Source organism: Panicum virgatum, chromosome 6N (assembly GCF_016808335.1).
Source record: "Panicum virgatum strain AP13 chromosome 6N, P.virgatum_v5, whole genome shotgun sequence".
Lineage (NCBI taxonomy): Eukaryota > Viridiplantae > Streptophyta > Magnoliopsida > Poales > Poaceae > Panicum > Panicum virgatum.
In genome coordinates this window covers 52,889,285-53,018,468 of record NC_053150.1, presented here as the reverse complement: position 1 = coordinate 53,018,468, position 129,184 = coordinate 52,889,285, and the positions used below count along the sequence as shown (strand labels likewise).

Genomic DNA, 129,184 nt, shown 5'->3' with positions numbered 1-129,184 from the left:
AACAAGCCGAGCCTTGTTACGAACAACCAACCAATCCTCACCCTACTTGTTTTTGAAAACCCACTTTGTTCCGATGGGATTACAAGCAGGTGGAGGCTCGACTAAAACCCAAACTTGGTTTCTTTCAAAATTTTCAAGTTCCTCATGCATGGCATTGACCCAATTAGAATCAGAAAGAGCGTATCCAATATCTTTGGGCTCAAAAGAGGCAACAAACGCTGAATGAGCAAAGCCAGCGATACTTGTTACCTTGGACCTGGTGACTCGCTCGTTGAGATCACCTAGCATTTGTTGAGGTGGATGACGACGCTGAATGTGTCGAGGTGCTTCCCGCATCGAAGTCGCCTCCTCCTCAACCAAGTCTGGTGTCTCCTCAGGTGCAGCTGGTGAAGCCTGAGTCACCTCCTCGATCGGCCCCCGGGAAGTAGACGTAGTCGGATCGGGGCCGTCATCATCGTCCGAGCTCGTGGCGGAGGCAACTGGGTCCACAGCACGCGTGGTAGCCTCAGCCTCACCCTCCGCAGCTTCTTCCTCCTCATCTTCAAAGATGGAGGTGCCGAGCTCATCATCTCCTGCAACTTCAAAGACAGAAGAATTGCACGGTGCAGTCTCGTCGAAAGTGACTTCACAAGTCTCTCTGACAATGTTAGTATCAATAATCAGCACACGGTACGCTATAGAGTGAGAAGCATAATCGAGAAAAATGCCGTCAGACGAGCGAGACTCAAACTTATCAAGATTTCCATCTTTCAGCACAAAGCACCGGCAACCGAAAACTCTGAGATGGTCAACACGCGGTTGGCGTCCAAACTGCAACTCATAAGAAGTCCTGTGCATGAAAGCACATAAGAAAATACGGTTGGACGCGTAACAAGTGGTGTTAACCGCCTCAGCCCAGTATTTGCGAGGAGTTCTATGCTCATCAAGCATCGTCCTCGCCATCTCAACTAGCGTCCTATTCTTCCTTTCTACAACTCCATTCTGCTGTGGAGTGTAGGGAGAAGAATACTGGTGTTCAAGCCCTTGATCACTGCAAAAGACGTCAAAATGAGCATTTTTGAATTTTGTGCCATTATCACTGCGAATCGCTCGCATGGCCTGGGGTAGCTCGTTTTTTAACCTCAAGATCAAGTCTCAAACAAACTCGAAAGCCTCATCCTTGGTTCTCATAAAAAAGACCCAAGAATAGCGAGAAAAGTCGTCCACGATCACAAGAACGTACCACTTCCCACCAACAGACATCACCCTAGAAGGACCAACTGTGTCCATGTGTAGCAACTCTACAGGGTGAGCGGTCATCACCTGATTAATAGGTGGATATGAAGTAGCAATCATCTTCCCGTGGCGACACGGATGGCAAACAAGGTCCTTTTCAAACTTCAATTTGGGCAATCCTCGGATCAGGCCAAGTGAGCTAAGTCTCGACAACAAATCGAAGCTCAAATGTCCAAGTCTCCTATGCCACTTCCACAAATCAGAAGAAGGACCAGCCATCAAGCAACGAGAAGGGCCAAGAGGAGTTCTAGAGAAGTCAACCAAGAAAACCCGATCGCGAGGTGTAATACGGCAAACCAAATCTCCTCTGGAATCGAGAACACGCGAACAGCCCTCCTTGAAGCGAACCTCAAACCCCTCATCAAGAAGTTGCGAAACAGAAAGCAAATTGAACCCAAGGTTCGAAACCAAAGCAACATCTCTCAGGGTAAAGCGATCAGAAACTCGAACAGCGCCAAGTCCACGTACCTTTCCTCTTCCATTATCCCCGAACACAATGTACTCCTTTGAGCGCATCGGGGTGAGGCTGGAGAACCATTTGTCATTTCCGGTCATGTGGCGCGAACAACCGGAGTCCATGATCCACCTGTTTTCTAAGCCTCCAACCTGTACATCAGTAGCGAGACAAAGGGTGAGCAAATATCTAAACACTGGGGTTAGCAAAGTGAGAAGCAAACCAGTGTCGAGTCATTTGCTCTACAGAGGGGTTAGCAAAACCAGACAAAGCGTATCCCCCGTCCCGTCTACCGCGTGACTGACGAACACCACCGCGAGGAAAGCGTGGTGTCTCGAAACCTCCTCCAAAGCCTCGGTCCCGTGGTCCATAGCCATACTGAAAACGACCAGGAGCACGACCGGCAAAGCGACCACCCGCTGGAGCACGGTAATCACCACTGTCTCCCTGACCTCCACCTACACGGTGCGCCCTAGCATCTTGCCTACCACCACGCTGAGAAGGACCATGCACCCGAGCAGAGTACATGTCCGTGTTCTGTCTCTCCTGCTCTCGCCTCACAGCCCGCTTCCTCCTGAAGCAAAACTCCTCCAGGTGACCTTCCCTGTCACAGAACTCGCAGTGGTACCTCACCTCACGCTTGGGAGGTGGAGGCCTAGCCTGCGGACGGGGAGGAGCAGCCCCCTTCTTCTGGGCAACTTGGGCTGCGGCAGCAGGGAGCGTGTCGAGGGGATTCCTCAGCTCATTGGGCTTTGGAACCCAAACCTGCTTCTGCGGAGGTGATTTCGGTGGTTCTTTAAGCACACCATCCGTGGGGTCAACAAGCGAAGGTTGTGTGCTCGTGCTAGCAGTGTTTCCAGCAGCCTTGCCAATCTTACCATACAACCTGTCAAAGTCTGACTTCGTGTATGTGTAACCAACCCCAAACCCATCACCATGCTTGAACTGCTTAATCATCATGCCCAACTGCGGCTCACTGCTAGAAACCCAACTTAGAATCGCCCTAAGATAGGTATTCTCATTCTCCAAGTTGGCTTTCTCAACCGCAAGACTATCCAGATCAGCAATCAAACCAGGGCAAACAGAGCAGTCAATAGGTGGGCTAGACTCTATGACCTTAGTCTTCCCAAAAGACTTGATCAAAGCGTTATTCTCATCTAGCTCCGACCTAAGCGTGGGACAAAGCTTACAAGCACCAAGTAAAACTGGCCTAGACTTCATCTCCTCTAGCTCGCACATAATAGTAGCAAACTTGGACGGCAACGAAGCTAGATCGGACTTAAAGATAGGACACTCATCGCATTCAAGCACATCGCTAACAATTGGAGCGTCCTTAACCAGTTCTAGTTCATGCTTGGCCTTAGCGAGCTCATGAGACACGTCAGCAAGCGAAGTCTTAGCAACATCTAAGTTCGCAACGTTCTCATCATGCTTGGCACAGAGAGCAACAAGATCATTCATGTGAGATATGCAGCCAGCGCACTCATCCTCACTAGATTTCTCCCTAGCACAAGCCAGCTCAGCCCTAAGCTTTCTACGCTCTCTAGCTGCTTCCTTAAGCAGCCTTTTCTGGTTGTCGAGAGCGGCGTACAACTCCCTAACCTCTGTATCTAGCAGGTCGATCGTGGAGTTTACCTCTGAATCACTCTCGGATCCAGGAGAAGAGTCGGCGTGCGTCGGTGTAGCATGTCCACCTGAAGACGCACGAGCACCATCGGCTTCACCCGCCATGGTGCAGAAGCCCTTGCGCCGACCAGCCGCCAAGCAAAGGCCGATGAAGCCGGTGGCTTTCTTGTCCCGCTTCTTCTTCTTCTTGTCGTCGTCGTCGGAGGTCGGTGAAGAAGAGCGGTCGGTGTCGGAGCTCTTGTCGAGGTCGCTGAGCTGTGCCAGAAAGGCCTTCTCCCGCTTCTTGGCCTTGTACTGGAAGCGCTTCTTGAGCGACTCCTTGTCGAAGCGTCCTCCCCGGTCACGACTGCGGTGCTTGTGGTGCCGACGCTCCTTGTTGGAGCCTCCCTCGTCGCGGTCGCGGTGGCGGTAGTAGTCGAAGTGGTTGTTCGGGCCACCGCCGGACTTCTTGGGGCAATCGGCGATGAAGTGGTTCAAATCGCCGCAGTTGTAGCACCCGGGGTTCTTCTCGTGCTCTGTGTACTTAAGGACATCAGCAGATCTATCCGCATTGACTTTGTTCACAATCGACTGAAAACGACTGAACATCAAGTCAATGCTCTCACCCGGCTACTGTGTGAAGTTCTCGTATTCACACCGGTGAGTCTCGAACAGTCTGGCCTTCACCTGAGGTGTGCCCTCGTGGTAGTTCTCAAAGCACGTCTAAATCTTGTGGGCTTTCTGAAAACCCTGGACGCGTGAGAACTCCACACGAGAAACGCCAGCGGACAAGGCATTGACAGCCTTGGCGTTAGCCTCGTGCTCAGTCACTTGAAGAGGAGTGACCCGAGCGGCAAGCACCACGTAAGCCTGGTTCTTGGTAATATCACAGACCTCGGCTCCCATGCTCTGCAAGAAGGCTCTCATGCGAACCTTCCAGTAGGCATAGTCCTCGCCGGAAAACAGCGGGATCTTCCCAAGACTCGCCATGGTCGCCAAGTGGTTTTCGAACCGGTTAAGGTACTGAAAACCTCAACCAAGCTCTGATACCAATTGAGGGACCGAAACTGGCGACCAGAGGGGGGTGAATGGGAGCCGATCAAAATTTCTCTCGAAATCGATCCGTCGGCCTATATCCCGAAAATCACCACAAACCCTCGAACCCAGGGTTTTTTTTTTCCAACCGGAGACCCCAAACCAGAGCACTCCGGTTCCGGTTTACTGGACCGGTTTGACCGGTTACCGGTAGAAACCGATCAAATTCAAATTTGAATTCAAAAAACTCAGTTCAACCGGTTCGTACCGGTATACCGACCGGTTTATCGGTTGGTTTGACCAGTTTACCAGCCGGTTTGACCGGTTTGAATTCAAATACAAATTTAAAATCGCATGTGTAACCGGTTTGGACCGGTATACCGGCCGGTTTGACCGGTTTATCGGCCGGTTTGATCGGTTTACCAAGTGGGCCTTAATGGGCCGTCTCATTTTTTCCTTTTCATTTTTGTTTTAACTTTAAATGCCCTAAAAGTATGTTAAATGAACAAATTTTTGAGAAAAATTGACACCATTAGATTCGTCGCACCTTGAAGTATTTTTAGGAATTTTTTGTGAATTTTTCATTTTTTCGAATTCAAATTTGAATTTTGAATTTGGGCCGGTTTGGTACCGGCCCAAACCGGAACCGGACCGGTTCCCACCGGTTAGGTGAACCCTGTTCGAACCTATGGTGAGAGAGTAGCTATGGACGAGCTATCTCTAAGCAGAAACCCCTAGGAAGAGAAAAAGAAGCAAAGCGGAAAATCTTCCCAAACAGCAGCTCTGCTGAGTCAGACCGGTCTGACCGCTAGCATAGACCGGTCAGACCAGTCGGGCTGGAATTTTGAATTTCCAGATCGGTCAGACCGGTTTCAGAGACCGGTCAGACCGGTCCCTTCCAGACAGCCCGCAACTAAAGCTCCAAATGGCAAATCTCGAGCAAACGAAGTCCAAATCCAGTGAAACTTGGAGGATACCTCCGCAACTAACCTGCGAACATATCCCTAAGAGATCTTTCCCAAAAGATCAAAGAATCTTGAGAATTTAAGGGAAGATCAAGAAGGATTGTGGTTTTCTCAAGAACTCAAAAACTTCAATTCGTGAGAACTCGTGATTCCAGTAGGTTTGGCACTAGGCTAGATAGACTAGAATCGTCACGACGAGTCCATCAAACCACGTTTCGAAGAACTTGACTCCTCCAAACATGAAACACAACAAAAGAGGAGAAATCAAGTCCAAAACGCAAAGGGAAGGGGAGGACGAAAATCTCAGCACACACAGGTGAATCTAAAAACAATTTCATTCATAAATCACGGAGGAATTCACCTATACAAAGGCTAGAGCTGACCACACCATCATCCACCCTCTAGATTGAAGGGATTAGCTATAATCTAACCCTCTTTTGCGTTGGAGTCCTTGGCCCTAACCTGGAGCAGGGGCAGGGAAAAGGAAAAACGAAGAAAATACTAAAAGACTCAAGAGACTCAACCAGCCACGGGCTGGTGGGGGTATTTATACCCAGTTGCTGCGGCCAGACCGGTCGGGTCTGCAGCAGCCCGCTGTACAACCTCGATCGACGGCGGAGTTTCTTTCTTCGACTTGAAGTCTTTGCTGCGATGCCGCCATGTCGACGAAGTTCCGGTCCGCGGTTTTGGAGGGTCCGCGAAACCCGGGTAGGTGGCCGGTTTTGAGAAAACTGTCAAAACTTCACGCACGGGAAGATTCCCGCCTCCACGTCGTGGCCCTAGACGCCGTACCCGCCTCGGCCTTCTAACGGCCCTAGACGCCACGCAACGCCCGTCACCTCCTCGCCCGCAGCGAGGCCCTAGACGCCGTCGACACCCATCGCCTCCGTCAGTCCCGAGACCGACGCCCGTGCCTCCACGACTTGACGTATTCAACCGCCGTCCGCCTACTTGGTTTTGTAGCGTAAACCAAGAAACACGCCTTCCCTCGCCGCTTGCGTCCTCGACTCAGGAGTGGACGCCACAGCTGCCGCCCGGCCCGAGCTCCTCCACGGCAACTCACCGTCGACACTCGACGCTCGTGTACCTGCAATCCAAAGACCAAGCGCACGATCACACCGCACAGTTGACAATTCACTCATCACAGACAGGATAGAGAACTCTCGTTCCTCACTATGTCTATTTCTCTCGGCCCCTATGTTGCTTGAGGAGGGTGGCGGCTCCACCTGCCCGGCACCCCTAGCCTCAACTACCTCTCTCCTACCTTGGCCACCGTCGGAGATGCCCATTGGAAGCCTGGCAAGCAGCGACGAGGGTGGCGGCGAGGCCAACCCAGCCGTCCCTTCTCGATTTTCCTCCCTCTCCACTCTTCTTGCTCTGTCGTGCGGTCATGGCCGATGGCCGGATCAGCGTAGACGACGACTGGATCTATGGTTTGCTGCCGGTCCTTGTGGTGTGCGGCGGCTGTGGCGTGGCGGCGGCGGCGGCAGCGGCAACAGCTTGTGCGGGTGTCTTCCCTGGCTGCCACCTTGGCTAGTCCCTTGTGTAGTTCATGGCTGCTTGGCGAGGGCTCCTGCGGGCCTTCTCTACCAGTGCGCGGATCCCTGAGGTGCTTTGGCGACTTCATGGTGGCATGGCCGGCGGTGGCTTGCTCTGTTGTATGCCAGAGGCGTGGTGGCGGTGTGACTGGTGCCGTGGTTGGCAGCACCAGCCGTCACTTGCATCTCAGTTCTGCTCCAGGTGAGATCAAGGCGAAAAGCCTGGACGACAACGTTTGCGGACACAGCTCCCTCCTTGGAGGCGTCCTGCCTCGGTACCTCACCATCCAATCATGCAGTGGATGCGGGTGAAAACTCGTTCCTCCTTAGGCGGCGCTAGTCATTGTTCTTGAGTGTGGTGCTTGTCACATGACAGCAGCACTAACTGAAACTGCTTTATTGTTAGTTAACAACTAATCAACCTGTCGATCTCTGATGACTGATGAGGTCGGAGTACAAATAAAATAAAATAAAATAGCTAGGGAAGGCCTGCCTGATTGATGATCAAGACGATGGGCACTCACTTTTGCATGCATGCATTTGGTTGGCCTGCCTCTGCAGCATGTGAGCCTCACTCCGATCCCTTGCTTTATTTATTTGTTGCCCATGCATTTTTCAGTTGTTAATACTTTATTATTTGTCTTTCTCGTGCGTCCATCCTTGGATTATATATTATATATATATAGGCTCATAGATTAAAGATAAAAGTACAACTACTGCATGCATGCACTTTTCGATCATGTACTGCACGCTTGTTAATTGCTCGCTCGTTGGCTGCTTTTATTATTATTATTATTATTATTATTATTATTATTATTTTCACTAATTCATACCTTTCTGCTTGTAACTCCAGTTATATTCAGACTTACACCTACGTACCTACCTTTCTTCACGCCAAAGCGAAAGCTGATCACGTACTTTAGCTTGGTGCAAAACTTTTACATTAATTGGCCTTTTGCCAGTACCATAGTATGTACACCAACGTGCATCCTGCACATATTGAAGCAGTGGCGGAGGACGAAAAAAGATTAAGGTATGGCGAAGTCGAATCGTTGAAAAGTGAAGATTTCTAATTAAAAGTAGTACTACGGAGTATAAAGCAACGTCATCTTTCATCAATTCAACAAAGCAAATAAGAAAATAAACGAAAAGTAATTAATCGAATTGCAATGGTGCGAAATTAATTATGTACCTCTAATCTTATCCCCTTAGCCTAACACCTGCCCCATCCGATGAGTGCCAGTTTTGCTGCCACAATCGCTGGTCGTCCATGCACCGGCGTCCAACCCCCTGCCGTGCTGCTGCCTGCGTCTGTTCGGCACGGCAAACCGTCTCCAGAAGCCCGGACGCTGATACGCTGGTGACTGTCTCATCGAACACCAAGCGCAGTTGTGGTATGGTTCGTCCTTTCCTTTCGTCTCCGTCTCTCCAAATGATGGATGGATGGATCCTGTGCGTGCGTATTGGTCACGGAGAGAGGGACAGACTACAGATGCAAACAAGGCAGAGTTGGCCCGTTAAACAACAACAAAGGAGCTAGGCCCACAAGTTGGCCCAATTCGGAAAAAAACGTTCAACCTCAGTAATCTAGCCCGATGTGGCTTCTTCTTCCTCCGTGCGTTTATTTTCCTGGAGCTCAGGTCAGGATCGGATCTCTAATGGCGGCTGACAGAAAGTACAGTTCAAGATATAGGGTTCTCGCAGAAAAATCAAGGTATGGCGACCGCCATATCTCGCCATACCGGGTCCTCCGCCCCTGTATTGAAGGGTTTGTCATGCCATAAAAAGGTACTTGGACGAAAATATTGAAATGTCATATTTTTATGGAAAAAAACATTGGTCCAAGTTTCACCAAGCAGATTGCATTTTTTTTGAGATAGTAGCAGATTGCATAAATAAATTACATAAATTGGCAACGAAAGGCCGGCCCATTTGATTTGCTGCTTAGGCCCCCAGCTAGCTTAGCTAGTAAAATAAGTAGGGAGAAGAGAAGCTGGGGGCCTGCTGTGCTTATATTTTGCTATTTTGTTTCCAACAAGCCTGTTTGGTTTGGAGGGAAAAAGATTTCCAGAAAAAGTTCCCCATATGTGGCCATGTTTGGATGATTCCACGAAAATTTTTGCACAAAAAGACGAATGCATGCATGAAGTACTAAACGAAGTTTATTTGCAAAACCTTTTTAGAAATGGGTGTAACTTTTCGAGACGAATCTAATGAGCCAAGTTTCATCATGATTGGCTACCGTGACGCTACAGTAACCGCGCTCAATCATCCTCCAATCATGCGGTCAAAGACCTCATTAGGTAGAGCAACTGCTACAGTACCACAGTTGTGGAGGTAATTTTGTAATTAGACTTTATTTAATACCCCTAATTAGTAGTTAAAGCATCGTTTCTCTCTCATCAAAACTTTTCTACCCTCCAACCAAACATGGCCTGTTTAGCAAAGTCAAACATATGTTTGGCAAAACTTAACATAACCAAACATATGATTTTGTTCGTGGGTCCGGCCTATGGCCCCATCTGTTGGGCCCAATTTCTCCCATATAGCAACCAAACATATGGTTTTGTTCAGCAGAAATTCCCACCCCCCCCCCCCCCCCCCACCCCCCACCCAACCAAACAAGCCCCTCCACCTCCCCCGACCGAACCCCAACTCAAGGAGGGCAAGGGTCATCATGGTCTCCGACGCCAGCAAGAAGAAGGCCGCCGCCGCAGCCAAAAGGGGAGCCAAGGCACCCGTCGCCCCTTCCTCTTCCTCCTCCAAGGGAGCAGCAGCAGCTGCTGCTGCAGCGCCGCCCAAGTCCATCGATGCCGTCGCCGCGCTCAACCTCTCCGATCGCACCTGCACCGGCGTCCTCGCCTCCCACCCGCTCTCCAGAGACATCCATGTGAGCGTGCATCTCCATCGATCCCCTCCCAACTTCCTCGTTTGCTGCCCTGCCGCCTCAAATTCTGAATGACTTCAACCCCTCCCTATAAGGCCTATATCCATACATGTTATTCCTGTCTGCATCGTTACAGTTCCATTTTGAATTAGATCCGATATGCTCAATCAACGATATATATCTCTTTGGTTAGAGTAAAACGGGGCATACCACACAAGCTGTTCATTTTTGTATTCCTTTTTCTTTAGAGTTTTATTTAGGAACCGAGCTCCCCTCCTTATCGTAGAAAAGACGATGTAAAAACGTTTTACAGCACCAGTATCAGACCTGCCACCCGGCTAGGCACACAGTTTGAAACCCAACAAACCAAAGAACCAAAATGTTCACAGAGCAAACTGAAGGACACAACCGAGAGATTCTTCAGGTCAGCAGGCTTGTGCTTCGGCTCCTCCCAGCTGTAGTCAGTCAACCTCCAGGAAACCAGAGATTCCAAAGAAAGACCATTCCACAACCGAGAGCAATAAGCCTCCCAGGCCTGAATGCGATCTTCTTTAGATTGTCCACCAGGGGAGAACACATGTTTTCAGATGGCTCGGACACAGAATTATCCAATTCTGCGTTGTCCCTGCAATCTTCAAATGGAGCACTTCCATACTTCTCCACCTTGCATTCTGAAAATGCATATCATTTCTAAGCTTCCAAAGGAACCATATAGCAGCAGAAGTAAACATATTTTTGTATTCTTCTCTCTTCCCTTTCAAATAAATATTGAGGATATAGGAGTTCATTCACATCAGCGCATAAATAAAGGCATACAAATTCAACTTCATTTAGGTCAATAGGTAATTCAAGTTCATGGCTGTGCCCATGTTTTTTTGGGTACAACCTACATGCCACCACTTTGGAGGCACAAGGGGGCGCCAGCTCATTTATTAAGTGAAACACTCATGCTGCCTTCCATTCTGGTCGTTTCATTTAACGCTTCAATAACCGATGATCGCCTAGTGAAACCTAATACAATCGTGTGAATGTTGCAGATAGAGTCTCTTTCGTTAACGTTTCATGGCCATGACCTTATTGTGGATTCTGAGCTAGAGCTCAACAATGGGAGGTACAAATATAATGCCATCACTTGTACCTATTCAGTCATGACCAAGTGTGCAGCTCGAGCACACCATTGACGCTTTTAATTGGCCTCAGGCGTTATGGTTTACTTGGACTAAATGGATGTGGAAAATCTACTCTTCTCACAGCAATAGGTTGCAGGGAACTCCCTATCCCTGACCACATGGACATATACCATCTCACCCGTGAGATTGAGGCTTCAGACATGTCCGCACTGCAAGCTGTTGTTAGTTGCAATGAAGAAAGAGTGAAGTTGGAGAAGGAAGCTGAAATTTTGGCTGCACAGGTCAGCTCTCAAACTCTCTCACAATAGTTATCTTCTCTCACCCTTTTCTTCTCTATATCCTGCCTTGCTGCTGTTGCAAATTCTTGCTTGACGCTGGAGAACGCCCTTACATAGTAACAAGTTTTTTTTTAAATCTTTGGTTACATTTTTAGGATGACGATGGTGGTGATGCGTTGGATCGTGTGTATGAGCGTCTAGAAGCGATTGATGCATCTACTGCTGAAAAGCGTGCTGCTGAGATATTATTTGGTTTAGGTTTTAACAAGCAAATGCAGGCAAAGAAAACTCGCGATTTTTCTGGAGGTTGGCGTACGAGGATTGCATTGGCTAGAGCACTATTCATGAATCCAACAATCCTTTTGCTTGATGAGCCCACAAACCATCTTGGTAAGATTCTTTAATTTTTAAATGAATGGAGAAACTATGTTTTTATGTGGATATAAATGCAGTCCTTACCTTGTAACTGTTGTGAACTAGAAACCTACTTATGCAGTCCAAATCTCCTTTACACAATGACTTGCAGCTTCCGTGTGCATCATAGTCATTAGCCTCATTGGCACATATGGATGGCACATGGATGCCATATAATGATACAACTTGGTTTGTAATATTAGTTGCTGATTTCTTCCAAAGCTAAGACATCATGTCGATTAACGTGCCTGTGTTTTCTGATGTACACCCAACTTGATACCACTGCTACACATCCTGTTGAGCTTAAATGAATTTTAACAATTTGATTATGCTTCCTCATGGCATGTATACTATACCTGTAGAGTCATTAAACAAGCTATTGAAATCCCAAAGACATGCAGAAAGGTCTTTCAAGACATCTCTTTTGATGAACTCGTTGCTTGTTTGAACTAATTCGTTACGCTTACTTGCAGATCTTGAGGCATGTGTCTGGCTGGAAGAGACGCTAAAGAAATTTGATCGCATACTTGTGGTCATATCTCACTCCCAGGACTTTCTAAATGGAGTGTGCACAAACATCATCCATATGCAGAACAAGAAGCTCAAGTTAAATGAAATGGGCACATTCTCGTGCCGTTCGTTCAAAAAAAAGAAGCTCAAGTTATACACTGGGAATTATGACCAGTACGTTCAGACCCGGTGCGAGCTTGAAGAGAATCAGATGAAGCAGTACAGATGGGAGCAGGAGCAGATTGCTTCAATGAAGGAGTACATTGCACGGTTCGGCCATGGGTCTGCAAAGCTTGCACATCAGGCTCAGAGCAAGGAGAAGACTCTAGCAAAGATGGAGCGTGGTGGGCTCACGGAGAAGGTTGTTAGGGACAAGATACTGGTTTTCCGCTTCACAAATGTTGGCAAGCTTCCACCGCCGGTGCTGCAGTTTGTCGAGGTCACATTTGGGTACACACCGGATAATCTTCTATACAAGAAGCTTGACTTTGGTGTTGATCTGGACTCTAGAATCGCACTGGTTGGTCCCAATGGAGCAGGGAAGAGCACCCTTTTGAAGCTGATGACAGGTGAGCTGGCTCCATTGGATGGTATGGTGAGGCGGCACAATCACCTGCGTATTGCGCAGTTCCATCAGCATCTGGCGGAGAAGCTGGACCTGGACATGTCGTCCCGGCAGTACATGATGAAGGAATACCCTGGGAACGAAGAAGAGAGGATGAGAGCCGCAGTTGGCAAGTTCGGGTTGTCCGGGAAGGCTCAGGTGATGCCGATGAGGAATCTATCAGACGGGCAGAGGAGCCGTGTCATCTTTGCGTGGCTGGCATACAGGCAGCCACAACTGCTGCTGCTGGACGAGCCGACGAACCATCTTGATATCGAGACCATCGACTCCCTAGCAGAGGCGCTGAACGAGTGGGACGGCGGTCTGGTCCTGGTGAGCCATGACTTCAGGCTGATAAACCAGGTTGCTCATGAGATCTGGGTGTGTGAGAACCAGGCGGTGACAAGGTGGGAAGGCGATATCATGGATTTCAAGGAACACTTGAGGACCAAGGCTGGTCTATCTGCCTGATTAATTATTATTGCAAGGAGAGGCCTAGCTTGGTTTCTTCTTTATCGATCTCTTGTGTACCACGGACGGCAGAGACCACCCAGTGCAGTTATGATGGAGTACGTATCTATCAGTGTGTAACAGAAACAGATGATGCAGTTACGATATGTATACTCATATGTGCAGTGGTTTATTCTACACCAATAACTAGATTGAACTGAATTACTATACAAATTTTTAGCAGTTTAGTAACCAGCCCGGCGAGCTATTAATGAACATTGTTCACTAATAATTTATTAAATTCAGTATAGCATTTTGTTGATTATTTTTGCTAGTAATAAAAAGTGGGTGTAGAATAGTGTTGCATACGGTAATTCTATTCTACACTTTAGATGTAGCGTTTATTCTACACCCAGCAGACAAATTACTGATTAGAAACTACTGAATTGAGTTACTAAATTACTGAATTATTTTTAGTAAAATGATGTTAAATAATCGCACGCAACAGTTATTATTGAAAATTTGACATGCTCTAATAGGATGGAATGGACGGAAGGAGAAAAGCAATTAAGCAAAGGGATCGAGATAGGTAGCTAGCTTTACGCACGCGCGGCACCCTGACCTACCTTCATCATGCATATCACCCACCAACCATAGATAGATTGACAGACACAATGCAGTTCTGAGTTTGATTAGGAGGGATGATCCTGTCCTTAGCTTGTTTTTCCAAATAGATGAAATATCCATATGAAATGTGATTCTCTTCAAAACATCCAAAAAATGTGATGGGTCTGCTTTGCCCCGCAATCAAACACATTATACATACAAATAAATAGCACTATACTGCAACTTGTACTCGCTCGAAGGGTTGAGGCATCAAAAAAAAAAGAAAAGAAAATAGTACTAGGTAGATAGTACAGAGCACGCACGCACGCGCACCAGGCCTGCACGCGCTCCCTACGCGTATGCGCCACTAGCTACCCATCCATTCTCGATCAGATCACTCTCGTCTCGTTGCATTCATCCTTTCTTTATGTTGCTTTAATTTGGCCGTCAGTGCGGCTGTCATCGTGTCGACCCTCTATTGTCCATCACCAAACTAAATCCATGTTTAGAAAACGGCCGGATTGGATGGGATATTTGCTATGTTTTCAAAGAAATGAACTGAAGGTGGATTGGAAACATTTAGTGAAAGAGCTGAACAAACTCTCCGTTTTAATATCCAATGCCGGCCTAGAGAAAGAATTGTGACCTCGCATACGAGCACTCATGCTGATTCAGATTTATTTATATCTGGGGTAACAAAGTAGAACTAGTTGAACTATGAACTAGAGCATACTAACAAAGTAATTCTAGGTGGAAAAACTAACATGCTCATTTTCCTAGTTGAGATCACACTAACAAGTATTGCCTAGTCAAAAGGGCACACTAGCAAATTCAAATCCTAGTTCAACAAACAAGTAAAGAGTAACAAAGAGAGCAAACTGAAATAAATGCTTGAAAGAAAGAGTAAGGACACGAGACAACCGAATTTTTTTCTGTGATATCGAGGAGTTGACGCTCCCCTTAGTCCACGTTGGAGCACCCACAAAGGGTTGAGCTCCCGTGCATCACGAAGAGCAAGCATCCACTAAGAATACTCCTTCTCCATCTCCAGAACGGCGAGCTTCACACCATATACAAGATCTTCTTAGAGCTCCCACAAACTCCAAGACCTCACCAATGAAAGCATCTTGGCCCCAATTTAGAGTTTTGGTAATTAATGACAACGGTTTGTGGATTAACGATTTCATTTGAGACAATGAGTATAGGTTGATCCACGGATGAAAGGGATTTGGTTGTGAACGTGTGGAGTTTTGGAGATGATGTGCAAATCTCGGACTCAAGGCAAAGGTATCAAAGCATATTTTTTTAAATTTGAAAGATAAATTAAAATCTTCGAAAATTGTGATTTGAATGACTCGTCATTTCATGTGCAAAATTTTATTTTCTCCCTTTGACTTCAACTACACTTTGGTTTGTCATGACGTTAGTGAGATACCTATTCAATTTCATATGCAAACTAGCATCCGTTTAAAAGTTATTTAAAGTTTTCAACCTATGCACATATACACATAGACACACAGACATTCAGGCATTTGTTTCAAAGTTTACTAGTTAATGACGTATGATTTGGTGCTAACAACCCTAGATTAGCTAATTAAATATCTGGGCTGTCACAATTCTCAACCAAGTACACTCCGGAACAAAATGGTCTTGTTGAGAGGAAAAATAGAACTTTGATTGACATGGCAAGATCAATGCTCTCCGAATACAATGTTTCGGATAGTTTTTGGGCCGAAGCAATCAACACGGCTTGTCATGCTTCAAATAGATTATATTGCCATAGATTTCATAACAAGACCCCATATGAATTACTTATTGGAAGGAAACCAAATATCTCATATTTTAGAGTGTTTGGTTGCAAGTGCTATAGTCTCAAGAAGGGAACTCGGTTATCTAAGTTCCAAAGTAAATGTGATGAAGGTTTTTTTCTTGGGTATTCATCTTGTAGCAAGGCTTATCGGGTTTACAACAAAACTCATGGCATTGTTGAAGAAGCCTATGATGTGGAGTTTGATGAAACAAATGGGTCTCAAAATGAACAAGAAAATCTTGATGATGTAAGAAGTGATGGTTTGAGAAATGCTATAAAAAACATGTCAATTGGTGATGTTAGACCAAGAGAAGAGGATGAAGATGGTCCTTCTATCTCTGTTAGAGTAAATCCTTCAACTTCTATCTCAAATAATCAAGCACAACCAATTGTACAAAATTCAAGTAATGATGATTCTCAAGTACAAGATCAAGTGGGTTCATCTAGTTCACCCTCTCCATCAACTCAAGAGCCCATTGCTCCTCAAAGAATTCATCATATTCTTGCAAAAGATCACCCGGTGGATCAAATCATGGGTGATATTAGTAAGGGTCTCCAAACTCGATCTCGCATTGCTTCATTTTGTAAACATTATTCTTTTGTATCTTTTCTTGAACCTAACCGTGTAGATGAAGCATTGAGAGATCCGGATTGGGTGAATTCTATGCATGAAGAATTGAATAATTTCACCCGGAATCAAGTTTAGGATTTAGTGGAGAGGCCCAAGAATTACAATATTATTGGTACTAAATGGGTCTTTAGAAACAAGCAAAATGAAGATGAAATGGTTGTGAGAAACAAGGCAAAATTGGTGGCTCAAGGCTTCACTCAAGTTGAAGGTTTGGATTTCGGTGAAACTTTTGCTCCCGTTGCTAGATTAGAAACTATTAGAATTTTATTAGCTTATGCTTGCTCTCACAACATAAAATTTTTTCAAATGGATGTGAAAAGTGCTTTTTTGAATGGCAAGATTAGTGAACTTGTTTTTGTTGAGCAACCTCCTGGTTTTGAAGATCCCAAGAAACCAAATCATGTATACAAGCTCTCTAAAAGCTCTCTATGGTCTTAAGCATGCTCCACGAGCTTGGTATGAAAGGTTGAGGGACTTTTTTTTTATTTCTAAGGGCTTCAAAATTAGTAAGGTTGATACTACTTTGTTCACTAAAGCAATTGGTAAGAATTTATTTGTTTGTCAAATTTATGTTGTTGATATTATCTTTGGTTCAACTAACCTAAGTTTTTGTGAAGAATTTGGTGAAATGATATCTAGGGAGTTTGAGATTTCCATGATTGGTGAATTGAGTTTCTTTCTTGGACTTCAAATCAAGCAACTCAAGAAAGACATCTTTGTGTGTCAATCAAAATATGTGAAGGATATCTTGAAGAAATTTGGTATGGAAGATGTAAAACCAATCAAAACTCCTATGGCCACCAATGGGCATCTCGACCTAGATGAGGGAGGTAACCCGGTTGACCAAAAGCTTTACCGTTCTATGATTGGTAGTTTGCTTTATTTGACCGCATCTAGGCCCGACATCATGTTTAGTGTTTGCATGTGTGCACGATTTCAAGCCGCACCTAGAGAATGTCATTTGACCGCCGTCAAAAGAATCTTAAGATACTTAAAATATACTCCTAATATTGGCTTATGGTATCCCAAGGGTGCTAATTTTGACTTGGTTGGATTCTCAGATTGGAATTATGCGGGGTGCAAGGTTGATAGGAAGAGCACTTCCGGTGGTTGTCAATTTCTTGGAATGTCTCTTGTTTCTTGGTCTTCAAAGAAATAAAATTTTGTGGCTCTTTCAACCGCCGAAGCGGAATATATTTCGGCCGGAAGTTGTTGTGCACAACTATTATGGATGAAGCAAACTCTTCTTGATTTTGGTGTGAAGTTTGATGAGATTCTATTATTGTGTGATAATGAAAGTGCCGTGAAAATTGCAACTGATCTGGTGCAACATTCAAGAACCAAGCATATTGATATCCGTCATCATTTTCTTAGAGATCATGTGAACAAGGGTGATACCAAGATTGATGGTATTGGCACGGATGATCAATTAGCCGATATATTTACCAAGCCATTGGATGAATCTCGGTTTTGCAAGTTGAGAAATGAGCTAAATATCATTGACTTCTCAAATGTGTCTTGAAACCTAGTACATATGGCATGTGATTCTTCTATGCATATTTGGTCTTAATTTTCTGAATTTTTGAGGCATTTTTGAGCCATTTATGAGTTTTCATGATTTTACTCGATTTATTTTTGAATTCTCATTGTAACTTGCTCATATGAGTCCTTGGAAGGTTTTCATGAAAGATTTGAGATTTTTAGATTTTTATATGAGCAATGATCCCAATATGAAGTTGAAATGGTGGAAATTGGCAAAATTCAGTTCTGTCAGAATTTTGGTTACGCGGACGGTCTGCGGGTAAGAGGCGGACGGTCTGCAGGTAAGAGGCGAACGGTCCTCCGTTCAGTGGACTTGTCAACAGAGGCTCTGCAGAGAAGGTGCCAGCCGAAAATTATAGTGGCGGACGGTCCGCCAATGGACCGCGGACGGTCCGCGGGTCACCGGTGCATCCGGTCAGCTTCATATTCACCGATGGTATGTCCTCTGAGCAAGTCGCGGACGGTCCGCCCAAGGTCCGCGGATGGTCCGCCATTGTTGATTTAGTTTGAACAGAGGCAGTTTCAGTGGCAGTTCAGTTAGAAATTTTCAGAGGCGGACGATTTGCCCTGGTATCGCGGACAGTCCGCAAATGCAGAGAAAGGTGGGATCGGCCAGACTTGTCATATATATGGATGTCGCTTTCCCTTTCCCCACCAACCCAACTCAAACCAACCAAAAGCTCTCTCCCTTTCTCTCTCAAGCACGTGGGGGAGACGACAAGGTCAAGACTTTTTGGCGTGGTTCTCGGACAGTCCGAGTGCATCCCCGGACTCTTCTTGCAACCCTTCATCATGTCCTCTCGGTATTCTATTGATTTCTCTTCACATGTTCTTGGATTTCATCATGAAAGAGGCTAGGGTTAGGGTGCTCTAATCTGATTTTGGACCATGGATTTATGAAATCAATTGGGGGATTTTGTTGCTAGTGTTGAGGAGTTATAGTGGTTAAATTTTGGATGGTCAACTTGCTCTATAACTCAAATTATGGTTGAATTAAGTTTTGAGGCGATTTTGGGGTCTCTGCGCATGAACAGATCCATCGCGGACAGTCTGCGCTAGGCCGGCGGACGGTCTGCGGTTATGCAGATTCAGCACAAAGGACGCAGACAATCTGCGGTATTCTTGCGGATGGTCCGCCAGTACATAGAATTGCTGAATATTGTTATCTTGTGATGATTTGTTATGCCACTTCTTCTATACTTGAATATATGAATCTTATGGTTAATTCTTGATCTCAGGCCACCCCGGAAGGTTCTCAAAGCAACCACATCTAAAATCAAGAAAGCTGGGGCATCAAAAAGGTATAGGGACAGTGATGACTCAGATGATGCGGACTACGCTCCAAATTCCATTGACCTAGCAGATGCATCTTCAGTGGGTGATATTGGTGATGAATCTTCAGAGGAAGATGCTGAGGGAGTTGAGGATGATGTCACTGATCTGATGGGGCTTGATCTTGAGAGCAGGCAGTGGACTGCTGAGAGCTATGCAAATGCAAGATTAATAAATCAGCTTAACCTGCCTCGGGACATCAACATTCTCTACTTCAAAACTGAGGTAAAAAAAGATGTTTACTTTGGTCATCTAGTTAAAAAAAATATATTCAAACATTAGACCATAGACCTAGCATATATGAGATCACAACCAGTCATGTCTGATCTAATGGATAGATTTGAGCAAATGGGACTAGCTAATTTTCTTCAACATAGATGTGATTGGAATGAGACTGTCATTCGTCAGTTCTATGCCACCCTAGAGATCAACATGGTAGAAGAAACTTTTTGGTGGACAACTGGGAAGAGAACTTATTTTGCTATATTTGCTCAGTTTGCTGTAGCTAATTAGTTGGACTATGATCTTATGACAAATGATCAAAGTGTGAATATTGTTTTGGAAAACCCACTAGATGAGAATGATTATCCTCTTTACTATGAACCTGCCAATGTTGGTATTCCTAGAACATTTGGGGGCATTCAGGGTCTCAGGCACCATCCTGCTGTCATAAACAAGATTGCTAGAGTCACTTTCATGCCAAAGAGTGGCAACAAGGACAAGATTAGAGGGCTCTATTGGAATGTGATTTCTCATGTGATGAATGACAACAGGATAAATGTCATTGCTCTTATTATGGATCAGCTGGCAGATCTGAGGCTCAACCTTGAGATGAACTTGTACTTTGCACCTTATATTATGTCTGTCATCAAGGCCAAGACTAGCTTCAGAGGGCTATGTGAGTGCAAGCACTCTCCTTTAAGGCCGTTCAAGAATGACACCGTTTTTCTCTTAAGGGCCTTGACTCCTTTCCCTAGAGATGACATGGATGAGGCAGCACAAGGGCATGATGATGATGGTGCTGATAGTGATGATGATATACACATGGGAGGACCTGCAACACAGCATGCCATGCCACCTCCACAACCTACAGTGCAGCAACAGTTGGCTGCTCCAGCTGGCTACTTTGACACTTATTTTGCATCCATGCAGCAGAGCATGTCCTCTCAGATTGTGGGGTTGGCTAGTCAGATGCAGAGTCAGATGAATCTCAACTTCCAGAACATGCAGCAGCAGATGTTCCAGCCCATGATGGCTCAGATGCAAGGGGGTCCAGGAGAGCTTACACTCAGATATAGCAGCTTTGGACTCACGTTTTGAGGATATGCCGTCATCCGAGTAGTTTGAGCAGCTTGAGCAGAGGCAGCAGCAGCTTGAGCAGCGGTTTGACACTTTCAACACAGCCTTCACCGGATTTTCTGACCACTTCTACTTGGTATTCCCGGCTCCAGTGCCGCCTTCGGAGTTCTACCCGCACCAGCCATTCTACCCACCGCCACCTCCTCCACCGCCGATGGAATGACCTTGTTGGCAATTGATGCCAAAGGGGGAGATGGAGCTTTGGAGTGATGCTTGGATCTAGGGGGAGCTCATGGACTTCGCATGGAAACTCTATTTGATTCGCTTTCGCTTGCCACTCATGTTTTATTTGTGTTGAACTCTATTGCATTACATGTTTATGCTTTATGTCTTGCATGGACTCAGCTTGTGATTTGTGGTTGGATTTGAACATTTGGCTTGTAATGTATGATGAACTATGTTGGCTTGTGATACTCTTATCTATTTATGTTTATCTTGTGGCTTGTTGAGGTTGTGCTAATCTTGCAAAGTTCATATCATATATATCTTGTGTATTGTACGCTTCGATTTCCACTTGTAGGGGAAACTCGGTCGAAATTTTCAAAATTCATATATATGTGCTCTTGGTATTCATTCAAATTTATAAACACATATCAAGGGGGAAGTTCTCTCTACTCATCGAACTTAGGTAAATTTATTCATATCATATTCTGAAATTTTCAAGAAAAATGAGTAAGTTCTTCCAAAGTTCAATTCCAAGTCCACCTTATGCCTTGTGTATAAAGTTGACTTGAACACTTTTATCACTCCAAAATTTAGTGTTGTCATCAATTACCAAAAAGGGGGAGATTGAAAGCATCTAGACCCCTATTTCGAGTTTTGGTAATTAATGATAACAGTTTGTGGATTAACGATTTCATTTGAGATAATGAGTATAGGTTGATCCACGGATGAAAGGGATTTGGTTGTGAACGTGTGGAGTTTTGGAGATGATGTGCAAAGCTTGGACTCAAGGCAAAGGTATCAAATAGGGCTTTTGCAATTTTATCGGTCACAAGATGTTTAGTGGATGAAAAGTGACCGGATTTGTTGGATAGATAGCCGTACCATCAAGAGGGGTCGTGTACTCGTGCTTGACGGGTCTTTAGCGCCATTTTGCTCAAAATGTCTAGATGTATACATGAGGGCTAACGTCGTTTTGAAAAGATTTGAAAAAGATCAAGGTTGAGAGTTGACTGCACAAGTGCGGACAGTCCACCCCTGTGGCGCGGACGGTCCGCACCTGCACCAGAGAGCATGTTTGGCTCTGGTGGGAGTTCGAATTGGCTGGCGGACAGTCCGGCCCAGGGGGCGGACGGTCCGCCACACTAATCAAATTTGTACCAGAGACTTGTGGCGTCTCTGGTGGAAAAGCAAGTTGAAAGGCGGACGGTCCGTCCCTTGGGCGCGGACAGTCCGCCGCTCATTTGAAGTTTTGTACTAGAGATGTTTTCTCTGGTTTGGGCTTAATGGTTGAACGGCGAACGGTCCGCCCCTGGGGTGCGGACGGTCCACCGGCTAATTTCAAAATTTTACCAGAGACGATGTTCGTCTCTGGTGGTGTGGAACACATAACTGCGGACGGTCCGCCCCTGGGGCGCGGACGGGCCGCCAGGGCTCCAATGGCTAGTTCTGACGCACAATCATTGCACTCTGACTCACTGGTTTATAATGGCGGACGATCCGGTTTTTGAACCGCGGACGGTCTGCGACTTCGCAGAAAAGAGAGTAACAGCTAATTTTTGAGGGGATGTCTATATATACCCAATGCCCGGCCATTGGGAGGCTCTATTGGCCATTTGGACTGCATACTTGACACTATAGAGCTAAGGCATCCCTCTCTCATACACACTTGCTTAGAGATTGCATCCTTGAGAGTGTGAGAGCATCCTAGTGCATTGCTTCAAGATTTTGAGCTTTGTGGCACTAGGGAAACTTCAAGCAGGCATCATCGACTTGTTACTCTTGGGAGTTGCCGGTCCCTAGATGCCTTGGAGAAGAGGATTTCGTGGAGCTCCTCCAAGGAGATTATTGAGGAGCCCCGATTTCGGTTGTGAGAGGTCTTGTGCTCACCTCACCGGAGTGGTGAAGAGCAACTCTAGTGGAATCGAGGTGTGGAGCGGTTCCTTGTTTCAAGCCGGCTCAAGATCAAGAGGTTCTTGATAGAGGAGCGGTTGATTCTTGGAATCCACCTCAACGTGGATTAGGGGTGACCGGCAAGTCATCGACACCACTGGATAAAATCTTGTGTCAAGCTCAGTTATTCCTTTGCTCATTCATTTTTTGTATTTACATTTGAGCATATAGAACTTGAATTGTATCTTGTCACTCTAGGTTGCAAACCCAACTAGAGTTAGTAGTAGCATGACATAGAGCTTTCTTTTGTTACTAATTAAATTTCTCTAGTGTTGTTGGTTTTAGATTTTAAACCGCCTATTCACCCCCCTCTAGTCGGTGTTCTTGATCCTACAACCAAGAGCCTCCGATCACCAAGACCGTCTAGGTGCCGTCAAACACCAAGAGTAACAAGCTCCTAAGTTTTCATTTGACCCTCACTAAGCTGGCCCTAAGCTCAAGCACACTTGCTACTCTCCATTTGGTTGAATTCTTCTGGATTTGATTGAATTTTAAGCTCAAAGTCTCTCTTCGTAGCACAAGGGTGGCCTCAGGTGTTCAATGTTGCAAAGGCATATCAAATGACCTGGGGGTCACCTTATATATGGTAGAGAGGCTCCCTTAGCTGTTACCAACTCACTGCAAAAAGTCAGTAGGCATCAGAACTTCCGATGAAGGGCATAGGAACTTCCAATCATTGTATGTAAATAGTAATCATTGCAGGTCTGACAAAGTAACGGGCTTACATCATTGCTCTGATACATTACTCCGATGGGGCGTCGGAACTTCCGGTGCTGAAGAGTTTTTGAAATCCCAAAAACATGCTCTCTGAGTGATGCTCTAGTGCTTAGTCTGATGGGCATCGGAGCTTCCGGTGCTGAAGGAAGTTTGGAACACTGAAAAACATGCTCTCTATGAGACACTATGGTGCTTAGTCCGATGCTTGATGTATAAGCCATCGGAACTTCCCGTGGTACTGAGTTTTTTCCATTGAGTCAACAGTGCATTGAAAATAGCACCGTACTAGTGTGTCAGAACTTCTGGTGAGGGGTCATTGGAACTTTCGATGGCGAGTGGAACTTCCTGTGCTACTGATTTTTCTAAGTTCAGCCCCAAATGACTTGGAGTTGATTTCTTCTTCGAGTTTTTCTTCTTCTAAGTGTTGTTTTGGCTTCTTTGAGCTGTCTTGAGCTGAGATTGAGCAAGTGTGCAAGATTTCTTAGGCCAACTCAATTTGGATCAAGCTACTAACTCATAAAACCCTCTTAATACTACGGTCACGAACTAAAAACTAGAAAAACCTGAACTAAATCAAGCGTCCTTCATCTCGTTGTGATACTCGATACTAGAAAGGTCCTTAATCTTCAAAATTAAGTATGTGGCACGTCGGTTCATGGAAAATTGAGGGGTCTCCTTTCACATTTCATATGTGACTTTAACGGTAATGAACAATCTTACTATTACTAATTGGATGCTCCTTTGAAGTCTCCATATGAAGCAACCTAGGATCAAAGGTGGACACTTTTAAAAAATAAAGAAATTTTATAAATTCTCACAAAAATCAGAAACATCTAGTCATCAATCTAACAACTCTAATTATAATAGCCATCAGATATGTTATCTTTTCTTATAAATTACCCACATCTGCCATTATGAAAATAGACTAAAGTAACCCCCTAAACATGTGTCTAAATTACCCACCTATGCCATTAGAAAAAAAATCTAAAGTAAGCCCCTAATCTTCGTGTAAATTACCCACCTATGCCATTATAATACAAATAGCCCGCTAAATTTGCATATAAATTACCCAATTATATCATTATTAGAAGTTAAATTACTCTAAATCAAAATTTAAATTATATAATTATAAATAAAATATTAAAGTATGAATATAAAAATCTAAATTACAATTTCTATCATTACTAATATTATTGATTGTATAAAAATACTATCCACGATGTATCACATGTATTTGTGTATGATGGAAGAGATAAGACTACCAATTCACAAACAAATAGTTCAACTAAATATATATATCGAATACATGTAGAGGTGGGATGCAAAATGAAATCTATTGTAACTAATAATGATAAATATATATTTTAGAGTATGTGTTAGAATATTTAATTGATGAAAAAGAGCGTGAGATACATAATTATTGACCTCATTTTTATATTAAGTTTAATTAGCCCGTGCGGCAGCACGGGTTGATAGGCTAGTTCCTTCAAAACACACGTTAGTCACATATGATTGTCATTAATCACCGAAACTTACCGTATGCATCTATCAGCCTAGATGCTTTCACTTCGGTCATATGTCAAAGTTAGGTCTGATCAATCGCCAAGTCCCTTTCCTCTTCCTGCCTTTTTAACCAGATAATATAACCGCGTGTGTAGATTTGATAGCTAGCCGTTAAATAATAATCCTAAAAGAAACCGAAACCGTGTGCTACTGGCGAAAGCTTCTATACATACACTGTATATATATGTTGTCATCCCCAGCTAAGAAACAGGGTGTTGTCGTACGAAGAAGGAACGAACATGCATGAAAGTGATGCTCCTCTCTCTTTCCCGATCCACAGTGACTTGTCTGGTGGTCGCTAAATCACGCACAAGGAGATATATAGATGGACACGAGTCCACCGCCGGTTGGCCTTCCATGCCTATAAATCAGCAACCATGACATAGGGCTTTCTTTTGTTACTAATTAAAGTGAAAGTGATGCTCCATAAGCTGCAACTGTGGCTAGTGCCTTGGCAAAATCACGCACAAGGAGATATATAGATGGACACGCGTCCACCGCCGGTTGGCCTTCCATGCCTATAAACATGCATGAAAGTGATGCTCCATAAGCTGCAACTGTGGCTAGTGCCTTGGCAAAATCACGCACAAGGAGATATATAGATGGACACGCGTCCACCGCCGGTTGGCCTTCCATGCCTATAAATCAGCAACCATGCCTGCTTCGTTCTCCCTACCATCCATCCATCCATCTGTGCACAAGTAACCAACCACACACAGCTTGTAGTTTGTGGCAACGAGGAGCGAGATGAGGTCTGCTCTCCTCTCACTATGTTTTCACTTGGCCCTTGCACTCACACTGGCTGCAACTGTTCCTGGCCTTGCTTGTGCTAGGGTGATCGACCGAAAACCACGCCCCCAGCCAACTCCACAGCCCAAACCAAAACCTGATCCCAAGCCAGAACCCAGACCAACACCGCAGCCTGATCCAAAACCGGAACCGCAGCCTGAACCAAAGCCGGAACCACAACCAGATCCAAAGCCTGAACCCAAACCAGCACCACAGCCTGGCCCAAAGCCGGAACCGCAACCTGATGATCCAAACCCCGCACCACAACCTGACCCAAAGCCTGAACCCAACCCGAAACCCGAGCCGCAGCCTGATCCAAATAACCCCACTACACAGCCTGGCTTAAAACCGGAACCCCAACCAGCAGAGCCAGAGCCTAAACCCGAACCTGATGAACCATCCAAACAAGAGCCAGAGCCCCAGCCAAGCCACAAACAAACACCTGATGAGCCAGAACCATCAAAGCAGGAGCCAACACCACGCGTTGGCACGGGCACCATGGAAGGGAACAACTGAGAGGACAATGCCCCTGTGACCAATGTGCATGTCCAACCTATCTACCTAGCTCTTGGCTATGACCAAGCAATGGAATAGTGTTTGTGTAAAACTCAGCTATTTACATGTGTGTAGCATTACTGTATGCTGTTTGCATTGGCATATATATGCATGCTATGCTAAGTTTGTGTACCATCAATAAATAGAAGAAACAAGTATTATATATATGTGTTGTTGCCACATTTATTCTCGATCTTTTCTTCTGTTAAAACTGAACAAATACAAGATTGTATATACTTCATTGATAGAGCACGCAGGGAGTTTACAGAATCTACAGTTTTTCGCTTTCGAGATCATGGTATACATTCTGCCATAGACGAGACTGATATTTTTAGATCAACGGGCCAGGCGTCTGATCCAACAGATCTATGTTCTGTTACTACCGTTACCTTATATTATGATAAAGTTTATAGAAAATGCTCAGTTATCTATAACATCAAATTGCACAGAGATTAGAAAATGCACATGAGCGCTGTAACACAAGCTTTCTGAAAAAAAATACATCGAAATTTGAAAATGCTATGACTCCTGCAATAAATCTAGAGCGAATAGGAAGACCAAAATACATGAGCAATAAAGCTTACATTGGGCTAAAAACACCGGCACACAAAAATTCACACACGTGATTGTGAAGCCAGCCCAGAAAATGACTTAGGGTGGAGTTCTACGATAAAAATTTTGCACGGGCAGAGCAAGGCGCCGAGGCTTGCTACACGGCTGCAGGCCCCCACGGCAGCAACACACGGGATCCGATGGAGCGGTCGGCGGGTGCTGAGACGGGGCTGCAGCACGGACTAGGGAGCTAGGCTGAACCGCTTAAGAGGCCACAACCCATTCGACCGGACGGCCCACGAGGCCACGAAGTCCTCTCGCCTAATGCCCCAATAGCCCAATCTGAGTCTCGCGACTCTCGGCGGTAAGGGACCGTCGTCCTCGTGTTCGGGGGGCACCGCCGCACCGTCACGAGCCCCTACCGGAGTTGAGAACAGATGATATTGTCAGCACTCACGAACCGAAGAAAGCATCTACTACTATGGGCCGCCATACCAGAAAGCCTAGTGTTCGTTTTGGTGGCAGCGAATGGGTCCGCTAGATGTGCCTACGCGCATTATCAGACCCAGTCCATATAAACGCAAGAGAGTCACTGGTTAAATACTGAGTGTGTGCAAGGAGGAAGGGTATCAAACAATTTGTATGAACTCTTACTTCTTTCTCAAATAATATGTCCTCCGGAAGTCAATTATCCGTTCTCCTCTGTTCTTTTTATGTTCCTCAAATTTATCCTTCTTCTTCCTCCCTACTACCTCTGTTAATATATGCTTTGAAACTCACCTATAAGAACCTATGGTGGTCACCTTAGATCGCCCTAATGTGGCTCCGCCTAGGACATGTCAATCAACTGAAGCTAATTGGCCCATCGTCACAAAGGCATAGGTGTGCCATTCATAATGGGAATATGGCCGGCCCACTTGACTGGAAAATGGAACAAAGCCAGACGACATACTCTCAACTATCCTGCCAAACAACAGAAATAACAAATTATATATAATACTATGTTCATATACAGTAGGAGTGTATAGTTTGTTAGCAGTTCTACAGAGGAATAATTAGAGTACACCCCAAAATTAAAGAAATATTGTACTAGCTTCTTCATACATACTGTGTATATATATTTTTTCGCGACCGTACCTAAGCACGTTTTTCATTAAGAGAAGTTATTGTATATATATAATACGCACGTCTATGCAGTACAGTACCAATGATTCTTTAAATTATCGTGGCAACACAAGTGTGAATGGACGTGCAGGCCAGTTAACCTAGAGATGGAATTGTTGTACAGTGGGCTTGTGTCTCTTTTGGTTCTAATTCAGGTCTTCTTTAGTTGCAAAATTCAAAATTCCAAAACTATCACATCAAAAGAAAATCTTACATGCATGGAGTGTTAAATCTAGACGAAATAAAAAATGAATTACATAGTTCGTTTGTAAATTGCGAGACGAATCTAATAAGCTTAATTAGGCTATGATTAGACACTAAACTGCTACAGTAAACATGTGCTAATGATGGATTAATTAGTCTTAATAAATTCATTTTGTAGTTTACAGACGAGTTCTGTAATTAGATTTGTGATTAGTCTATATTTAATACTTCTAATGTGCAAAGATTTCATTTCAAAAACTTTACGGAGACAACTAAACAAGCCTCAGAGGACGAGAGCACCATTCTTCTTTTGTGTCAGATTGATGCTCTACAATCAGAGAGAGAGAGAGAGAGAAAGAATACTATGCACTGTTGACTAGTTTCAACTTGCATTGTTGCCCTGGTCGAGAGCATCAAATTCTCTCCAAGTATATATAATCGCGTAAAAAACCCCATACCTCCCACATGCGCATGCTCCTGCTACTTAATTAGTATGTATACGTTTGTTTGTTTGTTTGTTTGTTTTCAAATAACTTGATTGACTTTTAATTCTGCCGGCACCTGCACTGACGGTCTTCTTTTTGTGCTTATGTGTCGTAAAAAAAATGATGACAGGACAGGATCTATCGATCTCCCGGCAGCTCATTCTATTCCTTTGCTTCTAGAAGCAGGCATAGCAGCATGCTCACTCTCAGTCTCACCTCCCAGCATATTAGAAAAAAAGATTGATCCGCAGATCTAACAAAGGCACAAAAAGTTTACCTTTACTCAGAACAAATAAAGGACCAGCTAGCGCTGAAAATGCATCTGATTCTAGAGTACTGGTTACTCATTATATATGTAGTTTTGTATCTATGCCTGCCACCCAACACAAATCAATCGGAAACCATGCCTATTGCTGCTGACCTGTTCAGAGCAAGAAAAGTCTCTGCTAGCTATATATGATTAAGGCTTAGTTTGTTCCTCTTGGTAGGTCATGTATATAGCCATTATATTGTTTCCTAGCTATACTTAATTATCTCTGAATCAAGCCTTTAAACACATACGCATCATCTTATGTAATTTCGATTACGTATGCATATCACTCCTTTACAGCATCAGCATCCAACTACAAATAAATAAGCAGCATGATTTCAACCTCTGCAGATGCACCACTTGCTCATTACCTATTATTATATCTTGAGGAACCGTTTAACTTAATTGGCCATATATACTAGCAATAAGCAGCAAGCTAGAACCAAGTACTGCATGCATGCATCCATTGAACTCAAACAACCTTAACATTATATTATTTGGGAATAATGAGGACCAATCATGTGAAAGGTCAGTCTTATTAGCTTCTTCCAGGTTTAAATTAGAGGTGATCGAGCAGCGTGCTAATTATTTGTTGAGTAATAGTGTTAATGTAATACTTAAGCACGTGATGATAAATTATGCATGCATGTGATGGATGTGTCATTGCCTCATTGTAATAAAGGATACACTAGTGCTCGATTTCCAAATTAATTAATTAATAAATAAATAAAACGATGGAAAATACAACTAAGCCGCTATCCAAATGATTAACAAATTAATGAAGCATTTGCATGCTTGGCCTGATAGACGGAAAATATAATAATCATCTGGTGGACCTGATTGGTTCGTCTAAAAATCAAGGTGTGTGTTTACATAAATACACATGGTGTGAAAATAATATGAAGGAACAAACGCCAATAATACATTAATTATGTCGGGTTTTATTAATTAGCTCCATCTCCATGGGCACTTGTGACAGTGAAGCAGCAGCAGGTTTCTCCAACAGTGCCTCCGTCCTCTCTTTTATAACCTGGTTTGTCTGCACAAGCCGAAGCTGGCGCAGAGGGTACGTATGTGTCAGGCACTAGCTAGCTCCCAATCATAAGGTTGTGAATGGGAGAAGAGAACAGATAAACCGAGGGAACCCAACATACAGTGCCGGGCTAAAGAAATAGTGTATATATGTATATGTGAAAATGCACTAGAAGGTTTGCGAGCAACATCGTTAATATTACTTGACAGAAGTGATACATGTTTCCCTAGCTAATAATGAAGGAACTTACCATGTTCATAACCCCATTGTGTTGACTGATGCAGCTCCAGGCTTAGCTGTGTATATTCAATATTTATCTTATTTGTTCTTACTCATCGTGTCACCCATTTCAAAACAACGGTACAACCCTTCTAAACTAAACACACTACTACAAAAACTGATTAACAACGATCTTTTTTTAGGAGGTCTGAGGCGGGCACAAAAAACAACCGCCTCTATTAATGCCTAGCATTAATAGAGGTGGTCATCTCATATTAACCGAGGCGGTTAAAGAAACCGCCTCGCAAAATGAATTAACAGAGGCGGTCACGTTAAAGGCGACCGCCTCTGTTAATACCCCTATTTTTAGAGGCGGATAAGTTATAAATGTCTGCTTCAGTTAATGGACTAAGCCTACTTAAAGCCCATGAGCCCGGTTGCCCATAAAAGTATAAAACCCTAACCCCCTCTCTCTCCCTCCCTCCTCTGGATCTTGACAGTCCCTCCCTCCCTCCCTCCTCCCCCACCGGTGGCGGCGCGGCCTCGAGTACGCGGCGGTCCCGAGCGGCCTTGGCGGCGTGGCGGCCTCGGCCTCTCCCGCGGGCGAGGCGGTGCTGCGGCCTTGGCCTCTCCCGCACCGAGGCGGCGCGGCCCGATTGGTGGCCATGGGGCTCACTGATCCGGCCACGGCGCTCGCGGATCCGACGAGCTCGGCGGCGGCTGTGGCGGGTGGCAAAGGCGGCCCAGATGCTCTCGGCGGCCGCAGCGGAGGTAGGCGGCCACGAGGGCCGGGTGCGGTGCAGACGGCGGCTGCCACCGCAGCGGGCACCGATGGTGAGCGGCGGCGCAGATGGGCTCGGTCGTTCCCGTGATGGGCTCGGCGGGCCCGTCCCTTTTTTATTTTTTGAGTTCGATTTTCAGAGGCGGGGCGCAACCGCCTCTAAAAATGCCTCATTTTTAGAGATGATTGCTCAGAGGCGGTTGCCTCCGCCCTCCTCTGAAAATGGTTTTCAACCGCCTCTGTAATGAATAATGGAGTAGTGACACACACACAACACAACCGCCTCTGTAAAAAATAATGGTGTGCGTGTGCGCGCTAATGTTTAGGTTCAACAAGTTTATAGAACATGGTCATAGAGCTGGCCAATCAAATGATAAGTAGATATCAAATGTTAAGTAGATGTTACTTTTCTGGTTCCAATGCATTTGCATTTTTTGAGAATCTAGGAAACCAAATAAATAGCGCGGTCTTCAATCACAGTTGGTATAGTTAATTAGGGGTAACATGGTCATTTTTCAGTACCAATAATATGTCTGGAATTTTCTAAACGAACAATCTTTGTGGGATGGAAGGATAAATCATTAAAGAAAGAAAAGTCGTCACGTGCCCCTCAAAATATATATAGGCCGTTTACTCCGCCAAACTGCTTTCAGTTGCTTATTGAGATACTCCCTCCATTTCAAATTTTAAGTCACTTTAATTTTCTTTGAGAGTCAAACTATATATTTTTATGTTTTACCAAAATTATAGAAAAGATTACCAAAATTTATAGCACCGATTAGATATACTACAAAAGTATATCTTTAATGAAGATACTACAAAAGTATATCTTTAATGAAGACTCTAATAATACTTATTTGGTTCATACTACAAAAGTATATCTTTAATGAAGACTCTAAAAATACTTATTTGGTATCATGAACGTTAGTACTTTATTGTATAAATTTTGTAAAATTTGAAATGTTTTGACTCTTCAAGAAAATTGGAATGACTACAATTTGGAATGGAAGCACTATACCACAGCCCCACAATGCCATCAGACATCAGTTGTTAAAAGTACTAGATTCCCGTCAAACTGTTAGTCGGTATAAGTGTGCGTCAGACCGTCTGTCGGTATTACGCGATGTACCGACTGCATATCTGTTGGTATAGAAATTTAGATATTCCATTGAACTGTTAGTGGGGATATTCTAACAATTGCATCCAACCATCCATCGGCACATGTGAACTGGGCCTCCTACGCTCACCCACCCCAGTATCGCGGGCAAATTTTGGCCTGAGCCCCACCAGTCAGCAAATATTGAGCTCCCTCTCTCGAGAAAACCTAGCCGCCACTCCCTCTCCCTCTCGTTCTCCTCAATTCTCGCCGCCGTGCGAAAACCTAGCCGCCACTCCCTCTCCACCTCGTTCTCCTCAATTCTCGCCGCCGCGCGCCATGGATTTCCCTCCGCATACATGCTGAGCTCTCCAAAAATTGGCAGCGCGCGCTCTGGAGCCCTCCAAATCATCAGCGCAAGACCCTTCTATTTGCCTCAACCACTTCAAATCGGCCTGCAACCCCCAGCCCCCTGGCGCCCGCAGCCCCGCACCCGGCTCCCTACGCTGCGCCGCCGCCGCCGCGAGTCCCCCACCCCCACCCAACGCTGACCGCGAGCCCCCCACCTCCACCCGACGCCAGTGCCATGCCCCACCCAGACTCCCGGCGACCGCACCGCGGGTAGGACCCCCAAACGCGGGAGCCCCCACCAGACGCCGACGCCGCCACCCCTCACCCACACCGGACGCCAGCGCCGCAGGCCCCCACCCAGTGCCGCGGGAGCCCCCACCCGACGCTAGTGCCGCGCCCCACCCAGACTCCCGGCGACCGCACCACGGGTAGGACCCCAGACGCGGGAGCCCCCACCAGACGCCGACGCCGCCGCCCCTCACCCATACCGGACGCCAGCGCCGCAGGCCCCCACCCCGGCGCCCGCACCCACCCACCTCGATCTGCTGCGCAGCAGAGGCAACCACCACTACCGCTGCCTTCTATTTTGTTCAGGTGAGGTCCGTAAACAATGGAGTGGCATGGATCCAACTGACCCAACAAAATTAGCAGGCTGAGGTCAAGATCTATTTGGTAATCACAGCAAGCACTGGTTTCTATTTCGATCTTGCAATCATGATTCTGGTAATTTTGTTCAGTCCTTGTACAGAGCTTACTAGTACCCTCTACATATGGTCAGTTGCTAGCAATCTTGTTTAGTATTTCTATCCAAGATTTGGAAAGCACTAAGCTCTGTTAGTAGTAGTCTGTAAAGCTAGCAGTATGATATGGATGAATATTAACTAAAATCTAGTGGGCAGTTAATTATTTCTTATTTGACTTGCTGCAATTAATTTCAAAAGTTTTCTGGTTAAACTCGGTTGCATGTGCTCTAATTTTACATATTCTTTGTTGAAAAGCTCAGCAGCAACTTGCATGCTTAATTTGAGTTGACTATCTGACTTTGTATCTCCGCACAGCCACCTCCTTGGAGCTTCCTTCACTGATTTGGTTACAGAGACACTGCTGGCTCACCGCAGGTTCATATTGCAGGACAAGGTAAAGAAAATTTCAGATATGAAGCAAAAAAATTTTACAATAGTAAAATATAATTAATTGATGAATAATCTCATAGACATGTAAGCTCATATCAGTAGCGAACAATAATTTTTACAAGCTCATAGCTCCTATTTGCTCTACCACTTATTTATCTCATTTTTATAGAGCCCAAGGTCTGAAGAACATGTTGATGAGGCACGTCATAATGCTCAAAATCAAGAAGATGGAGCTTCTGATCACTCTGGTGAGGATGATTACTTGATTGTGAGAAGGCGTGTTGTAGCCCCAGCAACAGCCCATCATGATCAAATGAGCCCTGGAGGTGCAGCCCCAACAGTGCAGCCGCGTCGGCGCATCGCTGTAGCCCCATCTTTACATGATGAACTTGTAATCTTCTCATCCATGCTATAATTTTTTTTACATTGATTTATTTGTGGCTCTATCTCATAAATGCATCATTTTCTTTAGGTTGGAAAGGATGTGATATTATATGCCTTGCTGCGATCTGATGTAACAGTGGCTAAGGGAACAATTATTTCAACTGATCCAAAGAGCACGCTAGGAGATGTGGCTCTTGGAAATCAGTATTGTGAAGTGGTTGTGAATGTTGTGCTGAAAAGGGATACAGTTCTGCCTCGTCTTTATGGTTATGTGGAGACTATGGCTGATGCACATAAGATGTCAATTGCATGGCCATACAAAAGAGTACTATACTTATCTTTGCTATATTTTTTTATGTGTCATGAGAGTGACAGCAGCCACTAATTAATTATTTATATTTCTGCCAGTTGAAGGTTACCAAAGGATCACAATCTACCCAAGGTAAAACGGGTATTTTCTGAATTTTTGCTTTCAGCAAACAGCCCACACTTCTACTATTACTATTTGATCTCATTTTAGTTCCAGCTTTGGGCGTGTTAGAATTTGTGGTATTCCATTAAGAAAGTACACTTAGTTGTATGAATTGCACACTAATTAGCCAATTTTCCTAGGAGTAGGCAAGTCAGCTAGCTGTAGCAACATACAACAGTTTGTAGATTAATTTTCACTCTTCCTTTTGTTCCTGAATTTAATTTTCAGCATACTTTTAACTTGTTCAGGTGGGAGGTCTTAGAGGTGGCATGATGGTTGATCATGTAAGCAATAAGGGGATCAGCGCTCATGGACACTTATTTTGGGCAGTGCTTATGGGCATTTTTATTTTGGGTAGTGCTCATTTGGAATATCTAGGCTGGCTTCTATTATTTTGTAAATGTGGGCATGTGGCTGCTGCTTGTAATGTGGTCTGTGACAAACCCAACAGACTATCTAGCTAGCTTGACTTGAGCACTATGACATCACAAATGATGTCTATGATGAAGCTTTGCCAACCAATTATGTATTGTTGAATATATGTAGGATTCATATGAAAACTATGAGCTCTATTTTAGTCAATACTATGTTTGATATCTGTTGGATTCAAATGAAAAACATGATCTATATATCTTTAGCCAAGTATGCTTGATATGTACTGTTTCAAAAGATTATTGGTGCTGTATGGTCAATGAGGGATTAATTATATTATTTTTTTGTGGATGCATAGCGTTGGATTGTTGGTTGCTAAAGAAATTTAGCTACTCACTGTCAGTCGGCATAAACTTTGTAACGGATCATCTGTTGGGAATATATGTCAGTTGGTATATCTTTGTATGGCAACAGACTATCTGTCGGTATATGTATGTCAGTCGGTATAAGTTATACCGACGCCACTTACAACGACAAATATGTGGTGTCGGTATACGTCTATACCAACTGATAGTCCGTCGGTATAACGGCTTTTACCGACAGTTCATCAGTTGGTGTATCGGGGCTATGGTATAGTGGAGTATTTGTTTTTTTTTCAGGGTTTTAATTTCTTCTTTTGGCCACATCTCCCTGTACCATTATAATTGCACTAATTAATAATCGACCTAAATAAGGTACGTACCCCCTCTCCCACAAATTGTTATAAATTATTCAGGCTACCAATTGAAGCACGAGATTTAACATAGGCACATGAATTCAATATTATCAACTTAACTAATGACGACAAGGTATGCACCATTATCCTCTCCATCACCATCAACAACTATATATATGGTGAATTTATTTATTAGTTTAATTCCACTGGCGCATCATCCATCACAAGTGATTCTCTTATCTTGCTTTGTGATATATAACTATAAGAGCATCTCCAGCAGTTTTTTAATAACTTTTCCCCAATAGCTGGTATTGGGAGATGTCCCAATAGTAGTTTTAGGATTACTGGGAGAGTCTTTTGTATTCTCCCAATAACCTTCTCTCAATCCAACTATCTTATTAGAAGAGTCACAACTTCCCCCTTTATTTAGGGAGAGGTGAGGTAAATTATTGGGATGTCTCAATAATTATTGGGAAAAGAGAAAGATTTTGGGAGACCGGTGAAGCACTAATTTCTTATCTACTCTTCTAATATGGTAGTTGGATTAGGGATTGGGGGACTACTGGATATACTCTAAGTGAAGAGAGAAATCTTTTAACCTACATTTATATTGCAGTAGTATCTCTGAAGAAAGCATGCATAATTGATATCGAAAGCATATTCAGAAATTAAATAAATACCATACCACGATGACCGTCCACGTACAACGCATTCAACAGCAGCTAGCATATAAGACCACAATTACAGATTTACTAATAAATAAATAAATACTATTGTACATCCAAGTAAACATTCTCTATTAGCTAGTTTCATGTTCTTAATATATATATATATATATGTTGAGAGAGAGAGAGAGAGAGTCGGGTGAGGGCCCCGTCTTCCACAAATGAATGTCTCTTCTCCATCACGTCGAGAATCCGCATCTTCTTCCTTTATTTGTCATCACGAGTCAGGACCTCCCATTAGCTACCTAGCTAGGGCTTCTCACCAGCAAGCCATTGCTGCTGCTGCTGGTCACCTTAAATACGGCGCCACCATCGCCATCACATCACCAACACAATTAAGCAAGCAAGCAAGCAGCAGCAGCCACACAAACTAATCTCAGTCTCACAAGTGTACGTGCTATAGTAGCTGCTAGCTAGCTATATGTACCTTGTTATATATCCTTATTATTAGCTTGCTTCATCGATCAATCAATTGTGTATTACTGTGATTGCAGCAGCAGTTAGGGTTAACAGATCGAGATCAAGGCATCAAGCTTGCGAGCTGGTCGATCGAGATTAATTTGCATCGACGATCACTCATCGATCTGATGGAGGGCGGCGGTGGATGGGATGATTATCAAGGGAAGGACGGCGGCGAGCCCACCAAGTACCGCGGCGTGCGGCGGCGCCCGTCGGGCAAGTTCGCCGCCGAGATCCGCGACTCCAGCCGGCAGAGCGTGCGCGTCTGGCTCGGCACCTTCGACACGGCCGAGGAGGCCGCCAGGGCGTACGACCGCAAGGCGTACGCCATGCGCGGCCACCTCGCCGTGCTCAACTTCCCCGCCGAGGCGCGCAACTACGCGCGCGGCGGGTCGTCGTCGTCTTCCCGCCAGCAGCAGCAGCAGGGGGAGGGAGGAACAGGCGGCGGGCGGCAGGTGATCGAGCTGGAGTACCTGGACGACCAGGTGCTGCAGGAGATGCTCAAGGGCAGTGACGGAAAAAAACAATAATTGACAACTCTGCAGGTGCATCAACCATGAAGCCCTGCATGCCCGGCCAGCATCACCTGCTAGCAGGTCCTTCATCTGATCGTCCTATATATATAAATATAAATATACAGCATGCTTCTCGATCCATGCATGCATACCAAGATTACTTGGATCTGGTGCATCGATCTGTTGTACGTACCAAGCTTGGATTGGAATGATATTCTTAGTGTTGTGGTGCTCAACTAATAATAAAGCTATACATGCATCATCTGTTAATTTGCTCAATAAAAAACAGTGATCTGATGACCGGCCTGATGCATGCATGGTCCAATATAATTAATATTCAGTGACCCATGTTATGTATCGACCTTAATTAACTGCATGCGTGATAGTAGCACGTGCTTGCTTTGCTTAAATAACCCACATATAGCTACATACCCCACATATATATAGCTACTATATATCTACATATAGCTACTATATCACCACTACTACATATCGTACTATGCACTATCTATATATGTAGATATATATAGTAGTAGTGCATGCATCATCATCAGGATATCTTGCTATATTCAGAGGGATCTACATATCGGAGGTGCTGATTTTCTCCACTTAATCTCGACATCGTTAATTTTTCAGTAGTAATTAATAATAAACCTCTGGTGAATTGAAGACAAATTAACCTTTTATGCACACGGCCAATTATATATATTCACAAGATGCACGCATGATTTATTGGTTCCACACAAATCTAGAGTGCGCATGCAATTAATGGTTAATGATGTATGAAGGACTGGCATAGATAGAGAATTCCTAGCTTTAATTGTTTCTTGCCTTTTGCATTATTTGAGTTCATTGTTCTTGGATTGCATGTTCTGGTGCCATGCATGGTGGTGCAAAATTTTGCACTTTGTTTCAAGTTGCAACATTGGTTATTAATTACAATCTTTTCCAACAATAATTAAGTCGCTAAACTGCATGGAGTCATATATATGGTTTTAGCTTTGACCATCCATCCTTATATATAGGAAACAATATATGCCGCAAACTGCTATATTCAATTTGCTTGTTATTCAATATGCCTAGTGCTAGTATGTATTTTGGAGATCAGGTGGTGATTTCGTTCTATTGCTACAATCATCCACATATACTAGCATTTTTCTTCTTCTTCCTTATTCACTAATTAAAATACATGGAGTACTCTTATTCATTCCACCGGCCGGCTTTCTTTTTCTTTCCTTCTTGTTTCACGTGTACCTACTGGATAGTATATACTAGTAGCTAGTATACTATACATAGTATATGGGGTCCTATACACACATACATGCTGGTTAAAAACCATTTCAAATTTTCCCCTGTTGATGGATTGGTCAAATGAAAGTTGGACTGATGAACAGAACAGGAGTGAATGATATATATCATGTCGTCGAGCAACTTGGATTCCTAGTATTGTGTGTGCACCGTTGGGTGGGTCTGCTTCAAGTTTTACCAATTAAATATGTGAGAGGCTAGGTAGCTACAGCTGCCAAACTTACAAATTAAAGATCACCTTTGGTTTGGTCTTGTAGGTCGATCTTGTGAAAGAGAAAGAAGCGTCCGTCCATGGTATTTATTTATTTAACACAAAAGCCACAAACAATTAATTCATAAATAATACAATATAAGGTCCTGTTTAGTTTTCAAAAAATTTCCTACATTACTCATCACATCGAATCTTCGGACACGTCCATGGAGCATTAAATGTAGTTGAAAAAATAGCTAATTACATAGTTTAATTGTAAATGGTAAGACGAATTTTTTAAGCCTAATTAGTCAATAATTGAACATTAATTTTTTTGAAGGAATTATGCATTCCATTAAACTAGAGACGCAGTGATATCACTGGTCACAAGGTCCTCGATGCCAATCGGCACACCGTCCCAAGATAAGCTTGTATCTTGAGAGCAATTACATCCAAGCGCCGCCACAGCGTGCACAACTCTATTACATTCTCTAGGTGAAAAAGACACTACTACTATAGTAAAGAGAAAGTTCATCAGGGTTTTTATTTCATAGACAATTCCCCCTGCCGGCGCTAGCGCAAACGAGTTCGACTCCAGAGCCAAACGAGCCAAACCTTGCTTATTCCCAGTTCACCAGCCGCTCGGACCCCAGCCGAGCAAGCTAACAGTTCAGCATGTAAAGCGTCTAGCTGATGTGAGCACTTGCCGGCTCCAGCCTTGATTACTTGCCCATCACAATCTCGAATCACAAACCCCCAGCCACCAGTCGAGGTCACACTCCTGTAAGCCCCATCACAATTTATTTTTAACACATCTTCAGGTGGCCTTGTCCATCTTTTCATTCTATTTGCAGCTGAGACAGGGCGCTGGCTTCCCATTGCCAGAAATTCGTCAGAGGTTTTCCTGACAATGTAAGCCAAGTGATCCGGCTCCATTCTCCTTTCTCCTTCTCTCACATGATTCCTCTCAAGCCACCAATTCCAGAGCAAAGTAACCACTTGCACACTAATCTTTTCGCCCAACTCCAGGATCTTTCTTACTGCCTAAGCAGCACGGATACGGATACGCGTATCGGTATCGGAAGGATACGGATACGTGGATACGGCAATTTCTCAAACAACCCGATACGCGGATACGTTTTTAACTATTTTATTAATAAATAGATAACAATGCATATTAAATTGCAAAATAGATGTTCAAGTTCAACATAGAAACATTTAAGGTCTATTACACTCAGAATAACATGATACCAACAATACTGCCAATTCTTAGCATGGCAGACCAACTTTCATATATACATATGTATATTTGTGAGGAAATAGAAGTTCTAGGGACTAGAATGTGAGGACATTGGGACTAGAATATAAGGAAATAGAAGTTGCAGGAACTATAATATGAGAAAATAGATGTTTCAGGGACTAAAATGCATCACAAATTCATATATTAATATATTCTATAATTATTAGAAAATGAGAGGGGCAAAATGAAAAAGAACCAAACATTATCCTTTCCACCGTTCGTCTCCTTCCAGACTTCCACGACCTTCCCATCTCTCTCTCTCTCTCTCTCTCTCTCTCGGCAAATCCCGGCAGCCGCAGCTCAGCTCCCCCCTCTCTCTCTCGGCAGATCCCGGCAGCCGCAGCTCATCCTCCCCATCTCTGGCGGCCGCGGCGGCCCGGCCGGAGGCCGCGACTTCCCCTCCAGCGGCGCGCTCCGGCGGCACTGGCCCATGCCTCTCTCTCGCTCCCCCCTCCCCGGCGGCAAATCTCGGCGGCCGCAGCTCATTCTCCCCATCTCTGGCGGCCGCGGCTCGTCCTCCCCATCTCCAGGCGCAGCTCTTCGTCGCCGTCGTGGGACGCGGGGGCTCGTTGCCGGAGGCTGGGTGCAGCTCTTCGTCGCCGTCGCGGGGGCTCCTCGTCGCCAGCGAGGGCGGAGGCTGGTCGCCGGCGGGCGGCCGATCTAGACGCCGCATGGGGGAGTCAGCCAGTTGGGCTGGGCCGTATCGAGTCGACTGGGCCGAAACGTTTCCGTTCGTGAGTTTCCAGCCCAAATAAGAAGGGATACACAGACATGCCGTGGGTTCGTTTCCCGGCCGTATCCCAGGCGTATCCGTATCGGATATATATCCGACACGGGATACGCACGTTCCCTGCCGTATCCGTGTCGTATAAGTATCCGATACGGATACGCCTGGGATACGGCCGGGGATCACTGGAAACGTGCACTGGTAACCCAAAGTACCTCTCATTCATTGATTGCTGATTTTTCCTTATTAATCATTTGGCCTGAGCAAAGCTCGTAGATGTGTAAAATGTTCTGCACTTCTTCTGCATTACCCCTGTCTGCCCGGAACAACAGCAGTGAGTCATCCGCAATTAGAAGGTGTGACACGCATGGGGCCCGACTACAAACCTTGACACCTTTAATTCGGCCATCTTCTTCAGCCTTCCGCAGCAATGCCGAGAAACCCTCCACACATAGGAGAAAACAAATATGGTGACAGTGGATCACCTTGACGTAGTCCCCTTTTCGGTGCAAAAGGATCAGTTAGTACTCCATTCGCTTTAATCCTGTATGTCACTGAACTGACACAAGTCATCACTCTATCTATCCATCCTTCATGGAAGCCCATCTTCTCCATCATCTGAGCTAAGAAAAAACATTCAACTCTGTCATAAGCTTTACTCATGTCTAGTTTCACCGCTGCAAATTCCTCCTGGCCTCTTCTCTTATTCATCATGTAATGTGTCAGTACCGAATCCAACAATTAATTTTTAAATAACAATGAAAGTGCAGTACCAAATCCAACAATTTTCGTAAACTACACAAGGCCTAAATGATATGATAGCGGAAAAGCCATTGCATGCTGTGGGCTGATTCTCCAGTTACATTAGTAGGGCCCAGGTCCAAACAGAGAATGATTGCAGCCATTGCATACTGGAAGAGATGGGCCCGCCAAACGTATTGAGCCCATGATTTGATTGGCCGGACAACAGTGCATTATTCACGCAGACCAAGGCCCAGCACTGCAGCAATCCAGTAGTGCAGTGTTATTGAGTCAACGATGCAGCAGTATTTGCACCACCGACCACCGGCACCGCCTCCGATGCTCCGACTGACCGTCCTCAAGCAACGGCGACCTGACGGGACACACCGCCGGCCTATACGCAACGCAACGGAACGGAGCTCCCAGTCAGGTCAGACCATCCATTGTGCCCATACAGTACAGTACAGTGCAGTGCACCCAAGCAATAAGACAGACTTTTTTTTTTATGCAAACATACCTGTATTCATGTTAAGGAAACCGTATACAGACCCAAATAAATACAGGTACATTCGAGAAGGATACATACCACAAGTAATTTACAGATAGGCCCCTCACAAACAACAAAAATACAAAAAAGACCCTAGGACCTTCTGCAATCCTCCAGACCACGAATCCCACGGCTGCCACTGGAAGCCATCGAAGGAGTTCGTCGCCGTCTCGCCATCTTCCACGGATCAAGAGGAGCCCAATCGCCACATGGCTTTGAAAGTCGCAGTAGACACTCACCCGCACGGATGAGATGAAGGCGTCGCCGATAGTCCGTCGACCGGGGCCACACGCCGAGCTCCACTGATCCAGGACCAAAGCTCGCCGTCGACAGCCGACACCGCCGAGGGAAACTCGAGCTTGGACCAGCCTCCCATCATCCGCATATCCCCCAACCTGCAGTGCATCCTTGAAGCAGAAGCCCTGTACCTCCATCACGCGCCGGAGACAGAGAAGAACCGGGGCTGACCTCTGTACAGAGGCTCCACAATGGGAGCCCCTCCTCCGCGGGCTCGCCAGAAACACCGGAGAGGAGCGCCACCAGGACGAGGAAGAGCCTGAGAGGACTTATTCCCTCTCAGCGCCGCCGCCGCCGTCTCGCCGCCGACGCCGCGAAACCAAACCCTAGATTTACTAGGACCTATCCTACAACCCCCGCCAACCGGCGCGAGCACAGCGGTCTCCCCCACCTCCCGACGGCTCTGGAGCCATCGGAGGCGGAAGGGACCGCCAGCTCCGCCAGCGGCGACTCCGCCTGCCCTATTCGCCCCTCCCAACTGTAGCTAGGCAAGATGTTTCGAGAGAGGACCAGGGGACACGGGCCAGTAGCTGGTAGCAATAAGACAGACTTGCTAACCAAAACCAAAGTACCAACACATGCAGCCAGTCAAAGATAAGCCACCTGCTGCTCTTCCGGCACGCCACCGCCAACCCGCTTTCCTTCCAGCCCTGCATGCATGCTCCGATCCATCACCTTCATCAACATGGATTTCATACATGCAAATGGCTGGCAAGAATGCAAGAGTTAGCAGCAACTCACCGTCACCGGCCGGCAATGCCACTGCTGGGGGGCCTCACCATGTCCCCAAGGGGAAGGGGAGTACATAAACAGATAGCTGGACAACTGCTTCCTGGATTTCAGTCGGAAGAGCGGGGCACCTGTTTTCTGCAAGACCAACACGGTGCTGGAGTGCTCTCATATTCTCCTGCATGCATACAGTACAAGACAAGCAAACGACATGATCACAATATAAATATATTAAGCTTGTCTGCCAATGAAGCTTATTAATTAATTTGCATAGATTACTACTAACTACTCGAGTCTACTCATATATATTAAGCAAGCAAGCAAGCAATATTAAGCAGTAACTGTTGGTGTATATGTGAGCCCATGTATAGAGACTCATCTAGTGGCCCATGTATAGCTACTATATTACCCACTCTTTTAGGGTTTGGAGGAATACAGACAATTATTCTCTCCTACATGGTATCAGCTAGCCTTCTCTCTCTCCCTCTCTTCCTCTAGCTGCCGCCGCCGCCGCCACCGCAGGAGGCGGCGGCGCCCCTCCTCCCTCCCCTCTCTTCCTTTCCCGGCGGCAGCTCCTTTGCTCCGTGGATCCTGGGCGTCGCCACCTCCTTTGTTCTGGACGCCGCCACCTCCTCTGCAAGGGGCGCCACCACCTCCTCTGCTCGGCCTACGCCGCCGCGGGCGCCCTACGCCGCCGTTGCGCTGGCCGACGCCGCGGACGGACCCCCTCCCGGCGCACCTCCTCCTCCGCGCCCCGCCCCCGCCCAGCCGCCGCCACTGCTGCGGGCCTCGTGGGCCGCGCGCGCGGACGCCGCGGGCACCGCCGCGTGGGCCGCATGGGCTGCGACCCCACCGGCAGGCGCGCCGCCTGGTCAGGCCGCTGGCGATGCGCGCGCCGCGCGCGTCGAGGCGACGCGCGCGCCGTGGGCAACGCCGCCGAAGCCCTGGCCGTCCTTGAGCCCACTTCGGCCGGGGGCGCCGCCGCCGCTGCTCCTCCTCCTCCATGGCCTGCCCTCGGCATGCCCCCCCGCGGATGCGCCGTTCGCCGCCGCTGCCTTCCGCGGGCTGCCGATCGTCGCCCGAGCTGCTCCGGCAGAAGCTGCACTCGCTGCGGCCCTCCTCGTCGCCAAGTCCGAGGCTGCGGAGTCCCAGGAGCGGATTCGCGCGGCTGCCCTCACTTGGGAGCGCGAGCGCTCCACCGCCGACGCTCTCACTCGTCGGGTCGCCGATGCGAAGCACTACTTCCTTGTCTCCTCCGGCAAACAGCCCGTCGTCGTTCCCTTCACCGCGCACGGCGCTTCGTCATCGTCCACCTTCACCGCGCTCGTGGCTGCTTCACCGGCTCTCTCTGCCTCGCCTGCTACCTCCCTCCTTGGTGCTTGTCCTGCCGGTCAGCACGGCAGTGGAGGGAGGGGGGCGTAGCGGTCATGGTGGTGGGGGTGCTGCTGGCACTGCTCCGGGTGGTGCTGGTGGGGGTCGTCGGGGCCCCTGGTCAGGGCCCTGGCCATCCTTCAACAACCCATGGTCAGGGCGCAACTCGATGTGACCATTTCAGGGTCAAGGGGGGGCTCGCCCTCAGCTCCAGCCAGCGGCCATGTTCACCGGTGCTGCTCCGCTATTCGCGTCGTCCTGGACTCCACCCGCCCAGCCTAGCCAGCCTCCAACCTAGCCTGGGGGGGTGCGACTAGGCCGCGTTGGCGCAGTCCTTCAGCACCATGGGGCTGACACTGCCGGTCAGCACAGAGTGGATCGCTGACTCGGGTGCCTCCTTCCACACTACCCCTGATGCCAGCATCCTCTCTTCTGTCCAGCCCCCACACCCTTCTTGTCCTTCTTCCATCATAGTTGGTGATGGGTCTTGCCTTCCTGTCACCGCCGTGGGTTCTGCTTCTGGTTCTTTTCGTCTTCCCAATGTCCTTGTTGCTCCTCAGATGGTTCATAACCTTCTTTCCATTCGCCAGTTTACAGCTGACAATTCTTGTTCCATCGAATTTGACTCTTCTGGCCTTACTGTAAAGGATTCGGCCTCTCGGCGTCCGCTCCTCCAGTGTGACAGCACGGGGCCCTTTTACACCTTTCGCCTTCCGTCTTCTGATGCACCACATTCACCTTCTTCTTCGTCTGCCACTTTTGCCGCGACGCCGTCTTCCACCACCTGGCACCGCCGTCTTGGTTACCCTGGCCACGACGTTCTGGCTCAGCTCCGTCGTAGTATGGATGTTCCATGTACTAGGGCTCCTGCTGAGCATCTCTGCCATGCGTGCCAGTTTGGTCGTCATGTTCGACTTCCTTTTTCTTCTTCTTCGCATGCGACGCATGTTTTTGATGTAGTTCAGTGCGACCTGTGGACCCCTCCTGTTCTCAGCATTTCTGGCTATAAATACTATCTGGTTGTAACATCCCAAAATTACCAAATCAAATCGTTCGCTAAAAACCGCCTTTTTAATCATTGAGCTCGGAGTTTTTTCGCCCGATCTCCCGATCCCTGTTGGACCCAACCCCGACAGCCAAATCCACCACCCTGTTTCTCCCTCGACCTGCGCGTCGCGCTCACGCGCGCCCAAGCACCGCGCGTGGCCGACCGGGCACCGGTTCCGGCGCGAATCCCTCTCCCTCTCTCTTCTTTCCCTCTCTCTCCCCTCCTTTTCTTTTTCCTTCTCCCATTTTTTTCCTTTTTCCTTTTCTTCTTTTCTTTTCTTTTCCTCTCTCCTTCCCCGCGTGCTCAGCACTCCATTCCCTCCTCCTCTGCCGCGCGGCCCGACCGCGCTACCCTCCCCGCTCGGCCCGCTCTGCTATAGTTGACCTGGCCCCCCTTCCTCTCTCTCTCTCTCTCTTCTCTCTCTCTCTCTCGCTCCCTCTCGGCCACTCCAACACCGCCCCTCTCTCCTCCCCGCGCGCGCTTCTGCTGGGCAGCCTGCCGCCGCACGCGCATGCCATGCCCCGGCGCCCCCGAGCCGTGCGCCCGCACACGGCCACCTGCCCCGCACCACGCCGTGGCCATCGGCCCGCGCACGCCGCAATGCGCGCGCACCCGTACCGCCTGGCCACGCCCGCGCGCGCAGCGCCACACTGCAGCCCCGCTCGCCATTGCCGCCGTTGACGCCGCACAGCGACGCCTGCCGAGGCGTCGCGTCGCCCGCCTCGCCACAGCTCGTCGTTGACGCCCGCACAGCACCGCCTACGACCTGCCCGACGCGTCCCGTCATCACTATGCCGCCTCGCCACCAGCGCCGCCGCGTCACGACGCCCTTAACTACGCCGCACCGCTCGCCGGCCTCCGCCCGCGCCCCACCAAACCCTCACCGCCTTCCCGCCGCTATAAATAGACCCCAGTCCCGCCTTCCAGCTCCGCAACCGCCACGAGCCGCGCCTCCTCCCAAGCTCCAGCGCCGCCGCCGCAGCCCCTCCGCCCGCCACCACCGCTCTCGACGACCCGCCCCCGCGCGCCGCCTCGGCTCGAGGTAAGGCCGGGGATCGGACCCCGCACCTCCCCACTCCGTTTCCCCCCTCCCTCTATCCGCTATCATAGCCCAGGGCCACCGGCCAAGCACCACCGCCTCCCGTTGCCGCCGGCCACCGTGGCTAGGCCACCTCGGGCCGCCTCGGGTTGAACCGCAACAAGGGACCGGGTCCTCCCGCCTCACTCCTCCTTTTCCCCTCACCCCGAGGCCATACCCGCGCCCAGAGCGGCCGAATCGGCCGCCGCCGCCGAGCCCTCCCCACTCCCCTGTTCCCCAGCGCGGGGGGTGGAGGAGGAGGACAGGGCATTTAGCCCAAAGGCCCCTCCCTTTCCCTTGATTCAGTAAAGAAACCCCCCACTCTTTACTATTTTGCAAAAGAAACCCTGCCCTTTACCTTTTTCAAAATAAGACCCCCACCTTATGAAAACATTTATAAATAAGCCCCTGACCCTTTTAGAATGATCCGAGAAGTTTCTAAAACACAAACCAAGCCCCTGCTTTCTCAAATATAATTACAAACAGGTCCCTGGACCATTATTCAACCCCTAAACCTTTGATTAACCTATCATTTCATGCACCAAACGAACTCTGATCAACCCAAAACTCTACCACGCCTTTCTTAACCTAGTTTCGGCCATGCCATTAAGAATCCACCCAAAAATGTTACTCCGTACTCCATATCTTATGTGTTCCCGATTCGAGCTCAACGATAGATCTCTATTTTCTGAATATTGATTGTGTGCTTGTTTGTGTGCGCTGTAGACCACGGAGTGAACGAAGGAGAGCCCGTCAACGAGCAGTGCTGTGAGCAAGTGAACGAGGACCCGTTCCGCGACCCCGAGCCCGAAGGACAAGACATCCCAGAAGGCTTTGAAGACGGCAAGTTCAATCCCATCCTTTGATGCATGTTTCTGTCCTAGTTTTTATAAACACGACCCAATGGCCTATTTTATAAAATTACATAAGTTTTGCTTGCATGAAAACATGGTTGGATAGCCACCCCTTGATTTGTGATGACCGTTCCTTGACCACCTAGATTAATGTCTGATTTTGCTTGGATGTTAATCGATATTAGAATGCTTAGGACTTTACTCATAATACGATTTATTCTACAAAGAAAATGTGTGCGTGTGGGATGGGATAAATGTGGTGTTTTTGTAAAGAAAGTTTAGACATGATGGATGGCATTTCTACGGATTTGCCATTTGGTGTGCTCGTGCCAATGTGGCATGGCAAAGAAGGGAGATATCCATCTTGTCGTGTCTAAGGACCGAGTTGGTGTGTCATCTCACCTAGCTCCACTATCGTGCAGATCACTCGACCGTTGAATGGGCAACGACTTAGCATAAATCCCACTAGTTAATTTGATAGCCATCAAGAGAGCTGAGAGCAACGGGTGACTAAGGAGAAGGGATAAGCCCCGAGTGACTTATGCCCGGTTATACCTAAGTGAACGGTCGATGACCCCTTGGTGCATCCCGTGATGGCTAGTCAGGTTTAGCTAAGGTGGGTAATGGCTATGTCGGGATCTACACCGACACTTCGGTGCTCGTGTTGTGGTACCCGCTTGTGGGTAAAGTTGCGCACCTCTGCAGAGTTAAAAGCTATTCGAATAGCCGTGCCCACGGTACTGGGCGAGTTACGGTGTGGTCACATAACTAGTGTTTTATTGGGATGGGCTGGTGTGAGTTGTTTTGGAATTGTGTCCGGCAGTGTGTCGTGTGCTACGACGGACGGGGAGTCCGGTAGCAGTTTAAAACTTGAACTCCGTGTTACTCAATACAAAAACTGGTTTCTGAAATGTTTTCTGCTAAATAAACCCCTGCATAAAATTTGGCTTTCTGCAAACTAAACCATAACCTTATCCTTGTTTTACCCGTGCATGTTATTCTAATATAACCCCCTCGGTGGGTGTGGTTGGACTTGCTGAGTACGTTTGTACTCACCCCATTCTTACTTTTTACAGAGGAAGACCCAGACTTCGTACCCGACGACGCCGAGTAGGGTTATCGTTCAACACCCAACCTTGCCTGTGGAACCGGCCCTGTTCGGGATGTTTTCGCTGACGCAGAACTCTGAACCCGAGCTAGACCCCATGTGGGTTGCGGTCTGGTGTTATGTCGTAGCTTGGTTACTTTTTATTATCATCTGTATCGAGTGTCCTCCTCGGAGGTTTGTATGGTAATGAACAATCTGATGTAATAAATATGGCATCAGCCTCCTGGGACTGATGTTTGTATCACATTTAAGTCTTCTCTTATGAGGGGACGCTTCAGGTGGTATCAGAGCCGTAGGTTGGCTGTAGGACGTAACCCTAGGATCGAAACCTCGTTTTAAGCCCTTTCGCACTAGGATTATTCCTTCCTTAACCCTTTCTTCACACAAACACTCACCACTGGTTCTTGCCCTATTCCATATGGCTGACAATGGATGGATCGGCAGAATCTGTCACGCAGAGCCCAGCCTTCCTAAGTTGTTGATACTCAGCCTGGAATGCATCGGAGTTGTGGATCCACCAGAGTTTCTCTACTGGGAGTATGACTCCAAGGGCACTCTTCGGTGCGACCTAATGATCTTCGTGGCAAGAAGCACCCGCCACACAGATGTGGATCCCTGGTTCATCTCCACCACTGGTTTTCGCTTCCCGGACACCTATCGAAAAGCCGCCCGCAAAGCCCTGCGACCTCTACGCGTGATCTACAGGCATCACCTTCGGCGGACTCCTATGGGATTTTTCCCGCCGACTGAAGGAAGAGGACGCACATGGATTGCCCGGATGAGAGGACTTGGAAGAGAAGAAGAAGACCTAGAAGACACGGTCTCTCACCTGTCCATCTACCTCACAGGCCTGGATGAACTCTACCGCGAACAAGCGGCGCAACGGAAGCAACAAGTCCACAGAGCAGAAAAGGCAACCCGAGAGCTGGACGAACAACGGACCAGAACTGTACACGCCGAGTATTCCCTAGCCGCTCTCCAAGTCTAGATGCAAGAAAAAGAGGTGGAACTGGAAGAACAACAGGCAAGAGTCACACGCGCCGAGAATTCCCTAGCCGCTCTCCAAGCCCGAATGCGAGAGTACGAGGCCCGCAGAGGAATAGGTGGATGGATAGAGGAAGAAGAAGAGGAAGAACCCATGGAAACCCATTGGGATGTAGGTACTCAGATAGAAGAAGAACCCGAAGAAACCCACTGGGATAGAGGTACTCAGACCGAAGATGACGCGATGGATCGGTACCTCCCACTGAAGAAGCGCTCCCTTATGATCGAGGAAGAATCCCCATGATAGGAATAGCCCTAAGCTAGAACCTCTGCTCTAATAATCGTGTAACCATGAAGTTGTACCCCACCATGTTGCAATAATAAATATCATCTACTCCCTTTGTGTACCTCAAATATTTGTGCAAGTTTTCACCCTATCTTTGTTTTCAGATGGCTGAGGAAGGATGGACCCAGGGCAACTGTCAAACTACACATGGTTTCCCCAGCCTCTTGATCAACGCTCTAGAAAGCCTTGGCGTCACGGAACGTCCAAGGTACTACAGCAGAGAGTACGAACATCATGACACTCTCCGCTGCAGGGTGATCCTAGTCATCGCCAGAAGTGACCGCTACCCCGACATCCAGTCATGGCGAGTGATCGCTACAGGGTTTAGGCACCAGGACACCTATCCCTTAGCCGTCAGGAAAGCACTCTGTTACCTGTGCAGGATTTTCGAAAGACACCTCGCCCCTACACCAATGAGATTCTTTCCGCCGGCCATCAGAACCCCAGTTTGGGAAGCTAGAATGAGAAGCCTGGAACGGCGCCGCCATGAAGAAGGCCTCCTGTACCAAGTGGCTACCTACCTAGCCTCCTTGGATCAGCTCTTTGACGAGCAAGCCAACTTGCTGAGGGAACAGACCCATCGAGCCGAGCAAGCAGAACTTGCGGTAAGACTGCAACAGATCTGAGCAGTCCAAGCTGAGGCAAGAGCCGCAGCCGCGGTCAGCAGTGAAGCTGTTGCTCAGGAGAGCCTCAGGCAAGCCCGGGACCGGCGTATGCAGGAATGGGCTAGAAGTGGAACCCCAGTCCCGGCAATAGGAGAAGACCATTGTCTGCTCGGAACGCCCATCATAGGTTGGGGACCACTCGTTGGAAACCCACAAGCATCACCCGAGAACCCTGGAAGGTTTACGGCCGCCGCCGCAAGAGAAGCCACTACGCAACCCCGGGAAAACGGAGATCTAGAGGACGGCGAGCATGGACCACTCATTCCCTTGGAGGACGTGAGTTCCCTTCCAAGGGAAGAACCCACTCAAGCCGATGAATTTGCCTAAAGTGCTAGCGACTGTCGGGGGATGAAGCCGTGTGGTCCGAAGAGGATTTGTGCCCCCTTTCTTTTGATGTTATGTACCTGGACGTGTAGTACGCGTTTGGCCTTGCCCGTGTTGTACCCTCCCTTGCAGTAATAAAGTTGTTTGTGCTTGTTGTTTGCTATGTGTGTGTGCTTGTTGTTTGTGTGCTTATCGGCAGTAGGTAGATACTGCCTTTTCAAAATACGTATTAAAACAACTTAAACATCACCTAATCTTAGTCCCAATCCACTCGATTTGCATATGGTTTCCCAGAGCGTCACAAGGGCCTCCCGCAACCGGATCCCTCCAGTCGCTGATGTGGGAGTGCAGCCGAATGGACAGAGCCTTCCTCAGGATGAACAAGAAGTGAGCCAGAACGGAGGAGAAAACCAAGAAATGCCGCTGCCACCACCACCACCCCTCGGGGACCTGGCACAAATAATCCACAATCAGACCCTCATCCTTGAAACACTGGCCAATGCTCTTGTCAATAGGCAGCCACGAGGACAAACCATGAATGACAAACTGACAGCTTTTCTGAGGACCAAGCCACCAACCTATGCTGGATCCAGCAACCCTTTGGATGCAAATGATTGGCTGCGTGTGATCCAGAGGAAACTTGAGCCGTTCGAGTGCTAGGATCGAGATAAAGTTCTGCTGGCAGCACATCAACTCACCGGGTCTGCCTTAGCCTGGTGGGAGAATTATTGCGCTGCTGCCAGAGATGCCTCCACCATCACCTGGAATGAATTCGTGAGGGAGTTCCGCCGTTATCACATCCCCTCGGCGACCATGAAGCGCAAGGCAGATGAATTTCGCGCACTTCAGCAGGGGAGTATGTCGGTGGAAGAGTATACCCACCAGTTTATGGAGCTGGCCCGCTATGCACTAGAAGAGGTGAACGATGACGAGAAGAAGCAAGATATGTCCAAGAAGGGACTAAATCCAGAACTCAGAACCCTACTCACCCCTCAGATCTATCCTGATTTCAACACCTTGATGAACAAGGCAATCCTCACAGAGAAGGCCAAGATTGATGAAAGAACGGATAACAAGCGCAAGTTCTTGGAGAGCAAGTCACGCCAGCAGGATCGTTTCCAGAAGCCCAGAAGCTTCAGCTACAACGCACCAAGGTCCCAAGCTCCAATACAGTACAGAACTCAGTCTCAAGTGATAGGACATCGGGCCCCTAACACCCAGCTCAGAAGCCAGAACACCATGAGGGCCCCGCAAAGTAATGCAAGCCAGGTCACCACCAACAACAACAATGTGAGGGCCTGCTTCATCTGCCGAGAGACGGGACACTTCATCGCTGACTGCCCCTATGCCAAGAACAAGCCAGCTACGTCGGCCTTTTCCAACACGGTGAACGGACCGAAGCCAGTTCTGACGGGTGCCAACCGAGTACCCATCCGCGGCAACAACAACACCAACAACAATAGCCAGCAGATGAGGCAGCCTCAGCAGTCGTATGGACGAGCCCGCGTCAACCACATCGACGCACAGGAAGCTCAAGGAGCTCAAGGCGTAGTACTCGGTGAGTACCTAGTCAGCTCAACCCTCGCAACAGTACTGTTTGATTCTGGAGCATCACACTCATTCATATCCTCCAGTTTTGTGGAGAAACATAAAATACCTACAGTACTACTAAAAACACCCATATTAACCCGAACACCCGGAGGAGACATCAGGTGTCAACTGGGTTGTCTACGGGTAAGGATCAATTTAAGTGGGGTAGAATTTCTAGCGGACCTAGTAGTACTTAAGTCAGAAGGGATAGACGTGATCCTTGGAATGGATTGGTTAAGCCGACATAATGGTCTCATAGGCTGTACTGACAAAGTGGTACACCTAACAAACCCAGAAGGAGTACGAGTGACCTGCCATACCCGGGGAAGTGGATCAAACCCAATGGTATTTAGCATGGAAGCCAAGTCCCTGGAAGAAGTCCCAGTAGTGAATGAGTACCCAGATGTCTTCCCTGAGGAACTTCCTGGTATGCCACCGGATAGGGATGTAGAGTTTGTTATTGACCTTGTCCCTGGAACTGCCCCTATAGCTAAGAGACCCTATAGAATGGCAGCCTCTGAATTGGCAGAACTGAAGAAACAACTAGAAGAACTACAACGAATCGGCTTTATCAGGCCAAGTTCGTCGCCTTGGGGAGCCCCGGTTCTATTTTTCAAGAAGAATGATGGAAGTATGAGGTTGTGTGTAGATTACCGGGCACTAAACGAGGTCACTATCAAGAACAAGTACCCCCTTCCCAGGATCGACGACCTTTTTGATCAGTTAAAAGGAGCTAAGTACTTCTCCAAGATTGATCTCAGGTCAGGATATTTTCAGCTCAAGATTAGGGAAATCGACATCCCGAAGACAGCCTTTGTCACCCGATATGGGCAGTTTGAGTTCACGGTGATGTCTTTTGGGCTGACAAATGCACCTGCCTATTTCATGAACCTCATGAACAAAGTATTTATGGACGAGTTAGATAAGTTTGTCGTAGTCTTCATTGACGACATACTTATTTACTCGAAGAGTATTCAGGAGCACGAGCAGCACCTGAGAGTTGTCTTGGAAAAGCTGAGAATGCATAGGCTATACGCCAAATTCAATAAGTGTGAGTTTTGGCTGGAGAAAGTAGCCTTCCTGGGTCATATTCTGACCGCGAAAGGAGTAGCGGTGGATCCCGAGAAGGTCGAAGCAGTCTCCAACTGGCAACCACCGACCAACGTCAGTGAGATCAGAAGTTTCCTTGGGTTAGCTGGGTATTATCGGAGATTCATTGAAGGATTTTCTAAGATAGCCCGACCCATGATAGAGCTGCTCAAGAAGGAGAAGAAATTCACCTGGACAGAATCATGTGAAAGGAGTTTCCAGGAACTGAAGCGAAGATTGACTACCGCTCCAGTACTGACCTTACCAGATATTCAGCGGGATTTTGTCATCTATTGTGATGCATCCCGACAAGGATTGGGTTGTGTGCTGATGCAAGACAGGAAGGTCGTTGCATATGCTTCCCGCCAACTCAGGTCTCATGAGCAGAACTACCCGATCCACGATTTGGAACTTGCAGCCGTAGTACATGCTCTTAAAATTTGGAGGCATTATTTGATTGGAAATAAGTGCGAAATCTATACCGACCATAAAAGCCTGAAGTATATCTTCACTCAACCAGACTTGAACTTGAGACAGAGAAGATGGCTGGAATTAGTCAAAGACTATAATATGGAAATCCATTACCACCCGGGAAAAGCAAACGTAGTAGCCGATGCCCTAAGCCGGAAATCCTATGGACCCAAGGATGACCATCTGCGCGAGGAGATGGCACGATTAAATGTGCACATTGTCCCTCGTGGTTCCAGCCAAGTGCTGAACGTTCAATCCACGCTAGAAGACAGAATCCGAAAGGCACAAAGTTCGGATAAAGGGCTAATGGAAATCCGGGGACAGACTGGAGAAAATAAGGCACCAGATTTTAGAGTGGATAATAAAGGAACCCTATGGTATAAAGATAGAATTTGTGTACCCCGGAAAGGAGACTTCAGACAAATGATCATGGATGAAGCTCACAACTCGGCATATTCCATTCACCCAGGATCCACCAAAATGTATATGGACTTAAAACAAAAATATTGGTGGAATGGGATGAAGGCAGATATTGCACGATTTGTCGCCCGGTGCGATACTTGTCAAAGGATCAAAGCTGAACACCAAAAGCCAGCAGGATTGCTGCAACCCCTACCCATCCCGGTATGGAAATTGGATGAAATAGGAATGGACTTTGTGGTGGGCTTGCCCAGAACCCAGAAAGGACACGACTCCATATGGGTAATAGTGGATTGACTTACTAAATCAGCTCATTTCATACCCGTACGAACCAATTACGGCGGAGAGAAGCTGGCCAAGCTCTATGTGGTAAACATAGTGAAATTGCATGGTGTGCCCAGCCGAATTGTTTCAGATAGAGGGACCCAGTTCACCTCTAGATTTTGGAAAAGTTTACATAAAGCTATGGGCACCAAGTTAGATTTTAGCTCCGCTTATCACCCGCAGACAGATGGCCAGACAGAAAGGGTAAACCAGATTATGGAAGATATGCTACGAGCGTGTGTCCTCACCTATGGCAAAGATTGGGAGCAGAGTCTACCCTACGCCGAGTTCTCATACAACAACGGGTACCAAGCAAGCTTGGGCACGTCACCGTTTGAAGCTCTCTACGGAAGGAAGTGCAGAACACCGCTGATATGGTCAGAAGTTGGAGAATGTGCCCTAGTCGGCCCCACACTCATAAAGGAAGCAGAAGAAAGAGTTGCCGAGATTAGAGAGAAACTAAAGGCAGCCCAGTCCCGACAGAAGAGTTACGCCGACAAGAAAAGGCGGGAAATAAGTTTCAACCCAGGAGATTTCGTGTATCTCAAGGTGTCACCCATTCGAGGAACCCGAAGATTTCAGGTACAAGGAAAGTTGGCCCCCCGATACATTGGGCCATACCATGTTCTGAAGAAAGTTGGAGCAGTAGCATACCGCCTAGAGCTACCAGAAGAGATGTCAGATATACACCCGGTGTTCCACGTCTCGCAATTAAGAAGGTGTTTGAGGGAACCCGAAGCGGAACATGTGCCAGTAGAAATGATAGATTTGCAGCCAGATCTGCGGTACCAGGAAATACCGGTCAAGATTCTAGACACTGTCACTAGGAGGACCAGAAACACCGAAGTACGGATATGCAGAGTCCAGTGGAGCAGACACGGAGTGGAAGAAGCTACGTGGGAACGCGAAGACGCTCTGAAGAAAGAATTCCCCCACCTTTTTAGAAACCAGCCGAATCTCGAGGACGAGATTCATTTTAAGTGGGGTAGGTTTGTAACATCCCGAAATTACCAAATCAAATCGCTCGCTAAAAACCGCCTTTTTAATCGTTGAGCTCGGAGTTTTTCCGCCCGATCTCCCGATCCCTGTTGGACCCAACCCCGACAGCCAAATCCACCGCCCTGTTTCTCCCTCGACCCTCGCGTCGCGCTCACGCGCGCCCAAGCACCGTGCGTGGCCGACCGGGCGCCGGTTCCGGCACGAATCCCTCTCCCTCTCTCTTCTTTCCCTCTCTCTCCCCTCCTTTTCTTTTTCCTTCTCCCATTTTTTTCCCTTTTCCCTTTTCCCTTTTCTTCTTTTCTTTTCTTTTCCTCTCTCCTCCCTCTCCTCTCTCCTTCCCTGCGCGCTCGGCACTCCCTTCCCTCCTCCTCAGCCGCGCGGCCCGACCGCGCTACCCTCCCCGCTCGGCCCGCTCTGCTCCGGTTGACCTGGCCCCCCTTCCTCTCTCTCTCTCTCTCTCTCTCTCTCTCTCTCTCTCTCTCTCTCTCGCTCCCCGCTCGGCCACTCCAGCACCGCCCCTCTCTCCTCCCCGCGCGCGCTGCTGCTGGGCAGCCCGCCGCCGCACGCGCACGCCACGCCGCGGCGCCCCTGAGCTGTGCGCCCGCACACGACCACCTGCCCCGCGCCACGCCGTGGCCATCGGCCCGCGCACGCCGCGATGCACGCGCACCCGTACCGCCTGGCCGCGCCCGCGCGCGCAGCGCCACACCGCGGCCCCGCTCGCCACTGTCGCCGTTGACGCCGCACAGCGACGCCTGCCGAGGCGTCGCATCGCCCGCCTCGCCACAGCTCGTCGTTGACGCCCGCACAGCACCGCCTACGACCTGCCCGACGCGTCCCGTCATCGCTGTGCCGCCTCGCCACCAGCGCCGCCGCGTCGCGACGCCCTTAACTTCGCCACACCGCTCGCCGGCCTCCGCCCGCGCCCCGCCAAACCCTTACCGCCTTCCCGCCGCTATAAATAGACCCCAGTCCCGCCTTCGAGCTCCGCAACCGCCACGAGCCGCGCCTCCTCCCAAGCTCCAGCGCCGCCGCCACAGCCCCTCCGCCCGCCACCGCCGCTCTCGACGACCCGCCCCCGCGCGCCGCCTCGGCTCGAGGTAAGGCCGGGGATCGGACCCCGCACCTCCCCACTCCGTTTCCCCCTCCCTCCATCCGCTATCATAGCCCAGGGCCACCGGCCAAGCACCAACGCCACCCGTTGCCGCCGGCCACCGTGGCTAGGCCACCTCAGGCCGCCTCGGGTCGAACCGCAACAAGGGACCGGGTCCTCCCGCCTCACTCCTCCTTTTCCCCTCACCCCGAGGCCATACCCGCGCCCAGAGCGGCCGAATCGGCCGCCGCCGCCGAGCCCTCCCCACTCCCCTGTTCCCCAGCGCGGGGGGTGGAGGAGGAGGATAGGGCATTTAGCCCAAAGGCCCCTCCCTTTCCCTTGATTCAGTAAAGAAACCCCCCACTCTTTACTATTTTGCAAAAGAAACCCTGCCCTTTACCTTATTTCAAAATAAGACCCCCACCTTATGAAAACATTTATAAATAAGCCCCTGACCCTTTTAGAATGATCCGAGAAGTTTCTAAAACACAAACCAAGCCCCTGCTTTCTCAAATATAATTACAAACAGGTCCCTGGACCATTATTCAACCCCTAAACCTTTGATTAACCTATCATTTCATGCACCAAACGAACTCTGATCAACCCAAAACTCTACCACGCCTTTCTTAACCTAGTTTCGGCCATGCCATTAAGAATCCACCCAAAAATGTTACTCCGTACTCCATATCTTATGTGTTCCCGATTCGAGCTCAACGATAGATCTCTATTTTCTGAATATTGATTGTGTGCTTGTTTGTGTGCGTTGTAGACCACGGAGTGAACGAAGGAGAGCCCGTCAACGAGCAGTGCTGTGAGCAGGTGAACGAGGACCCGTTCCGCGACCCCGAGCCCGAAGGACAAGACATCCCAGAAGGCTTTGAAGATGGCAAGTTCAATCCCATCCTTTGATGCATGTTTCTGTCCTAGTTTTTATAAACACGACCCAATGACCTATTTTATAAAATTGCATAAGTTTTGCTTGCATGAAAACACGGTTGGATAGCCACCCCTTGATTTGTGATGACCGTTCCTTGACCACCTAGATTAATGTCTGATTTTGCTTGGACGTTAATCGATATTAGAATGCTTAGGACTTTACTCATAATATGATTTATTCTATAAAGAAAATGTGTGCGTGTGGGATGGGATAAATGTGGTGTTTTTGTAAAGAAAGTTTAGACGGGATGGATGGCATTTCTACGGATTTGCCATTTGGTGTGCTCGTGCCAATGTGGCAGGGCAAAGAAGGGAGATATCCATCTTGTCGTGTCTAAGGACCGAGTTGGTGTGTCATCTCACCTAACTCCACTATCGTGCAAACCACTCGACCGTTGAATGGGCAACAGCTTAGCATAAATCCCACTAGTTAATTTGATAGCCATCAAGAGAGCTGAGAGCAACGGGTGACTAAGGAGAAGGGATAAGCCCCGAGTGACTTATGCCCGGTTATACCTAAGTGAACGGTCGATGACCCCTTGGTGCATCCCGTGATGGCTAGTCAGGTTTAGCTAAGGTGGGTAATGGCTACGTCGGGATCTACACCGACACTTCGGTGCTCGTGTTGTGGTACCCGCTTGTGGGTAAAGTTACACACCTCTGCAGAGTTAAAAGCTATTCGAATAGCCGTGCCCACGGTACTAGGCGAGTTACGGTGTGGTCACATAACTAGTGTTTTATTGGGATGGGCTGGTGTGAGTTGTTTTGGAATTGTGTCCGGCAGTGTGTCGTGTGCTACGACGGACGGGGAATCCGGTAGCAGTTTAAAACTTGAACTCCGTGTTACTCAATACAAAAACTGGTTTCTGAAATCTTTTCTGCTAAATAAACCCCTGCATAAAATTTGGCTTTCTGCAAACTAAACCATAACCTTATCCTTGTTTTACCCATGCATGTTATTCTGATATAACCCCTCCGTGGGTGTGGTTGGACTTGCTGAGTACGTTTGTACTCACCCCATTCTTACTTTTTATAGAGGAAGACCCAGACTTCGTACCCGACGACGCCGAGTAGGGTTATCGTTCTACACCCAACCTTGCCTGTGGAACCGGCCCTGTTCGGGATGTTTTCGCTGACGCAGTACTCTGAACCCAAGCTAGACCCCATGTGGGTTGCGGTCTGGTGTTATGTCGTAGCTTGGTTACTTTTTATTATCATCTGTATCGAGTGTCCTCCTCGGAGGTTTGTATGGTAATGAACCATCTGATGTAATAAATGTGGCACAGCCTCCTGGGACTGATGTTTGTATCACATTTAAGTCTTCTCTTATGAGGGGACGCTTCACTGGTGGTGGTCGATGATTTCTCACACTACACTTGGACTTTTTCTTTGCGCGCCAAGTCTGAGACCTTCCCCACCCTCCTCCACTTCTTTGCCTGGGTGTCCACTCAGTTCGGCCTCACCATTAAGGCCGTCTAGTGTGACAACGGGCGTGAGTTCGACAACTCCACCTCCCCGTTCTTTCTTCCTCTCTCGGGGTGTTCAGCTGCGTATGTCTTGTCCGTATACCTCTCCACAGAACGGCAAGGCTGAGCGGATGATTCGCACGACGAACGACGTCATGCGCACCCTTCTGATCCAGGCATCTCTGTCTCCCTGATTCTGGGCTGAGAGTCTCCACACCACCACCTACTTGCTCAATCGCCTTCCGTCCACTGCTTCTCCTGCTCCCACTCCACACCACGCTCTTTTCGGTACCCCTTCTCGCTACGACCACCTTCGTGCCTTCGGGTGTGCATGTTATCCTAACATCTCCGCCACTGCTCCTCACAAGCTGGCGCCCCGCTCGACTCGTTGTGTATTTTTTGGTTACTCCCCTGACTATAAGGGGTACCGATGCTTTTACCTCACCTCTCGCCGAGTCCTCATCTCCCGACACGTTGTGTTTGATGAGTTGGATTTTCCCTACTCCATCTCCTCTACACCTTCCCCTGACCCCGAGTTGGAGTCTCTGTTTTCGCCTGACCCGGTGGTTCAACCACTTTTATATGTCTGTTCTTTCCCTGCAGGCTTTTCTGGTACACCGGCACCGCTATCGATGATCCCTGCCACACCTCGCGCGGCCCCCATGCCTGCTATCGCGCCACACGCGGCCCCGGTGCCTGCTGTCGCGCCACGCGTGGCCCCGGGACCTCCTGTCGGGCCACGCGCGGCCCCGGTGTCTCCTGCTGTGCCACGCGTGGCCCCGGTGCTTCCCCCTGCACCTGCGCGGTACGCTCAGCCGATGCAGGTGTACCGGCGTCGTTCGGCGCCGGCACCGCCGCCGCCTCCGACTCCAGAGGCTCCTGCGGCGCCTACACCGGAGCCGTCGCCGTCGCCGCCGCCGCCCCCGCCGACTCGCTCTCGAGTCGAGTCGGCAGTGTACCACCCGCCAGTCATCCATCGGGATCCTCGGCATATCCATCCCATGGTGACTCGGCGGATGACGTCTCAGGCCGCGACTCTTTCCGCCACCGAGGGAGAGACGCGGGTCTCTCCGGTACCCTCCTCTGTCCGCAATGCCTTGGCGGATCCTCACTGGCGTCGCGCGATGGAAGAGGAGTACGCAGCTCTTCTTGCCAACCAGACGTGGGACCTCGTGCCGCGTCCATCTGGTTGCAATGTGGTCACTGGCAAGTGGATCTGGACGCATAAGCGTCGGGCTGATGGCACATTGGAGCGCTACAAGGCTTATTGGGTTCTCCGGGGTTTCACCTAGCGGTCTGGTGTGGACTATGATGAGACCTTCAGTCCAGTGGTGAAGCCTGCTACTGTGCGCACGGTCCTCTCGCTTGCGCTCTCTCGCTCTTGGCCTGTGCACCAGCTGGATGTGAAGAATGCGTTTCTTCATGGCACTCTGTCAGAGACAGTCTAATGCTCTCAGCCAACGGGATTTATGGACTCCAGTCGTTCGGACATGGTCTGCCAGCTCAACAAGTCTCTCTATGGTCTGAAGCAGACTCCTCGGGCTTGGTATTCTCTGTTCGCCACGTTCTTGCTGACATTGAGGTTCACCGAGGCCAAGTCTGACACTTCTCTCTTCATCTACCGCCGTGGGGATGAGACTGCCTACCTGCTGCTCTATGTTGATGACATCGTACTCACAGCCTCTAGTCAGCAGTTGTTTCAGTGCGTCATCTCCTCCCTGCAGTAGGAGTTTGCTATGAAGGATCTTGGTCAGCTCCACCATTTCTTGGGTGTTACTATTGAGCCTCGTCCTTCTGGCCTTCTCCTTCACCAGCGGTAGTATGCACTCGATATCCTGGAGCGGGCTGGGATGACTGATTGCAAGTCCTACTCCACTCCTGTCGACACTCAGGCGAAGCTGTCTGCTGATCTGGGTGACCCCGTGGCTGATCCTACTGCCTACCGGAGCCTTGCCGGTGCCTTGCAGTACCTCATCTTCACCAGACCGGATCTCACCTACGCTGTTCAGCAGGTCTGTCTTCACATGCATGATCCCCGGGAGTCACACCTTGCTGCGCTGAAACGTCTCCTCCGCTACGTCCGTGGCACTGTAGACTTCGGCTTGGTTCTTCACCGCTCTCCCACAGCTGAGCTGGTGGTCTACACCGACGCTGACTGGGCTGGTTGTCCGGACACTCGTCGCTCCACTTCCGGCTACGCCGTCTTCCTGGGCGGCAACCTTGTCTCCTGGTCATCCAAGCGGCAGCCGGTTGTCTCCCGCTATAGCACTGAAGCGGAGTACCTGACTGTCGCTAACGGCGTGGCGGAGGCGTTCTGGCTCCGACACCTCTTGGCGGAGCTCTACAGCCCGCTCGCCAAGAGCACGCTCGTCTACTGTGACAACGTCAGCGCCGTGTATCTCTCCACCAACCCCGTCCAGTATCAGCGGACGAAACATGTGGAGATCGACTTGCACTTCGTGCGCGACAGAGTCGCTATCGGCGATGTTCAGATTCTCCATGTCCCGACCACCTCCCAGTTTGCCGACATCTTCACCAAGAGTCTTCCCTCCTCGATTTTCATGGAGTTTCGCTCCAGCCTCAACGTAGCCGGTGGCTAGTTATGGCTGGGGGGGTATTTGCCCTACATGTACTTTCTCGTTGTCCAGTCTTGAACACCGCTGCGCCGGTTGTTCAGACTGCGGGGGGAGTGTTGGTGTATATGTGAGCCCATGTATAGAGGCCCATCTAGTGGCCCATGTATAGCTACTATATTACCCACCCTTCTAGTGTTTGGAGGAATACAGACAATTATTCTCTTCCACGGTAACTAACCAGATAGATGCTCATGTATGATCTAGCCTCCACTCACTCGAGTGGACAATAAATAGTGATGATCGATCAAGACGAAGAGAAGGCCCTCCCCTGCCCCTGAGATACTAGGTACTAGCTATCAGATGTCTACCTGCCAATCGTGCACACACGTGCAAAACCATTGTTGGAACTCTAATCTAATTACTGTCCACCATCTTGACTCTTGACTGGATATATATGCTAGTGAGTTTGGTGTATATGCTTGCAGCTAACTCTAGCTTAGATATGAAATCTTTATATCCCTAGTGATACTGATAGAGCATCCTAGCTAATACTGACAATTTTGACCGCCGAGTCAAAAGCCCCTTGTATGCAATCAGCTGCATCTGATTGTGATGTTCTCATTTCAACACTTTAACCTGCCGCTAGCATACACAAGCTACCCGATCAGCCTGATTGCCACCAACCTAGGTGCGTACCAAACAGCTCATCTCAGACTAAATGCATCATATCAGCCTAATCGCCTCCACTGCAGCAGCAAATGAACAGTCCATCGAAGTTGTAATCCATTCACAGTCTGAGGAAAATAAATGCATATATATGATGGTACTAAAGTATTCGAAAATGGTACTAATGGAAGGCAGTCATAAAGCCACTTCTTTGGATGGTTTCCAACCTTTAATCCCCCAAACTCACCAACCACTTCAACTGGTTCCATTACAGGGTGGCCCTTCTCTAGACTCCAAAGATTAGATAATAATTCTTGCATTACTAATTTACAATTGCGTGTGGGTCTGATAATATGTTACCATACACACTGTAGCTTGCTACGACAATCTATTGGAGCAACAAACTACTGTTTTCAATGATACGTTGTAATTGTTTATTTGGTTGCATGTTGTCCTTAATTTTTTGATCTTGCAGGTCTGGCACATACTGACGTACAGGACAATGAGTTCAAAACTATAAATAAATAGGAAGCAGGAAGGTGTACTTTAATCAAACCAACCCAAAAGAAAGTTATGCTTATGGAGCCTGCAGGCCAATCCACAAACAAGTAGGTGTCAGATCAACCATCAACAGAAGATACTGGTTTATGAGCTGTACATTGAGCTTTCAAAGTATGCAGAAAAGAGTAAAATAGTAAAGTCCTTATCGTGATTACAGATCCAAAAATTCCAATAATAAACTGAGAATATTTATTATATGCTTCCTTATAGGAGAACAAAAGAAAGTTTTGTTTATAAATGATTACTAACCTAGTCAATGTAAGCGAAAATACATTGGCAACTACAATAACCAGTAAAGTAACATGATAATAGGAACCAGCTTTATCTCATCAAAATTAAATTAATATGAACCAGCTAAGGAAGAGACAAGTATTAGGGGAAAAGCATCATGAATTATGTTTTGTTGGGTCTACAGTACAATTTAGTTGGGACGATGAGAATGATAGTAAACGCTAAATACATGCCACTGTTGTGGCAGGTGTGACCACTGATCATTTCATTCCCTTTACATACTTTCATTAGTCTGGAAAGTGGCAAACTTGGTGTGGGCAAGCTTATAGTTATTTCTCTACATTTGCCGATATTAAAGTACTACAAGTTTAGATGGAAGAACTGCACCAATGTTAAACATCCAGAATTACAGAAGCGCCTCAATTTACATAATCAGCAGTATAGCCTCCACGAGAAGAACATTAAATAAAGTAACTACTTTAGTACTACGAAATTTCCAAAAACAATAACAGTGACAAGGTCTTAAACCTAGCATGTGTTTAGTCACATAGGAGGTAACGGTGGTTATGGTAGGGTTTAAGAAGTAGGCAGCCAAGTAGAGTAGAATGAATATCAGTGCAGACATCCACCTGTTTAGTCACATAGGTGGCACGGAAAGTTGATGGAAAGTGATTATCTAATCTAATAATGTGTTACATCCCAGAAGCAAAATGCAATGCTTCTAAACATCAACAGTAAAATTATAAGTATTTTGGTTCACTGTTACGTCGTTTGTCATTTAACTACTTTGGAAGGAATCTTAAGGAGCATATAGAGTTGGAAATGGACATGAAGGCAGTGGAACTACCATGGTTAAAATAATGAAACCTGTAGTCCAATATGGAGGCCAAGATGAATTAATTATTCAACATACACAGCATTCACTAGTCTCTATAAATAGCAGAGAATGATGGCTCCATGGCTCATAGCATACACATCAAGTAGTAAGAATAATAAGAGCATCTACAAGAAGACCCAATGGACAGGCCTTGGCTCACCATGTGGTGCGTGCAAGTTCCTGCGCAGGAAGTGTGTGAAGGGGTGTGTCTTCGCCCCATACTTCTGTCATCAGCAAGGAGCTGCGCACTTTGCCGCAATCCATAAGGTCTTTGGGGCTAGCAATGCTTCAAAGCTCCTAATGCATCTCCCAATAAGCGACCGCTGCGAGTCTGCAGTTACTATGTCATATGAGGCGCAGGCCAGGCTTCAAGATCCAATATATGGCTGTGTTGCTCATATCTTTTCTCTGCAACAACAGGTAAGCAGATTCTACATGAGCCCTCATTTCACAAGAAAAAAAAACGTAAATGAGGTGCACAGTTCCCATTCACTGCAGAAAGTGGAAATGGCACTCTAGCTGCAGGCCTGCAGCCAATAAAAATGTGATAATTATATAAACGCAGCTAACCATTAATTGTGATACTATGATAGACCTATCTTGCTATCATATGCAATTTTTTCATTAGGTCTTTGGTTTGTTAGCAGCTCAATTTTCACTCTCATTGAGCTGAGAGGATGACACTCAAGTTGGGGAAGTTTTCTGGGTTTTCTTCATTCACACTCACAATGCCATGCCATCCAACGGGAGGGGAGGCAACACATTTATACTCAGCTGCAGGGCAGCCAACACTGAGGCATATTCTACTCCTAGTCTAAGATGCCAAATGAAAGGACTACTCCTAGTCTAAGATGCCAAATGAAAGGACTAACTGCTGTCCTATCTAGATGCTAAAGCAGTCCAAGATGCTGTCCTCTAGGGCAGCAATGGTGCTAGTGCATGCTGCAGAAAAATGAGATGCTGCAGCCCCACATGCTGCAGCCCCACACAGCCCCACAAAGACCACAAGTACAGAGACTTATTCCCTTCATTCTCCCCCTAAGTCTTGTGCATCGTCTTGTGGGAAGATTGGACCATCCCGGTCTTGGAGCAGAGCTCAAGGAACTTGATCCTCCCAAGGGGCTTGGTGAGCAGATCCGCAAGCTGATCCTTGATGTTGATGTAGCTCGTCTTGATGGTTCCTTCCTCCAAGCAGCCTCGGATGAAGTGATACCTGACCCGGATGTGCTTGCTCCGTTCGTGGAAAACGGGGTTCTTCGCCAAGGCCAGAGCGGACTTGCTGTCCACCCTGAGCTCTACTGCTCCAGTGTCTCTGCCGAGTAGATCACCAAGTAGTCGAGCGAGCCAGAGCGCCTGAGTCGACGCGGTGGAAGCCGCTATGTACTCGGCCTCGCAGCTGGACAAGGCCACCACCTGCTGCTTGACCGACTGCCAGCTAACGAGGCACTCGCCGAGGAAGAAGAGGATCCCGCTCGTACTCTTGCTGGTGTCGATGTCGCCGGCGTGGTCGCTGTCGCTGTACCCAACGAAGTGTGCCGCCCCAGGGCACCTCGGGTAGTGGAGACCGTGGTCGAGAGTCCCCGCAACATAGCGGATGATCCTCTTCACGGCCTGCTGGTGCTCCGTCGTCGGTCGCTGCATGAACCGACTGACGTAGCCGACGGAGAACGCCAAGTCCGGCCGTGTGTGGGCGAGGTAGCGGAGGCTCCCCACAAGACGCCGGTACTGAGTAGCGTCCACCTCCTCCGCCGTGCTGTCACGGCTCAGCTTCAGCCTCTCCTCCATCGGAGTGAGAGCTGGGTTGCAGTCGGTGAGCCCAGCGAGCTCGACGACGCGCTTGGCGTAGGCGGTCTGTCGAAGTGTGATCCCGGAGTCGTCCTGGTGCACCTCGATCCCCAGGTAGAAGGAGAGAGGCCCCAGGTCGCTCATCTGGAAGGTGGCCTGCATCTCCTCCTTGAACGCCACCACCTCCGCATCCTTGGTGCCGGTGATCACCAAGTCGTCGACGTAGACACCCACCAGCAGGGCATTTCCGCCATTGCCCCGCCGGTAGATGGCCGCCTCGTGCGGGCTTTGCTCGAAGCCCATCCCCTTGAGCGTGGAGTCCAGCTTGGCGTTGCACGCCCTCGGGGCCTGTCGCAAGCCATAGAGGGCCTTGCGCAGACGTAGCACCTTACCCTCCTTGCTGGGGATCGCAAACCCCGGCGGCTGGTGCACGTAGACCTCCTCCTTCAAGTCGCCGTTGAGAAACACCGACTTGACGTCCATGTGATGGACACGCCAGCCCTCCTGGGCAGCTAGCGCAAGGAGGAGTCGCACGGACTCCATCCGTGCCACGGGAGCGAAGGCATCGTCGAAGTCGACTCCCTCCTGCTGCACGAAACCTCGTGCCACCAGGCGAGCCTTGTGCTTGACGACGGTGCCGGCCTCATCCCTCTTCAGCTTGAACACCCACTTAAGGGTGATCGCGCGGTGACCGCGAGGGAGATCAGCAAGCTCCCAAGTGCGGTTCTTCTCAACCGCGTCCATCTCCGACTGCATCGCGGCACGCCATGCCGCGTGTCCCTCGGCCTCTGCAAAAGACCGAGGCTCGCCGTCGTCGCACGCGAGGTGCAACTGCGCCTCCAGGTCGTGAGGCACCAGTCCCGGCACCGGCTGATCGCCGAGAAGGTCCTCCATCGTACGGTACCGCAGCGGCTCACCGTCGTGGTACGCGTCGATGCGCTCCTCGTCGTGAGAGAGCGGAGTAGCGAACTCCACTGGGCTGTGAGCAGGTGCTGGAGTAGGCGTGCCCGGAGGAGTGGCTGTCGGTGCTGGAGTGCGCGGCGTCACCGGCTGTGGTGGTAAAGCTGAGGAACTCGGCGCAGCCGGAGTTGTAGCTGAAGGGCGTGGTGCCGCCGGTGTGGCGGGCGCCGGAGTCGGTGGAGGCTCGGGGACCGGGGTAGGCACGCTCGGCGAAGAAGAGCTGCCTACTCCCCCAGCTCCCTCGAAGTGGACGTACTCGACGGTGAAGTCGTCGTACGTTGGAGCCGAGCCGTCGTCCACCGCCTTGTCCCACGCCCATCCTCGCCCTTCGTCGAACACAACGTCGCGCGCCGTGCGCACACGCTGTGTCTCCGGGTCGAGAATGCGGTAGGCCTTCGAACCCGCCGCGTAGCCGATGAACACTCCCGGAGTGCTCCTGTCGTCGAGCTTGCCGATGTGGCCAAGCTCCTTGGCGAACGCGAGGCAGCCGAAGACCCGCAGGTGGGAGACCGCCGGCTTGCGCCCATGCCAAGCCTCATACGGCGTCATGCCGTCGAGTGCCTTGGTGGGCGAGCGGTTGAGGATGTAGACGGCCGTCACCACCGCCTCTCCCCAGAAGACAGTCGGCATCCCCCTCTGCTTGAGGAGGGCCCGGGCCATCCCCACAACCGTCTGGTTGCGCCGCTCGACGACGCCGTTCTGCTGCGGGCTGTACGGCGCGGAGTAGTGGCGCTGGATGCCCTCATCCGCGCAGTACGCCGCGAACTCGGCCGCCGTGAACTCGCCGCCGTTGTCGGTGCGCAGCACGCGCAACTTGCGGCCGCTCTCCGCCTCCGCAGCAGCCTGAGCACGCCTGATGGCGTCCGCAGCCTCTCCCTTGCTGCCGAGGATCATCACCCACATGAAGCGGGAGAGGTCATCGACGAGCAGCAGGAAGTAGCGCCGTCCTCCTGGTGTGACCGGTGTCACCGGGCCACACAAGTCCCCGTGTACGAGCTTGAGCCGCTCCTTGGCTCGGAAGCACGCCTGCTGGGGGAAGGAGTGCCGCCTCTGCTTCATCAGCACGCAGACGTCGCAGAGCCGCTCCACGTGGTCGAGGCACAGGAGGCCTCGCACCATCTCCTTGGCGCCGAGCCGCTTCAGGGCCTCAAAGTGGAGGTGCCCAAAGCGCTCGTGCCACTGCCATGCCTCGTCGTCCCTGCGAGCTGCAAGACAAAGAGGCTGGGCCACCCCGACATGGAGGATGTAGAGGCGGTTCTTCCCTCGAACCACCCTGGCGAGAAGCTGGCGACGGTGGTCCCAGATGCGGAGGACCCCGCTGTCGATCACCACGCGGGAGCCGCTCTCATCGAGCTGCCCAAGGCTGATGATGGAGTTCTGCAGCGCCGGGATGTAGTAGACTCCGGTGAGCATCCGGTGCTCTCCGGACTTGGCGGTGAAGATCACGGAGCCCACGCCCTTGATCTCCACGGCGGAGGAGTCCCCGAACCTGACGGAGCCACCTACGTCGACGTCCAGGTCGGAGAAGAACTCCCGCCGCCCGGTCATGTGGTGCGTGGCGCCGGAGTCGAGGTACCAGCCATCGACCCTGTCGTCGTCGGAGCCGTTGCCGAGGAGAACTCGGGCACGCGGCTCGTCGAGGTGGAGTAGAGCGGTGACAGGCGGTGCCGCCGGCTGCGGCTCCATGTCCCCGTGGAGTAGGAACAGAGCCGGCTCGTCATCCGGCTGGGCCTCCGCGACGTGGGCTTGGCCCCCACGCCTCCGCTGCGGGCAGTCCCTGGCCCAGTGGCCGGGCCTGCCACAGTTGTGGCAGGCGTCGTCTCGTGCCGCCCTGAGCATCTCCGCGGGCGCCACCCTCGGCGCGCCCTCGTGCCCCGGCTTGGGCACCTCCGCGCCCCTTTTGCGGCTTGCCGCGCTTGCGGCCACCAGTCGAGGAAGAGGGCTCCCCCCTCCTCCTGTCACCGCGCCGAGCCTCCCACTGCTCCTGAGTGTGGTGGAGCTTCCCACCGATGGAGATGCCTCCCGAGGGAGGCTGTGGCTCGTCGCTGTCGATGACCTTGAGGCGACCTATCGCCTCCTCGATCGTCATGGTGGAGAGGTCTAGCAGAGACTCGATCGAGCGAGCGGTCTGCCTGTACCTCTCGGGGACGCAGCGGAAGAGCTTCTCGACGGCTCTCTCCTCGTCGTAGGTGTCGTCGCCGAACTGCACCACCTTCTGCAGTAGAGTGTTGAGACGGAGGGCGAAGTCATCAACATCCTCACCTGGCTTGAAGGCCAGGTTCTCCCACTCCTTGCGAAGTGCCTGGAGAGTGGTCTTGCGGGCGCGGGTCGCTGCCGATACGTGCCGCAGCGATGGAGTCCCAGGCCTCCTTGGCAGTTCGCTTCTTGGAAAGCGTGAACTGCATCTCGGGCGGGGCTGCTGCGATGAGAGCATCCAGCGCCCGTCGATCCTCATCGTAGTCGACGTCGCCGTACCGGACTGCCTCCCACATATGCCGCACCTGGAGCTTCACCTCCATGACTGCGGCCCACTCGACGTAGTTGGTCTTGGTGAGGGTGGGCCACCCACCACCGGGACCGACGTCCCTGACCACCGCCTGGAGGCCGTGGTAGCCGGGGGCGCCGCCGCGCGCACCCCAGCCAGGAGCTCCGCCACCGCCCTGCGCGCCACCGCCAAGGGCGCGGCCGCCGCCAGGGGCGCCGCCTCCGCCGCCGGGCGCGCGGGCCCCTGGGCCGCCGCCGGGCGCGCGGGCCCCTGGGCCGCCGCCGGGCGCGCGGGCCCCTGGACCGTCGCCGGGCGCGCCGCCAGGCGCGCCGCCATCTAGGCCGCCGCCGGGCGCGCGGGCCCCTGGACAGCCGCCGGGCGCGCCGCCGTTCAGGCCGCCGCCGCCGGGGTGGACTGCTGCCCACCGCGCGGTCCGCTCCCGCGCTCTCTCCCTCTCCAACTCCTCAAGGTCCTCGTCGGCGGTGGCGTCGCCGGCGATGGAGCCGCTGAGGCTGCCGCGCAAGGTCTCAACCTCGACCTCCGCCGCACGTGCTGCATCCTCCGTCGCCTCTGCTTCCACCTCACCCCTGGCCGCCGCCAGCTCCGCTGCAGCCAGCCTGGCCTCCCTCGCCGCTGCTGCAGCGGCTTGTGCCGTCGCTCGCCTGCGCTCCTCTGCCGCGGCGAGTTCGGCATCTCGCTGACGCCGTGCGCTCGAGGCGACCGAGCGCTGAGACGGTGCGTCGGACATGGCGCGCCTCCAGGGGGCTGCTGCGTGGAGAAGACGCAGCCTCAGACGAGCGGCAGGTGCTGCCGCTCGTCTGCTCGGGTGAGGAAGGTGGAGTAGAGGGTGCAGCAGGTGCTGCTGCGCTAGCCGCTGCTGCTGCGCTAACTGCCGCTGCTGCTGCGCTAGCTGCTGCTTGGGAGGGAGAAGTGCAGGAAATGTCTAACCTACAGGAAAGTACGGCTCTGATACCAGATGTTAGCAGCTCAATTTTCACTCTCATTGAGCTGAGAGGATGACACTCAAGTTGGGGAAGTTTTCTGGGTTTTCTTCATTCACACTCACAATGCCATGCCATCCAACGGGAGGGGAGGCAACACATTTATACTCAGCTGCAGGGCAGCCAACACTGAGGCATATTCTACTCCTAGTCTAAGATGCCAAATGAAAGGACTACTCCTAGTCTAAGATGCCAAATGAAAGGACTAACTGCTGTCCTATCTAGATGCTAAAGCAGTCCAAGATGCTGTCCTCTAGGGCAGCAATGGTGCTAGTGCATGCTGCAGAAAAATGAGATGCTGCAGCCCCACATGCTGCAGCCCCACACAGCCCCACAAAGACCACAAGTACAGAGACTTATTCCCTTCATGGTTGCAATAGTCTTCTCAGTTCTTGAAAAATCTCTATCTATCAAAACAACTCACACTGCAAGAAAATCAAGACTGACAGATTGTATTTCCCGTGAATTTTCATAGGTGGTCAGTCTGCAAGCAGAACTAGAGTCCTTCAATGCTCAAGCAACACAAGGGTATAAAGATGGATCTTTAACATCAAACCCTCAAAAAGAAAGTTGCCAAAGATTAACACCTTATATGCAAGATGGGCAACTCTTTTTCCACCAAACAATAGCAAGCAATTCTTCAGTAAAGAGTGAGAGTCAGCTATACTTTGCAAATGACTGCTTTAATTCAGAGTCAACTCAATATTCTGAAGGTTATGAGCCAGATTTATGCATGCCCGACTACAACAACAGCAATACTTATTGCAACATGCAAGGGATTGGGTATCATGACATGGATGACCTTCAGTAGCCTTTGCCTATCTCAATGAAGCATGACAAGACGACACATTTGTTAGCTGTTGTACAAGTTCGAACAGTTTTGGTAACAACATATTACAGATGCCGATCAAGTTTTCTAGCATGGCATTGAGTTACTGAAGCAAGCTGTGTGATGATATAGTCATAAAGTACCTAAAATGTCAGGCTGCACTATTGTAGTTTAGAATTCATAGTTTCCAGTTTCCACAATGCTGAGGTTCAAATCAAATTGAAGTTGGTTTTCTAATTAAAAATCATCATTTATTGCAAGCTAAATACATTATGGAAGAAAAAAGACAATAAGGATGCTGCATTTTAGTTTGTTATGTGTAAATCAGATGGTTAAGGATACGGGTACGCCGATACGGCGATACGGCAAATCGGCAAATCTCCAAAAACCACGATACGCCGATACGTCAAATATATAAATATAAATTAATTTTTTCTATTTTTCTCAATAAACATAATAGAATATTCAATAAACATATAGCAAGTAGTCCTGACGACGCAAGATAAATAATAGGCAAGGTCATAGCAAGTAGTTCAAGATGGAGAGGCAAACAGACAAACACAACCACATAGTGTACTACATAACATAGAGATACAAGGCACAAGGCCAAATCAAAGGATTATGCAGGCTCTCTTCATGCTAAAGTTCAATCATCTTCTGCAATCATAACCTCAAACTCCGGCTCATCCAAAGTGAGATTAGCAGCTTGAAGAATACCGACACCATCAAATGTCTCAAAGCCATCTCCCCCAACATCCCACATTTGTGTTGGCCCTGTGAGATACTCATCACTACACCTTGAAAGAAGACGTAAGTTGTTATGCACAAACACTAAATCCTCAGCACGTTCAGGTGTGAGCCTGTTTCTTCTCAAGTTATGGATAAAACTGTATGTGTTCCAGTTTCTCTCGCAGCAAGAAGAAGAAGCTGGCTGCCCAAGCAGCTTAAAAGCTAATTCTTTCAACTCTGGGTCCTAGACCCATAGATGCCCCACCATTGCAGTGGATCAAAATGAGCTCTGTCATCAATTGAATCAGGACATCAGGTAAACTAAAGATGCCTCTTTTCAGTGAGTAATCAGCGAACTATTGTTTAACTCTCCTAAGCTCTTCTGTAACTGGAAAAAGCTTCCTAAGGCAATTGTTCCTTTCTTCTGAAATTTCTGGATCCATATGTGGGGCTACACGGTTTGGGTTTTCTGAAAGCCATTGTTCACTATAGTACCTAGGGTTAAGAGAGTGTGCCAAACAATGGAGTGGGGTGTTGCTTTTGAGCCAACGATCTTGTAAAATGTCATTGACAACATTGAAGAACTCAGATTCATCCAGCGGCCCCTTCCTTTCTTTCCGGTAAATAACAGTTTTTACTTTCTCTAACATGCTGTCCCACATTTCATAAATTAAGTGCAGACAAGGCTTCTCAGTATCTGCTGCCCTTAGCATTGAGTAAATGGGATCAGTGAAATCAATGATGTATTTCACTTGATCCCACCAATAGTCATCAAGCACCTTCTGTCTCACAAAATTGGCCTTTTCCTGATCATCTTCTCTATATGTTCTCCACTTATCACTGATTACCATCTGTATAAGCGAGTCCTTGAGAAGAAGAAACCTCTTCAACATAACAATGACAGATGCAAATCTTGTGTCTGCAATAGCTAGGAACTTGAGCTTACTAAATGAATTGAACATTGACAGCCTCATGCCATGATTCATGATAAAATTCTTGATTTGGAGAGCATCCCCGGCAATATCACTTATCCATTTAAGTTCTGGATTTTCATCTTCATCATTCTTTGCAGCACAAATATTTTTCAATGCCAAATTCAAAGATTTTGCATTTCCTCCCGAAGAAGCATTCTTTTCAAGTAATTTAACATGCCTCCACAGAGGAGTTTTACGCAATCTCTCGTCAGAAGGATTGGGATCAACTTGTGCACTACCAGCAGGGGCACTGGGATTAGGTGATGGAGAAGGAGAAGTTGAACTTCCACTTGCACTTGAACTAGCCATGCTTTGCAACGTATTATCTACAACGAAATGCAAGACATGAACAACTCAAATCCATTTATCTACCTCTCGCACAGGGTCTACAACGAGATGCAAGTCATGGGAAAAAAAACTCAATCGCAGGCTAGCAGACTAGCAGTAGCAGCAAAAGAAACGAACAAACGAAATGAACCCAAGTTACCTGTAGTCTAACGGCAGCCACTCGATGGCGAACGGCGTGGACGAGAACCACGGCCACGTCCTCTCGTCCGGGTAGCCCAGCACATCGAAGATCTCGCGGAGCTATCCTTCCTCGTCCCGGTCGTCCCCGAACAGCATGTTCCCCGTTGATGATATGCGCCGGCTGTAGATCCAGATCTAGGCGGAGGTGCTTGGCCGCTCGCTCCCAGCCGCCGGCGCAAGGGACTGGGACGGACGAGCGGCAGCACGGCAGCGCAGAAGAGAGCACAGAGCAGCCAGTGACGGCGGCGGCGCTAGTGTGTGGATGTGGTGTGCGGAGTGAGGTAGAGAGGGGGTTTTAGTAGCTAGGTTTTTGGATGGGCCGGTGTTGATATTTTGATGGGCTTCACCTTGAGCTGGGCTTCAAAATGAGATATTACAGCCCAACGTATCGGATGGACGTATCGCCGAGTATCGGACGCGTATCGCGAATTAAATAATTTATTTTTAAATCGAATTAATCCGATACGCGTATCGGGACGTATCGGAGTATCGGTGCGTATCGGATACGGGTACGGCGACCATCCAGGCGTATCGGTGATTCGTAGGGTCTTCTGGCTCTCCTCTTTAGAGGTTAAATAAAGAAAAAACAGAGAGTAGGTCTTCTAATTCTCCTTTTTAGAGGTTAACAGGAAAAATAGAACCCTAATTAACCCTATAATAACGGTAACAGTACACAAAACACTTGGGTGGTCTCATTTCATAGCAATCGATGTGGCCCTAGTGGCAGGCTCGCCACTGGGTCCTATATATGTTGGACAGCGTATTAGCAGCTGGTCTTCGCTAAGCAGGATCGAGCAGAATATTACGCAAGCAATGACAGACATACCCAGTTACTAGGCACCGAGGTTCATATCATAGGGTGTCGGTCTGGCACACTATTCTATGGTCTCAAGCATACCGTCGAGCAGGTGTTAGGCATGACTAACCGATACAGCCAATGCCCAACGCAGCATCGTAGGATAGCGGCGTCGCCATGGGTGTGACTAGTGAGGTCGGTGTTACCTGATGGAGAACGGGTCTCGTTTAGGCTTCGATACATGGGAGGCAAAGGCTTCCCTCCCCGGCGCCGTCGATCGACGGCCGGAGTGCGGACGCCAGTCGCCAGAGACTTCTTCCCGCACTGGATAGAATGGGCCGGAATGTAACCGACAAGCGAGTGGCCCAGTTACTTGCCAGGCCCGCCCAACAACATTTGGTGGCCACAAGCCGCTCAGCCCCTTTGGAGTAAAGTACACTAGCGGGTCCCTAAACTTCTTCTGGTGGGATATTTAGATCTCTAAACACTTAAAATGTATTTTTAAATCTTTAAACTTGTTTCAAGGTGTCACATAGGCCAAAAAATATTTTTAGGTCCATAAACTTATCTCGCGGTGTCATGCAAATCTCTAAACTCTCAAGATGCTATTTTTATTTTAACATAAATGTTGTTTTACTACTTTAAGTTAGTAAAAACTTCTTTTGCTACTTTAAATTTAATAAAATTGTTGTTTTGATTTTTATTGAGAATGGGAACAAATTATCTTAATAAATTTATATAAAGCGCATGCAAAATATAAATAGTTAGTAGGAAATATTCAAGATTAGCATTGATATATTCATGTTAAACGAGAAAACTATAATATTCACCGTTGATATTAAATGATCTAGATTAATGCACGATGTATAATTAATAAGCAGCTAATTCAAAATGATGAATTGGCTAAAAAATAGTTTAATAAACAGTCTATTTTGAAAACAATTAATTAATTAATAGCATTTTCAAGGACATAAAATTCACCGTGAGAGATTAGTGACCGAAATGACATACTGAGACAAGTTTGGAGATCTGAAGATTAATCTTGAGAGTTTAGGGATCCGAATGACATCTCTTGACATGTTTAGGGATTTAAAAATGCATTTTAAGAGTTTAGAGATCTAGATGACACCCTAAGACAAGTTCGAGAACCGTCCATATATTTTACTCTTTATCATAAAGAGCCACGTAATTTGAAACTAATAGGACGAGTCAAGAACAAAAGAACAAGGGGGCTGTGTCCAGGAGAACGATGCTGCGTAGCTCAGTCTCTGTCAGAGTGGAGGAGGGTGCAGTGCCGACCGCCGCACTGTTGCTGTTCATGGCAAAGGAGGAACAGATGTGCGGCGGAGAGATCCGGTGGTGAAGGCGGGACCTTCACCGTTGGCGGCTTAGGAGAAGGAAGCCGCCGGGATTTTTTAATACAATTTTTTTACTGAAATTACGAAATAATACGTTGAAGCTAGGCAATTTCAAAAGTAGGCTATCGTCGTCTGTCCAATAGACGAAATATACATTCCATCGTCTCGGCGAACAAAGTCATCCTGTTTCGTCTAGCAGATAGACGAATTTCGTTTGGTAGATGGACGAAATTATTTTTCGTCGACCAAAGAGACGAAAACTATATTTTCATCCACCAAGTAGATGAAAAAATTATTTTAGTCCGCTGAACCAACGAAAATGCATGGTAATTAGATTTTCGTGAACTGTGCATGACGAAATTATAATTTCGTCTAACAGTTAGACGAAATTAGATTTTGTGAGGAAACATCAATTTTCATCCACTGGATAGACGAAATTTGTTTTCTATCTAAAATTTAGTAGTTTTTTTTGAGTTACACCTTTTTAATGCTGCTTTGAACACTCATGAGAGTTATTGTCATAAAATTTAGCACTGTAGATATTCGTTAGTTGTTGTGTTATCCGTCAGTGTAGATATTTCGGATAGTTGTTTGGGCAGTGTACTCCTTATTTTCGTCGTTTACATTCATCAGCATGAAGTTGGTGCTGTTTTGTGGAAAAAAAAATAAATGCAGAAAATAGTACTGAAAAGGCACAAAGCTATCACGTCTTACTGAAAAAGCCTACAACCATGTACGCCTATTTGGAGTGGTCAATGTACTGAAAATAGTAGGGTACTCTAGGCAGAACCCATAAATTCCCGACTTGCATTAGAATTTTGTAAGCAACGGTACCATAACGATTATAAAGCAGAGTTCCAATGCGTTTGTACTACTACAATAAATAACGGTGAGACTTTTGCTCTAAACTGATTCCTTTAAAAATGAACTGCAATGGCATGTGCAGCACGGTAAGCTCGTGTTGGAACTAAACCTAATATGCCTTAGAGAATGTAAATTGAGTGCACCCGACCATCCACGAGCAGCGCCCCTGCCCCGGCCATCAAAGAGCATTGCGTCGCCCCGGACGCGCGTCAGCCGCCGCACCCGCCTACCGCCGCCGCCACCGCAACAACCCGCCCGCGCCTAGGGGCCGCGTGACCGCCGCCTAGATCCCGCCCGCCTGCTCCACCCCAAGGCCTACCGCCGCCGTCGAACCCGACCGCCACCAGCTCCCGCTGCCGCCCGCACCTGCCGGCCTCCGCCGCCACCGGACCAACCTGTCGTCGGTCCTTCTCCCTCCACCGCCCTGCTCGCCCGACTGGCCTGCCTGTGCCACCGCACCCGCCGCCGCAACTACCTGCCCGCGCCCAGATCTCGCCCGCCTCCTCCACCCCAAGGCCTGCGCCGCTGCCGAACTCGATCGCCGCCTGCTCCCGCTGCCGGCTGCACCCGTCGGCCTCCATTGCCGCCGATCCTTCTCCCCTCGCCACCCTGCTCGCTCGCCTGGCGTGCTTGCGCCGCGGCGCCCGCCGCAGTCCCCACGCCAGTTGTAGCCGCTGCGCCCTCCAACGCCGCCGCCAGAAATGCCCACCGACGGGTAGCGAGGAGAGAGAGAGAGAAATGGTGGAGAGAGAGGAAACGGGTGAGAGAGAGACTGGTGAGAGAGGGGCAACACATAATAACTAGTTTTCTTCTAATATTCATGAAATATTTGGAGATTTCATCCAACGCGCAGACGAAATTAAAGTTCATCGACTGGTCCGACGAAATATGGTGGGATAGTTAATTTCGTCCACCGATCCGACGAAATTTAGATTTTGTCTATTGGTCAGACGACAATAGTCTAGTTTTGAAATTGCAAAGCGTCAATGTATTATTCCATAATTTCAGTAAAAACTTGTACAAAAAAATCAAGCCACCGGCGACTGAGACAAAGGTGACAGGAAGATGGGGATGGCGGCGCGGTGAGCTGTCGCCGGAGCAAAGCACGGCGGCGCCGACGACGGGATGACAGTAGTGTTGGCCTTTGGGGTAGGCCACCATGTGCGATGGCCGAGGGCCCAAGACAGGAGGGGCCCAAGCTTAGGTATATATTATGTACATACAATACGGCTACTGAACAGCTGGTCTATGTGATCGCAATCTAAGAGGCCAAGAGCTAAGTATTAAAGGTGCTGCAAATAACTTTGCCAGATTCTTTGATGTCAGCTCTTGAAATTCTGAAGTTTGTTATGGCTGCAATTGCTATCTAAATATTTTGGTTGCTTATTGAATCCTCTTAACTGTACCTGTGACTATTGCTTCAGCTTAAATATGATCAGGTTTGCGAGAGAGTCCTGATCAGTCTTGGAGTTCTTGACCAATTTGGCTTTGGTTTCTTTGCTATATTGGATTAGGTCATCCAGCTCATCTTCCGAGATGTAGGAGTACTCGGATTCGAAATTGGTTAATGCACAAATTTTTGAATATGTGTGTGTTGGGTGAGTGAGGAGCGGGATGCCCATCTCCACCCGGAGAGTGTTCTCGTTCATCCATTGGCGCCATGATTGGATTTGAGTTAGTTCTTCTAGTTCTTTAATCCATGGTTTGTCGAAAATCAACTCGCTGGAATCTTCCAATGGTTTGGTTGAGGTTACTTGATTTTTCCCAGAGATAGGGTCGCCAAACCGATCAAGTCGGGGGTCATTCTTCTCGGGTTGCGAGTAGTTATCCGAACATGGTTTGGGAATTTCCTTTTGCTTCTTGAATTTGGCTTCCTGCCAGAGGACATCGGTCATGTGTGGTGGATGGCACATTGCTTCCATGAACAAGTCGATGTTGTCTGACCAATCTTCAAGATCATCATATGGTTCGAGGTTATCAAGACTTTCCATAAACTCATCAAAATCCTGATCAAATAGTGGATCCAAGAAATCAGTGGGTTCAGGTGTCCAGTTGCGAACGGGTTTCGACGAGGAAGCCTGGGTGCCTGAGAGAGGCGATCCCATCCAATCAAGCCAGGGGTTTGCCTTCTTGGGTTTCAAGCAGGACTTCCCCATCGGAGCCTGTTTCTTGGAATCTCCATGCTGGAGAGTACCCTCAGCCATGTTGATGCAGTCAAGGAGTGTGGAATCGACTCGATCGATCCAAGAAAGCATGCCGCCCATCCAATAGCATCGTGGGTTCGAGTTTTCTGGGTCCTCTTGCATCTTGGTTGGACCAAGGGTTGATTCTGCAAGCTTAATGCACCCCTCGATGGATTGTGAAACTCGATCTACTTCGCCAAGTAGTTCCGAGTTGACGACCCTGGGACGCTTGATTGACTTGAGATAAGCCACGTATTTTCTGAGGGTTTTGGAAAATTGAGATAAGCCACGTATTTTCGGGGGTAATGTCGGCCTCGGCTGACTCACCTAGGTGAGTTGGAGTTGGAGCGTTCCCATCACTTTTCGAATTGGAAGCAGGTGAAGTCTGAGTCAATGGTTTCTCACCGAGTTCAGCAGATGATTCGGCGAGTTGGTCATCACCATTTTCTTTCAGTTCCTTGGGGGCGATCAGGTGGCCGGTGAAGCCACCTGATCCATCGGCCGTGAGGGCCCAGGAGCCAAAGATGAGAGTCGTGCCCTCGAGCATGTTGTTGGCATCACTTGATTTGGCCATCGAATTCGCTAGTTAACTCGCTGAAACCCCTACCTGGCGCGCCAGCTGTCGTTGTTTAGTCGCTAAGCCTGCTCAGGGATACCCTTAGCAGTAGGATTGTAGGCAAGGGATCGACTAGCTCTAGACCCCGTTGGTGCAGGAAACACAAGGATTTTGATAGGTTCGGGCCGCGAGGTACGTAATACCCTACATCTTGTGTGGTTGCTCGTATTACCTTAGAGGTTGATGTGAAGTTGTATGTTTCGAGGGGATCCCTGCCCACCCTTATATAGTTTGGGGGAACAGAGTTACATAGAAAGTCCTAGCTGAGTACTGTTGAAGTCCTACCCCAACTGGATCGGGTAGTTTCCTTGTACTACAACTAGTTCTATGCCTATTCAGGTAGTTACAATAGAAGTGAGATACATCCATGAACTATTCCTTATTCAAGAACATACTACGCCTGTGAGCAGTCCCGCTGCACCGGTGCGGCGGCGCAGGCATGCCAGGCGGGTGAGCAGGGGCGGCGGGTTGGTTCGGCAGTGGCGGAGGCCGGCAGGTGCGGCCGGCTGCGGGAGCAAGCGGCAATCGACTTTGGTAGCGGCGTAGGCCTTGGGGTAGAGCGGCGGGCGGGATCTGCGCGGCGGTCGCGCAGCCCCTGGGCGCGGGTGGGTGGTTGCGGCGACGACAGTAGTAGGCGGGTGCGGCGGGTGCGGCAGGCGCAACTGGTGCGGCGATGCAGGCAGGCCTGTCGGGCGAGCAGGGCAGCGTGGGGAGAAGGACCGGCGGCAGGTTTATCTAGCAACGGCGGAGGCTGGCAGGTGCGCTCGACCGCGGGCACCAACGGCAGATGGGTTCGACGACGGCGCATGCCTTGGGTGGAGCAGGCGGGCGGAATATTGGAGGCGGTCACGCGGCCCCTGGGTGTGGGGAGTGGTTGCAGCGGCGGCAGCGGCGGCGGCGGCTAACGCGCATCCGGGGCAGCGCGCTGCTCTTTGACGGCCGGGATAGGGCGCTGCTCGTGGACGGTCGGGTGCACTCAGTAAAGCAGCACCATGTAATACTGGCAATTTACATCCCCTAAGGCATATTAGGTTTAGTTCCAAAACGAGCTTACCGTGTTGCACATGCCATTGCAATTCATTTTTAAAGTAACCAGTTTAGAGCAAAGGTCTCAATGTTATTTACCGTAGTAGTACAAACGCATTAGGACTCTGCTTTGTAATCGTTATCGTACCATTGCTTACAAAATTCTAATGCAAGTTGGTGTTGACGACCAAAATTGGTAGCAGACCAGACCAACCGGTCTGACCGGTCATTCCAGGCGGTCTGACCGGTCTGTAATGCTGTAGACGATCCGGCTGGAGCCGACAGATCTGACCGATTCATGCAGAGTCCGAGTACAACTAGGGTTTTTCACGGATTTAGATTTTGTAAAAGGATTTCTTGCAAAGCAAGTCCTCCCCACCCTATAAATATAAAGGGTCGTGGCCGATTGAGGAATACAACCCAATTGAATCTATCAAATCAATCTACTTTTATCATTTTTACCTTTCTTCCTTGTTACCCTACTTTTCCAACCCCGACATGCTATTCTTCATTCGTCTCCATGGCGTTTGAGGACGCCCTAGCTGGCCTACCGAGATTAGGGCAACCTAAGGTGCGCCTAACCCTATGGGGTCCCTCCAGTGCGGGCGTTCGTTGGATCCTCATCGGGTCTACCCGGCGAAACCGGTCTGACCGGTCCACCATACCGATCTGACCGGTTGGTGCAGCAGCGCTGCAAGGTGTGTCGCTGCGTGCTACGCGATCTAGCGCGATTCGTGTGTTGGCCCGGAAAAGGCGTCAACACATTTTGGCGACTCCGCTGGGGACGAGAATCGGGTTATCATGGCCGATTTGTCAAACCCTAGCAATATGACGGCACGTGATAAGCTACTTGAGGAGTATAAGCGAGAATACGATGGAGCAGTCAAAATATTTTTCTTGTCCCGCTGCCATACGACAGAGCAAGGAGTCAAGAAGATAAAGGAGTGTCAGATGCCATCCACCATTGAAATATTAATGGAGATGCGATCCTCGGGTAGTTAGCATCAAAAGAAAAGGCGGAAGCACATTCACGAATAGCTTTCGGCTAAACCCAAAAGGCAAAAGAATGTCGATATTGCTAGTCGGTCGAAACATCCAAAACACCCAAAGTCTACTCCAAGACAGCAATTTCATGATCGAAATCAGCAATGGAATATTTTTCCTACTTCAATGCCGTTTTCATCATATGAATCACCTATACATATGCCATGCGGATCTTATTACAGCATGTCTTATTACTATTCGTCATCCAATTATAATTCATGTATGCACTTCCTAGATATTTGTGTCCACAGTACATTATCTATAGGAAGCGGGCAATAAACTTGTCGTCTAGTTGGTGGAGGATATGAAATTAACGTATTTTGTCTATCTGCTAGACGAAACTGAATTATTTCGTCCATCGAGATGACAGAATTTATATTTCATCTATTGGACAGACGACAATAGCCTATTTTTGAAATTGTCTAGCTTCAACGTATTATTTCATAATTTCAGTAAAAATCGTACTAAAAAAATTCCCAGCGGGTTCCTTCACCTAAGCTGCCATCGGTGAAGGTCCCGCCTTCGCCACCGGGTCCCTTCGCCGCACATCTGTTCCTCCTTCGCCATGGACAGCAATGGTGCAGCGGCCGGCACCGACCCTCCTCCACTCGGACAGAGACCGAGCGACGCAGCTTCGTTCTCCTGGACACAACCCCTTGTTCTTGACTCGTCCTTTTAGTTTCAAATTAGGTGGTTCTTTATGATAAAGAGTAAAATATATATGGTTCTCGAATTTGTCTTAAGATGTTATTTAGATCTCTAAACTCTTAAAATATATTTTTAGATCCCTAAACATGTCCAGAGGTGTCATTCGAATCTCTAAACTCTCAAGATTCATCTTCAGATCTCCAAACTTGTCTCAATGTGTTATTTCGGTTCATAAACTCTCATGATGAATTTTATATCTCTGAAAATGCTATTGATTAATTAATTGTATTCAAAATAGACTGTTTATTAAACTATTTTTTAGCTAATTCACCATTTTGAATTAGCTGCTTATTATTCATACATCATGGGTTAATCTAAATCATTTAATATCAACAGTTGATATTATAGTTTTCTCGTTTAACATGGATATATCAATGCTAATCCTGAATATTTCCTACTAACTATTTATATTTTGCATGCACTTTATATAAATTTATTAAGATAATTTGTTTCCAATCTCAATAAAAATCAAAACAACAATTTTATTAAGTTTAAAGTAGCAAAAGAATTTTTCACTAATTTAAAGTAGCAAAACAACATTTATATTAAATTAAAAATAGCATCTTGAGAGTTTAGAGATTTGGATGACACCACAAGATAAGTCTATTATGGACCTAAAAATAGATTTTGAGATAGGGAGCTACGTAATAGTTTGGAATACGTTTAGGAATCTGAAAATGTATTTTAAAAATTTAGAGACCTAGATATTACACTGGAAGGACCGCTGGTTGTACTTTACTCGCCCCTTTGCTTTCTTCGTCTTGCCGCGGAAGGGGAAGGATGGAGGAGGCACAAAAGCTTTCATCAGATCTCGCCGCCCACACGCACCGCGAAGGTCGCGTCCCATGAACTCGAGGAGGTCAGGATCTTGACAACCCTAGCTAGCGATCCCAGGCCATCTCTCTGTCTCTCTCTGCGTGTGTGTTTTTCCGATCGACTGTTCGTAGTTGGTAGAGACCACTCTGCATTTTTATTTTTACAATACAGTTGCTGTGCGCTTGATTGATGTAATTATGTCAACCTGCATGCTTAGGACTGATTTTCCCACTTTTGGTGCCGAATAATTATTTCTCGTGCAAATCTGTGAAAGACCCTTCTACTGTCTTCCCTGCTTCCCCTTTCTCTGTGTGTCCGGGGCAGTTAGATCTCTTGTGTGTGTGTGTGTGTGTGTGTGTGTGTGGCATCAAATAAATCCTGAATACTAGTGCTTGCTGTGCCAGAATTCTCTGTTTCTTTTCATTCCCCAATACATCCATTAGTAGTTGTGTTACTTAATAAATCAGTAAATTGCCATATCCATGGCGGTCAGTTCGGCTGCATGACTCATTTTCATTGAACTAACTGAAAACTGAGTGCTATGTTTTTTGTTTTCTGCTATTGGAAGAGCGTAGGCAGCTAGTAATATTGAGTATGAATAATCATCGGTTCCACACCCCCTTACTTTATCCCTTTTTTTTGTTCCTGGTGTCTTGTTTTACCTTTAGAAACAGATGGGTTCAATCGGAAATCTGGCTGAGATTTGTCATTGTTTGTAAATGTTTTCATTAGTCTATCGCAATTTAATTGACTGATGCCAATTAATTGCACAGGCAGTTTACCTTCCCTACTGAAATTGTTGTGGTCTCCTTCAGTTTAATTGTAAATTAGGGTCCAAACCTAATTCAAGAAATTCAGCAGAGTAACAGCTGCAAGTGCATACGTACAGCATTCCAGCTTCCGCACAGAGTGGCTCGCACTGTTGCCCATCAATCTTCTCTGAAATTACCATGACTTCTCTTCTTCTTAATTTCATTTATCAAAAATGTTCCCTTTTGCCATGTGTGGTTACGTGTCATCTGCATAAAATTTGACAAGATCCACATACAAGATATGAGACTAGGCATCTATAAGAAGTCCTATCTGTACAAAAGTGGGAAAAGAAGAGACAGATACACTGAAAAACTACTTCTTTGTTCTGTATTACTTATGCAGTGTTGGAAGTAATTTCTGATCCGACCCAACTAGTAGACAATTCTACTACTTTGGTTGTTAGCAGAACAATAATGATGTCTATTTATCCATTTTTTCTTAGCAGGGACTTCCGCAGCCACAGAGCTGCTTTATTTGATGGCATTGAAGAAGGTGGGATAAGAGCTCCAGTGTATTCTTCTCGTGAAATTCATGAGCAGGGGAATGACCAAGCAATGGACAGTTTGCATGATAGGGTCAGCATTCTCAAAAGAGTATGTACCCTTTACTTCTTATATTTGAGAACATTTCAACACTTCTACACTTTGATGCATTCAGAAGACCTGTCCTTCTAAGTTTGCAAACGAGCGCATTGTTCAGTATGATAACAATTGGAACTGTTTGAAACAGCTTTCTTTAAGATTGACAATAAATAGTTTTGCCATATCCACAAGTAAAACTGAAATTCTTTTGTCAAGTCGATACACAGATGTTGAACTGAATTAACAATTGCTTAGAGATTTTTGGTTTCTGTACAAAAATATTAAAGATGACTACTGAAGCATTAATTTGGTAATTGGAATTTTCATGTCAACACGCTAGTACTAGACTAATACTAGGATTCTAGACCAACCAGGTGGTATATGACTCGGTTACAAATACCATTTGCAGTGTTTCTGTCATGGGGATTGAAATGAAATTACTTTCCATATAGGGTTCATGCATACAGTGCAGTTAACCAAATGTGTAAAATGTCATCTTCTGATCTGGGTGGTACAGTGTTTATAGAGTACATGAAATTGATCAGTAAAATTGCTTAAAGTTTAGTGTTACATGTTTACAGAGTACATGAAATTGCCTCCGTAAAATGCCATCTGGGATCATGCATGCAGATCAGCAGATTGAAATTGTGTATTCTATTCTGGTTTACACATTTTATTGATGCAGTCTACATAGTTCAACTTCATTGATCTTTACTGTGCTTTGTCTGAATCTGTCGTGATTTCAGTTAACTGGTGATATACACGAAGAAGTGGAGAATCATAACCGAATGCTGGACAGAATGGTACTAATTTCCTTCATGCAACATGCTATGATGTTGTCAATAAAACTCTGATACATAACTCTCGGTTCAGGGTAATGACATGGATGCTTCAAGAGGATTTCTTTCTGGAACGGTGGACAAGTTCAAGATGGTAAAGATTCTGATATTTTTCACATCAGCTAAGCTTTCACATGGTAATCTTTTTACTCCCATAGAAACCAACCCTTACTTGGCAGGTCTTCGAGACGAAATCAAGCCGCAGGATGGCTACCATGGTGGCATCCTTCATTGCTGTCTTCATACTCATTTACTACCTCACCAAGTAGGAGCATACCCACTCTGGCATCGGCTTATCAGCAGCTGCATGTGATGGTGTATATTGCGTGATTGTATGACCCCATTTTCCACACTTAATGACCAGAGCATTGGTTCTCAAAAGAAAAGAAGCATTGGCGGATTGCGAGGTGATGTTCTGCTGCCATCTCATCTGCCAGTGTTTGTTATTACATGGATGGGTGACCCTGGTGGGAGGATATGCTGCATTTTTGTACCAAATTGTTTGGATATTTGTGTACATGTGTGCCCTTTTGCTGGGAATTCGGATATATGGGTGGGCATCCGCTAGAGATGCGGCCTGTCGATGGACTCCACTCCAGTGTTGTCTGATAGATGGCGCAAGTGGAAGGGGCGCAAATGTCAAATGTGACTTTTGTCTGTCGTGGTGAGTGAATAACTGAATCGAACCTGAACATGGCTTTGGCGATCACTTCATCTGATGCATCAAGCATTCCAGTGATGGGTGCCGTGTCGCTTTGAGTTTACTGTGATGGCGACTCGACGTTCATGTTACTGTAACTTGCGCCTAACCTGACGACTCCAAGGCCAAGTTTTGCTGTGTGTTAGGCCCGTACATGATTGATAACTGTATCAAACAAAAAGCTGGGATAGGGTTCTGACGAGTCCCAATAATTAAATTAGCTTCGATCCATAATAAGTCTATCCCCGTCTCTTAATTAGTACTTCTTTTCAACTTCGTATGTGTTATTATCCCAATCCAAAAGCCTTAAAGCGATGCCGCAAAAGAAGACAGCAAGTGGCGTCATGCTGCACAACCAGGTAGCAACTCCACTGGCTCAACAGTAGCATCATGGAGTAACTATGCATGTGTAATATGCTGCCCTGCAATAGCCATTTCCTGGCTCTCTCTGGGAGTGTTCCTTTTCCTGACTCTACTGCCTTTTTACTCCTGTACTTGCTACCTTCTCCTTGTTAATCATTTACATGCTATGTTCATTCTTACCCAAAAAAAAACATGCATGAATCTAGCTAAATTCAAAAGATATTTTGTACTATCACAAATGAGTTTCTCCCTCCAATAAGTGTTGTTCTATATATGAAACGGAACCTAAAACACAAATTTAACCATTTATTATTATTATTATTATATAATATATATATATACACACGGCGAGGCTAAAATGCACATTTTTGCATTTGCTACAGCAAATGCACAGACCCCCTCCCCGGCCTGCGCGCGCCCCGGCCCGACACGGCCCACCCCCACCCCCCACATGGGCCAAACCCGAGCCCCCCCCACCCCGCTCTGGGTCCGCCTGGCGTGGCCCACCGCGATTGATCGACAAATTGCAACATTTTGTGTTACCAGTTGCACCGATTACAGCTATCCAATTGCAACCTTGAGCGATGACTTCGAAAAAGGGGTGTCCGGACAAAATAAATGAGGGGGGCGAGTTTTTTGAATAGATCAAGGAACATCCGAATCGCCCAGGTGGGGGGGACCGCCGCCGCAGCTGCCGCTGCCGCGACCGCCACCTCCAACGAGGGCGCCCCCCGATCTGGTTGTGCGGGAGAGGGTGAGGATCCACCTGGGGGCATGGCGTCACCGTCGCTGATCCAGCCTCCATCGCCGGCCCCAGCGCCCCACCGCGATTCCCAGGCGCTTGTTGCGCTTGGGGATTATACGGCGGCGTTCAGAACTCGATGCTCCTCGGATGGAGAAGCAAATGTGCCATTGTCAATGGTGTCGTTGTCCACTGTTGCCGCCTCAACGACAACCCCTGCTACTGCACAAGCTCCTGCGCAAAACTCTGAAGCTGAATCTGCTGATCCGCTTCATCATGTGACGACGCTGACGCCACCCGCCGCCCTGCCTCCAGGATCGCTGCAGACTCCGGACGCTGCGCAGGTTGTCTACCCGGTAAGCACTCTGTAAATAAAAAAAAGCTATGCTGGCACGTGCAAAGTTGAGACAAAAAAAAGGTGTGATTCGAGTTGCAAGTTTAGATACTGGGTAATTGCAACTTAGGTTCATATGGATTGCAAACTCAATTTTTGTCTGTAAAAAAAATGTGATTCGAGTTGCATAATGTGATTTAGTTTTGGCTGGTAATGTGATACTAGGTAATTGCAACTTAGATTGACATGGATTGCAAACTCAATTTTGTGCCCCCCGCAGGATCCAAATATAGCCCCTTATGTTTGTGCCAATAATGAGGCAGGTGTTCCCTAGAAAAGACGATGCTTACATGTTTTATAGAGACTATGCGAGGCTAGCTGGGTTCAGTCTAAGGACAGCGAGGACTAGCAAAGAAACCAATCATTGGGTGTGTCCCAGGGAGGGGTGGCATGAAGGCAAGAGGGGAGAGGAGCCCAACAAAACTGAAAAGGGATCGAAAAGATGCGGATGCCCTGCATATGTCAAAGTGAAGCATGACAAGAAGCGGTGGTTGTGGTACTTTGATCATGTACAGCAAGCTCACAACCACAAACTGGAACCGTCCCCTAGGATGACCAGATACATGCATGCGCACAAGAACATGGAAGAAGGCATGTGTGACATATTCAATAATGACAAGAAATGGTGTTCCGCATCAAGCGGCATTAAATGTGATGGCGGATCTGTATGATAGTAGGCATATGTGGGGTTTTACAGAGAAGGACATAAAAAAACATGTAGGTGCTGCTGGTTTTTTTTCCCACCATATCTGAATTGCAAATATTCCTGTGCTGGATTTTTTTTACATTACTGAGGCTTTTTTTTTGAAAAAAATGCTTGCAGGAAGGCGGAGAAGGTTAGAGAAGAAAGAGACGATGATCTTAACAAGCTTCTCCAATTTTTTAGGGAGTGTAAGGAGGACAACGAACACTTCTACTGGGATGTGGATGCAGATCCAAAAACTGGGGTGGTGAGGAACATATTCTGGAGTCATGCAAGCCAAAGGGTTGAGTACAGAGACTTTGGAGATGTCATTACATTTGATACAACGCACAAAACAAACAGCAGTCACATGCCACTAGCCATGTTTATTGGGGCCAACAATAACTTGAAGAATGTGATATTCGGGCAAGCGTTGATTGGTGATGAGTCAACTGGATCATTCAGGTGGTTGTTTGAGACCTTCAAGAGCTGCATAGGTGGTCAGCAGCCCCATGTAATCCTAACAGGTGTGCCATATTTCTTATCCAATACAATGATTGCAAACTTCATTCTATCTGGTTGCAATATTAGTTCCTTCTGGATTGCAAACTGCATGTGTCTGACACTGTCTCCCCTCTGGTTTACTGTGTACTGCCAGATGAAGATCCAGCTATGAGGCAAGCGATAAAAGTGGTGTTTGACAAGACACATCACAGAAACTATCGCTGGCACATCCTAAGGCCGTGGGAGTTTGAGCTGGACTAGCTCTACACCCAACACAAGGATATAAAACTGAAAGAAAAATTAGAATCTTTGATAAATTATCCACTTGGGCCAACACAATTTGAAGTCGAATGGAATAGGCTAGTTGATTAATGTGGCATTGCTGAACACCCTGCAATAAAAGCTCTGTGGGAAAAAAGGGAGAGGTGGATTTCAGCTTACTTCAAGGGGATGTACTGTGGTAGAATGACATCAACACAAAGATCGGAAAGCCAGAACAGGGTGCTCAAAGATGGCTATGTTAATGAGAGTACAAGCCTGCACATATTTGCTAAATGGATGCTAGACTCACTTCAGCATGCAGACCACATGGACGTCGGGGAGACACACTACGCCCAGGTGAGTGCAAAAAAAAAGAAACTAAGATTAGCTTAAAAATATGATAATTGCAAATATTACTACTTCACAGTTGGTGCTCTGTCCATATACTGACTGCAAAACAAAAACATGGGTGGTGCAGGCTGAAGTGGTGCGAGCATGCAAAGCAAAGTTTGATGAGCAGCTGAGCAGGGTGTACACGAGGGCCGTATACCAAGAGTGCAAGAAGCAGTACAGTAACAGCACATCATTTGTGATTGAACCCGATCCAGATCCAAGGGTGAAAAATGGATGGTTGGTGAAGCATGAAAATGGTGAGGGCAGCTTCTGCTGGGCCCAACATGCATTCAGGGTGGTTGCGGATAAAGATGCTGGTGAATATAGCTGCGAGTGCAAACAATGGGAACATACATGTATGGTGGTGATGCTGCTCCTGCTGCTGCTGCTATTGATATTGCTCAATAATACAACTCTGATTGATGGATAAAGAATGCATAAACTCTGGTAGATCAAATAAAAAAAATGCAAAAACTCTGGTAGTCCACAAAATTGCAACCCTAGTAGTCCACCATTGCAACCTCTAGTAATCCACAATTGCAAACTATGGGTAGTCTACAATTGCAACCCTTAGTAGTCTACAATTGCAACCCTTAGTGGTCCACAATTGCAAACTATGGTAGTCCACAATTGCAACCCTAGTAGTCGACAATTACAAACTCTGGTAGACTACAATTGCAAAAAAAACTGATTGACTTCACTATCAATTGCAGGTCTGTTCTGCATGCACATCATCAGAGCTTTCACACACCTTCAAGTGAGGAGAATCCCAGAGAGATAGATATTGAAGAGATATACTCGTGATGCAAAAGAAGAAGTTACATGGGATTGACACGACGGTGTGCGAATCAGTGCGCAAGCAAGCAAAGAGCAATGCAGGATGTCGAAGCTGCTGCCTAAGTTGATGAGGCTTGGAAGAGCTGGAAGTAAGTCAGATCATGCCTTTGAGGAAGCAAACAGGCAGCTGGACAAGATTACTCCAGGCATTGAGTTGTTCCCGGGAAGTGCAGACGATGAATCATCAGGTTCTGCCCCACCAGCTAGTGGATCGGTTGAGCAATCTGGTAGTGCTGGCACTAATTCACCACCATCTTCAACTCCGATGCATGCTGGGATGTTGCTAATTGAGCCGCCAATGTCACGCACAAAGGGTCGGGGGCCTGGGAAACAAAAGAAAAATGATGTCCAGGCTCCGCTTAATGGCACCTCGCTGAGCACATACACAAGGGTGAACTATGGTGACAGACAATGCAGCATATGTGGAGTACGAGGTAACATTACAGCACAACATGCCCGATCAACCCTGATCGAAGCAAATCAGCAGAGATGCGTGCAACTAGGAAAAATACCAAAAAGAATGATGGCCCCCCAAGGAAAAGAGGCCGGCCAAATATCGTAAAGGATCTGCATGATGAAAGTGATCTGAGTCAGGATGAACCGAGTGAAGATGAGTTGCCCGTGGCGCGAGCTCGCAGCGCTGCAACTGATGGGCGTGTGGGACAAGTAGGCACAGAAAACAGTGGCCGTCGGCGGAGACCTAAGCGTGTAAAATACCAGGAGTAACGTGATTGCGTTGGACTAAAAACACAAAAGTAGTGATTTATTCAGTCCCTGTGCGTGTTATCTTGAACTGTAAAAAAAATATATTGCAACTATGATCATTAAAAATATTATTATGTTTCTTAATTAAAACTGTCACGCACTGCTAGATAGTTTGTGGTGTGCAGTATTGTTATGTGCAGTATGAGATGAGCAACTGTGATCAAATAAAAAATAGTGCCTTAAAACGTGTTTTAACCAAATTGCAAACAATGTGTACACCGGATTGCAACCATGTATGTATACCGGTTGCAACATTGATGACAAACCAATATAAAAATGGGCGCAAACATTATAGCTACTTTGATTACATATAAAGTGCACTTATAGCTACTCATAGAATTGCGAAGCATGTGTGTACACCGATTGCAAAAAAATGTGTATAAAATGTAGATTGCAACATCAGTTCGGGGTGATTGCAACATCTGTTCGAGGTGATTGCAAAATATGTATGGATGCCGGTTGCAAAAAAAATCAGTGATGACGACCAGATCATAGATATTGCGAAGAAAAGATGAATAATATGAGCATAAACTGGAAAGTGGATGAATATCTTGTTAGATACATTTACATATCACGATTTGCGACACTGCTGTGTAACAGTTGCACAGTGGGGGTGCGCACAGTTGCTACTACATAACAAACAGATACTCAGGTCCAGTTGCATGAAAAAAGAAAAAAAAGGATAGAGAGTATCTACAGCGAGAGGTTTTTTGTACAGCTGATACTACGTCATGGCACGCAACACAATTCCAGAGAAAAATAAAAAAAGAGAGGAGTCATCAATGGGATCTGCTCCAGTCAATCTTCCTCCCGCCAAGCCTGTAGACATCCAGTTCATCGGGCAGGTCGGCTTGGTTCAAGGGGTGGAAAATGCTGTAGTGCATCAGCTCAACCCTGTATATCATCCCCTTGAACTGCAAACACAAAAAAAATACAAAAAAGAAAATGAGAAACACACACATGGCTAGGGGCCGAAAAAAAGACAGAAAGAAATGGCTCACCGGATTGATGTCAATGTTGAGGCGCTCGCCATCCCAATATTCCATGTATTTCCAAAGGAAGAACATGCAATCGCAGGGGCCAGCTTGCTTGGGCAGATCGATCATTGTTCTGCTCCAGTGCTCAAAACAAGGGAATTTGTTATTGGTGACCCTCTGGAATGCAGCACTTATGATTGGTATCTTGTTGTAGACCGGATGGTGGCGAGTTTCAGGAGAGGTGTTGCCCCAAACATAGTCAATTGAGTCCAGAATATCAATACGATTGTGTATGAGATTGATGCAGTACACAAAGTAGTGTTTCCCTGAGCATGCAGGCATGAATATCTGTATGGAAAAAAAAAGAGACTAAGCCCCCAATTGCAAATAACTTATAGAACAGTTGCAAAAGCGTAGTGAAAAAGCAACAACAAAAAAGTGGTGGCTCACAAATCACTTGCAATGTGTGGGGCTGATATGAATGTGAAAATAGTTGACCAATTGCAAAGAAAGCTGGCAGCAGTTGCAAGTGAATAGTTGGTCAATTGCAAGTAAACTGACGGCAGTTACAAGTAATAGTTAACCAATTGCAAAGTAAACTGACAGCAGTTGCAAGTGAATAGTTAAACAAATGCAAAAGTAAACTAACCAGCTTTGCCTTCAATATGTCCTCATAATGCTCAATTTCTGATTCCAGGCACTACCACAACGTCCTGAAATCGTCGGTCTCGGTTACTCCATCGTCCATGTAGATGCTCTGAACGGATATTGCCTGACCCTAGGATATATAATTTGAATCACAATGGGCAGAGAGAGAAAAAAAGACCAATGAGATAAAAAAAAAGATGTTAAAACAGCAGGTGAAAAAATGTTGTATAATCAGGGGGCTGGGTGGGGGACTCACAAAGTACCCGTTTGTCAAAAACACCCTGTATCCCACCGAGTCTTCTTTGTGGACAATGTCATCATAGCAAAGGCAATGCACAGTAAAGTCAAGTACGGAAGAGTCTCCACCTTTGTCATTAGCAAAAGTGGTCAGTAGATCATTCCCATCAAAAGAGCAAAAAATGCTGAAGTCAATCAAAACTTTTCTGAAAAACACAAAGCAAAAAAATGTATTAGCAACTGTATGTGCAGGATTGTACTGCTGCTTGCAGCAAAAAAAAGAAAAAAATATGCCAATTGATTTGTGTTTATGCTTACTCTTTCAACGCTGGACCAGCAGCAATCTTGTTCCGCAATGCAAGTGCCTTTGTCAATGGAACATTCGGGCGACACCCTGGCAGTTTGAAGGGCGATATGTACTTCTTTGGCCTCTTCTTCAACCTCTGGCCAATGTGCTTGTAGATCATCCTCTGGAACTGGTTGAAATCCTGTGAACTTTGTTCCATTTCCTCTTGAGACAGCCGAACAGGTGGGGTCTGGGAGTTAATTTCGTCAATTGGATCCTCTGGGAACCCTAGAGCACCTGCGGCACAGGGGCCTGCCTCTGCATCAACTACACTGCTCTTCAACCTTTGAATTTCTTCATCAGCGTGCTGGCGCAACAAGATCAACTTTTTCTCGTGTTCATCACGTAAAGCTTGGTTATCTTTTGCTAGTTGGGCCTTCATCCTCTTGTTCTTTATAGCCTCTTTTGCTCTTTGCTATTTCAGCTTCCTGGTTTCCTCCATCTTGTTCTTTTCAGCCTCAGCCTCAGTGATCTTTTTGCTGCATCATCACCTTCCTTGTTTTGAGCTTCGCTAGTGGAGCGCACGCTTCTTCTACTGTATGCTATTGGACCAGTGTGAATGTTTCCTGCAGACTGAATGCCATATATTGAAGAAAAAAAGGAAGGATTAGCTGCATGAAAAATTACAAAAATGAAACTTGTCAGTTGCAGACAACAAAAAAAAAAGAATAGTGTGTGATGGGGGGCAAAAGTAAATTACGTCTGAAGTGCTGCCACTTGCAGATCTCTGGGCTTTGGATGCATCCTGGGGGGCGCGTTCATCTGCCGTCTTGTTATGGGATGACTCCTCCTCATTATTATTTGTTTTCTCCTATAGACACACAGATTGCAAAACTGTAAGTCACAAAATTACAAACACGTCCGCTGCGAATTGCTACAAATGTGAAAAAGGGGCCCAAGTTGGGTTACTTCAGATGTGGCCCCAAGTACAGAACTCTGGGGGTTGGGTGCATGCTGGGGGGCACTTGAGTCTGCACCCTTGTTCTGGAGTGCCTCCTCTTCAGTGTCATCTCTTTTCTCCTGTACACGTATAGATAAATTGCAAACACTATAAGTCATGAATTGCAAAAAAAAAATCCATCATGTGTGAATTGCTAGAAAAGGGTGTTTGAAAAAACACAATGCTACTCTGTAAAAAACATGGAAACATGCACATTTCATCCTATTTTGAAAGAAAAAAAAAATAAAAAGCATAATACTTACAGCATGGTCCCTGTCCTCGTCGTTGCCATCTTTGTGGATGCGTGTATCGCTGAGACCATCTCCATCTGTCACTTGGGTTCCATCACTGGATTCCTGATTTTGATTTTGAAAACACAAATTGCAACTCATTATGTATAGGAATTGCAAATGTGTGGTAGACAGATTGCAAAAGAAAACTGTCAGAGTATTACATTTGATTTTGGACTATCATCAAGGAAGTGAGTCCTCAATTGTGGGGGTTCTGGGGGGTGCTTTGAAGAAAAAAGTCACAAAAAATGGTGCGTGGGAAGAAAAAAAGAAATAACTATTGCATTAATGCGTACCAGGGCATCCGGGGCGATAAGCGGTGAGTTGTAAAATATGTCACATATATTATCCACATCATGCATAATGTCTCTGTGTTCGACATCATCATTTTCATGGCTGGGCGCTGGAGAGCTGTGATAAGAATCCTCTGGCAGTGATTCCGGAACTTCATCTTCTGGATCTTCATGTTCCAGTGGGCTGTCGACCAGGGGGTGATCACGTCCATCGCTGGTTTCTGGATCATCATCGTCTGTTGCGCTGTCATCATCTGATTGTGCCCCCGCTGCTTCTGGCTCTTCGCTCTTTGGTCTAGCCCGCCTCCTAGCCTTATTGAAAGAAGCCTTATCGGTATGGGCATCAACAAGTAGCTTCTGCATGGAGGTGAAGCACTCGTGGTTTGCTTTTGCCATGAGCTCATTTGCCCTTGATGTATACTCGAGAGCCTTCTGCATGAAATCCTGGGCCTGTCTGGTGCTGTCATCAAATGCCTTCAAGATGCTAAGCGCATTTGACTTCCTGATTCTTCCAACTACATCAACAATGCTTTGGTCGAAAGAACTGTTGAAACTAGGGTACCAGTACATGGGTGGAGGCTCTGCGTTGGCAGCGTCATGACCGCCAGGGGCATCAGAGGTGCCAGCCCCCCTGGTGGGAGCAACTGGTGCTAGCCGGGAAGAAGCTGCAAATGGCGCAACAGGAGGGACACTGTAGCATGTGTCAGGCAAGCTCCTCAGCTGCCAAATTTTTTTTTGTAAAAAATAATATAAAAGTTAACCAACTGGTGAATGGATGGGTAACAAATTGCAATGATGTATGTACACAAATAACAACTTTGCCTTCATTGCAGTTGTAAAAGAAAGCTGAAAAAAGAACAAAACAAAGAAGAGGGATGTGTGCCAAAAGGGTGTGAGTCCTTACCATAAGTTTACCAAACTCAACAGTCTCACTGGAAACATCTCACCTGCGATCCATGTTTGCTATAGAATCAATGGTACTCGTGTCGAGGAAGGCACATCGAGGCAGCGAGAACGGGTTTTATTTAATCCATGCTACAGGTTGTCAACATATAGCATCTGCAAAAAAAAAATAGAAACAAAAAAGTTAGAAAAAAAATTACTAGCTATCATTGAAGAAAAGCATGAGAAAAAAAATGTGTGCCAGTTGCAAACTAAAAAGGTGACAGCAGTTGCAACATGATAGCTGCTCAGGTTGCAAACAGATGCATTATGGGAGGTTAAAATGAAGCACAAAACATGATAGCTGGTTGCAACATGATAGCTACTCTGTTTGCAACATGATAGCTACTCTAATTGCAAATACAGACATTATGGAAGGCTAAATGGGCGCAAAACATTATAGCTACTCTAGTTGCAACATCATATCTACTGTGGTTGCAACATGATAGATACTCTGGTTGCAAGCACAGACATTATAGAAAAAAGATTAAAGTGGGCACGACATGATAGCTACTCTGGTTGCAACATGATAGCTACTCTGTTTGCAACATGATAGCTACTCTAATTGCAAACACAGATATTATAGAAGGCTAAATGGGCACAAAACATTATAGCTACTCTAGTTGCAATATCATATCTACTGTGGTTGCAACATGATAGATACTCTGTTGCAACATGATAAGTAAATGGACACAGTTACACAAAAAACAGAAAAAAAGAGAAGAAAAAGTATGGGAGAAACACTAACCATTAGGAAGATTCCACAGCCACTTATCGGTGCCATAATACCTTTCTATACAAACGAGCAGCTTTTCGAAGATGATCAACTACTGCTTTGCACTAGTTCATATTGCTAATGTTCTCCAAATCTTCGATGTACTTTACATCCTATAGCTTGATGTAGGCGTCAGTGTTGGAGAATAACAGCGACTGGAATGCGCACATGAAGAACGCTCTAAGCCCTAAACTTCCTCTGAGCGTCTTTTTGTTCAAACCCTCCAAAATGTCTCCAGCACTGAACCCCCACCTTGGGTTATACGCATTACCACAAATTTGCAATCCCAACTCCCACCGAATAATACGAGCTTCATCGTCCGTCATATGGGGTGGGTCACTTCCAGCATTGGGGATCTGGAACACACACCATACACTGTGCACATAATCCGAGTCGTGTCCATCACTCTCATCACTTCCTCCGTTGGGTGGAGCAGGACTGTTCAGCCTTAATATTTTCCTCCTATTCTTGAACTTCATTCTATTGTTGCTCTTATCTGTACCACGATCTTCACCATGATTGCCGCAATGCTGATGATCTGAATCTGCGTCCATTTGTAAACACTGCAACAGAAAAACACAAAAAAACCATGAGAAACCTTTGGATAGACAAATTGCAACCAGTGCTTAGGTATAAAATGCAGCACATCGTTAGCTAAAAATGCAACACATGCTGATTTCTAAATTCTGATGACACAAAAGCCAATCAAAGATATTATTCTTGCGCAAAAAAATATCCCAAAAATAAACAAACCCAGACATGTTTGCTGTTCTCTAGACTGGTTAACTAGGCCAAAAATGCAAGTCAAACTGGAAATACTCTACACTTTTTAATACTCTGCTCACAGTGTTGCAACCATTTAATCTCCTATAGACATATAACCAGACATAGGACAGCACAAACTAACCAAGATGAAAAGAAAAGCACAAACATTCATAGGCCAGACAAAATTACAACCAGTACTTAACTTTAATTGCAACACATAGTTGGCTAAAAAAAGGATGCAAAACTAGCTGATAACACAAAAGCCTTTCAGAGAAACGAATTGCAACCATTGCTAACTGCAAAATCAACACATCATGGACTAAAATTGCAAAAATGTTTAAAAACACTAGCTGATAATTATTACTGCATGGATGGCATTCCCACCCTCAATGTATCATACTGCATTGCAAAAAAATTTTGAAAAAAAGTGCATCAAGGGGCAAACTCATCTGCCTAGTTGTAGAGTTGCAACCCCCCCCCCCCCCCCGGCACCCCGTTGGCTAAATTGCATAGTTAGCTAACAAATTGCAAAGGTGGGCGAAGAGCAATTGCAAAAATATATGACCCCATCGCATAATCCATCAATAAACCGCAACACAAAAAACTCCCCATGCGCGCGGCATCACTGGGGCCCATCCCCCCTCCCTCCCTCCCCCTATATGCACCAGTGAAACCCTAGGATGTAGCGCGAAGATGAAATTACGCGAGATTTGTGTGATTTTTGGGTGTGAAATGTGCAACGAAAATGTGGGGGCGCAGCAAATGCGGAGGAGGGGGAGATATAGAGGGGTAGGATGGTGTTCAAATCACTTACCATGCCGGCGATGGAGGGCGCGGCATGCGGAATCCTGTGCGTCGATGCTTGATCAACCCCTACTTGAACCGCTCTCGCTTGCTCCGCCTCCTCGCTACCGAATCACCAGCGCTCGAGGGCGAGCCGCACCCCCTCCGCGCGGTGCCCCCCCCCCTTGCTTGCTCTGCTCCCGCTTGCTCCGCCTCGTCGCTACCGAATCACCAGCACTCGAGGGAGCCACGACCCCTCTGCGCAGCGGCCCCCCTCCCCACCACCTCCCCGGCGATGGTCCGGCGTCAGCGATGCTGCACGCGCGGCGGAAATCCCTCGATGGGGGGGATGCGGCGGCGCGGTCGAGCGGCGGAAGCGAAAGGCGAAGCAACTGCTGATTCGAATCGAAATAGGAAAAAGTGAAAATGTGGGGATTGTTTAATTGGGTGCGGTTAGAGAGGGAGCGGGGGTGGTTCTGGTGCGGTTGTGTCAGGACGCGCGCGGCACGCGGGGGTGGTTCCGCGGGGTGGGGTGTGCAGCGGGCGGTCTGTCCGGCTCGAGCCAGACAGCATGGTTGGCCTGGGTGCATTCTCTGTGTAGGATGCACCCAGGAGCAATATATATGCACCAGAAAATAGGGTTGACATCTTATTTTACTGTTCCTATAATTTCAAATACAAGTCGTTTATAGTGTTGACATCCAGCGTGGCATTTTGACTTGTAATTTTCATAAAAGTATACAACGTTTTGTATTTTAAAAGCATTTTTCTTAATAAATCTAGTAATATCGGTAATGGGTTGTCAACCTATTTTACTGTTCATAAATTGATGGATAAAACAAAAAAACGTTTGACTAGCGCTAGAATTCTAAATGACCTGCATTTGGAATTGAAGGTAGTATTTATAAAATACAACAAAAGTATGTTATTATGAAACAATTGTTTCAAGATAAATCCACTCATACCATTTTGAAATATTCAAACATGTTTAAAGTAATTTCTCATCAAAGTTCAAAATGGTTAGCTCGCTCGCAAACTCAAATTGATCGAGGAAGTACCATTTAATTTGTACTTGTATGGATAGCAGCAGACCTAAGTACCATACACTTACATGCATCTTCACTAACCATGAATACACATATATAGAGCGAGCGTGTATGGATAAATCTTGAGATCGACAAAGTCACTATAGACATTTTGCTGTCAATGAGCACGTCGTTTCTACCACTAAAGAAATAGATAGTTTGATCCCCGGTGGTTAAGGGTACCACTATATATATTACATACAAGCTACTACTTGGGTCTCAGTTGTGCTTCTTTTGACGTACGCGTGTCGTGCAGTCGTGCTAGCTGAGCTTAGTGCTTATCTTAATCTCATATGAGGTGATTAAATTAAATTAATCAGCTGATGAAGATGGAGCTCCCCCTTCTCCGGCGCCTTGTACTGTTGTGCAACTTGTGCATGGACCACCATTAGCCTAGCTAGCTAGCTACAGGAATCTGTGCCCATCTAGATTATATTAGTATTAGCATGCAGCTGTCTGTCATTAAAGATCACTAAGACATCTTTGATCTCCTTTCACGCATCATTAGGAGCTTTATATGGGCCGCTGCCACTAAACTAATCATTCACCTCGTGTACATACATTGCCTTGCTGCCTGCAGGTGGTCCTCCCCAACTTATTACCTACACTGCTTAACTTGCAGGTGTACCGGAGAGTAAATATAGGAGTAGGCCACTGCAATTTTCAGTACCTCCTACCGAGGTAAGAGATGCCATCGCTGGGTAAGGCTGTGTTTAGTACCCAAAGAACCCTCATTGTATTGTTCATGCATAAACCCTGCTTTTAATTTTCCACGGTGGATCTTCAACTCAAAATTTGCCGTTTTCCTTTGTGTTCAGAATAGAAAAGTAATCCAGTTTATTAGCCATCAGAGGTTGATTAAAAAACCTTTTCAGTTAAAGAAATCAAGATTCTTACAAGTGATCGGACGCTAACGGATGCTTAGTTTGGATGTATGCAAGTATTTCAACAGGTGTTCGTATGATTTTTATAGTCGTCCATGTACATTGAGATACCCTATGTATTGAATTTTTATTGGGAGAGGAATTACATGCTCACCTGCCCATGTACACCACCAGCCCCTACGCGACACATACGCTAGCTTGCAAAAGGAACCTTGGTCTCCCACATACTAACCACCCAAGTCCTAAGTCCTACCTAAAGCTGCTGCATATGCCAGGTAAAGTATGCCTCACCAACAACACACCAAAGCATCTTATCTTTTAATAGTAATCTGAAGCCGAGATCCATGACCGACTACTCCTACATACTACCTATTGATCATGCATGCTGCAATTCGCCCTCAAAAAAATGCATGCTGCAATTCTTTTGTGCTGCCAAAAGATGCATGATGCACCAAAGTTAAACGGGAACAGTTAGGTTTGTTTTAGATTTCCAACAAGACTGCATTAATATTTTTCTTTGATCATTAGTTCGTTATGCATATTTATTATTACAGGTTGTGTGGTCAGAAGAAATATAATGTCATAAAATAGTGAATCTTCTTCCTTTAATTTGGACAAGTACCAATCAAGAATAATTGCATTACTGCATCCTTAATAGGTGGCAACAAGTTATAAAATAAAGTATATCTCTCGCTCATATCCGGTAAGGTTAGGTGGTACATTACTGTGCATACGAAATCATGACACATCAAAATAAAATTGAACCCATCTGCATACGACAGCAGAGGGTCGACAAGTAAAAAGATTTCTCGATGCTAGCTATCTTATTAGTATATATAACACACGCTACTAAGTGAGGTACGTGGAGCTAAGAGAATAATTGTTGAACTTACATTGTGGTCCTTATGCATATGCAACCATGCATATATTTTTCCCATGGGTTCACCAATCATGTTACTGTAGCAAGCTTATGTGTAGACCGCAAGGGTGGCCATAGCCAATTCCACAATCTTGTCCTACTTTTCTTCCAAATGCTTGCTTCAGGCTTGTGTACACATGCATACATGTTCCATCATGTCTACCAACTTGGAATAGAGCAAGTGAAATAGATATAATCCTACTCTTACATCAGCCTTGCAAGTCTTCTCCCCCAGCATATATAGCACACAGGGAAAACACCAAACCACAAGGAAAAGTAGCAGCTAGCTAGAAAATCTACAAGAGGAGGAGGGGAGGGGAGGGGAGGGGGCAACAACTCTCTGATGATTTCTTGCTTCTCTCAAGGTCGGTCAGCTCTTGGATTCAACAACCACATGGTAAAATCTTCTTCCGCTCTTAATTTGTTGCTGAATTATTCATTCCGGCCGATCCTTACTCCTAGCTAGCATGCTGCAGCTCGTTTCCTTGTTGCTTGAATTCGATCATCATAGTATATAATATATATGCTTAGATAGATCTTGACAAAGTTTCGTTCCCGATCTTATTTTGGTCTACATCTGCAGAAGGGGAGCAAGAGATCGATCGATTATTAACACGCACAGGCCAGTACATGTGAGCCGGCAGCTGCTGCTGCATCAATTTTACTTCTCCTGGCTTGCTTCAAGAATATAATCGAGCCAGGGATATATCGATCGGAGCTGGAAGGAAGAATCGATCCGCGGATCGAGTGCCAAGAATTGAAGGAAACCCTAGCTAGGTAGCTAGCTAGCAAGTACAAGAGATCGAGAAGCTGGCGAGCAGGTGGTGGGACGAGGGGCGGCTCGGCCTGCCGGAGCCATCCTCCCTTGGCAAGAACGACATGACGCCTTCTTCCAAGGACGGCGGTGCCACCGAGCAGCCGACGAGCGGCGGTAGTGGCGACGACCGCGACAACGGCAGCAGCGCTGAGCCCAAGGAAGGCGCCGTGGTGACCGGCAACCGGCGCCCCCGCGGGCGGCCACCGGGGTCTAAGAACAAGCCCAAGCCGCCCATCTTCGTGACGCGGGACAGCCCCAACGCGCTGCGCAGCCACGTCATGGAGGTGGCCGGCGGCGCCGACGTGGCCGAGTCCATCGCCAACTTCTCGCGCCGCAGGCAGCGCGGCGTGTGCGTGCTGAGCGGCGCGGGCACGGTCACCGACGTGGCCCTCCGGCAGCCTGCGGCGCCCGGCGCCGTGGTGGCGCTCCGCGGGCGCTTCGAGATCCTGTCCCTGACCGGCACCTTCCTGCCCGGCCCGGCGCCGCCCGGCTCCACGGGGCTCACCGTGTACCTCGCCGGCGGGCAGGGGCAGGTCGTGGGCGGCAGCGTGGTCGGCACGCTCACGGCGGCGGGGCCGGTGATGGTGATTGCGTCCACGTTCGCCAACGCCACCTACGAGAGGCTGCCGCTGGACGAGGCCGACGAGGAGTCCGTCCAGGCGCAGCAGCCTCCGCCCGGGGCCGGCGGCGGAGGGCCGCCTCTGATGGTGGGCGGTATGGCCGCCGATCCATCGGCGATGCCGATGTTCGCCGGCGTGCCGCCAAACCTGATGCCGGGGGGCGGCGGCGCCCCCGGAGCGGGCCTGCAGCTCGGGCACGAGGGGCTTGCTGCATGGGCTCATCATCATGCACGGCCCCCGCCCTACTAGATAGATCAAGTTAGGATCAGAGGAAGCAGGGATGATATGATCATCCATGGCGGCCATGGTCAACCGATCGAGTAAGTAGCTAATGTGATGAGGATGATTACCATATCTCGTTCATCCATCCCATACAAATTAAGCTAAGTGAAGATCGAATTAAGCATGCATGTCTGGTAGATCGATATCGGATCGGAGCTAATAATAGTAAAATTAAGGCTAGCTCTTCGATTGATTCTACTAAGAAGAAGAAGGTAAAGCATGTGACTCTATGTTGTGTGGCTGTGTTCCAAATGTATGTCAGCTACTCAGCTCAAGATATAACCAATAAACTAGCTTGTTGCCATTGTGGTCGATGTATACGTTTGATTTGATTATTAGATGCATGATATATAAATTGCAGATGTATGCTTAATTATTACTGTATACGACTGTTTGATCTCTCATGCTTATATTCATTCATCCCTGCCACTACTAGCTACAAGCAGCTCATCTCTAAAAATGCACTCATCACGTGGGATTTATTATTTGTTTAATTAGTTGTTCATTTCTGTACACCCAATATAATTGTGGTCAGCTGATGTAAATACTAACATCGGTGATGAAGTACGAAGTGAAGCCTATTGCTAAAGATGATGAAAGAAACAAGTTCATGAAACTATACCTTGCTTATTCGTTCCCAATTAGTATGTACATGTTATTTGTGTATGCTCACAATATGCTTTCATCCCTAATTACACTAACTCGATCTCGACTACTGGGGATTAATAATACTTGCAGAGATACATACACACAATTAAAGTTTTGTGCTTCCAATGCTCTCTTTTGTTGCATATATATGGGGCTTGCAGAGATATATACCATGTGCGTGAGTGCGTGCGTGTGTGTTGATGTTAATGTATGGGGTATCTTTTTTTCTGTGAATTTTCTATGAACGGATGGCAAGAGATTTAATTTGCTGAAATTTTGTTACAAGAGGCCGGCCAACATGGCAACATGGCTGGGCAGCTCTGCATTTATTTGCACAATGTCGTTACACCAGACGTCTTTGGACCGAGCTTGGCGCCAGTGTACCTACGGCAACGGCAAATATGGCTTCCTAGGATACCTACAAGAGCACAGCCCAATGGTGGAAGGTGGCAAGTGCTTCGACTGAACTGTCACCTAAGACAATGCGATCGCTTTTGCTGCTCATTTGTTGGGAAATTTGGAATGAAAGGAATGGAAGAATCTTCCGACACAAAGAGTCCTCGGTCCTACCGCTGCTTGCAAAAATCAAGGAGGAAGCCCGTGCCTGGCGCTTGGCAGGAGCTAAATGTTTGAGTGATTTATGGCCTGGAGATTAGGCTAGCTCTCATCTTTTTTTTCTCTGTTTTGGGCTTAGGCCTTTGCTTTGTTCTCACTCTTCTCTATTAATACGCAAAACTCTTGCCGGTTTCTTTTATAAAAAAAAACATGGCAACATGGGGTACCATTTTCTGGATGATATATATATATATATATATATATATATATATATATATATATATATATATATATATATATATATATATATATATATATATATAATGTCCATGCAGTACCTAGCTATAGTGGTATATATATGACCAGTACTTATAGATAGTTTTGGAAGCAAAAGGTAATGATACAAATAATAATGCAACAGTGTCATGCAATGCTATGCTTGATACATGTAGTAGCATATCTTTATTTGAGACAAACACCAGGGCTTTTTCCTGTTGAGCTTTTGATATGCATGTATATAGTATTATAGTTTGGTGGGCTGCCTCTTGTGAAAGGCGGGATGAGCACCAAGGAAGCCCAGGTACAAAGAGGCTCCTCTAGGCCCTCGTCATGTGTAGTTTTTCGATTCGCCAATAGATCGTTTGTAACTCAGACTCACATACTCTGTTCCTACTTAATATGAGGTACGTAGTGACGCTAAAAAAAAAGAAAAAAGATATTTTTGGTATAGAGTTTTGCACTAAAGCACTTGATGTCTTGGTGCTTCATTCATTATTCCAATTAAAGGTAAGTATAGTGGTCTAATATAATAGGCGGTATTATGCATTGCCATATCGTCTTGAGAGGATGTATTAGAGCACTTCCAAGAGACTTTTTATATCCTTAAGAATAGAGATGTTGGTTAAAAATAACCCTCCAACCGTCTCTTCAATTGGATATATAAATATAGACCTCCTCTGTTCCGGATTTCTCGCTAGCCAAAGATGGGGAGCGAGAATTACTCTCTACACTATGCACATGATATTGAAAAGCTGTTGGAAAGTACAAAGATATAGAAAACAATCTTTACTCAAATAACTCTCTAAATTATGATTTAGAGACTAAATATTAGAAAAGCTCTTGGAGATGTTCTAACAAGCAATATATACAATGGTGAGAAAGTGGTCTTATAGTCATAAATTTCAGTTTCTGAGATGGTTGTCTCGCGAAACAACCACCTTATTCTCTCTCCTCCTCTCTCTTCGCACCTAATAAAAATTCTATATAGACTTGGATTAGACGATGTATAAAATCGCTGCATGTAGCAATGTACTTGCAGGTTCCGTATAAAGACCTCCTATTTGAAGCTCCCCACAAATGGTGTCTGTGGATGATCCGGGGCGACCAAGTAAAACTGCTTAATTCATGGACGGCTCCGATCGACTAAAAAAGAAAAAAAAGGAAAAATTTGTGTCGTCTGTGGATGAAAAGGAAGATAATTAGTCGTTGGACGGGAAGACCTGACCCACTCCCACGTCCCACCTGACGTCATCATCATCTCCCATCCGCTTCCGCTGTGGTAGCTAGCTTGTGAGGATGACAGAGCGACACGTATGCACATCGATGGAGCACTTGCTTTTTTTTTTTCCATCGCTACACGAATAGAAGCAAGCCATTAGCTAGCCGCTGTTACTGTAGCACCTAGCTAGCTGCTCCGATCGTCGTCGATCGGCCACGGGGCAGCGGCCGGTAAAACCCCGCGGCAGTTGTCCTATTTCACTGTGGGAAAAAGTTGTGATTTTTAGAGAGAATAAACCGAAACTAAAAAAAAAGTCGAAGAAAGTGATCGGAAGAAAGAGCAGCGGCCGGGACCGGACAACCAACTTATTAGGCGCTTCTTGCTGGCCCAATAAATATAAATAAATGCACCACCACCACAGCAGCAGCAGCAGGCAGAGGATATGATGCGGGCGCAGCCGGCGGAGGTGGACGGCGACACGCCGGCGCTGCGGTCCGCCGCGGACGCCGCGCGCATGGTGTGGGACGAGTCGAAGCGCCTGTGGGGCATCGGCCTCCCCATCGCCGTGGGCACACTCAGCATGTACGCCATCAGCTCCGTGACCCAGATGTTCATCGGCCACCTCGGCAACCTCCCCCTCGCCGCCGCCTCCATCGGCCTCTCCGTCTTCGCCACCTTCGCGCTCGGCTTCCTCCTCGGCATGGGCAGCGCGCTCGAGACGCTCTGCGGCCAGGCCTTCGGCGCCGGCCAGGTCGCCATGCTCGGCGTCTACCTCCAGCGCTCCTGGATCATCCTCCTCGCCACCGCGCTGCTCATGTCGCCGCTCTTCGTCTTCGCCGGCCCGCTGCTCCTGCTCATCGGCCAGGACCCGGAGGTCGCGCGGGAGGCCGGCAGGTTCGCGCTCTACATCCTCCCCTCCGTCTTCGCCATGGCCATCAACTTCCCCACCGCCAAGTTCCTCCAGGCGCAGAGCAAGGTCACGGTGCCCGCCTGGATCGGCCTCGCCGCCCTGCTCGCCGCCGCGCTCCTCAACTGCCTCTTCGTCGTCGCCCTCGGCTGGGGCCTCCCCGGCGCGGCCGCCGCCTACGACCTCGCGCACTGGGGCATCGCGCTGGGGCAGACCGCCTACATCATCGGCTGGTGCGGGGACGGCTGGAAGGGCTGGTCCGCCGCCGCCTTCCACGGCATCTGGGCCTTCGTGCGCCTCTCGCTCGAGTCCGCCGTCATGCTCTGCCTCGAGGTGTGGTACATGGGCCTCATCACCGTGCTCACCGGCGACCTCCAGGACGCGCAGATCGCCGTCGACTCCCTGGGCATATGCATGAACGTCAACGGATGGGAGGGGATGATCTTCATCGGCCTCAACGCGGCCATCAGCGTCCGGGTCTCCAACGAGCTCGGGTCCGGCCGGCCCAGGGCCGCCTGGAACGCCGTCGTGGTCGTCGTCGCGGAGGCGCTGCTCATCGGCGTCCTCTGCATGGTGCTCGTGCTCGTCTTCAGGGACAGCTTCTCCGTCATCTTCACCAGCGACGACGCCCTGCGGCGCGCCGTCTCCAGGATCGCCGGCCTGCTGGGGCTCACCATGGTGCTCAACAGCGTGCAGCCGGTGATCTCAGGGGTGGCGGTCGGGGGTGGATGGCAGGGGCTCGTCGCCTACATCAACCTCGGCTGCTACTACGTCTTCGGGCTGCCCCTGGGCTACATGCTCGGCTACCGCCTAAACTTTGGAGTTGGGGTAATGCATCTGCTACTACCTAGTTTGTTTGTTTGTTTGTTTGTTTGTTTAAGGAAATCAGTTCATCACCGACCGATCATGCATCGCAGGGGATTTGGTCCGGCATGCTCTGTGGTGTTGCCCTCCAGACGCTCATCTTGCTAGCCGTGGTCTGGAGAACAGATTGGAAAGCAGAGGCCGCCCAAGCTTCAAGCCGTGTGCAAAAGTGGGGCGGCAAGGGCACTGATGATGATGAACAAGTCAACAAGCCTCTCCTAGAATGAATGAATCAAGAGAATTACCCTTTCCTTGCCAAAAAAATGGCACTTTGCCCTACTCTTTAGGATAGAGGCGTCCATAATCTTTTTGACTTGTAGTATTTGAATAACTGTAATTGGATTGAATTCACCTATGAGCTAGCAGCTTTGATGGCTTCGAATGAACTCGAACAACTTTCTCTTATTTCTCTCCTCTTTCATAGAGGGTGGTGCGGAATCAACCCATTCTTGAACACACCATGCTATCTGATATCTGATCACTGAAAATCCGATATACGTGGTTGTGTATCGAACAAGAAGGGGTTCTTGTCAAGTCATTAATTCCCTCTGTCCGTCATTGTGTGACTTGAAGGAGTGGTTGAGCTGATGCAGCCAAGAGTACAACGATGCATTCTTGCATTTGCCACAATGGGGAAAAAGAAAAAGAAAAGTCAGGTAATGTTGAGGTCCAGACTCCAAACCAACAAGACGGAGATCTTGTTTGTTTCTGGGGATTTCTTTTTAGCTTTGACACATTAATTTTTTTTACTATTTAGAAGTATCAAATAAAATCTGTTTATAATTTTTTTTACACAGATGAGTGCTAACCCATGAGATGAATCTAATGAGCCTAATTAATCTATGATTTGCTAAAATATTATGTATTAATATATCTCATTAATTCGTCTCGTAGTTTAGCCTCGGATTCTGCAGTTAGTTTTATAATTAAATTTTATTTAATATTTTTGATACATAAAAAATATATAAATCTAAATTGACCTATAATTTCGATCGAATGGAGAGAGTACTAGCGTAAATTTACTTGTGGGCTTTCCCCTCCGGTGTTGCACCGATGTGGAAACAAAATAAATGAGGTCGAACAAATAAAGGGGAGAGATGTAAACGGATCAAATACGGACGGATATCACTAATATTATATTTGTTTTCATATTTTTGTTCGAATACAGAATCGGATATAGAGAGTGTTAGCTTTTGCCGAATAAGAGTGTATGAATATTGACATCATAAAATATAAATTCTAAGTATCTGGGTATGAATCGGTTACAAATATTAAAATATTTTGAATCAAATTCGAATGAATAAAAATTCTTCTAAACCAGATCAAATTCAAATACAATCCGAAAATACGTACCATTTATATCGGTACCCGGCCCCGGCGGCTTCCTCCTCTGGTTCTGCTCTCCCACACATCTTTCCTATCGATAGGCGAGGGGCGACGACGCAAAGGCGAGTGGCGCCGCCCCTGCCAGTTCTTCGTCTCGTCGCCGGCCGACAAGGGTATGCCCCCGCCCACCTCCCTTCCCCTCCTTTCCTGCTGTGCGAAATCCAACAGCCAAAAACCCTAATAACATACTGTATGCTCTTTGTATTCGGATCTGACCACCTACTAACTTGCATCTTTTTGCAAAATCTATCTATTGGGATCACTTACTAGCCCATATCCTGTACTGGATTCGACGTTTGCGATTGATTGAGTTGGGATGGCTCGTCGCCTCATTAGCCCCGCGGCGGCGTGCCGAGGCTGCGGTTTCGCTAACGCCGGCTTTCTCGGCGCCGTCTCCTCCTTCCATGTGATTCCACTCTCTCTCCCTCCTTTAGACCTCTTCCTCTCCAATATTCTCCTCGCAACCCTCCAAATTTTTGGATTCTAGTTAGTTACCAAGCTACTCTGCTTGTTGCACCAAGTTATTAGCATCTCTCTAGTAATACTTCCTACACCAGCCCGTTTTGCATCATATATTTCATTCTTGTCGTACTGTTAGATTGCCTGCTTTCCCTCACTGGAGATTCCTCTTCCATGTACTATTATGCTATTTCTAGTTGTCTCAGTTAAACAATTTTTGTATCCATGTACACGCCTCTGATAATAGCAGATAAATTCTTTGTCATGTAGCTGTCACGATTAAGTATTACGGCGTATGATGTGATTGCCTGTAATCTCCCTCCCTCCATTTTTTTGGCAGTATCAAAGCTTGCCATCGTGCTCAACCTCATCCAAGCGGGGGTCATCGGTGAAGAATTGCTTTAGCTTCCGTGCTCATTTAAGGAAAGAGGTGCCATCAAAGAATTGCTCCCTCTTGTTTTCAGATTCTTATTACAGTTTGTTGCATGCCGTTACCTGTGTTCAATTACGTATTCTTCTGTGGCATTACCTGTTGCAGGGTTCACGCTGGATAAGGTCTGAGCCTTTCTTGTCAGCAAATGTGAGTATCTTCTTTCATGCCCAGCTATTTATCATTAGTAACACATTTGTGTATGGACTATGGAGAGTATACATACTGGTCTGTTGGGTTGCGAAACATATTTCTCTTACTCTGCGCAAAGTAAAAAAGAATACCAGGACTTGTTTTTTATTACTGCTAAACAGGAATGTACTAAACAGCAGTGTTTCTTCAAATTTTTAACCCTTGCCAAACAATGCACATTGATGGCTCCTGTTTTGATTTTCCTTACTGTTTCTCTTACCCATGACTCAGAGTGCAAAGTTCGTCGGCAAGAGGACATCCTGTTCAGTTGCAACAGAGCCGCCTCCTGCTGCAACCGAAAAACCAGAGATGGATGCTCCCAAGGAAATATTCTTGAAAGATTACAGGAAACCTGATTATTTGTTTGACAAGGTAACTATATACCTTTTCTAATTTCTTTCCTGCACTGCTTTCAATATCTGATCATTTATTGTTGGAAATTCTCTAACTGTCATGGCTTATATGTTGTGAGACTAGTAGTTTGGAGTCCATATTTGATTGAAATAGCTATTGTTTTAGACATCAACATAGCTTCCAAGATACAGCTTTGAAAATTGCTTTTAAGAAATATATTAATACAAGCTGCACCTAGCCATATATTGAAAGTAGTTAGTTTCAATGATAAATCTACCGACCCTCCCTCCCCGCCCCCCCCAAAAAAAGACTGATCTAGATTCTTTGTGTGTGCACATGTGTTCAGAGACGCACATCCTAGATAAAACATGTTGTGAAAAAGAGGCTAGCAAGTGCATAGATATGCTAGCCTGTATAGTGTTCTTGATGACCACTGACTGTAATAAGTTATTTTATCTCGATGGGTGTGACATGGCCACCAGGGATCAATGTTTCCTGTAAATTAACTGTTGACTCCTTGCTATTTCTTTTACCTGTATTATGTTTCTAAATTCTAACCTTTTACTATCACCTGATTCAATTGCAGGTGGATTTGCAATTTCAACTTGGTGAAGAAAAGACAATAGTTACAACTAAAATAGTTGTATCTCCTGGTGTTGAAGGTCAAAATCTGACCTTGCAACTATTGTATTGTACTTTTTTTTTCATTTGGCAAAATATTATTGTATACCAGATCTCTCTTGCATATCTTTTTTCTTCTGTAGTGTTTATCTCATTTACACCAGAGAAGTATTTTTAGAATTTCTTATATGAGGTTCTTGACTTAATAACTAATTTTCAATTGTAACATTGTAGGAAGCATCTCAGCTCCACTAGTTCTTCATGGTTGTGACCTGAAGCTGTTGTCAATCAAAGTTAATGGCACCGAGCTAAAGGTGATAATTAGTTCACACAGCTGTTCCCATAGATATTTCTTTGTGTTGTAATGTTTCAAATTACAAGATAAGTGATTCCTTTGTCATTTCTGTTATTACCATGTCCTGCTTTAGCTTCCGTAGTTTCAGTCATGAGTTTGAACCTCGATAGCCACCTCCTGTTCTTTTTAAGTTTTTAGCTTCTCACACTTTTTTGTAGAACAGTAAACTGTACCTAGCATCTATTTGGGAAATATGCTGATGTGAATGTCACATGATTGTCCAACAAACAGTGGGAAGAAACTCTTTTTGTTCGAGCTTAGAATGATTGTATGTTTTATACTCGTGATTTTCTTATTTCCAAAGGGAAAAAGAAATCAGATGAAGGCTTGCACATGAATTGTACCCAAAAGACAAGAGCAACCCCCCCCCCCCCCCCCCCCCCAAACATATGCTTAAGAACTTTGATGGGACTGTGATGCAATTTCAGAAGCACTTCCAGAGAAATTGTTTATTGTATAGTACCATTCAGCAATAGCCAAGTGATCTCATGTGGGTAGCATCAGTGCTTCATCCTATGTTTTCCTGTCTCAGTAGTGATAGATGCAGTGACATAGCAGGGTATCCTCTTTTTTACTGGATCACTGCCCTGCAAACATTTCTAGTATGGTGGGGGTCAATCCTAATACCCATCACAGTGATTAGTGACCCTGCTGCAGTTGATATGTATTCTTTTCTTACAATTCTGATTCTTGCATTATGTTCCACTATTTTGTTTCTCACCTGCCTGTATCTACTTCATTGTAGGGTGAAGAGTATACAGTTGATTCACGCCATCTGACGGTTTCAACACCGCCTGCTGGTGTATTCAACTTGGAAATTGTTACGGAAATATATCCTCAGCTAAACACATCTTTGGAGGTACTGATTGCTTTAGAGTGCTACAGTCTTTAGACTGCAATCCACCAGAAATGATGTAGGCTAACAGCCAGTTGTGTTCTCTACTCTAATGTCTTGTAAATTCACAGGGGCTGTACAAGTCAACTGGTAACTTCTGCACTCAGTGTGAAGCAGAAGGGTTCCGGAAGATTACCTACTTTCAGGTATGCTTGCGGTCTGATATATACCATCGGCATCGATATTGTGCCGTCTCTAAAAGATTATCTTTTACTAGTTGTTGATTTGATGTTTCATTAATACATGATCTGTATTTGGAAATGTTGAATGCTGTCACAGGATCGTCCAGATGTTATGGCAAAATATACTTGCCGCATTGAAGCTGATAAAACTTTGTATCCAGTATTGTTGTCCAATGGGAATCTTATTGAGCAGGGAGACCTCGAGGTAAGCTAGCTTCCTAACATAATCACCACTCAGTGGATATAAGAAAGGGATAATCAATGTATGCCATTTTCTTTTTTGCACTATAGGATGGAAAGCACTTTGCATTGTGGGAAGATCCCTTCAAGAAACCAAGCTACCTGTTTGCTCTAGTTGCTGGTCAGTTGGGATGCCGGGAGGATTCATTTGTTACATGCTCCGGCCGCAATGTAACACTCAGAATTTGGACTCCTGCCCAAGATTTGCCAAAAACAGCACATGCTATGTATTCTCTTAAAGCAGCAATGCAGTGGGATGAGGAGGTTGCTCCATATTCATTCTCTATAATTTGTTTATAGTTTGTTTTGTTGTTGATCAGATAGCTGATTCAATTCTGTCTTTTCGTTTTGCCCCACCTGCCAGGTTTTTGGTCTTGAGTATGATCTTGATTTGTTCAACATTGTCGTTGTTCCTGATTTCAATATGTAAGTTCATTCTTTCTTGTTTGCGTCAGCACGTTGCAGTATATTTTTGGAATGGCTTTGCTTCCCTCTGTAGGAGTGTGGGCTTATGTAGTTGAACTTGCTACTTTGGTTAAATACTAACAAATCAATTGCTTAATTGTTATCTAGCATAACTTGAACAGTCTGCTGATAAAGGTAAATTTTATAATTGCAGGGGAGCGATGGAGAATAAGAGCTTGAACGTAAGATTTTACCTTTGCTTGGATAGTATTTGCACATCAATTCATTATTAACACTGGTTTGTGAATAAACAGATATTTCAGTCTAGACTTGTGCTTGCATCACCTGAGACTGCCACTGATGGTGATTACGCTGCAATTTTGGGTGTTGTTGGACATGAGGTACATACATTTGTAGATATAGTTGATCTTTCTTTTCAGTGAACTGAGTTGACATTACAACCTCTTACTTCTGCAGTATTTCCACAACTGGACTGGGAATAGGTAACTATCTTCACGATATCACCAGAATAGATGTTCCTTTCATGACTGATTGATATGTGTTCATCCTTTTACTTCTTTATTTGTTTTCCCCCTTAAACGTCAATTGGTGCTTTTCCTTATGAGATCACATTCATGACTAGTTATTATTTCTGCATAGCTGAATGGTAATGATCTCCATGTCCTAGCAAAAGGATCCTTACCTCTATGTTTTTGCAGAGTAACCTGCCGTGATTGGTTCCAGCTAACCCTGAAAGAAGGACTGACCGTCTTCAGGGATCAGGTACTCAGGCAGTGGGCCATGTGTTATCTGCTGCAATTATGTTTTTTAGTGCTACTCTTCTAAATTCTAATGAAATTACTTGTGCAGGAGTTCTCATCGGATCTTGGTTGTCGAACAGTAAAACGCATCGCTGATGTCTCCAAACTCAGAATCTATCAATTCCCTCAGGTTTTCTTGATCTTTGCTCTGTCACTGCATTCCAATTTGTTGCCAAATGAAATAAACTGCAGCAACATGGTATTTTGACCACCCTTTGACTTTTTCCCTGATATCCAGGATGCTGGGCCTATGGCACATCCTATTCGGCCCCATTCCTATATCAAGGTACCAATGCTCACATTGTTCAGTCATTTGAATTTATTACTCTGTTGCTTGCAACCAGCATAAGATATAGTGTATAACTTATTTAATTTGACCGGCAGATGGACAACTTCTATACCGGTGAGTTTCTTTGTCTATAAAGTTTGGGGCATGCAGTGAGATGCACAAAGCCATCAACTGATTATAATTCTTCCTGTTGCACTGAAACATCATCTGTTGAATCTTCCTGGTGACTTCAATTATGAACAACCTGGCAGTCACGGTACGCATTTTCATGATGTTTCCCGTTAAGCACACACTGTGATAGTGTAATGACTAATGATTAAAACTCTGATGTTCAATTTTGTTGCTTCCTGTTTTTCTTCGTCCAACCATTGTGGGATTCATCAAAGGTTTACGAGAAGGTTCGTCCATGTGAAAAACTTTCCTTTCAATTTGCATGCCTTCACTGGAAATGACATTAAGATGTGACCTGGACATGTACTTGTTATAGGGTGCTGAAGTTGTAAGAATGTACAAGACCATGTTTGGAGCATCAGGGTTCCGAAAGGTAAAAGTTGAGCTTTGACCTTAAATGTTTAAGACCATGTTGATGATCCGTAGTACTCCCTCTGTCCATTTGGACAAAGGGGAGAATCTACCATACATGTCTATTTGTCATTGTGACAAGCTAAATTACTTTTGGGTTTATCTGTGGTCAAAGTATGGTTTGCCTTCAGTTGTTGAATGTGTGTTATGTGCATTTGATTTATTTACCACCTGGCCTTCTCCTGCAGGGCATGGATCTTTATTTCCAAAGGCATGATGGACAAGCTGTCACTTGTGAAGACTTCTATGCAGCCATGTGTGATGCAAATAATGCACAACTGCCACACTTTTTACAATGGTAATAGACAACTATCTTTCAATCATGTTAGTTGTTGCTTACACAATCTAATTGTGAAAGAACCACCCAATAGGTACTCTCAAGCAGGCACACCTACAGTCAAGGTGTCATCTTCATATGATCCTAGTTCTCAGACCTTCTCTTTGAAATTTAGGTAAGCTTCCACATTCTCCGGTTCTGAATTACTGATTGTCATTTAGCACTTATCATTAGATATATGTTTATTCTTCCACATTCTCTATTACCTTCATTTTCATTCATGCTAGTGCAACATGGATTTTACATATCCTGATACTTGTTTTTCTTTGTTCTGTAGTAATTGGTGAAATAGTGCATTTTCTAACTAAACGACTGTTCTAATATTTCAGCCAAGAAGTGCCACCCACTCCTGGCCAACCAGTTAAGGAGCCTATGTTCATACCCGTTGCTGTTGGACTTGTTGACTCTACCGGAAAAGATATGCCCCTAACTTCCGTTTACAGCGATGGAACTCTCCAAACTCTTGCTAGTGATGACAAGCCAGTCTTCACCACTGTGCTTCAATTTAAAAAGGTATAGATCTCTAAACCTCAAATTTAGTGTGAGAACAGATTTGTAGTCAGTAACTAGCATATATACACAGGCACCTAGGCACCTAGTTGTAGTCTTTTTATTTGTATCAAATTTAAGTTTGTCGTGTGTCATTGTTTTGTCTGATATGTGAACATGGTTTGATTATTCAGAAGGAAGAAGAGTTCATATTTGAAAATATTCCTGAGAAGCCAGTTCCTTCCTTGTTGAGGGGATATAGTGCTCCTGTCCGCCTTGATTCTGATCTGAGTGAGAGCGACCTATTTTTCCTGCTTGCCAACGACTCGGATGAATTTAACAGGTATGTTCTGGATTGCACTGCTAAGATATTTGCATTTTCTATTAAAGAATCCAATCTAACGATTTGTCCATTCCCTAGATGGGAAGCTGGCCAAGTTTTGGCTCGTAAGTTGATGCTCAGTCTTGTAGCTGACTTCCAGCAACAGAAAACACTTGTCCTAAATCCAAAATTTGTTGACGGACTTAGATCAATTCTGCGTAACACGAGCTTGGACAAGGTAAAAAATCTTTTGCGGCCTTATTTTGATTTATTGCACAGAGTTGAATTATAATGTGGCTATATTGTATTCGGCTACAGGAATTCATTGCGAAAGCAATAACTTTGCCTGGTCAAGGGGAGATTATGGATATGATGGCAGTCGCGGATCCTGATGCAGTTCATGCTGTCCGTAACTTCATTAAGAAGGAGCTTGCCTTGCAACTCAAAGATGATCTTCTTGCAGCTGTAAGTGGCACCGGCCAAGTTGCTGTTTGCCTGTATTGTAATTCTTATTCCTCTGTGTATCAGCCTTTTACCTTGTTCTTGTTAGGTGGCAAGCAACAGAAGTTCCGAGGCTTACATGTTTAACCATAATAGTATGGCTCGCCGTGCATTGAAAAATACATGCCTTGGTATGTCTTTGTTTACCAGACATATGGTCAAATGTAAGGATTACACTCCAGACAATTAATGTGGCCAAATTTCCTGGTATTCCTTGTAGCATACCTTGCATCTCTGAATGAGCCAGATGTCACCGAACTTGCACTGCATGAGTACAAGACTGCGACTAACATGACAGAGCAGTTTGCTGCCTTATTAGCACTATCTCAAAATCCAGGCAAAGTTCGGGATGATGCCCTTTTGGATTTCTATAACCAGTGGCAGAACGACTATTTGGTAAGATGCATTCATACATGCATTCTGATTCTGTTTGCCTTGCTAATCATGAATAAATCTTCTTTATGCGCTAATGTAGCATGGATGTTTTAAGTGGGTACCTGTATTTTCCTTTATGCTGTGATAGGTTGTCAGCAAGTGGTTTGCTCTTCAAGCTACTTCAGACATTCCTGGAAACGTGGTAAATGTTCAGAAGCTGCTCTCTCATCCTGCTTTTGACATGAGGAATCCCAACAAGGTACACAGTGCTATCAGATTTGACCTGTTTTTGGCTTAAATTTTGAATGAGTTTTAGGACCTGACTAAGACTTGGTGAAAAAAAAAATCAGGTCTACTCACTAATCGGTGGATTCTGTGGGTCACCTGTGAACTTCCATGCGAAAGATGGTTCAGGGTACAAGTTCTTGGGTGAAGTTGTTTTGCAGCTTGACAAGATAAACCCTCAGGTTAACTTAGAGCCCTTGTTCTCATACTATCTCGGTTACACTTCTGATGTTTGAAGAATTATAGCTGACGTGCTGCAATGTTGGATCTTCAATCAGGTGGCTTCCCGCATGGTTTCAGCATTCTCTCGGTGGAGGCGGTACGACGAGAACAGACAAGCTCTTGCTAAGGTAATGACCACTGTTTCTCTATTCTCATCTTTTCTGTCAATAGATAAGAAATAAGGGTAGTAGTAGACATGTGGGGTGATTATAGTTGGTGTAACGCGTTTCTAATTTGTTTCGTAATGCAGGCCCAGCTGGAGATGATCGTGTCGGCCAATGGTCTCTCGGAGAACGTGTACGAGATAGCTTCCAAGAGCTTGGCAGATTAGTTTGGGGGCTTTGGTCGAGGAAATGAATTGGACATGGCAGTGGGTACGGTAGCTGCTGCAAAGCGTGCGTAACTGAAATGATAATCTATTGGCATGATGCTAAATGGGGTATTGGTAATAATAAATAAACCTGCCTGCTTTTGAATGAATGAAGTTTCACGAAAAGTCGTAAAATGGCATCGTGATGCCTGGGTTGGTGGGGTATGATGCACTGCTCTTCTTGGAATTACTGTTAGAAAGCACATGTGCGGGCTGATGCTGCGGTCTTGTGGTTGGCCACCCCCCCCCCCCCCCCCCCCCCCCCCAAAACCTGGATATCTAACTGCTGAGAGTTCCTGTAAGGTTTGGAGGTTTCCAGCCTTGGCAGTTTATGTTCTGTTCTTCTAGTACACTCGAGCAGAGCAGGATGGTTTTGCTTGAACACGATGTGCCACCAGATTTTCGAAGAACCCCCCCCCCCCCCCCCAAAAAAAAAAAAAACAGGTAGCCAATTACAGCCAATCACAAATAAATATGAGAAGCAAAAGGCTACTAGTTACGCGTCCAAACCGTGTGGTGTGGGGTAAAGTGTATGTATCCGATCCTTTTCGAGACGACAGCGGGCAGTGGCAGCTAGGGATATTCTTTGCTTTGCTTTCGGTGGCAATTGGCATCATGCTATGCTGCTACCACCAAACAATCTGCAGCTTGGGAAAGAAACCGGGAGACCTGCAGCATCGTCATCTTGGAGTCCTTCACCTTATTAATGACTAGATAAGGACTAAAATTTTGGTTTTTTGATGGTGTACGTACTAGTGAGAAACAGTCGTCCATTTCCATTCAAACGCAGCGGCGCAAGTAATTGAATCGAAGAAACCGATGAGGGCCGAGGTTGATACGGTTTTCTGTTGATTATTCTAGCCGCCAGCCAGCCAGCACAGCACAGCAGCAACCGTCGCGTTCGTCCATCCCAAGGCGACACCGCCACCGACAGGTGAGCCCCACGCCACATCCTCCTCCCACTATTTATACAGCTCGCTCATCGCCATCGATCAGCAGCATCCGGTCCTCCATTTCTTGGCTTCCAGAAGCATCAAGCAAGCATCTAGTAGCAGCTCAGCATCGTCCATGGGGTCCCGCTACGAGGTGGAGGTGACGGTGGGTTCCGCCGCCAACCTCAAGAACGTCAACTGGCGCAACGGCGACCTCCATCCCTACGCCGTGCTCTGGGTCGACGACGGCCCCAAGTGCTCCACCCGCGTCGACCTCGACAACGGCGAGGACCCCGTCTGGGACGAGAAGCTCCTGCTCCCCGTCCCTCCGTCCGTGGCCCGCCTCGAGGACGCCGTCCTCTGCGTCGACGTCGTCCACGCCGACGCCGCCGAGGGCGTCAAGCCGCTCGTCGGCTCCGCGCGCCTCCCGCTCCGCGACGTCCTCGACGACGCCGGCATCGGGGGCAAGGTCTCGCGCAGCCTCAGGCTCAAGCGCCCCTCGGGCAGGCCGCAGGGCCGCCTGGAGGTCCGCGTCTCCGTTCGCGAGGCCGCGCCGCGATACTACGGCTACGAGTCGTCGTACCCGGCGCCGGCCTACGGCGCCGGAGTAGGATCGCGCGACCCGTACTACGCGGCCCCTCCGGGTCCCGGCTACGGCGGCCAGCAGCCGTACGCCGCGCCGCCGGCGGGCTACCCGGCCTACGGCGGTTACGGAGCCGCCCCCGCCGCCGCCGCTCCTCCAGCGCCACCGGTGGCTTACGGGGCGGGTAGTGGTGATCCTTCTGCTGCCGCGGCGTACGGTTCTGCTGCCCCCGCGGCGACCAAGAGCAAGATGGGGATGGGGACGGGGCTTGCGGTGGGCGCGGCGGCGGGGCTGCTGGGCGGGCTGGCGCTGGCGGAAGGGGCAAGCTACCTGGAGGACAAGGTCGAGGACCACGTGGCGGAGAAGGTGGAGGAGGACCTGTACGACGACGCCGACGACGGTGGCTACGACGACGACTACTAATCCCCGATCTCCTCTACTGTGAGATCGAGAGTGAGATAACAAGTGCCCTGTGCACTTACGTTGTGTCATTGTGTGCGAGAGAGATCGAGTCAGACAAACTCCATGTTTTATTTTACTTTCTTTTCCTTTTCGTTTGGTTGCCCTTGTACTTGTTCGATCAATTCATATAATCCAAGCTTTGCTTTGATTAATTGAGCTTTTGCCTTCTTCTAGATTGTGTTGTGTCCCTGGCCAAGGATTACATTGGTGAGTAGAGTATTGTGGCCTCGTAGTTGTCCGTGTAAAATTATAAAAATAAAATTTTTGTATATTTAAAATGTTAAATATAGACTAATTACAAAATTTGTATGCAAACTAGGAGACAAATATAGTGAGCCTAATTAATCTATTATTAAAGCATGTGTACTGTAGCATTTACTGTATCTATTTAGTGTCTAATCATAGTCTAATTAGTCTTATTAGATTAGTCTCGTAATTTAAAAAAACTATGTAATTTATTTTTTATTTTATCTAGATTTAATATATCATGTATGTAAAATTTTTTTCCGATGCGATAGATTTGAAATTTTGAATTTCTTTTCGCAACTAAATAGTTAGCTTTTCTCTGTAAATAATTTCGTATTTTAGTTGCCTTTATTTAATCGGAATGAGTCCATTTTGATGACGCTGATTGATTGACGATGGATGACACGAAACGACAGGACACGGCAGGAATCGGTGGGTGGCGTGCAGTGCGATGACCGACCGACCACTGAACTTGCTTGGCCCATGCGTGTCACGGGCAGAGTTTTATTTACCGGTCCGGCCAAACAGGTGCGGTCCGGTACTAGTATACCGGTCTGGTTTGGCCAGCCAAACAAGTGCGGTCCGGTATCGGTATACCGGTCTGGTTTGGCCGGAAACCGGTCGGTACCGGTGAAATTCAAATTTGAACTCAAATTTCGCAGTACAACCGGTTCGTACCGGTATACCGGTCGGTTTGGCCGGTATACCGGCCGGTTTGATTGGTAACCAGCCAAATTCAAATTTTTTCTTATTTGGTTTAAATTTAAATGCCCGCAAAATATATTAAATGAATGTTTGTATAACATGTTTTAGTCTAAATGAACCCTCCAATTCTTTTTTTACTACTTTTACATTGTATTTGTATATTTTTGTATGCACGCTTTTTTTGTTTAACTTCAAATCCTCGCAAACTATATTAAATGAACGAATTTTTGAGAAAATTTGACACCGTTAGATTTTTCGCACCTTGAAGTATTTTTAAGATTTTTTTGAGATTTTTTCATTTTTTTGAATTTAAATTTGAATTTTGAATTTGGGCCGCCGGTCCAAACCGAAACCGGGCCGGACCGGTTTGACCGATAACCGGTCAAACCGGACCGGTTCCCACCGGTTTGGTGAACCCTGGTCGCGGGAGGCCCTCCAACTGTCTCGAAGGACCGCGTTTTTTAAATTTTTATATTTTTTAAAAATGTTTTTTATAGAAATATATTTTTGATTTCACAATTTACAGTTTTATACCCCTAACGCCCGGCAGTGGGGCGGCAGGGGGCCTACCGCCCGTCTGCGGGGCGGCCGGCCCCCTGCTGCCCCCCTACCGGGCGGTAGGGACCTATATGTAATTAAAATTTAAGTTTTATCGCATGGAGACCCCTACCGCCCGGTGGAGGGGCGGCAGGCAGGCCGACCGCCCGACAGGGGAGCGGCAGGCTCCCCCCTAATATAAAAGCTGAGGTCCCCCCCACACCTGCATTTGCAGCAAACAATATCCATAGAGGGAAAAAATGAGAGACGTGGGGTGAGGGAGGGAGTTGCAACAGCGAAGCCCAACCGGATTTTAGATCTGAACCGCATGTAACCAATATTTCTCAACTTTGTCATTCTAAATTTTTTGTATTTTTAATTCTATGATTAGTGTTTTTTATAATTGTAACCGCTTAGGGTTCGGATTAGTGGTTATAATTGAAGCCGTACCATGGTTTTAAAAACTGGTTTAATTAAAAGTAAGTCTTTGAATGGCCAGATATGTCGAGCAAGGTGGCGTTTCAAGTTCATTACGGTGATTTCTATAGAATTACTCGTGATTCATATGGAGTAAATCTATCAGCATTGGAACGAAGACAGTGCAGTCTAGATAAACCCCTAGAGAGGAGTTTTGGTTCCATACGCAAATGGCTTCACGGGAAGTTCAATGTGAATCCAAAGACCCATTTGCTTACGGTTCATACCGTGACTTCCTAGGAAACAAATAGGGATTTCTGGGAGTTAACGCTTATAAGTAGTACGGAAGAATGAAAACATTACATGCACGCAGCTCTTCAAAGAGGGTGGCCTCTTGCAATGGTAATTTAGATTCACCAGAAGGTCGGTGATTTAGGTGAAGGATCAACACACACAACATATGACTAGAATGAAGAGTTGGAAGAGGATAAAGAAGAAGAGAACGTACAAGCTCCAGATCCAGAACCAGAACCACAAGGTTTAACAGATGAAAGCGAGCGGATATCTAGAATTGTGGAGGACATGGAGAAAGAAGACCAGGATGCACAAATAATGCAGCAATGTGGGGACTCATCGGACGATGAGGATGATGAGCGCTTCCCAGTGCTAGGTGAATGGCGTGAAGAGGATTTTGGGAATCCAGTGGTACAAGATATTAGATGTCCGGAGTTTGAATACAGAGTGAATGAGGTCATACAAGGGGCAAAGTATCGTACCATTGAAGATGTGAAGGATGCTGTGAAGGCCTGGGCTATATCTCTGAGGAAGGAATTCAGAGTGTTGAAGTCTAGCAGCAAAGAATATGAGGTGAGGTGTGCAGATAGAGACTGTACATGGCGAGTGCATGCCTACAAGGGGGAAGTTCAAAACACACTGGGTATGTTCAATTGTTACACCACATACTTGTAGATTGACAGGTGTTGTGGGACATCACCGTAATATCACATCTACTTTCGTGGCCAAGAAGATGTATGGGGTGATTCTTGACAAAATGGATTACGAGCTTGCATTGATAATTAGGGACATTGAACAGAATTTCCAGTATGTGATCAGCTATGCAAAGGCTTGGCAGGCTAAACAAAAAGTGTTTGAGATGTGGTTTGGCATTTATGAGGCTTCATATGACAACCTACCTCGTATGCTTGAAGCAATTGTGCACAGAAATCCTGGAAGTGCTTTTGATACATACAGTGTACCGAGCTTCTCAGGGGGGCCAAGCATTTTGCTGCGAGCTTTCTTCTGCATTGGTGCATGTGTGAGGGCCTTCATTTACTCCCTTCCTGTTCTGTGTATTGACGTCACTTTCCTGACAGGGAAATATAAGGGAACAATATTGATGGCGATCGGAATTGATTGCAACAAGCAGATAGTTCCCATCGCCTTTGTCTTTGTTGAGAATGAGAACACAGAAAGCTGGTACTGGTTTCTTGAACGTCTGAAGAATCACATTGTTGCTGGAAGGCCTAATGTTTGCTTTATCAAGAAGTTTTGATAACCATTGAGGGGAGGGTGTTCTGCAGATGCCAGAAGCCAAAGGTGCATCACTTATCATGCTCCCATGTCATCGCGGCTTGTTCTATATCTGGGTTAGATGCTGCGTCATATGTTTCTCACTATTTCACAAAGGAAGCCGCTGCACAGACTTGGTGTCATGAGATATACGGCATCGGTATTCTAGGACCAATCACTCAACAAAATTCCCATCCAATGCTCATCCCAGATCCAGCTATAAAGAGGGGCATAGGCCGACGGCAGACGCGTCGTATCCAGAACAGAATGGACGAGTCCGAGGTTGGAAAGAAGAAAAAATATTGCAACTTGTGTGGAGCAGACGGTCACACTTACAAGAAGTGCCCACAGCTTTCAGTACCCACTGCTGCTGCCGAGGCTGGACCTTCCGGGAATCCGACGGATGGATCGGCTCCACCTACAAGAATTCGCCGCATCTAGTTGTGCACGCAACAGTTTGCAATGTATTTGTGTGTACGAAACTAAATATATTATGTATATACTATGTCTAGATGTCTTGTTTAATTAGTTGGCAGTGCGTATTTCTCTCGAATTTGGTTGTAGCGAATGAAACCTTCAATGTAATATGTTATGTGGTATTTTATTTAACGTTCTATTTATATTTCGTTCATTGTATCTTATGTGGTATTGTATCATAGAGCCACACGAGGTTCAAGATTCACAAATAAATATAATCATTGCAATCAAACATAGTAAACATATAAGTATTGCAATTAAAGGTACAGGAGGTCTGCTGTCCCGTCACAATTTACATCACAATCTAAAACCGATGAACATCATATGTTATAGATCATGTCATGAAATCATCTAGGTCTTTATCCCAGTTGACAGATGGTGGTGCTGCAGGTGGTGTAGCGTGACTTGACGAACCTCTCGACTTTCTCTTTCTCTCTTTTCTGGTTCTAGGTTCATGTACAGTGGGACAAACATCATGTGTTGGAGGCCATGGTTTTGGGGGCATGAAGTCATCCATATCGTCATCCCAGTTAACACAAGTTGGTGCTTGAGCTGGTGCAGCATTACTTGACGAACCTCTTACCTTTCCCTTTCTCTCTTTTCTGATTCTAGGTTCGTGTAAAGGGGGAGGAATATCATGTGTTGGAGGCCATGGTTTGGGGGGCATGGAGTCATCCATATCGTCATCCCAGTAAACACAAGTTGGTGCTTGAGGTGGTGCAGCATGACTTGACGAACCTCCGGTCATCTGTTCTTGCGGAGGCCAAGAACCATCACCCAAAGATCTTCTCCACCTCCTTCGTCTAGTTTGCGGCATAAGTCCACCGAAGATACATACCAATTTACAGAAATTTGGTATCGATTTGTTAATCAACTCCGTGTCCTTGGGGTAATCCTAGCATATAATTACACAATAATTTTACTATTTCGTAAATATGGATTACAAATGACGGACGGGATTAGAACTGAATAAGAGTTACCTTAACGTGAATCTCATACACCTCTGACCGCATCCATATCTTACAAGTATTTTGTAAGAATCCAATAACATTAGGATGATTCGCTAGTTCACATACCCTCATGTATATCTTCCGACGTTCTAGTAGGTGTTCCTTCACATCTTGCGTTGTAATACCTCGAAATAATGTGAAATCTTTAAACTCAACTAATTTTGACAACACCATCTCTATCGTACCATCCGCTAATACATCCAACTTCTTACTGATTACAAGATGTGTCATGATCTCAAGTATTATACTAGATTTTTCTTCGGTCCATGAAAATCCTCCAAAATTGGAGGCAGCATTGCCTTATGCTGCAATATTTAGAAACAAGTTTAATACTATATTTCACTATCCAAAACTTAATTCTATTTTAATTTATAATTAATTTAGAAACAAGTCTGTAATAAATTGAAATTTTAATACTAAAATGAAATTTTAATACTATAGCATTAATTAAATTAAATTGCTTTACAATATTAATGGATTCATAGGCAACTTACCTGCAGATCACAAGTGCGGAATCCGGCAGGACTTCGCTGTTGCAACTCCCTCCCTCACACCACGTCTCTCTTTTTTCCCTCTATGGATGTTGTTTGCTGCAAATGCAGGTGTGCGGGGGGACGTCAGCTTTTATATTGGGGGGAGCCTGCCGCCCCCCTGCCGGGCGGTCGGCCTGCCTGCCGCCCCTCCACCGGGCGGTAGGGGCCTCCATGCGATAGAACTCAAATTTTAATTATATATAGGTCCCTCCCGCCCGGCATGGGGGCGGCAGGGGTATAGAACTGTAAATTGTGAAACCAAAAATATATTTCTGTAAAAAATATTTTTAAAAAATATAAAAATAGAAAAAAGGTTCGAAGGACCATGCATGTCATGTCATGTCATGGCTGGCCTGGCCTGGGAGTAGCAACAAGGAAGGAACAACAATGGAGGCCCATATTTATGCAATAGATAAGCGGCCGGCCTGGCAACAACAACAATAGTTCTGACAGTTCATTCAACTAATAGCATCTCCAGTTTCTCAAAAAAATAAACTAATAGCATCTCCAGCAATCATCTTCAAATTAGACTATATACTTCTTAAGTAAAACCTCCTTCTAATTTTTAGACTAATAGGTAACCTCAGCTGCAGCAGTGGCCTCTAAGAGCTACTCAAAAGCCTAGCTACAATCCTAGCTAAATTTAGAGTTTTAGAGGACTGTACTCCTAACTGTTGGTGTAAACCAACAGACTCTTCAAATATACAACAAAATATTCAAATCATGGCTTGCACTAAACACCCTAGTAAAACTTGGGGCTGCGATATAGTCCCAGACATGACTACGATGATGGAGGTGAAATTCCGGCATGAGGAGGGCTTGCCGACGGTGGCGAAGTGGTGGTGTGTGGGGAGGGGGGGCACGAGTGGATCACCTGCAATCGATTTGAGGCAAGAGCCGAGGTCGAAGGAGGGTCGTCGGTGTACAGGGGCTCGGGCGATGGGGACAAAGCGAGAGCACGCCGACGGCGCGGGCATGCAACGGCGGGAGCACGACACGGTGGGAGTGGAACAAGAGCACAGGAGGGTGGGAGAGGCATGTTCCGAGCAAGATAGCGAGTTTGCCCGCTCAGTATAGATTCCAAGCGACGACCGGCGGATGCCGAACAGGATACCGAGCCGAGCAAGATGAAAAGGCTATTGATCCTGATTTCTAGGGAATTTATATATTTTTACTTATCCCATTAGATATATAGAGGCTGTTAGAGATGCTCTAAATCTTACCCTCTTCTTTTTAATCTTAAGGGTGGGATCCATTTGTCAGTGGATATTGGGCTCCCTAGAGACCCTCTAGAAATAGAGGGTGGAGAGAGATATTTGTAGGCCTCCCTAAAATAGGAGCTTTAATAGATATTGGAGTTTGTTTTCTTATTCCTCCCTCCAAATTAAATTTAAGGTGAGAACTTATTTAGAGAGTCCGTTGGAGTTATTTTAACATGCTTGCATTGGTTTATGCAGCTTGATCGGCCGGGTTTAATTAAGTATTTACTAGCTAGCTAGCACGACTCCACCAGTTAATTATTAACACTAGATGCTAACTAGATGTATGGCATATTATCATGCATTTTAATTATGTGTAAATTAGTTGTTTTTACCGGGACACTAAGAACCTGACATTGTTCTGACAATCTAGTAGGGAACCAATTTATGAGTGCATAAAACAATATGGTCTTGAAAAATTTATCTACGGACCATTAGCACTAAAGGTATCATTAGAGTTTCCTTCCCTGTCCAGTTTCATTGTTTGTTATAGTATTTGCAGAACATATTGAACTTCTAGCATCTCATCATATCTTAAACTATTGACCTGTTGGAATTTGGGCTTAGCCCATTAAATATTTCAGCTATTTCAAATAAATCTCAAAGGCTCGTGTGGGCATGAGGAAGTGGTGGAGGGGTGCAAACCTTTAATCCCACATTAATAGGGGAAGTTGAGGAGGTCCTATGGATCTCCTATATATCTAACCCATAAGCTACCACCAGAGAACACAACAACTCAAGCTAAGGTTACAAAACCGAGCTAGAGTTACAAAACCTAGAGTTTTGCCTCTTCCTCGCTGCTGCGCCGCCATCGTAGTCTAATCCATCCCGAGCGTCGGCATGCACCGACGATCGGGAGAGCAGGTCTCCGGAACCTCCGTCCTCGAGATCCTGCACCGAGAGAGGACGAATAAGGTTTTTGGGAAGCGCCCGGCGCGGCTGCTCCAAGGTCTTCATCACGGCTCGTCCTTCGTCCAAGTCAGGCGCCGTGGCGAACCGTCGTCTGCGACATCGGCTGCTGCACTCCGTCAACAGGACTGTCTTCATCCGGTCATTTTCGTCTGTCTTCCCAAAAACCATGGCTCAGTACGTAATTTGTTTTTCCATCCAGTTCTTAATCATATTCTCAGAGTTAATCATCCTGTTGTGCCTTGCCACTAGTATGATAGAATTGTTCATGCTAGATCTAGTTATGTTCATGATTTATTTATTCCGGAATTTAATCATGCAATTGCCTAATATTTCAACAATCCAAAAACCTTATTATAGGCAATATGTTGATTTTACTATGGCTGGTTTTGCTGATGCACTGATGCCAGACAAGTTTACTGGTGTGCACTTTAAGAGATGGCAAGTCAAAGTTCGTCTCTGGCTTACTGTGCTGCATGCATGGGAAGCGAGGCTTGGTATTCCAGCAGGTGAACATTCTCCTGAGGAGAGGTGAAAGTTCACAGATGCCAACAACATTTTCGTGGGATGCGTGATAAGTGTTCTCGCTGATCGTCTGGTTGATGTGCACATGCACATAACAGATGCAAAAGAGTTGTGGGATCCATTGGTTGCTAAGTATGATTCAATAGATGCTGGCAGTGAACTGTACACTATGGAGAGCTTTCATATATTCAGGATGGTGAGCAATCGTTCTATTGTAGAACAGGCTCATGAGGTACAAGTTCTTGTCAAAGAACTCAAACTCCTGAAGTGTCTTTTACCTGACAAGTTTGTGGCTGGGTGCATAACTGCAAAGTTGCCTTCATCTTGGAGGAATTTTGCCACTACTCTGAAACACAATGTAACACCCGATTTATAAAAGGACATAAACCGAGCAATCATATACATGCCAGGATCAAATCACACGTATATACAATAGAATGAACAATATATCACAGCACATATCATGTAAAAAGATATAATAAAGCGAATACGAATGTTATTTATTACAATAATGACAAAATGTCTGATATAGAGTATGCGGAAGCGTAAAACATATACGAAGTCTCTCGGAAGCTGGGCACCACAGGGACGTCGACTGGGAGACGAACGCCTAGAAGTCCTCGTACTCCTGGTAGCTCTAAGTGAACTCCCTCGCATCGGTAGGAACTGAGCAGCAGTAGAGCATCCCCAAAAAGAACAAGAGGAAAAGACTAGAGTAGGCAAGTGTTAGTACACAACTAGTACTCAACAAGTATAACACAAACTATGAGGCTCTAAAGTTGGCTGACTCAACTGCATTAGCTTTTAATCTTGGCAAAATTTTATTAAAGCTAATTACTACAAGTGGATGAATTACCATAAACCCAGTTATATAGTAATTAATCAAAATTAATTATGATACTACTGAGAACCAAACCGAAACCACCAAGGTAACCCCACTAATCAAAAGGAGGATCCGGGCCGCTCATGACCGTGAGCACGACTAGTATACCAGTTTTACACTCTGTAGAGGTTGCACATCTTTACCCACAAGTCGTGAGCTACGCTAGTTGTTCATCACACTTCCGTAGGTGAGATGGCTAGCAAACTCACTACGAGGCTGTTACAAAAAATCTCGTTTGTAAGGAGTAACCGCGAGGGTTGGTTCGGCGACGATGGGGCCCACCTCACGGGGGTACAAGACACGGAGCACAGACCAAGCCGGAGGAGCAGGGACCATTGAAGCTTACCACCCTTGCCCTGCAGGTAAGTTACTCCAAACCAAAAAGACCTCATTAGTAAGCCAAGACCGTCTCATTCCAGTCTTGTGGTTGCGCGGTTGTCCCAGGTTGTCGCTCTAATGACGTACGGTCCTTATGAAGAATAGCTAGCGCAAAGCACAGTGCGAGCCCCCTAAACCAAGTTTCTAGAAAAACCAATTTTTAATGAGACGTGAGCCACTCAAGCGGACCACTCCCAGAATTAAGTTGCATATACCATTAATCAAATTAATTAAAAAGGACTAAGTGTGTTATAGCGTAGCAACCTAGCACAACTACCCAAAATACAACCCAAGGGATATATATAAGGTAATAAAGTGGCTAGGAAAGTCCTTATAGGCATACAGTATTAAAATGCAGTATGAAAATGTATTTAAAAGTGATGGGTGTTGTTCATGTTATACTTGCCTTCCTCAAACTATTCCTGCTGCTCAAACTGCTCAGAAGATGGTGGCTGCTCCGGGTACTGGTACTGATGCTCCTCCGGTAGCTCAACGTCTACTCACGAACACATGGCCAAAAACAAGATAATAACATAAACATACATGCAAACAAAGGCTAACACTAAGAAACAGTACAACAATACATAAAAACAGCAAACAAAACTAAGCTAGAACTATTCTACGCGTTACAACGATCGCGTGGACATAAAGAACACCTAAAACATGAAAACTAGGCCTAAAACAAGATCTAGGGGCTTTTCTGCAAAAACCGGAGACCTATACATAATTAAAGGGTAGATCCAGGGGCTAACGCGCAAAACTACGCTAGCTGGGTTGAGGGTTCAAAAAGGGAAAAGAGCAGGGGTCTAAACATTAAAAACTGGGCTTTTCTGTAAATACTTTTACACTATATAGGACCGCGGGTCAATTGTGGGAAAAGGTAAGGTCTCTTTTGAAAACCTGCCACCGCTGACCGTTATCTGGTCTAGTTGACTTCGGGCGCGAT

At 46.8% G+C, this 129,184-nt stretch overlaps 10 protein-coding genes, 3 long non-coding RNA genes and 1 pseudogene across 19 annotated transcripts; 11 read left to right on the top strand and 3 right to left on the bottom strand.

Annotated features, from left to right (window-relative positions):
• Positions 1–9,485: 9,485 nt before the first annotated feature.
• LOC120679386 (ABC transporter F family member 1-like) lies at positions 9,486–13,397 on the top strand. 4 transcript variants are annotated; one of them, XM_039960971.1, is made up of 6 exons: positions 9,486–9,762; positions 10,797–10,870; positions 10,960–11,170; positions 11,323–11,557; positions 12,055–12,188; positions 12,243–13,397. In XM_039960971.1, the coding sequence occupies exons 1-6, from the start codon at positions 9,550–9,552 to the stop codon at positions 13,164–13,166; spliced, it is 1,791 nt and encodes a 596-aa protein (XP_039816905.1). In that variant the 5' UTR covers positions 9,486–9,549; the 3' UTR covers positions 13,167–13,397. The 4 variants fall into 4 exon arrangements, with proteins under 4 accessions (XP_039816905.1, XP_039816904.1, XP_039816906.1 ...); XM_039960970.1 differs by having other exon boundaries at positions 12,055–13,397; XM_039960972.1 differs by having other exon boundaries at positions 9,696–9,762; positions 11,013–11,170; positions 12,055–13,397.
• Positions 13,398–25,468: 12,071 nt separating this feature from the next.
• On the top strand, positions 25,469–26,348 carry LOC120679992 (protein TsetseEP-like). The gene has a single exon (XM_039961639.1). The coding sequence runs from the start codon at positions 25,568–25,570 to the stop codon at positions 26,123–26,125; it is 558 nt and encodes a 185-aa protein (XP_039817573.1). The 5' UTR covers positions 25,469–25,567; the 3' UTR covers positions 26,126–26,348.
• A 7,537-nt stretch (positions 26,349–33,885) lies between these two features.
• LOC120679091 lies at positions 33,886–34,985 on the top strand. Its single transcript, XR_005676965.1, has 3 exons — positions 33,886–34,201; positions 34,285–34,318; positions 34,597–34,985. It is a non-coding gene; the product is annotated as an uncharacterized LOC120679091 (long non-coding RNA).
• Positions 34,986–36,124: 1,139 nt separating this feature from the next.
• On the top strand, positions 36,125–37,149 carry LOC120678324 (ethylene-responsive transcription factor ERF096-like). The gene is made up of 2 exons (XM_039959446.1): positions 36,125–36,136; positions 36,655–37,149. The coding sequence occupies exons 1-2, from the start codon at positions 36,125–36,127 to the stop codon at positions 37,147–37,149; spliced, it is 507 nt and encodes a 168-aa protein (XP_039815380.1).
• A 4,548-nt stretch (positions 37,150–41,697) lies between these two features.
• On the top strand, positions 41,698–44,395 carry LOC120678323 (nascent polypeptide-associated complex subunit alpha, muscle-specific form-like). The gene is made up of 2 exons (XM_039959445.1): positions 41,698–41,705; positions 43,546–44,395. Exons 1-2 carry the CDS (start codon positions 41,698–41,700, stop codon positions 44,393–44,395), a joined length of 858 nt encoding a protein of 285 aa, XP_039815379.1.
• Positions 44,396–64,031: 19,636 nt separating this feature from the next.
• Positions 64,032–74,518, bottom strand: LOC120679624. The gene is made up of 2 exons (XR_005677271.1): positions 74,344–74,518; positions 64,032–64,458 (listed from the first exon to the last, which is right to left on the bottom strand). It is a non-coding gene; the product is annotated as an uncharacterized LOC120679624 (long non-coding RNA).
• Positions 64,088–71,293, top strand: LOC120679623 (annotated as a pseudogene).
• Positions 71,491–74,337, bottom strand: LOC120679622. Its single transcript, XM_039961259.1, has 2 exons — positions 73,301–74,337; positions 71,491–73,139 (listed from the first exon to the last, which is right to left on the bottom strand). Exon 2 carries the CDS (start codon positions 73,120–73,122, stop codon positions 72,196–72,198), a length of 927 nt encoding a protein of 308 aa, XP_039817193.1. The 5' UTR covers positions 73,123–73,139; positions 73,301–74,337; the 3' UTR covers positions 71,491–72,195.
• An 8,121-nt stretch (positions 74,519–82,639) lies between the features above and the next one.
• Positions 82,640–85,704, top strand: LOC120679715 (bet1-like SNARE 1-1). 4 transcript variants are annotated; one of them, XM_039961369.1, is made up of 6 exons: positions 82,640–82,795; positions 84,011–84,158; positions 84,893–84,949; positions 85,020–85,079; positions 85,165–85,250; positions 85,350–85,704. In XM_039961369.1, the coding sequence occupies exons 1-6, from the start codon at positions 82,782–82,784 to the stop codon at positions 85,651–85,653; spliced, it is 669 nt and encodes a 222-aa protein (XP_039817303.1). In that variant the 5' UTR covers positions 82,640–82,781; the 3' UTR covers positions 85,654–85,704. The 4 variants fall into 4 exon arrangements, with proteins under 4 accessions (XP_039817303.1, XP_039817305.1, XP_039817302.1 ...); XM_039961368.1 differs by having other exon boundaries at positions 82,643–82,795; positions 84,008–84,158; XM_039961371.1 differs by having other exon boundaries at positions 85,165–85,677.
• An 8,039-nt stretch (positions 85,705–93,743) lies between these two features.
• Positions 93,744–94,105, bottom strand: LOC120678426. The gene is made up of 2 exons (XR_005676549.1): positions 94,038–94,105; positions 93,744–93,854 (listed from the first exon to the last, which is right to left on the bottom strand). It is a non-coding gene; the product is annotated as an uncharacterized LOC120678426 (long non-coding RNA).
• Positions 94,106–100,779: 6,674 nt separating this feature from the next.
• LOC120678960 (AT-hook motif nuclear-localized protein 20-like) lies at positions 100,780–102,529 on the top strand. Its single transcript, XM_039960429.1, has 2 exons — positions 100,780–100,907; positions 101,094–102,529. The coding sequence occupies exon 2, from the start codon at positions 101,390–101,392 to the stop codon at positions 102,194–102,196; it is 807 nt and encodes a 268-aa protein (XP_039816363.1). The 5' UTR covers positions 100,780–100,907; positions 101,094–101,389; the 3' UTR covers positions 102,197–102,529.
• A 2,814-nt stretch (positions 102,530–105,343) lies between these two features.
• LOC120678959 (protein DETOXIFICATION 35-like) lies at positions 105,344–107,106 on the top strand. The gene is made up of 2 exons (XM_039960428.1): positions 105,344–106,665; positions 106,755–107,106. Exons 1-2 carry the CDS (start codon positions 105,373–105,375, stop codon positions 106,926–106,928), a joined length of 1,467 nt encoding a protein of 488 aa, XP_039816362.1. The 5' UTR covers positions 105,344–105,372; the 3' UTR covers positions 106,929–107,106.
• A 982-nt stretch (positions 107,107–108,088) lies between these two features.
• LOC120680171 (puromycin-sensitive aminopeptidase-like) lies at positions 108,089–116,939 on the top strand. The gene is made up of 34 exons (XM_039961789.1): positions 108,089–108,200; positions 108,358–108,493; positions 108,887–108,976; positions 109,085–109,126; positions 109,400–109,540; positions 110,109–110,184; positions 110,378–110,457; positions 111,244–111,357; positions 111,465–111,539; positions 111,673–111,780; positions 111,867–112,079; positions 112,180–112,241; positions 112,435–112,462; positions 112,535–112,621; positions 112,698–112,723; positions 112,940–113,003; positions 113,091–113,171; positions 113,280–113,327; positions 113,426–113,444; positions 113,582–113,586; positions 113,717–113,728; positions 113,818–113,874; positions 114,101–114,210; positions 114,284–114,364; positions 114,579–114,762; positions 114,933–115,081; positions 115,160–115,298; positions 115,379–115,525; positions 115,611–115,692; positions 115,782–115,957; positions 116,085–116,195; positions 116,287–116,403; positions 116,500–116,571; positions 116,694–116,939. Exons 2-34 carry the CDS (start codon positions 108,404–108,406, stop codon positions 116,772–116,774), a joined length of 2,967 nt encoding a protein of 988 aa, XP_039817723.1. The 5' UTR covers positions 108,089–108,200; positions 108,358–108,403; the 3' UTR covers positions 116,775–116,939.
• A 564-nt stretch (positions 116,940–117,503) lies between these two features.
• LOC120680172 (protein SRC2 homolog) lies at positions 117,504–118,951 on the top strand. The gene has a single exon (XM_039961790.1). The coding sequence runs from the start codon at positions 117,882–117,884 to the stop codon at positions 118,749–118,751; it is 870 nt and encodes a 289-aa protein (XP_039817724.1). The 5' UTR covers positions 117,504–117,881; the 3' UTR covers positions 118,752–118,951.
• Positions 118,952–129,184: the final 10,233 nt, after the last annotated feature.

What these genes read in the sequence shown, in the direction of transcription:
- LOC120679386 (XM_039960970.1), top strand. Translation starts at nt 9,550, where the DNA reads ATGGTCTCCGACGCCAGCAAGAAGAAGGCCGCCGCCGCAGCCAAAAGG. An exon ending in CGCTCTCCAGAGACATCCAT is followed by an intron (nt 9,763 to 10,796) that starts GTGAGCGTGCAT and finishes TGAATGTTGCAG; the next exon opens with ATAGAGTCTCTTTCGTTAAC. An exon ending in CTAGAGCTCAACAATGGGAG is followed by an intron (nt 10,871 to 10,959) that starts GTACAAATATAA and finishes AATTGGCCTCAG; the next exon opens with GCGTTATGGTTTACTTGGAC.
- LOC120679992 (XM_039961639.1), top strand. Translation starts at nt 25,568, where the DNA reads ATGAGGTCTGCTCTCCTCTCACTATGTTTTCACTTGGCCCTTGCACTC.
- LOC120679622 (XM_039961259.1), bottom strand. Translation starts at nt 73,122, where the DNA reads ATGGCTAGTTCAAGTGCAAGTGGAAGTTCAACTTCTCCTTCTCCATCA.
- LOC120679715 (XM_039961368.1), top strand. An exon ending in GGGTCAGCATTCTCAAAAGA is followed by an intron (nt 84,159 to 84,892) that starts GTATGTACCCTT and finishes TCGTGATTTCAG; the next exon opens with TTAACTGGTGATATACACGA. An exon ending in ACCGAATGCTGGACAGAATG is followed by an intron (nt 84,950 to 85,019) that starts GTACTAATTTCC and finishes CTCTCGGTTCAG; the next exon opens with GGTAATGACATGGATGCTTC.
- LOC120678960 (XM_039960429.1), top strand. Translation starts at nt 101,390, where the DNA reads ATGACGCCTTCTTCCAAGGACGGCGGTGCCACCGAGCAGCCGACGAGC.
- LOC120678959 (XM_039960428.1), top strand. Translation starts at nt 105,373, where the DNA reads ATGATGCGGGCGCAGCCGGCGGAGGTGGACGGCGACACGCCGGCGCTG. An exon ending in GCCTAAACTTTGGAGTTGGG is followed by an intron (nt 106,666 to 106,754) that starts GTAATGCATCTG and finishes CATGCATCGCAG; the next exon opens with GGGATTTGGTCCGGCATGCT.
- LOC120680171 (XM_039961789.1), top strand. Translation starts at nt 108,404, where the DNA reads ATGGCTCGTCGCCTCATTAGCCCCGCGGCGGCGTGCCGAGGCTGCGGT. An exon ending in CTGCCACACTTTTTACAATG is followed by an intron (nt 114,211 to 114,283) that starts GTAATAGACAAC and finishes ACCACCCAATAG; the next exon opens with GTACTCTCAAGCAGGCACAC. An exon ending in ACAGACAAGCTCTTGCTAAG is followed by an intron (nt 116,572 to 116,693) that starts GTAATGACCACT and finishes TTCGTAATGCAG; the next exon opens with GCCCAGCTGGAGATGATCGT.
- LOC120680172 (XM_039961790.1), top strand. Translation starts at nt 117,882, where the DNA reads ATGGGGTCCCGCTACGAGGTGGAGGTGACGGTGGGTTCCGCCGCCAAC.